At 42.2% G+C, this 135,832-nt stretch overlaps 1 protein-coding gene and 1 long non-coding RNA gene across 3 annotated transcripts; both read right to left on the reverse strand.

Annotated features, from left to right (window-relative positions):
• Positions 1-11,725: 11,725 nt before the first annotated feature.
• Positions 11,726-24,263, reverse strand: LOC144586783 (uncharacterized). Its single transcript, XR_013541810.1, has 2 exons — positions 19,193-24,263; positions 11,726-12,544 (listed from the first exon to the last, which is right to left on the reverse strand). It is a non-coding gene; the product is annotated as an uncharacterized LOC144586783 (long non-coding RNA).
• Positions 24,264-28,126: 3,863 nt separating this feature from the next.
• Positions 28,127-72,498, reverse strand: HRH2 (histamine receptor H2). 2 transcript variants are annotated; one of them, XM_072989972.2, is made up of 4 exons: positions 68,128-72,498; positions 45,167-47,014; positions 39,147-39,291; positions 28,127-29,734 (listed from the first exon to the last, which is right to left on the reverse strand). In XM_072989972.2, exons 2-3 carry the CDS (start codon positions 46,390-46,392, stop codon positions 39,273-39,275), a joined length of 1,245 nt encoding a protein of 414 aa, XP_072846073.2. In that variant the 5' UTR covers positions 46,393-47,014; positions 68,128-72,498; the 3' UTR covers positions 28,127-29,734; positions 39,147-39,272. The 2 variants fall into 2 exon arrangements, with proteins under 2 accessions (XP_072846073.2, XP_020646865.3); XM_020791206.3 differs by lacking the exon at positions 39,147-39,291.
• Between the last annotated feature and the right edge of the window lie 63,334 nt (positions 72,499-135,832).

Below are 135,832 nucleotides of genomic sequence, written 5' to 3' on the forward strand. Positions count from 1 at the left end.
CCTATAAATTAGTAAATTCTGACAATGTTCTGTGTAGTGTTGGCCGGCTATTTCCACGCACTGTTCTAAAGGTCTGGCCAAAAGTCCATCCAATAAACTAGTCACCTTGTCAAGCAGGGAGCAGGCAGAGGTGCAGTTGTCAATCAGAGCAGCCCACGGGGAATTCCAAAGAGATGAGGCAGGCAGAAACGTTGTTTGAGGCACTCACATAAACCAGTAGTCTGTATCACTCAAGCTATTGGATAAGAATTTGTAGCTCTCAGCAGGCCACTCCCAGGCCCCCAGCTGTTTCTGGTTAGTTACCTGGAGCCTGTCTGATCTTGATGTAGCTTCTTTGTATTAGCTGCAATGGGGGTGGCAGCACTACACAGTTCTTTAGACAATCACACATCAGCCAGGCTTTTCTGTGAGGATTGGCTTCTATCCTCCTCTCCTCAGCCTCTGAGTGTGCTGCCAATGAGGCTATCAAATTCCCTTTCTGCGTTGGCCTCCTCCTCTTCCGATAACAACTAGTAGCTCTGCTCAGCTCTTCCAGCGTTAAGGCTGTGACTTCCCTTTTTGAGTCAATCCATCAATTTTTCTGAGCATTACTGTCAGTCATGTAGATAGTTTAATGAACTTTATAACCTTTCCCCAGGAACTAGTCAGTAGAAGAACTATGGCAATGTCATGCTTAGAAATGTCCATGACTGAAACAGCTTCTACAACTTCACATGTCCTTCTAGCTGAAGTCACATTTTTGTTTCAGAGGTGGTATTCTGTCAGACCTATGTGAACAAGCAGTCATATCTGCCAACAAAGGTTTACTTCGTGATGGCCAATCAGAAAACAATTCAAGCCAATCTGCAAACTACAGGAGATATGTCAATCAGGTGTTTTTAGCACTTTAGAAGTTTCCTGTTCTTATGAAATACTCTTTTGGTCTTCCAGCAAGTAAGGGAATTGTGGCTGGCAATCTGGGGAATAAATTACTAGATTATGATTTGTGAAATTTGGTTTATAGTCTTTTTTGTGATCCTGTAATTCAGTTAGCCATTTATAATTAGATTTTGCCTACCAGTTGTCTATAGGTGGTATTGACAGGGTCTTTGGCTCCACTTCATCTTTAAACACCAGAGATGGAGAAAGAGGAGGGGAGGGAAGGAGGAGGAAAAGGAGAGCAGTAGACATGCATTTTGTGAATTTACATCTTGACCCTTTGTAAAGGTAATTGTGGACCTTCAGTGGTGCTGCAGCTCCAGATCCAGGTCCTCATTTTTCAGATTATGTGTGCTTCAAAGTTCTTATACGGAATAAGAGTTCCTTCTACTGCTCTCCACCATAACATTCTGATGTTTTCCGTTCTAAAGCTTGGAGGAAACTGCTTGCAATAACAAGAAACTGTTTCTGCAATAGCTCAGGCAAAATAGCTATGTCTAAATTGTAACATGACTGTAATACTGTATAACAAAGGATCACTTTCTTTTGTGCTCAGTTGAGCTTCTTGAAGCTCAACTGAAGTTGTTGGATAGGCTGCACTTTGAACTCCACTGGAAAATCAAGATCACTCTAAATATGACTCAATATACTTTTTATTGATGAAAACATTCAGATCTCCCAGAAAAACTGTTCATATGGCGTGAAGGAGCATTCAAGCTGTTGTCTAAGACTTGCTGCTAAGACTTAAAAGCTGGGCCAGATCTGATAGTTGCTAAACCTACACTCTTTTGCCTTTATGTAGATTTTCCAACTAGCTAGATTTCCACTGTGACCCTTTTCACTTCAGGGCAAGGATGCAGAGTCCAGGGTCCCCCAGCCACCCATTCCTGAGCTCCCGTAATTCTCCTTTCATTATACCTGCCCCTTCTGTGAAAACCAGAAGGGAATACAGTGGGGTCTTGACTTAAGAACGGCTTGAGTTAAGAACATTTTGACTTAAGAACCACTCTCATAGGAAAATATTGACTTGACTTACATACTTAGATTTGAGTTAAGAACTGAAAAAAAACCACGTGGGAGGCAGGGAAAGTGCAACATTTGAACTTTCAGTTAACTGTTGGCCAGTGGAAAGGGTGCCTGTCTGCTTCCTCACTCCTCCCAGCGTTTAGAGAGTGGATTGGGAGACAGTCTTTGGACTGCCTGGTCCTGTACTGCCTGGACTGTATTTTCCCTGCCTTCCCTGAACCTTTCTTGACCTAAGAAAAAAAAGAAACAAAATATCCCCCTCTAGTGGTCGAAGGCGGAATAGCAGCTTCCCATTAGTTTCTATGGACGGAAAAGAGCAGATACGGATCAAATGGTTTTCAATGCATTCCTATGGGAAATGCAGATTTGACCTGAGAACTTTTTGACTTGAGAACCGCCTTCCAATACGGATTAAGTTCTCAAGTCAAGACCCCAATGTAGAATGTCAGTTCCATTTTCTGCCCCCTAAAGCAGTCCTCTCCAATAAGCTGGATGCACTTCCTTCTTCTACGCCAGAATGGCATTCCTTGTGGTTTTTGGAGGTGCTGTTTTGAATGGGGCAGTCTGGTGGTGGATGGGAAGGGCTCAGGAGCTACACAGATGACCTTTTCTGGCTGCATGGGGCTCCATTTGTCATGCATAGTTACATATTAATTTACAGATCATTTCCAAAGAGAGATTTTCTGCAACAACTCAAACCTCTCTGTTTGAGAAGGAGAGTGAATTTCTGTAGGGTTTTCTCAGCTAGATATTTAACTCCCGCACTATATGCCCCAATTATGCTGCAATTTGGCTTACTGTGTACTTCTTTTGTCTTGAGATGATGATTTATAACTTCAACTGTGACTGATATGTATCTCATTAGTAAATAGGGACCTGGCCAGACAGGGAAGTTTGGAGCATTCTCCTTCATGCATAAAAGGTTCTCTTCAATGGGATCTATTTTATCTCTCAGTTGGCCAATCCTTCTGTTCAAACTGGAGATGTTTATTCTACTGTGAGAAGGGTCCGCACAGGTCTTTGGATGGCTGGTTTACTTGTGAGTAGGCTTACCTGGTTTACTTGTGAGAAAGATTTAGCTGGTTTACTCACATGTAAGGAAGCAGCAGCAACCGCAGTGGAGGACAGTGGTGGCATGAGATGAAAATGTTGGGGTGAAAGTTGGGAGACAGAAGAGAGGTAACCCCTCTTTCCCCTCCTTTCTTCTCTGCTGAGGCTCTGCTGGGACCGCACTGCCTTGTGGGGTCACAGCTCGTGGAGTCAACTACTGTAGTCCCCTTCCCCAACTTTCTTTTTTTTTTGGTTTGTTTTTGCTAAATAAAGTGTCATATCAAGTGCACCTACCTAGCATGGTGTTAGAATCACACTGTATCAGTTAGGGAATATATTTTTTAAAAAGATGAAAATAAAGGAGTGGTTTTTTTTCTACCCTCCCTTTTAATGTCACAACCCACCGAATATGTCACGGGGTTGTCACCTCAGATAACTCTGACCGCAGCTCCATTTGGGTACAAACTAGCCACCTGCACAGGCTACAAAGTGGGATAAACAGAAGTCCTCTGAAGCGTACCCCCCCCCCCCGCCCCCCCAAACAGAAGCACTACTGCTCTGCCAGAATAGAGCGGGACAGCTCTTAAAGGGGCAGCATGGGTTGATCTAAGTGGAAATGTGTGGACACTATAATTTCGTTTGGATCTCAGCATACTATATAGCGATCCAAATATTGATCTATTGTACCCATTCGGACAGGCCTTTAGTAAAATGCATTTTCGTGTGCATGCTTTACTTCTTTTTACCAGATGCTTTGTTGCTAGGCTCTTCTTCCAGCTCGGTGAGCTGCCTCCATGCAGAGATGCTGATAGTCTGTTTGGCCTGAAAGATATATTTGCTGAATTGTATTTCTAGGATATAATTAAAGTTGACAAATGAATTAGCAATTTCTCCCCTCCTGGGCTTTAACATGGCAGAGCTGAAGGCTTTACTAATGGGTCTGTTAACCTGTATAAAGGCTAGGGGCTGTAGCCATGGTTGATTGATTGGTGCTATTAGGCATCAGCCTTTGAAAGAAATGATACAGGGTGGGGGAGATATACTGTCTTAAAATGCTCTTCTCCCCCCTTATGTTCCTTTAGATGTTTTGGGTTGCAATTCCCACCATCCCTATTTGATCTTGATGGCAGGGACGGAGAGGTGATGTAATCAAACAATGAGAGAAATCAGGATGGGGGACAGGTGTCTTAAAGCTTCCATAGGCTTTTAGATATGACGGTGCATTGGTTCAATATGGATATGTCCCTTTCCTCAGAACTGCTAATACAGAAGAACCATATTGAAGAGTGATTTCACAGTGCCTTCATCCCTCATGGCCCAGCTATGTTGATTTGTCATCATTTTATCTGCTGCCCACCACCACCACCACCATCATTTTACTGCAGAGCTGGAAGGGACCTTACATATCATTGAATCCAGCCTCTGTCATGGAGGCACAGCAGGGAATCAAACTCCCAGTCTCTGGCTCAGCAGCCAAATACCTAAGCCACTGTGCTACTCAGCAATTCATTATGAGAGAGAAAGAAAAAAAAAGCAAGGCAAAATGTGGGTGGGCCCAAGAAATGTTCCAGTCAGTTGTTCAGGTATACAGGTAGATGGAAGTCCCTGGACATGGAAGCAACTTGCTCATTGTATCAGAAAGTTGTATCTGGAGGCTATCTTAGAGGGCACCTTTCTTCTTACGTTGTTGCTAGGATGTGAAAGGGCTCCAAAGGCCTAGGGTGAGAGTAATAATATAGTAGTACCTAACTTTATGACCACACTGTTCATGGGGTTATTGTCTGAAATGACAGAGTGATCATTCTTATTACAATGAAACCTGAAAGAGCTCCTTCAGGAGCTAGATCTGAGGGAGAACACTGTTTCCTTGTCTATAATCTATCCCTCTAATTCTTTCTTTCTTTTAATGGAAGGAGTTGCTTAACAGAAAGGAGGTTGAATGTATATACATCTGACTATGTTCAAAAATGTCTGAGTCGATACAGAATATGGGCAAGCAGATGTCTCTTGACATCAGTAAGTATGACAAATTTTATTTGGCATGAACTCTGATGGATTTAGACTGCTTATTCAAATGTATCTGAAAAAGTGGGCTCAGGCCCTCAAAAATTTCTACTAAATAAAACTTGTTAGTCTTAAAGGTATTCCCATGCTGTTTGTTGTTTTTGCTGCAACAAACCTCCATGAAGATTTCTGCAATGACATAAAGTGGAGTTTGTTAAGCCTCGTGGAGTAGTGGTTAAACCGCTGTACTGCAGCCAAAACTGTGCTCACGACCCGGGGTTCAATCCCAGGTACCGGCTCAAGGCTGACTCAGTCTTCTATCCTTCTGAGGTAGGTAAAATGAGTACCCAGCTTGCTGGGCAGGGGGGAAATGTGTAGCCTGCATAATTAACTTGTAAACCGCCCAGAGAGTGCTTGAAGCCCTATGGGGTGGTCTATAAGCAGCATGCTTTGCTTTGCTTTTTTGCTTTGCTTTATCTGGAAAAATGATAGTGGACAGGACTGCTCCTAGTCTGTAAAAACAACCAAATGGGCATTTGTAGTAGGAAGGTTTACAGAGCAGAGATTTTCCATGCTAGGATCAGAGGAATCATGAGTTTCAGAGAGGTTTCCAACCTGAATAAGTGCACCAAAAGACACAAAACCAAGCAAAGGGAATTCTGTTATATGGACTCCTGAGTTCTGTCAAGCATATAGGATCAAGGTATCATTCTGGCTTATCTCCCCAGTAAATCCCATTAGCAGACTGGGAAATGATCTTGAGATTAACACAGCCCAGAGGTGGCTTATGGCTGGGACAGGAGAGGCACTGTACGAAAAATTTTGTGATGAAGTGCTTTCCTTAATCCACAAGCTGCACAATACTACTTATCTAGGAAAATATACACAATGAATGGCATTCTATTTTAAAATTTGAATTTATAAAATTTAAATGTCATTTTTCACTGTAAAGGCATTCTCAAATAGACTCATAAAGAGAGAAAGAACAAATAAATCAATTATCAGTATAACAAACAAAAAAAACCAAAACCAAAACAAAACTTCAACATGTGTACTGTAGGTATCCTTCAGTCTCGAAAGACTATGGTAACATGCTCTGAATAGAGATCTTAGAACAGCATGTAGTTCTGTCTGATCTAGTCCATAGACAGACACCTTCTGTTGGTGTTCCAAAAGAGTGCTTCAGCATGACAGCAAAAAAGATACCAAACAGAGTTGGTGTGAGGACAAAGCACTGTTTCACTCTGCTTTGGATGTCAAAGGTATCTGACGTTGAGCCATCAAAAATTACAGTGCCCTTCATTTCCTCATGAAAGGAGCTGATGATGTTAAGGAGTCGAGGTGGACATAAATTTCTTGGGAAGGATTTAAAAAAGGCCATCCCTGCTAATCAAATCTAAGGCCCTTTGTAATATCTATGAAGGCCATATGTCATTGTTCCCTACATTTCTCCTGCAATTGTCTGAGGGAAAATACCATATCAATGGTGTATCTATTAGCTCGAAATCCACACTGTGATTCTGGATAGAGTCTGTCTGCAAGCACCTGGAGCCTCTTCGGGCAAGCAGCTTCCCTACAACACTGAGAAGAGAGATGCCATGGTAGTTATTGCAGTCGCCTTTGTTCTTGTACAATGTGACGATGTTTGCATCCTTCATGTCCTGTGGTACTCCACTTTCGTTCCAGCAAAGACAAAAGATTTCATACAGCTCAGTGGTGATTATCTCTGTACAGCACTTCAGCACTTCAACAGGGATGTTATCCTTCCCAGGTGCCTTGCCAGAGGTGAGGAAATCCAAAGCTGCTTTTATTTCTGCTAAAGTTGGTTCGCTTTCCAACTCTTCCAAAACAGGCAGACACTCAATGTTATTTAATGCCTCTTCGGTTACTACATTATCTCTAAAATATAGCTCAGAGTAATGCTGCCCCCAGTATTCCATCTGCTGTGCTTGGTTCTGGATGATCACACCTGTAGCAGACTTCAAGGGAGCAGATTTCTTCTGTATTGGACCTAAAGCCTGCTTGATACCATCATACATTCCCTTGATGTTACCTGTGTCCACTGCTATCTGTATCTTAGAGCAGAGCTGAAGCCAATCATCGTTAGAACATTTCCTGGCAGTCTGTCGGACTTTGCTACGAGCAGCTCGAAGAACCTGCAAGTTGTATTCACTAGGACAGGCTTTGGATGCTGCTAGAGTGCTCCTCTTTTCCTCGATGGCTGGCATCAACTCCTCCGAATGGGCTTCAAACCAATCCGCTGTCTTTTTGGTCTTCTTGCCAAATGTGGACAAGGCAGTGTTATAAACAGTGTTCTTGAAATGTTCCCATCGTTCAGGTGCATTTGCAACAGCTGGGCCTGGAAGAGTTTCCTCAAGCGCTTGGACAAATTCTGCCACTTTTCTCTGATCACAAATCTTTCTTGTGTCAATACGAGGTCTTCCTTCCTTTTTTGTGTGATACAATCTCTTTATTCGCAGTTTTATTCTCCTTACACGCCAGGGAGTGATCAGTATCACAATCAGCACCCTGGTAATTACGTGTGATCATAATATCAGGGAGGCTAGAGTGTCTAGTGAGGATCAAATTGAGCTGATGCCAATGCTTCTATCTTGGATGTCTCCAAGAGACTCTGTGTCGCAGGCTGGATTCCCTTAGCCTGTCTTTTGATGACTCACAAAGCAGGATGACTCGCCACCTGATTAAATGTAACCTCACAGTGGTCCTCCCCCCCCCCCGCAGGGAGCAGGGGCCTATTTTTATGGTCCGCCCTCGAAGGCTATTGGATCCAATTGGTTCCCAGGAGGCCATGAGAGGGATTATGGCTGACCTGGCTAGCACTCCTGTCGAGGTCCTGGTGGACAGCTGGTCCACCGCTGCCACCAGGGCAGTAGACACGATCGTGCCCAAGCACCCTCTCTGGCGCAGAACTCGTCCGGCGCCCTGGTTCAACCAGAAGCTCCGGGCGATGAAGCGTACAAGGAGAAGGCTAGAGCGTAGATGGAGGAAGAATCTGACGGATAACAACTGGGTAGCTGTCAAGGTGGCAACTAACCTTTACCTGAACAAGGTGAAGGTTGCATGTAGATCATACTTCGCTAACTGGATAAGCGAAGCGTCCAACCATCAGGCGGAGCTTTTCCGTATAGTCCGCGACCTATCCGGAGTTGGTCTGGGAGATGGGCCTCCCCCTAGTTTTTCACCGGACCAATTTGCAGCATTTTTAAAATCTAAAGTGGAGGCCATCTGCCGGGAGCTCTCCCCTTTTTTGAACACAGTGAATCGAGCTGAGACGTCCAGCGCTCCATCTTGCCCGGTTATTTTCAACTCCTTTCAGCCAGTAACGCCTGACTCTGTGGCCAGGGTGCTTGATCGCTGTCGGGCCACCACCTCCTCCTTGGACCCTTGCCCGGCCTGGCTAATCAAGGCAGCCAGGCCGAAAACAACTGAATGGGCCACAGCAATAATAAATGGGTCTTTCCTTGAGGGCAGGTTCCCCCTGCCCTCAAGGAGACACTCATTAGGCCCATACGAAAGAAATCTAGTTTGGCGGCGGATGAGATTGGCAATTACAGGCCCGTCACCAATATTTCTTTCATGAGCAAAGTGGTGGAGAGGGTGGTGGCAGACCAGCTTCAGGCACTCCTGGATGAAACAGATGCCCTGGATCCGTTCCAGTCGGGCTTCAGGCCGCGCCATGGTACAGAGACGGCAATGGTCGCCCTGTGTGATGACCTGCTGAGGGAGGCTGACAGGGGCAAAACGTCTCTGTTGGTCCTCCTCGATATTTCTGCGGCCTTTGATACCGTTGACCACGGTATCCTCCTGGGGAGGCTCTCCGAGCTGGGAATCGGTGGTTTGGCGTTAGCCTGGCTCCATTCCTTCTTGGAGGACCGCCCCCAGAGAGTTCAGCTTGGGGAGAGTGTCTTGGCCCCGTGGAGTCTCAATTGTGGGGTTCCACAGGGGTCGATTATCTCCCCAATGCTGTTTAACATCTATATGAGACCACTAGCGGGGGTCATCAGGGGATGTGGAGCATCGTGTCACCAGTATGCTGATGACACCCAGCTCTACATCTCCTTTTCTCCAACCGCAGGTGATGCCGTCCTGTCCCTCCAGCGCTGCCTGGGGACTGTACTGGAATGGATGCAGGAGAATGGCCTGAAGCTGAACCCGGATAAGACGGAACTCCTGAGGGTGGGGGCCCCCAGGGGTGGTGACTTGGTCACCTCTCTTTCGTCCGGTGGGGCGACCCTGGCACCGGCCAGTAGGGTCCGCAGTTTGGGCATACATCTGGGCCCGACTCTCACCATGGAAACCCAGGTGGCGTCAGTTGTCCGCTCCGCCTTCTTCCACCTTTGGCGGATTGCCTGGCTGCGGCCCTATCTTGATACGGGGGTGCTCACTACCTTAGTGCATGCGCTCGTAATCTCAAGATTAGATCACTGCAACGTGCTGTACGTGGGGCTGCCTTTGAGGCCGATACGGAAACTTCAGAAGGTGCAGAACGCAGCAGCCAGACTCCTTACTGGAGGGAGAAAACACCATCACATTTCTCCTATTCTGGCTAGACTGCATTGGCTGCCCATCCGTTTCCGTCTTGATGTCAAAGTTTTAATGCTCACTTATAAGGCCCTAAACGGTTTGGGACCTCGATACTTGGCGGAACGCCTTCTCCCACCAAGATCTACCTGCACCACCCGCGCGAGCCAGGAGGTGAGGCTGAGGAGCCTGACCCCGAGGGAGGCCCGAAGGGAAAAGACGCGAAATCGGGCCTTCTCGGCGGTGGCTCCCTGCCTTTGGAACAGTCTCCCTCCTGAGATTCGCGCGGCCCCTACGCTGGGTACATTTAAAATCCAACTAAAAACATGGCTTTATGTCCAGGCCTTCCCTCCTGCCAGCATTTAATCTAACTTAATTTAATTTTCCCTTCTTTATCTATCTTTCATTTACGATTTTTGGTATGTTTTGTTAGTAATCGATGTTTAGGTTTTACTCTATTATAATTGTATATTTTTTGTTGTTAGCCGCTCATAGTGGTATAAATATACCAGATGGGCGGGGTATAAATCAAATAAATAAATAAATAAATAAATAAATAAATAAATAAATAAATAAATAAATAAATAAATAAATAAAATGGTGATTCGTCCCCATCTCTATGCCAATAGAGCAAAGACTTATAACTGGTAACTGCTACTTCTCATGTTGTTTCAACGCTGTATGCGAAGATGGAATGTCCTTTCCAGAGCACTAGGCCTCCAAATAGTATGGAGGATAGACTGTTACCCAAGCAGAAAATCACCCCTCTCCATGTGACTCAAATAGTGGCTCCAGCGATGTTGCAGGAGTTTCCAGAACATTACAAACTGCCTCCAGGACTGTGTCTCCAGATTTTGCCTCAAGGTTTACTCCTGAGGCCTTTTCCATCACTGGATATAGCCACAAGGCAGTGGAGGTTTGAAATTGGAATTTTCCTCCTTCTAGATGGGATGCCTTCCAAGGCTAACAAGCCCCACCTACCTGGGTGCATAGATCATCATGCTGCAGTCTGGTGTGGGGCACCAGTGAGTGCCCAGGTCAGTCACCAATACGTGCCGCAGCAGGTACTCCTTGTACTTGTCGCAGAGGGCAGCCGCCACCTCAGGCAGCAACTGGGAGAGGTCGGCCAGATGGAGCAGGGCCGAGCAGTGTGGGCAAGCCACTGGCACACGGCTCTTGCTGATCACCAGCTGCAGGTACTGCTCCAGGCAGGCCTGGCAGGAGAGGTGGCTGCAGGGCAGGAGATTCAGGAAGGCCGAGGGGGGCTGGGCCAGCAGGCAGAGTGGGCACTCCAGCCAGCCCTCGCCTGCCACCGACTCAGCTGGATATGTGCCCACCACCCTGGCCCATGTCACTGGAGGGCTCCCTTCTGTCACTTCAACATAGACCATAAGGAATATAACACACTAAAAAGATGTAAATGCATAGAAGAAAAACATACTGTTCAAGTAATATGGTAATAACAGTATTTGTTCACAATAATTAGGAAAACCTTAAATACTCTTCTGGTGCATCAGCGTGTGCACACACACAACTACATTAAGAGTTAGGCAATAACTTATGTCTATATGCCTATGAAAAGAAGTATGTCTTGATTAAACATTGGAAGGCTGGCAGTGTGTCACTACCAGGTACCACTATCTTGGATAGGGTTTTCTACAGGATGGGGCTACCAAAGCACTCACTCAGGATGCGATTAGGTAGCTGCAAAGGCATAAGCCTGATTACACTGGAAAAGGGTCACTTTGCAGGGAGGGAGCTCCTTCAGAGCAATCCTTCTGTGTTTTGGGGAATTGCTTCAGTCCCCCCCCCCTCAAATAGTACCCTCACAGTTGGATTGAAAAGTTCTCGTTTGGGACCATATTGGGTCAGGCTGGAGCATGTTTCCCTGGTCATCTTATGAGATTGCATCAGACCACTTCACATGAAGCCTAAATTGTGATCAATTTCTCCATCTGATCACATCCTCAGTTGCTCCCCCCCCCCCCCCCCAATTCAGACCATGGGCCACTCCTCCTCCACACAAGGTATTCCGTATTTTATTTATAAGCACTGAAGTTTCAAAATGTAAATACTTCAGTACATGTTTTCCTGTTGGGAGACGGGCAGGGGACAGAACATAGAAGCTGAATTTGAAAGCATTCCCTCTGGCAGGTACTGACATCCATCTCCCTGACAAATAGCATTTGGTTTGGTTTTAGGGTTTTTAATCAAAGCAATGACTGCTGGAGAGACAAAGGAAGAAGAGGGAATTGATTGGAATACAAGACGGGCAGGAGAGAAAAGAAGAAGAAGACTCCCCTCTCCCCACCTTCTCTTGGCCTTCAGAAATGTACTAGATGGCTTCATGCCTGTGTTGACTGTTTGTGGCAGGTGCCCAAGGGAACCGGAAGTAGACAGCTTTGTTGTGAATTACAACAGTGCTGAATGCCTTGCAAATGTTGCCTTCCTTTGTATTATCAAGCAAACTGAATGCCAGTCCATGGAGGTGTTCTGCGTAGGATTGACTCACTCGGGAGGAAGTGCTATTTTGTGGTAAAAACAGTTGAAGGTCTGTTTGGCTTGGTGACAGCTTCAGCTGCTCAGTTAGGAAGTTGCCTTATACATATGTCATAGGCCCATCTAGTTCAGCTCAGTCCTGTCAACTCTGACTGGTAGCAGCTCGCCTTTCCTGCATTTCTGCTAGGATTCTGCCTAGCTCTGCCTGGAGATGGCGGAGATTGAACTTAGCGGCTTCCACGTGCAAAGCAGGTGCTCTGCTACTCAGTCATAGTGTCTTCCCAATACAGTGCCTGGTGTTCTCAAGTGGTCTCCCATCCAAGTATGGATCAAGGGTGGTTCTGTTTAGCTTCCAAAATCAGCTGAGATCAGTATGTTCAAGGTGGCATAACAGTTAAAATTATTATAATGGTTGTCACATGACTTCAGGGAACAGGCAGGTTTGAGAGGAAGGCAGAAGGGCAAAGTGATTTCCAGAAGACATGTGGGAGTCAGAGATGATTGGCTGTAAAGAGAACACACAAAGGTTAAAGAGCAAAAATGGGGCAGTTACGGATTAGGACTGCAAGTCTTAAACTCATCAGACCATACGAGCCCTGTAGTACAAGCCCCTCAAAACCAACCAAACAGCCAACACATTTCCATCCTCTGCTTTTGACCAGCTATTATACATATTGTATACGGTTTGTATGATATGCTTTTCACAGTTTGGACCCACATTACTTGTTGGAATGCCTCTGCCCGACCCACCATATCATCATAGTTGAGGAACCTCTGGGTGGCCACTCCGAGGGAGGCTCATAAGTTATCTACAAGAGGCAGGGACTCTTTTGTGGTGGCTCCAACCTTGTGGAACCAGCTCCAGGAGAAGCTTTGCCTGGCCTGCTCCCTGTTGATATTCCAAGAGGCAACTGAAGACATGGATTTCCAGGGAATACTCTGACCCTAGCTGAGCTGAGTTGATTGTACATCTCCGTCCGGCTATTCTTACTTTCATTTTCATTTTTTAATTTCCATCATTGCTCTGGTGCCTCCTGTCCCATTGCTTATGCGGTTAGATTGTTAGATTGTTCTTAGTACAGTATATCATTTTATTTCGAAGATGTGTGCCTTTATTGTAAACCACTCAGAGTAGTGCAGTAAACAAGTTAAATGAATGAATGAATGAATTTTTTTGCCACATCTGGAAAAAGGGATCTCAGGAAGCAGATAAAGTACTATGGCCCATCTTTTTTGTCTGCAACTATGTTGGTTAACATTTTTTTACTGACAGCACTAACAGGAGAACATTTGGCCTCCTAAGAGTTGCAGCTGGCTGCCCCCAGTCTACTGTAAGAAACAATCAATCATGTTATGAAGCTAAGGGATACATCATACTAAGGCAGCTTCTTCTTCGCTAGTGGTGACAGAAGGACAAGAGTTTTTCCTTCAGCTGCTTACAAATATCATTTGGACTCCTTTTATTTCTGTTGAAATCTTGCTCTGTCCAGGAAAAGATTGTGAAATCAATCTGCCAAATCAGCATTAATGAAGAGAGCTGGTTAAAAAAAGAAGAACCAAGGCACATCCAAGAATGTTATGTGCTGCTTCTGGCCTTTCACCATTCTCATCATCTGATCACATTGCTGTGTACACTATGGGTCATCAGAACTGTGAGCCAATGACACCTGGAGAGCCACCTGTTGTGAACCCCTGATCTATGGATCTCAGGTGCCTTCCAATGCAATCTGTTACTTCTTTAAATCACAAAGAAGGTCTATTGTGTCTAAGTGAGTTTACTCCTTAATATTAACAAGATTTAGGTTCTTTAGCAGCTTTAGTATATATGAGTTTCAGACCTTACCTTATCTGGAGCTCAGACTCTGGATAGAGCAGCCATTTCTTTGCTTCTGTTTGGCTGACCCTAGACCATTGCAACTTGACATAATTTTTATTTTGGGGGGGGGGGGGGAAGAACAGAGCATTACGTAATTCCAAAGAACCAAAGGTGACATTTGAAAAATGTGTGGTGGTAGAGAAATCTAGACAGAAATGCTGATCTATATACACTCCTCTTTTGTATTGTACAGGTTTCAGCTATACACAGGTTTTAGCTATACACAGGTTTTTACCTACCTACCTACCTACCTACCTACCTACCTACCTACCTACCTACCTACCTACCTACCTACCTACCTACCTACCTACCTACCTACCTACCTACCTACCTACCTACCTACCTACATACATACATACATACATACATACATACATACATACATACAGCATTGTTGTTCTTCTCCAGGAAGTTGATTGGGGAAGGTCACAGCAGTGTGCTGGTCTGTTGCTGGGGGGGGGGGCGGCGGAATAGTGTCTCCATTTTCATTGTGTGTGTGTTTGTGTGTTAATCAACTGTTTATACTTTCTAGTTAAGTTTTTTTTGGGGGGGGAGGCATCAGAGTTAAACACAGTTTTTGAACTACATGGGGTGGGGGGGCATGTGCCCCCAATCCCTGTATTGTTGAAGGGAGATGTGTAGTAAGTTCTGCTGTCAACATTTATAAAAAGTAGTAGTAAACTCATTCTCAATTGTTGAGACACCATAAATGATTTGAAATGGTCATGAAGAGACATAATTCAAAATACACTTAGTTCAAGATTCTGAAAAATCTAAATTCAGGCAGGCCTCTAACTTACAGTTACCTAGTTCAGTTGTTAGACGCCTGCCTGAATTTGGATTTCCCAGAAAGTAGAACCAAGTGTACTTAGACAATGTCTTTTCATGACCATTTCAAATCATTTATGGTGTCTCAATGAGAAAATATTTACTTGAGTATTCTCTTGTTTCATGACTTTTATTTAATTGCTTTTTATATTTTTAATTTTTTAAAATAAGTTTAATGTCATTTAATTGCATTTGTTTTTATTTGCTTTATTGTTAGCCATTTTTTGGGGGGGACAAATCTAGAATATAGATCTAATACATTAAACACATCAAATCTATACTTTAAAAACCTTAATCTTCAAATATTCAAGCTACTGACATTCTGGCATTAGGACTTCAAGTATTTGGTTTAGAAGCCATGCATCTTTGAGAAATGCACCAAAATACAAAGACTGGATTTACAAATAGAAAGAAATGTCATCCCAAAGCTAAAAACTAGAAGGTTTTCTAACTTGATCTTTGTTGTGAATTTCTGCTGCACCAACAGTGAGTGTTACAGTTTAGTAAGCTCTTTACTTGCTGATCTCTGGCACTGCTAGGCTGGACTGCATTGTCAAGGTTCCCTGTTACACAAGAACATCATGACGTTCTTGTCTGACATTACAGTGACCCTGGTAAATGTACCAGTTGTCACCTCATATTATTTTCCTGCTCACTGACAGGGTCTGGGAGAGTCAGAATGCTCAACAGACAGCCTGTGTGGGTTCTAGACACGACATGGTACTTAGGCAACACGTCCTGCAAGAAGCTGTTTGCATTTGTCTTGTCTTATTTTGCCAGCTGCTCACTTGGTTCGTACACGTTCTTCCCTCCAGGCGTCTCCAGCTCTTTTTGAATCAAGACATGAACTAAAGAGTCCATTGGAAGCCACTCGCTACCCAGTGTCAGACGGATACATTCCTGTTGTGAAGATGAAGCTTTACAGTCCAGGAACTGTCTTATTCTCTTGGGTGAAACCTTCCTGATGTCTGGTGATTTCTTTGGCTGTTGACACTTTCTTGAATGGATGACAGGCTAACAGAGGCCATTCTTCCTCTTTGTCCCTGCTCTGAGCAATAAAGACTGACAACAGACACAAGATGTACCTCAAGACAACAGAAAAGCATGAGATCTGTGCTGGTTCAGACCTATCCAGACTGGCACTCTGAGCATCCTTCCTCTCACATTCTCCAGCAAATATATATATATATATATTTCTGATTTATGGTGACACCCCCTAGTAGGGTTTTCAAGGTATGTGAGATGTTTCAAGATTGGTTTATCACTGCCACATTCCTCCAGAGCATTTCAATCGCTCAGCAGAGATTTGAACTCAGATTTCCAGAGTCCTATGCTAGCCTGCAACTTGAAGTAAAAGATATCCATGGTTAACTATGCATGGCTGGAAAGGCTGTTTTTTCAAGCTCTGCAATACACTTTCTAAGGTTCAGTGGCCAGAAGAGCAGAGGTAATACAGAGCCACCATGATTAGCAACCAGCCAGTGTACTCTTCTTCATCATGAACCTGTCTCTGGGCACGATCAGATGAGGCAAATGTTCCTTAGTTATATCCCTGTTAGATTGTTGTAGAAATTTCCTGTCACACGACACATGGCCATTATTGAATCATTTACCCAGTCAATGGTGTAACTATGGTTTATTTCACTCTTGGCAGGAAATAATAAATAGATCCCATTGTGGAGCTCTCAGGGAAATTTTGTTGACAATACCAATGGCAGCAGTTTAGTCTACAGGATAACCTCTTGTACTCACTACCATTCACAAGGTGACACCATGCGAAGGAAAATCCCAGAAGCTGGCTCCTTTTTTTCATCAATTAACCACTTCTTACCCAAACGCGAAGCAATTGTGGGGTTCTTTTTTAAAAAATATGAATGGTAGTAAAAATATTTCAAATATTTATTCCTTCTTCTCCCCATGCAGCAATAATTCTGGCACATGGAAAACAATAAGTGTTTGTGTGTGTGTGTGTGTGTGTGTGTGTGTGTGTGTGTGTGTGTGTGTGTGTGTGTGTGTGTGTGTGTGTGTGTGTGTGTGTGTGTGTGTAAGGGATGCCTGTGCTCCTTCTCCACAGCTGTGAATCAATGTCATTAGCAATCTTTCCACTTCATTATGCAAGGAATTATCACCCCGCTAGTGGAGAACCATTCCCTTTAATCCAGCCTCTGTTGACAACTGTGTTGCTGCTCACTTTGTATCTCCAGTGGCAATACTCAAGGAGCATGCAGGGAAGCTTGGGAGATGCAATTGCCCTCAGGCAAGCCAGCCAACCTCCCTCATCCAATTGATTTTCCACAGGCAGCGACATCCTAGATTAAAACCCCTCTCCCTCTTTTCCTTCTTCCTCCTGGCTGGGTTTGCAGTGTGCTTGCTGGCCCCTCAGGAGATATGGTGGCTGTGCTAATCTTCCATGCAATGAATCCACTTAGAGAGAGAGAGAGAAAAAAATACGACTTCCAGCAATGCAATTTTGCCTGCTGGTTAGAACAGGGCATAGTTGTTGGGTGCATATATTTTAAGCGTTTTGCTGAAAGATTCTCTTAAGCAGCTCAGTAGGCAGTTACAATGGCCAAAGGAGCCCAAGCCATAGTAAATTATCAACTGCAGTTCTCACTGGCACTGGAAATGGACTGACCTTCAGGGCAAAGAGGGCCAACCCATTTCCACCATTTATTGTGGAAAGCGTTAAGCAGCCAGGGAAGTGAGATGTGGTCTGTGGCACTGCACCCAACCATTCAATGATGACCTTCATTTCATAAGAAAAAGGATTCCAGGTTAGGCTGTGCAGCCAACATGTTTGCCATGTCAGCCCAATAAGGTACACACATGTACAGATTTACACAGACAGAAAGATAGACAACAAGCTCAGAAAAATCAGCTAGCATGATACTGATGACTTTATAGAACAATTAACAGTGGATTAGAAGCTGATGTGGCAACATGCCCTCTCTTATGAAAGACACCAAGGCCTGCCACAGAACAATTCTCTTCTTGAAGGCAATATATCAGAAGGGCTGTTTGGTCCAAGAGAGGTCTAATGATTAAAAAAAAAGGCAAGTGAGGCCTTGTTATTTATCAAAAATTAGCAGTTAGACTGGACAAGGCAACAGGTCACATTCTTCCTTGTTAATGTGTGAGATATTGGCCACTTTCTAATTGCCACTCTCAGCTAGAGGATAGATTTGTTGAATCAACTGCTGAACATCAACACAATTGTTAATCCCACTGAGTCATTGCTTCTTCTTTGGACCACTGGAAAGTCGCTGGCTACCCTATTAGAAGCTGCAAAATAACATAATCTAGGATTTCTGTTTGCTGAAACATTGGTGTTCCCGCATCACCTCCAGTCCACATATAGAAGGTTTTGTAATGAATCACCGTATTGTTATTTAAATATTTTTAAAGACCTTGGTTGGCTCACTTCTCACTGATAAGAGATATTTTTTTAAAAAAAGAACAAGGTGAATCAGCTCATTTTCATCTCTTGTTTAAATCAGGAGACTACTTAAAAATTTGCTCCTGAGGTAGAAGTAATTCTTTGCTGGAATCAGTGAATAAACTCAGGATTTTAGAATAACCGTGACTGAGAAGTGGATGTTGAAGACACTGATGTCAGTGGGAAGATGATCACACCTCCATGGGTCTGCACTTCCCTTGAGGGGGTGAAAGGTCTCAAAAAGAAAGGATTTAATTTTGGATCTCCCTCTCACTCTTCCTTCCACTTTCCTTCCAGATTTGATCTCTCTTCTTTTCTATCCCTCTCTGTTTGTTTGTTCATTTGTTGAAGCCTCTCTGCAGATATTAGGCCAGAGATCCCAATGTGGAGGAGCTGCAATTTCATGGACCCAGTCAGATGTTGACGCATAGGTTGGTTTCTAGCCCATCTGATTCTGGTGCCCTTGTTCTGCCATATCTGGTCAGCTCCTCCTTGAGAAGCCCAGGCTGTTGCTTCCTTTAGGAGAAAGGCTTCAGTGATCATAAAGATCGGAGAAATGATTTCTGTTGGGCTTTCCAGGGCAATATATAAGTAAAAAGTGGCAATTGTTCTCCAGTTGTCCTCTGCCTCTTCTTTTGCTTTCCTCAAACAAAGGGTGAACAAATCAAGCTACCTGGAGGCTCACTTCTGTATTTTACATTCACTCAAGGTGCTCTGTCAACCACAATAAAGAATCTGAAATTTTGTATATTACAATTTTCTAGTAACCCTTTCCACTTTAGGTCTTTTTTCTCCCTCTCCTCCCCACCATTGCTTTTCCTGAACACTTCTCTAACCTTCCCTGGTTCCTGTTCTCCACTCGTTAGCACTCTCTTCTCTCATTGTGCTCCATACATCCCACACGCTGGCTGTCTTCCTCGTTTCATGCTTCACATCCCACCCACTGATCTGCACCCCCAGTAACTCAGTTTTAACACCACACAGACCTTTCTGAAAACCCGTTTCTCACTTACCACTTCTCTTTATTTTGGTTCCCTTTATCATTCTGACATCTCTCTCTGCAGGAGCACACATTTCTTGTCTTGCCCATCATTGTTTCTATGATTTACAGGCCTCTCTGCATTTTTCTATGTTCCCTCCCCACGTAGGAGGCTCTCTCACCCCCTTACATTCAGTGTGTTTTATGATGGTTCTTCCTCACTCTGTTTACAGGAGTGCTCTCTTCCCGTTTTTTCTGCATCACCACAGGCTGATGGGCTGTTAGAACAGAGGCAAAACGCGCCCACCATGCTTCTGGATTAACCTTGGAAAGGCTGACAAAAGCAGGGCAGGGCTATAAGCACTAAATATTTGAATTTCCCCTGAGAAGGCAACTAGCCCCAAACTTTAACAGCCATGAGACAACAGAATTCATGAGAGGCTGAGTTTTCAAAGATGGATTTTCCTTTCGTATGCCTGACCCCTTGTGGCTCTATGCGCTCATTGCCGCCCATCAACATTTGCTTTGGCTTGATGCTTCTGTGTTTTTCTTTTTTATTTATAGCACTTTACTGCCCATATTTTATGAAGCCTAATAACAGCATTTGCAAGCGGGTTATTAAAATTACAGATGGAGCCATTTAACACTTTGCAAATTAATGCAGGACATATATGGTTTCTCTGGGATTAGAATCTCTCATTCTCTCTCTCTCTCTGACAGCAAATAATCTTGTAGAATCTTACAAATTTATTATGACATCAGCTTTCATGAGAGGTTCATCAGACCTGTGACATATGCATCAAGTACTGTGGTCATGGACTTCAAGGACTCATTTTAATTTTCTGACCCTTCCTCTTTATTTATTTATTTATTTTACCACTGGATACAGCAGAAAGGTTTAGGTCTCTGGCTGCAGAGCCAGAGGTTGGGAGTTTGATTTCTCACTGTCCCTCCTTGACAGGGGGCTGAATTCAGTGATCCATAGGGACTCTTCCAGCTCTGCAGTTTTAAGATTATTATAGGGACTCTACGTGGGGCTGCCTTTGAGGCTCATGTGGAAACTCCAGATGGTCCAGAATGCAGCAGCCAGGCTTATTAGTGGGGTGAGAAAATATCAGCACATCTCCCCCACTCTGGCTGTGCTGCAGTGGTTACCTATTCGTTTCCGCATTGACTTCAAAGTATTAATGATTACATATAAAGCCCTAAACGGTTTGGGACCTCAATATTTGGCAGATCGCCTGCTCCCGCCCAGATCTACCCGAATCACCCGACATAGCCAGCAGGGACGGCTGAGGGGACTGACGCCGAGGGAGGCCCGGAAGGAGAAAACAAGAAACCGGGCCTTCTCGGCGGTCGCCCCTCGGCTGTGGAACACACTCCCCACTGAAATTCGGCTGGCACCCTCGCTGGGTGTGTTCAAAAACCAACTAAAAACTTGGTTATTCAGACAGGCCTTCCCCCCAGTCACCTAAGTTCTTTTCCCCCCCTTTTTTCCGGTTCTTAATGTTGCCATCTTGGATAATATTAATTATAATAATTGCATTATGCAAGTTATTTTTCTATATTGTTTTAATGTGTTTTAATTTTTGTAAGCCACCCCGAGTAGACGTTGTCTAGAGGGGCGGGGTAAAAATTGAATAAATAAATAAATAAATAAATAAATAAATAAATAAATAAATAAATAAATAAATAAATAAATAAATAAATAAATAAATTATTATAAAAATATCTGGAAATATCAAACATGGTAAAAAAACAAACATCAGTAAAACATTGATTGGTATTACTGTATATAGCAGATACAAGTTTTAACCAAAATCCTAAGTATAGTTAAATATTGGTGTAATACTGCATGTATGCTATTCCTAATATTGCCAATTTTTTGCAGTTCTGATAGTGTAATTTACAGATTTGCAGCTAATTATAATATTTTATAAAATTCCATGCAGTTGTTCCCGATGCCCTGACAACTATCGGGAAAATTGAAATGTGTTTTACCCACAAGTGAGTTATTATTATTGCCATATTTCTGTGTTTTGTTCATTCTTCCCATTCTTATCTGGCACCCCCGGGAATTAGAATGTCAATGATCCAGACATTGCGTCGTTCTATTATTACCATGTCTGGTGTATTATGCCCAAGGTCTCCGCCTGTTTGAATCTGAAAGTCCTACAAGATCTTGACTTAATCATTTTTTGACACTTTCTCTACTCGATGTTCCCATGGATTCTTGGATGCTGGCAGATGATATTTTTTACATAAGGACCAATGTATTGATTGTGCTACTCTATTGTGCCTTGCTTTGTAACCTTACTTCGGGCATTCAGAGATGAGGCATGACACAGTTTCATTTTTTTCTCGGCAGAGTCAACATTTGCCATTCACACTAATTCCTTGAATTTTAGCTTTCATGACATTAACATGGAGTGCTTGTTCTTGTGCAGCAAAGATCAAACCTTTGATTTCTTTTTTGATGGTTCCAGTTTTAGCTATGCCCAAGTTGAGTTGTTACCACGTTTTCCATCAATACTTCTCAGATGTTGTCCTTGCAATTGTTTGTTATTCCAGCTGTTTAATTTATCTTCAAATTATCATTTCTTATGTCCATCCTTTGTTTCTGTTTTTTCAAGATGTTTTAATATTATTTTTATGATGGTGATGATTATAAAGCAGGACATTATTGAACAGCAACAAAAATTACTGAGTACTATGGGCAAGTGGTTGAAGGTGCAATCAGGTGGGGTAGCTGTAGGATTTGATAGAAACCCTGCTATGAGAAACATCCTGCAGATAAACAGTTCTCAAAGGGGCTGGATAATTTATTGTGACTGACACAATGCAGAATGATAATTTCTCCTTCAGGGCTTTCGTGCCCCTTCCCACAACCCTGCCCCAATCTGTTCTTACTCTCCTTCCTCTTATGATACAAGAATTCTGAAATTCCTTGTTCGGAGAAAAAGCCTCTATATTCATCCTTTCCCCTTGCATCGTTTCCCTTGCATGTGTATGTGTCAACCAAGAAGAGTTGTGGGAAAGGAGAAAGCTTAGGAGCAGAAGCCACAAGAAGATGTGGTAGCTGTAGTGAGATAGGCATGTCTTTCACTCAGGAGAGGGATTGGCCTCACTTTTGGGGACTACCACACCCATACTCCTGAAGTCAATGCAGTGGGAACAGCAACTTGTATCTGTTATCTTGTCCAGTGGAAGCACCAATAGCTCCTGTGCAGAGGTTGTGGCACTCCCATCATGCTGCCTCAAATTTGCAAGCTTGTTAGTATGGAAATTAGAAGCGAACATTTCAGAACTGGGAGTTCTCCAAGACCTTAATTAACAAATCTTTTCATCCCCCCGGGGCTATCATCTAATAATAATAATGTTTAAAACCCCCAAACCAAGACCTAGATCTGCGTTGATGAATTTGCAAAACTCGTGGAAGCATTGCAAGTGGTTCCTCTTTGCTTTTTATGGTAATCAGACACTTCAGTTGCAATTATTTTTGCAATTAGATTATCCTCTAATTGTTATCTTAGGTAGCAAGCTTTTCATTATCTTTCTTCTTTTTTGATAGGGTGAGGGTGGAGCAAGGATGATTTTCCTCAGGCAAGAATGATAAGAAACTTCACTGGAGTGTTTAGGTTCATCTGTACCTATTTGCTAAAGGGTTGATGGAATAATGCTATGATACAACTGATCCTTTGTACTACACTTTGAATTTTCTTACAGCATCAGGCATGATCCTCAGTGCATAGGGAAGCCAGCAGGTCTCTGACTTGGTGATGACCCAATAAAACTCTGCTGGTGATTTAATAGGTGAATTATGGTGTGTGGAAGCATGCACTGCATCATAATATTAGTCAAGTCAGATTTTGCAGCTCACATGGCACTGGAAATGTCATCCATATTGACTGCCAGGGTGGTTACTGAAATGAAAGAAGGATATGATCTATCTTTGCCTCATTTCCAATGTGTATGTCTTGACTGTCCAGTGTTCATATTTCAGTATGACAGCTGGTCTAGGTGATCATTAGGCATCACAGAAGTAGTGTGTGTTATCAAGGGGTGTGTAGATCATAAACCAAAGCTTCAGATGCTCAGCCTTCAGTGACATACTTCTAGCATCACCTGTATTCTAGCCTTTCAACCAGCTAAGCTTATTTGCCATAAAAGGGGAATGCCTTGTATGCTGCAGTGTTGGACTGAATTCTGTGTGCTGAAACCGTATCCTGAAAGTGGTCATGTAACCAGGCAGCCCAATGGGGAAACATCAGGCACTATAAAACTCTTCCTTCCTCTTTGCTCAGACTAGCAATCTGAGCAACTCAAATCATGGAGATTACAATGTAGTTTGTCTTGCCTTGTCAGGCACTTGTCTTCCCTTATTCCACATATCCAGCCCTGCATTTGACTTTCAGCTTCTCTTGGGCAGAGTTTTAAAAAGTTGGTTTTCCAATGAGTTGTTGTTCAAAAAGTAACTTCCTCCTACAGCTACTGAAATATGTAAAGGCAGGGTATCATAACACACAGCCAGGACCAATCATATAGATTGTTCCATCTTAGAATCTCTCTTTCATTCTGCCAAGGACTGGGGATAATGAACAGGTGGGAGGGGCCCACATGGATTGTCCAACCCAGTCTCATGAAAACACTGGGTAGTAGAAAACTATGGAAAAGAGCTCATACACTGCTTCAGTATAGTTCAGATGATACCTTTGATTAACAGGGCATACATACTGTATTTTTCGCACCATAAGACACACTTTCCCCCCACAAAACAGGGGGTGGAAAGTCTGTGCGTCTTATGGAGCAAAGAAAACAGATTATATTTTCCTGTTTTCTTCTTCTAAAAAATGGTGCGTCTTATGGAAAGGTGCGTCTTATGGAGCGAAAAATACAGTAAATGTCAACATCAGGCTTTTATATGATGAGGCCTGTTGAAAGTGTCCATTAATGCATGTCCATGCTATGCTAACCAGTGAGCTGTTTCCATGGGTGGAGCAGATGGCATGTTTTCTCCATCTAGATCAGAAGTGTAAAATTTAAGTTAAAAGGGAATTTTTTAAAAAGATAAGAAAATAAAAGAATGAGAAAGAAGACAAAATTGTCTGCTGTGTGTGTGTGTTTAGTCGTTTAGTCGTGTCCGACTCTTCGTGACCCCATGGACCAGAGCACGCCAGGCCCTCCTGTCTTCTACTGCCTCCCGGAGTTGTGTCAGGTTCATGTTGGTTGCTTCGCAGACACTGTCCAGCCATCTCATCCTCGGTCGTCCCCTTCTCCTCTTGCCATCACACCTTCCTAACATCAAGGTTTTTTCCAAGGACTCTTTTCTTCTCATGAGATGGCCAAAGTACTGGAGCCTCAGCTTCAGGATCTGTCCTTCCAGTGAGCATTCAGGGTTGATTTCCTTTAGAACTGATAGGTTTGTTCTCCTTGCAGTCCAGGGGATTCTCAAGAGCCTCCTCCAGCACCACCAGTCTGCTGTGTAGCTTTCCATATTTCCATCTTTAACCTCACATTTACCTGTCATAAGAGATCCTATAAGGAAATATTTCTCTTAGAGATTTTTTTTAAAAAGATGACATGCAAGATATGTACAGTGCAATCAATACAAGCAAGAGCTGATTGTAAGAATGCTTTAATTATTCAGAAGTCCCCTGATTTATGAATGTGGGATATTGTGTTTCTGCAGCCACGATCTTGGTGTAGCCACCAAGAAATGGTCCAATGTGTTGTATGATATTGTGCTCATGTTGCTTACATGAAAAAGGATGCCAACCTTTACCATAACAAAGGTCAGCCTGAATGTTGACACCACCAATGGCACAGTCAAGATGACCTACAGGATGCCTTCTCCTGCTCATACCCATTCACAAAAAGACACTATGCACGGGAAAAATTCCAGAATCTGCTGTTCCTTTTTTCATCAGTTGGCCAGTTCTCACCAAAACACAAAGCAATTGTCAGGGCTTTTCGACGTGCAAATATGTCAAAGTTACAATTTTTTGTTTGTGATGCCTCGTATTTTGGTTGCCTTATGGAATGTTGAATTGTGCTCTTACACAATATATATTGGTGCACTCTTGCAGAGCAGTAGCACACCATCGTAAAGATATTTTATTATAAAGCCATGGTTTGATGGTGAGATTTTCACTGGTGTTCAGCAGATATATGAAACAGCATCAATGCAAAATGTGATTTAAATCATTTTTTTAAAATGGCCTATTTCTTGTTGGTCTAAATTGTTATCTCAATTGTTTTAATTTAAAATCATTCCACATTCTGAAACAACTATGTACAAAAAGCATGGTATCTTTGATATTATTTGAATATGGATTTTGCTATATACACAGCAGGTGCTTGGTGGAAAGTGCTAATAAAAAGAGATTCTGATAGATTCAGAAAGCCCATAGGATCCTGATGGGCTAAGACATCAAAGTTACAATGGCTATATGAGAGACCTCTTTGGACCTCTCTCATAGAAAATTTCAGAAGATAAGTATTGGATAAACATTTACCTCAATTGTCCTACCCCTCAAATCCTTCTCACATCTATCTAAAGTCTGGAATAGCAACTCATTTTTAAAATTGGGTTTATTGGAACAACAGATGTACAACACATTTTCTAGAAAATGAAGGACCAGAATCCTCTCTTTCACTCTTCACCTCTTATGAGATTTTTTTTTTTTTGTCTCCTTGATTGTGGAGAGTTTGTATTTTGTAAGAAATAAGGCACAAGACCCCTATGGGCAACACAACTTTATTTTTAGAGAGTAAAAACCTCACATCTGGTAGGTAGGTGGCACTGCTATGCTTTTTATTGCAGTTCTTTGCTCCTAAATCCCAGATCTGAAAGCTGCCCATTCTTAATCCTTTGTCCTGGAGCAAGAAACACAACCCAGCTGTCCATGGAAAAGCCACTGAGGGAATTTCAAGCAGAAGAAGAGAAAAACATTCCTCGTCTTTCCGCTTCTTCTCTGATCCACATTTATTTCTCCCCATCAGCTAGCTTCCTGTTTTAATCCATATTTATGCTATGGCTTTGTTAGAAGTTCTTACCTATAATATGTAGCTAACCCTTTACTTTTCTATTTTAAAAGAATACATTTATCAGAGCTAGGTAACACTGGTTTTCTTTATGGCTGGTCACTGTTCTTCCTACAACCGTGAAATGTACTGAGTTTCTATTTAAATACACTTTACTCCTTTTATTCCCTAATTTGATCTATACACACAGTATCAACATTTGCAAATTGCATAAAAACATGTACCATCTCTTGTCCTGTCTTTTTGATGCCACAGCTCCTGAGGCTGCATGGTAATTTCGCCCAGTTTGTTTTCCAATGACAAGTTGAGATGGCAAATATTACATTTTTTAAATCTCAGTTCCCAGAATCATGTAATCATAGAATAATTGATTTGGAAGGGGCCCATAAGACCATTCAATCCAACCCCCTACTCAATGGAAGAATCCAAATCAATGCAGATCTGACAGATGGTTTTCCAATTTCCCCTTGCATGTTCACTGTTCAGACTAAGAAAGGTGTACAGTTTAAAAGCAACTTTTCCACTCGCTGTAAGAACTTACCAAATGTCTGTCTCTCTCTCTCTCTCTCTGTGTGTGTGTGTGTGTGTGTGTGTGTGTGAGAAGCAGATTTGTCAGAGTGCTTTAAATGAGTAAAACCTAAGTTTAAACCCCTAGATATTCAACAATGTTTGTCCTACCAAATGAAAGTTGCCAAAGTTGCCACCCTGTTTTTCTACTAGGTTCTTCATCTTTAAAAGCTGTTTTTACTACATTTAACCAGGGCAAATAAGTGAGAGTTTTATTCAGTACATTTTAACGAGAGCGTGTGAACAGCCACAGATTTCCGTATCAATGGGAGGGAAGGAGCTTGACATTTAAACATTTGAATGTTCTAGAAAATAAAACTGAAAAATTTGTTCACATCAGTATTTCCTCTCTTTCCCTTTTAGCAACACATAAATAGTTGTTCTAGTCATCCAAAGACAAGATAACATATTTTTGTGAGAGAGTATGTGAAAACTCCTTCTCTATACAGTGGTGCCTCGCTAGACAGCTACCCCGCATGACAGTTTTTTTGGCTAGACATTGGCTTTTTGCGATCGTTATAGCGATTCGCAAAACAGTGATTCCTATGGGGGAATTTCGCTGGACAATGTTTGGTCCCTGCTTCGCAAACCGATTTTTGCTAGATGACGATTTTGACAGCTCCCTCCGCGCTCGCAAACAGATGTTTTCAGGACCTAAGCTTCGCAAGACAGCGATTTAAACAGCTGATTGGTGGTTCGCAAAGCGGCTTTCCTATGGTCGATCTTCGCTAGACAACGACGATTCTTCCCCATTGGAACACATTAAACAGGTTTCAATGCATTACAATGGGGAAATGCTTTTCGCTAGACAATGATTTCGCTAAACAGCTATTTCAGTGGAACAAATTATCATCGTCTAGCGAGGCACCACTGTTATGGCATATCCTGTCACAATCATAATATCTAGCACCATTTCCTGTTTTCTGGTTCTTTGTTCTGTGGAATGTCTCCATATTAGTTTTAATGTAACTCCTACTTGAGTTCATTTGATCTTTTGTTCATTTGATCTTCTGTAGCAGTTCATTTGATCTTCTGTAGACAAGGGGTCTATTGCCTCCAAGGCTTCTTAGCATTCCAATATATATTAGGGAAAATACAGGGACATACTGGAAATGGATACCTAGTGGCAAACTCCTTCTAAGACAATAATTGAGCTTGTAGACTATAAAATGTACCTGCCCACCCCATCCAGGAACAGGGGCTCATATGGGCATGGTAAGGGCCCGTTTGATCTCTAATTCCTTTGAGACCTGCAGTGGAGCCATGTCCCCTGGACTGAAAATTTTGGAGTATATTTCCAAAAGCCTGAAGAATTACTGTGTCTATTTAGCAGGGAAAGAAAACTGCATTCTGCACATATTGAGAAGACTTTTATTAACAAATTATTTAATTTATAGCATGTAGAATCATTTTAGACTTGCAATTATTCGTACTCCTTCCAGACTTGTTCATCCCATCTGTGGTGCTCGTTTCACAATGAGCTCAAAATATCCATGGAAAAAGTTAGCCTTTGAAAATAGCATTTGTATTGATAGCACCCAAGTTTGCACTTTTTTTTTTACAAAAAAGCGTAGAGACCAAAAAAATACCCCAGTATTGCTCAAACTATTAGTAATTAAGGAGGAGCTCTCCTATAAATGAGCATAGATGGACAATGGCCAGAGTCTTATATCGTACAGCTAATTGACAAGGTGTCAGGGCACCACTGGATCACAGAATTAGACACATGTTAAGACATGTGACTTAGATATATCTCAGCACCTTGCCAACTAGCTGCAATTAGCAGAGGCAGGTTGTGTAAACATTACGTGAACACCAACAGGATTCTGGCCAATGCGATTTCAGATTTTTCAGCACTATCTTTCCTAGATGAATTCATGTTCTCTTGTTCAGTATTGCCTTTGAAGTGAAACACACTGAAAACCAATATTTTAGTCATTAGGAGCCAAACATTGTTTAATCATCAAAGCGAAATTGTATGAAATGTTCAAAGCTCGTTATCAGATGTTTTGGAAATCACAAACTATTCTGAAAATACAAGATGGCTCAATGCTGAATACTGTCAGTAAATGAAATATTTTCAGGGCATAGGCCTAGCCCTTTCCTCTAACAGTGCAATAATGCAGTATCCTCATCATGATGAGAGGAAGCAAAATTAAGTGTCCTTCTTTTTCCCCACTTCCTCCAAATTCCCTCCTCCCACTGAAATTTTTCTGTTCAAAATTCTTGTCATTGGTAGCTTGCCCTATGTGTGGCATGGTATTAACCAATACCACCTATGGGAACTGAACTAGAAGGGAGAAGAAAATGAATGTATATTAAAAATGAATCTTCAGGAACATTTTAGCATAAGCCTGGCAACAAAATGGAGCCCTAGATTGTCTCAGAGTTCTTATATGGGAGACATAGGATTCTACAGTCTCCGGTATGGGCAGTATTTCAGCCTTGGCTTTTCTTCTGATTTCTTCAATGAAACAAGTCCTGACCAATTGACAAGACATTGGATTGAAGATTTTGCTTTCTAAGTGCAGGTGCACAAACATCAAGGAACGTACAGCTATTTATCACCATACAGCTGTGCAGGTATGGGCACATGACACCTCAAAAATATTACAGTAATACCCTGGTCCTTGCATAGCAAGCTCTGTAAGCAAACCACCTTGAGGAGAGGAGATGGTGTGCCTTTCCGGAGAGTAGGAGTTCAGTGGTGTCCCTTTCAGATGCTCCACCTCTCGAGCCATCTTTGAGTCATTCCACTTCTCAGAAAGCAGGTCCTGGCTCAGAAGAAGGCACAATAAAAAGTTTTATGGGGTACAGAGAGCTGCCTTGTCTTCTGTGCATTTGGCAGGGGCTCCTCAAACACTGGGGTCCATGCTTCCCTCTTAGAAGGACCTTGGCCAACCAGACGCTCTGAAAGTAAGACATGATAGTGGGAGAGGAGGCATCATACGCTGCAGTCAGAATCCTAGTAGGAAAACACAAATAGAAGTTGTTCAGTTCTGCTATCAAAACATATTTTTAAATAATTTCCGCGTGTCCTCATGATTAGAATCTTTTTTTAACTTGAATGTAGACAAATCTGTCAGTTTTACATTTGATTCTTTTTTTTAAAGCAACAAAACAAAACTCAGTTTCTTTCCAGAAGCTTAATGCGGACAGTGAATAATTGAATCAATGGCCAAACTCTTATTACCTAGCTATGTACATAGTATAACTTTTCAAGGCAATTTGCCCCAAGTTAACAATCACTATAGACATCATCATCTGCATTCTAAGTTGTATGACTCTGTATGCAGTTGATAATTCTTACAGTTATTTTTAAATGTGGGGCAATTCACCTCTGAAAATTATGCCACTTGTGCTATGCTGGCATATGTAGGGAAGAAAATTCAGGCCAATGTCACCAGCTATGCTGGCAGGGCAATTCTGGGAGTTTTAGTTCAACAAACACCTTTACAAAGCTCTACATTTGCCCTGGGATGACAGAAGAGACAAAAGGACATTCTAGTTTCTACTAGAAGGGGAAAAGGAAGGGGACGATAGAGGATGAGATGATTGGACAGTGTCATCGAAGCCACCAAAATGAATTTGACCCAACTCTGGGAGGCTGTGGAAGACAGGAGGGCCTGGCGTGCTCTGCTCTGTGGGGTCACAAAGAGTCGGACATGACTAAATGACTAAACAACAACAAGTTTCTACTACTACATGTGTGTTCTGTGCTGTCAAGTCAGAACCAATTTATAGCAACCCTAGTAGAGTTTTCAAGGTAAGAGAGATATTTAAGGAATGGTTCCACTCCCCTAGTGAGTCTCCATGGCTGAGTGGGGATTCAAACTTTGTTCACCAGAGTTCTAGTCCATCTCTCTATCCACTACACCACAATGGAAATCAGACAGAGGAAAAAGATTTCTGGGTAATTAAAAAAAATCCTGTGTGGTGAGGCAACTTGAAGATCACTGATCAAAAGTAATGTGTATGTATATTTGCTTTCTATACATATTATGTATTTGTAGCTATAAGGATCTCTAAATAATACAGATTGTATTCTATAAATACTTATTTATATTTATTGATCTCTCTCTCTCTCTCCTTACCTACCTAGGGAAACAAAATTCAAGAACATTTCTGCAAGCTGTCCTGTCACAGAGAGGCTGCTGTTGAACAGATATCTTTATTTGTGAATTAGAAGTACATTTTTGCCCATGCTTTCATTATTTAAAATGATCAGATGAGTAGGCCTTAATTATGGCCCCCATCTAGACCGAGCAGTCACTATTCCAGGATCAAGAAAGCACCCTGCTGCCTTGATCTCATGTGAAGTCAACAGAGTCAAAAGTACAACAATCAAGGCAGAAGAGAAAGCAAACATAGTGACCCAATAACTACTCCAGCAGTATTCCTGGTGATCACCTACAAGATACCAATGCCCCACATTACCAGTTCAGGGAGCGCAGAGGTAAGCATAGTTTACTCCCCCCCCCCCATCTTTTCCTCACTGATGTGCTCCACAATCAAGCTGCTGGGGAAAATCCAACAGTAACTATGCCAGAAGCTACATCCAGACCATTGGCTAGGAGGCAACAAATGATGCCTGCTGCCACAACCTCGAGAGCAGCCATTTACAACCTATTTTTGGCCATGGCCATATAATATGAAAGAAATATAGGCCAAATCAGGATTGTGTAAGTTGCATAACAAACCTTATAAGGTGGTGTATGGAGAATTGTTTCTAGTCTGTGGCTCCCTTTAAATGTGTCAGGGCCCCCCAGGGGCCATATGGCTCCCATAGAAAATGGCTGCTCTAGAGGTTCCCTCAGAAAGGAATTGGCAATGTTCCCTTTGTCAGAGAAGGTGTTTCTCCAAACACAGGCTTGGAGGAAAAGAAGGCTGGCCATTCCAGTTATAGTTGCCAGTCCATTCCAAATTAGAGGGGTTGGGAGATGTGTGTGTAGAGATCTCTGTGGCTCAGGTGTCTGTGTATGGATGTGTAAGTATGTGAGTGTGTGCAAACCCAGAAGCTATCCTATGTTACCTAGAAAGTCTGAGCTGAGAATAGATAGCATCATGGCGCGCCCTTATCTTTTAAAATAATGCCCAAAGGGTTCTTTTGAAGAACAATCTGATAGTCAGACTAATCATGAAGAATATGGCTTTAAAAGGTCAAATCATGTCACTCTGCTTTATAGCTTGCCTCTCTCCAAGCCAGCCCGGTAAATGAACAGGGGTGATGGGAGGTCTAGAGAGTGCTTCAGGAAAGCTGATAGTGTTTAATTGTATGTTTTGGCTCTGTTACAGTTGAGCTGCTATTCTTTTTTTGGTGCCTTCAGTGCTTTTGAGAGAGGATTGTAAAGACTTCCTAAACTACAGAGTCTACACATGTTTCATTCTCATTACATGATACAAGCATTCTGAAACTGGTGTGCCTGCACTATTTACTTCACAAAAGGAATAAAATCACTTCTTTGTCCAGTCTCGAAATTCATGAAGAAGATCGCTTTAATTGTGGCTTAAAAATTACAAGACAGCTAATAAGGTGGAATCTAAAACTCACTGCCTATGAAAAGCAGAAACAATCAAGAGCCTTGTGGCATTCTGTTAAGGAATAACCAGTTTCATTTGCTGCAAATTTTCATTTTTGGGCTGCAGTTTACATCTTCAGAGACAGGTATAAGAGGACTAAACCAAGGGCGCAGTTTCTCTAGCAATACTAACTGGAGTTGAATTGGTTTTAAAGGTAAAGGTTCCCCTTGATATTTAGTCCAGTCGTGTCTGACTCTAGAGCGCGGAGTTCATCCCCATCTCCAAGCCGTAGAGCCAGCGTTTGTCCGTAGACAGTTTCTGTGGTCACGTGGCCAGCGCAACTAGACACGGAATGCCATTACCTTCCCACCAAGGTGTTACCTATTTATCTACTTGCATTTACATGCTTTCAAACTGCTAGGTTGGCAGGAGCTGGGACAAGTGATGGGAGCTCACTCTGTCGCATGGCTTCGATCTTACGACCACAAGTCTTCTGACCTTGCAGCACAGAGTCTTCTGTGGTTTAACCTGCAGCACCACCACATCCACTGAATTGGTTTTAGACTTTCTTCTTTTTTTGTTGAAGCTCTGCTGGTATTTGTGGATTTCAATGGCTTCCCTATGTAGTCTAACATAATGATTGTTGGTGTTGTCCAGTACTTCTTTGTTTTGAAATAGGATTTCATGTCCAGCTTGTTTCAGTGTATGTTCAGTTACTGCTGATTTTTCCAGTTGTTTTAGTCTGCAGTGTCTCTCATGTTCTTTGATTCTGGTGTGGATGCTTTGTTTTGTGGTCCCAATATATACCTGGCCACAACTGCAAGGTATCCGGTATACTCTTGCACTGGTGAGGGGATCCCCTTTCTCCTTTGCTGACCATAACATTCTGTTGTATTTTTGTGGTGGGCCTGAATACTGTTTGTAAGTTGCGTTTTTTTCAAAAGTTTCCCCATGAAGTCCGTGACCCCTTTGATATATGGCAGAAATAATTTATTTGTGGGTGGCTGTTTTTCTTGTTCAGTTTGCTGTTGTTTTCTTGGTTTGATGGCTCTTCTGATTTCATTCTTGGAATAGCTATTCGCCTGTAGGGCCCAATTCAGATGTTTGAGTTTGGTGCTGAGAAACTGAGCTTCACAGTTCTGATTCACATGGTCTACCAGTGCTTTGATTATGCCTCTTTGGCCCAATGTGGGTTGGAATTTTTGTGTAGGTACCAGTCTGTGTGGATGGGTTTTCTGTAGACCTTGTGTCCCAATAGGAGGTCAGATTTGTGTGTGACCATGACATCTAAGAAAGGGAGTTGGCCCTCTATTTCTTTTTCCACTGTGAATTGTATATTTGGGTGGATGGTTTAGAAATTCTTTTGTGAAATGTTCCATGAGGAGCCCCCTCAGCCCAGTTATAGCAAATGTCTACATGGAACATTCCGAAAAACAGTCCCTGGCTTCGGCACTCTTTGCGCCCACAGTCTGGTTCTGATACGTGGATGACACCTTTGCAATTTGGAGCCGCAGTGAAGAAAAACATCCAGAACATGGCCAAACAGCCCAAAAAAGCTACAACAACCATCGAATCCCAGCCATAAAAGCCTTCGAGAATACATTAAAATATAAAAGTTGGTTTTTAAGGTGCCACATGTTTTTGTCTTGCCTTGTTTTGTTTCTTTGGATTTTGCCTGATATGCCTGCACAGAGTAACATAGCCACCTCTTCTAAAACTACAAGGTCAGAAGTTTCATTGTCTCTTTGAAGGGAACAAGAGCCAAACAAGCTGATTTGTGGTGTGCTTGGCAGAATATTGTTGTCTCCCTTGTTCAGCTTAAAACACAGTGGATAATTGTCTCTCCAGAGTTTTTGGTCTGCAAGTCCCATCAGCATTAACCACCATAGCCAATGGATAGACAATTGGCGTTATAGTCCAACAATATCGGGCAGGCCATTGATTCCTAATCCCTGTTTTAAAAGAAGTGGGCATTGTTGTTCACATCTGATTGACACAAATGTAACGACGAATGTAAAATGTTTTATAGTGCTTAATTTCAGCCCAGGTCAGGTTTGATCAAAGCCTCAAGGCTGTGGATGGAAGCACTGGGGCAGCCACCTTATGACTCAGAGAGCACTGCTGAAAAAAAGAAGCTAACCAAGTTGGGAAAAGGCATGGCTGCATTAAGTCTGATCTACTTATACAAATGCCACCCTCCCTTTTAGCCAGTATCTTGAGCATCATTTCAAATTTTTTTAGTAGCCTCCTATGTTACCATCTTTATGAAGCAATGAACCTAATGGAGGAGCTCAGATTATTTTTTGATGTGTTTTCCTTTGCAAAGAATGACTATCAATTGAAAGACTTCTTTTTAATTCTTAAGTTAATCACTTTTCTATGATACATTACTTTTATTTCATGGTAAGCTACTTCGAAATGCCAGGCAGAAATGCATTTCCCTTCAAGATGCATCTCATAGCTGCAAGGCTTATGGGGCTTTTTTTGGTGTGTGGTGGGTAAGTACATGGTTTGGAGCCTTGCTACCTGACAGAGTGCCTCTCCCCGAGTGGCATTCTGTTCCACCCACACCTCTCAGTCTTTGATATTGTGGATGGCCACCCCAAGCGAGGCCTGGAAATCTACAACTAGGAACCAGGCCTTCTCAGTGGTGGCTGCCTCGCTGTGGAACTCTTTACCAGTGGAGGTGTGTTAAGCCCCCATCCTCCTCGGCTTTAGAAAGCAAATTAAAGCATGGCTTTTTACTTTGAAAACTTTATCCATGTTCAAGTTATTTAACTGCTTAGTTATTGGCGACCTTAGGTCTATTGTCTAATTAATATTGCTGTTGCCACCATCTTGTACATAAGTTGATGTTTTTTAGATATAGTAGGGTTTAGCGTGATTCCACCCCCCCCCCTTTTTTGCTATTTTTAATTTATGTTTACTCATGTTTATTTCTGTTATAAGTTTGCCACTAGATAGGCAGGGTGTAAATTTATTAAATAAATAAATAAAATAGTGAGCTATTTTATAACTCAAAGTGGCTAAAATGTATACAATTATGAAAATACACACAAACATACTTTAGACGTGTGGGAACATGTGGGTGTTGGTAGAATGCATAAATAAATGCATACATTATGAAAAATGTGTTAGAATTATGTACAAATTTCAATATGGGATGAGAAACTAAAGCAGTGGTTCTTAATGTGGGCGATAATGCCCCCCAGGGGGCGATTTCATTTTTCAGGGGGGCAGTAGAACGAAAAGGGGCGGTGTGGGGGCGCTGGAGCAGAAGGAGGGCAGTAGGGGGCGCTGGAGCAAGCTAAACCTGTGAAGATGGCTGCAGCCTTTTTACAGTGTACATGAATATATATTTTCCTCCAATTTTAATTTAGTTTCAGACTTTTTGTCTTGAAATTTTTAGTTCCTGCATTGCGGTTTGTTTTTATGCCCTTTTTATATTTCTTTTTGCATCTTAAAATTCGCTTACAACTAAATCATTAAATGTTACTTTTTGGGAGCATTTCATTTTCTTGGAATTAAATTTTGTTTTCAGTGGTCATTGGATTTAAGTGTCATAAATAAATAAATAAATAAATAAATAAATAAATAAATAAATAAATAAATAAATAAATAAGATATCATCGCCGTGGGGAGGGGGGCGATCATAACTTCTTCAATGGCTCAAGGGGGCGTTTCTTTCAAAAAGGTTAAGAACCACTGAACTAAAGCATTATAATTTGATGGAAAACAGGGATGAGAAGAAAATGCAGATAGATTTTGGGAAAACACAGTGCAATTGAGACAGATATTTTCAAATATCTCTCTCTAGGACAGTGAACTACCATTTTATATTCAGTCTTCCTCACCATTTGTTTTCTGTTCTATATTAGGCATGGGCTGCATGCTAACATGAACTAAGGTGCTAGGCAGACCTGGTTCTGTTAATGCTATTCCCCCTGCCTTTCTTGTCAAAGGGAATGGACAAAATGATGTGAAGCAGAGTGTGTCAGTGATCTTCATTCCAGGTCAAGTGACACAGAAAGCCCTCCAGCGGAGAGGGCAATCTGTTGCCAGACGTGACCTGAACTCCTGAGAAATTCTCACCCGGTTATTTCGGCAAAAGTTAATGGTCTGTCTGGATAAAAGATCTGAGCAGACCACAGGGATGAGGATGTCAGTGACATCCCCTCACCCTCTGTTACTTGCTCATCAAGCAGCTTTGTCATGAGGGGAAGGAGTGCTTCACCCTTCACTCTTTCTGCCCCTCATCTTTATTCAAAAGGCACCCGTGAGGCTGCTTTTAAGCCTCTGCAGTGATGAATGCCCTCAAGGGTCAGTGGCTGTCACATCAAAAGCCCCAGGGAGTGGGGCAAGTAACACTTCCGGGGGGGGGAGCACCCTCATTTCAAGCCTGAAGAGGTGGGTTGATCTTGCCTCCTCTGCCAGCTTGTTTCGAGCATGGCCAGGGTGTCAAGCCATCCACAGTGGCTGCTGACAAGCAATACAGAGAGCAGTCTCACGCCTCCATCCCCCACTGGGCAGAAACATTTGTTTGCATGTGAACTTGAGCAAGGTTATTATAGGTGCTGTGTACTGGAGCCAGCCCGACAATGATACTGGGCTTTTGGTTAGCCAGGGTGACCTCTGCCTTTCTTTTCCTTTTTAATCACCGTGACACTGTCCACAAAGTGGAGGCAGAACAGAAAGAGCAAGTTATCAAGAAGGAGGGGTTGTGGGATGGTATGCAAAGGTGATGCTGACCTTACTTTTCTAGGCCCTGCCCACATTATTCAAACCTACAGTAAACAATAATTTGATTAAAGTCTGAACTTCTGGCTTCCCATGTGATGACTCATCATTATTATGGATTTCAAAGAAGCCGCAGGACAGACAACAGTGGAATGCCTTCCACTACTCCAGTTCCTCCTTGTTTAAAATGGGAGCCATCAGTATTATTTTCAACTGTTGGAAGGGCTGAAAACCCTAGGAGTGTTGTGAGCTATGGATTATTTAGAAAAGGCAACTACTGAAATGCAGCCACCAGCGGGTGGGCTATTTAAAAACCAAACAGCACACTCACAAGGACTGGCAGCAGAACTCTCACAGCATTTTCTCAATACCTCAGGGCAGTAACATATCTTAACCTGTTTTTAGTTTATCAATATTCATAGAATCTAATAATTGAGTTGGAAGCTGCCCATAAGACCACAGAATCCAACCCTCTACTCAGTGTAGGAATCCAAATCAAAACAAATCTCACAGAACAAATCAGCCTATCATTGAAGCGCTCACCACTTCCTGAGGTAATTTGGTTCCATTGTCATACAGTTAAGAAGCTTTTCCTGATATTCAGGCTAAATCTGCCTTCCTGGATCTTGAGTCCATTATTACATATCCTCCAGTCTGGGATATTTGAGAAAAGATCCTGCCCCTCTCTGTATGACTACCTTTCAAGTATTCATTCAGATGGAAGGATTGGTATAGCAATTTGTTCTCTGTCATATAACAAGGAAATAGTCACCATGGGGGAACTGAACTTTTCTGGGGAAATATCTTGGTTCCTTCTGAAAGGAAGGAACTGTTTCTTCTGAAAAAGAAATTAATGGAACCCATTTGGGAAACAAGACATGTACTATGATGTGACTTTACAGCCTATTCCAGCATCTTACCAGGCAGAATATTCCTCAGAGATGAATTGTAATTTAGTTTTAGAACAACAGAGACTATTATTCATCAGTATGATGATGTAGAATACTGTCTATAACTCTTTTCACAGACTTTGTTCCAGACTAACTCCTCCTAAATGCTAGCTCCTAAGTTTCCCCAGAAATATCTTTGGCTTCATACCCATCCTAAAAATTCCCTCTTGAGAAGCAGAATTGCAACTATCTCTTACTCTGCTCTGATTTATGCAGGAAACAATAAATCATAATTATGAAACTCATTATGTTCCTGTTATGTCCAACATTCTTTAAAGGAACTGTTGGAAGAAAATGTGGAAAAAGCAGTGGAGAGAAAAGCAGGTTAAAAATTGAAGACTTTGAATGGACAATATCTCTTTCATTCTATGAATGAAAGAGATATTCCATGGCAAAAGTCTCCAGGCCTTTCTCAGGTACATGGCAGTCAGAAATCCTAGAGGTGATGTCTGCCTTGGATGGGAGATATCAGTTATAATAAAGGCATCTGAAGTTTCTCCATAAAGAAAAAGGACTCAACTCTAAGCTAGAGGAAGGTTGTAATGAGTTCTCACAAAAGCTTCTTATCCTTAGTGAAAAAAGGTCTTGACACACGGAACATGCTGTCAAAAACTTGTCAATAACTGGGACATCTTTTGCTTCTGTACAAGAGCAAGCCAACTCATGCTTTTTTGTTTCCCAGCAGCAGCATTATCAAATAAAAACAACAACCAAACAACCTCTACAAACTTAGATGTGCTTTTGTGTAAAACCCTTGTATTTTGCACAAACAACTCATGTTTTGTCCCACAGTTAAAGTTTTAAAGGCCAAATGTAGGTCGGGGGGGCAATCCAAAGGGTGTGTGTGTGTGTGTGTGTGTGTGTGTGTGTGTGTGTGTGTGTGCAATCAAGCGTGTGTGCAACTCCCTCTTTGGTGCGTTTCTCCCCTTTCTTTGGAAAAAACTAAGAATTGCAAAAAATTAATAATAAAATACAATAAAAATCCACCCAAACTCTCCTAAATTTACCCAAAGAGAGAAGCTGTTCAAAAAGTTTTGTTCTCACATGCAAGAACAAATGAGAGAAGAATTACGTTTCCTAATCCAGAGAGCTGTTGGTCATGGAAGGAAATTCTATTAAGCTACATAAAATATATAATTTTTTTCTAAATATGATGGCCCACGTACTCACCCAAGTGCCACCGTTTTTAATTTTTCCCCAGAAGAAAAATCTAATGGTGACCTCGGTGGATTTTGGAAGAGGATGGTCAGAGCTATATCACAGGGATTAGTGTTACTGACCTGGCCTGCTTTCAACTTAGGGAAAAGCAACAGGGCTGAAAAAAAAAGAAGCAAAAGGGCAGGGGGTAAAGAAAGAGAGAGAAGGAGAGAGAGAGAGAGAGAGAGAGAGAGAGAGATCTATCAGTGTTAACAAACAACAATATGCTTAGAATATACTGTATATATGCTTCAGACTAATTTTTCTCTTCTCATTGAGTACACAGTGACACATTCTATTCCATGAGCTCTGGTTTATGTTGCCTATTTCTGGCTTTAAGATGAACCAGTGAGGAAAACCAGAGATACAAATCAAAGCAGCCTCATTTGCAACCGGTAATGTAGTTACTTCTGCAGGGGAAAAAGGAGCATATTTCTTCTCATATCTGACAGGCCAAAGCAACAATCTGCAAATTGCCTCCAGGGTCAACTAAGACATGACAGCCACAAACCCTGTGTAAGCTGTGCTGTCTTATATAAATCATCTGTCAGGAGGACAGCTAGCCCAATACATTTTGGTGCTTTAGATGGAACACCACCCACACCCAAATTAGGGGCAGAGTACCGAATGCCAGATAGGTTTTGCATGAAGTTGAAAATCCCACAAGAACTTTCTCTATTTCTGGCCTGTTAGGCATCCTTCAATCTCAACAGACTATGGTAACATGCTCTGTATGGAGGACGTGGAACAGCATCTCCCAATCAATCAATCAATCAATCAATCAATCAATCAATCAATCAATCAATCAATCAATCAATCAATCAATCAATCAATCAATCAATCAATCAATCAATCAAGTGTGGCTGAGAAGGCCAATTCGAGAGTGGTAATCCCTTTCCGTGTTGTTTCGATGCTGTATGTGAAGCTAGAGTGTCCTCTCCAGAGCACGAAGCCTGGGTAAAATAATATGGAGGATAGGCTGTTACCCAAGCAGCAAATCCCCCCTCTCCACATCGCTGAAATAGTCCAATGGAAAGGCAAGAGCCAATACAACTGGTTCCAGCAACGTTGCAGGAGTTGGCATAAGAACACGAACTGCCTCCGGTACTCCGGCTCTGGATTTTGCCTCAAGGTTGACTCCTGAAGCCTTTTCCATCAGTGGATATAGCCACAAGGCAGTGGAGGTTTGAAATCAGACTTTTCCTTCTCCTAGATGGGCTGCCTTCCAAGACTGATGAGCCCCTCCTACCCCTGGCAGCAAAAGAATAAAAGAAGTAACAGAGTGCTGTCCTCTGAAGATGCCGGCCACAGAGACTGGCGAAACGTCAGGAAGAACAACCTTCATAACACTGCCAAGAAGCCCGAAAAACCCACAACAAACATTAGATCCCAGCCGTGAAAGCCTTCACAAATACAAAACGAAGTAACTGATGAATTGCTGCTTTTCCACAACACTACAGTTCTTTTGAATGGCATGAAACCTGCCTTGCTTTCCATAATGATAGGAATAATCTTGGATGAAAGTAATTGAGAAAATATGGGTAAGAATGAGAGATATGAGAACTCTGAAACTAAAACGGCTATATCCCAAACACTTCTTGCAGAATAGTCAACGGTTACTCGGATTAGGGCCATTAAAAAATTAATAAATAGATTATCAAGGAAAATAGGACTACAAGGAAAATGTAGCAGGACTACAAGGAAAATAGCTTTCTTGGTTATAACCCCCTTATTATGGAAGGTTCTCCCAACACTGCTGTTGCTCTGGTACCAACTCAAAACCTTTATGCTTGCTAAGGCATTTCAGCTAATAGATTTAGTCAGTTCTGTTGTGGAGTTGTTGGGTGGGCTTTTTAAAAGTTGTTTTTATGGTGTATTTACAATTTTTAAACTCATTTTAATTATATTTTATTGTTTTAGGTGTTTTTATTGTATACCATTGGAGTATCTGTAAGGATAAAAGGAGCTATTAAAATGTTTTTAAAAATAACACTAGAATATAACACCCTGGGAAGCAGAGCCCGGCCAAGAGAGGTGCCAGTTTACACAAACAGCACTTAAATGTGATGATAGCCTATCTGAGGCTGTCCTCTGAGTATTAAACACAAGGTGACTCCGCTGTAACGAAAAAAAGGACACACGGCGGTAAGCGATAAAGGACTCTGAAGTTCATTGTCTGAATCTTACCTACAAAACCTTTGTTTGGATAAGACAGCTTCCCAGAGATCTAATTCATGATTGAGTCAGTATCCAACTTTTGCCAAATTTCTTCCAAATTCTTATGTGGTATAGAAATATTATAAATGGATCCGGGGCTGTAGGCTTTAAAGTCTCCATTCAGGCAATTTGAAAAGGTGTTGGAGACACACTGTGTGTTTTGTGCTGGTTTCCTGTTTTTATAGGAATAGTGCTGAACATTCCCCAATAGTGATAAGCTAGCAGAAGTTTGGGAGGACCCCAGACAAATCTACATACAACCAGTTGCTGTAGTATGAGCCTTAAAAAGGGAGTATGTTATCTCTTTTTGTCATTCATAAGCACAAGCAGATCATTCTCTATATTCAGAATTCTGACACTAAAGGACTTCAGTTCTTTTTCCCTGTTGTGCCTTCCTTCCTTAGGCTATTATTGTGAGGATGAAAATACAAGAAACTGTAAACTATGCAAATATTATTTTTTGGCCTTTGGGAGCTGAGGACAAGGGAGTCCCTTACCAGTGCACAAGATATACACCCCTCTCCTATCTAGTAGTGAGATGATGAAATGTATTTTGAAGCTATTAAGATACAAGTATCTATAAACTGAGTCCCTTAGAGGAGCAAGAAACAGCAAACACAGCGCAAGTCCAGGAAGCAGCTGACAGTGAACTGAGCCCTCCTCCATAGATGTTTCAGACACAGAGACATAAACATGATTCTAGACTTGCACAAGTGCAGTCTAGCCAAAGGTATCAAGGTAAACCCATGTGAAGGAGGCAACATACCCAGCTGTCTAAACTGTTTTACTAAAAAAGGTGTCAGACCTTCGTGTCATCCTCTCACTGAACAGAAAAGACATGAATTTGACTCTAGAGCTGAACACACAATAGTGAGTTGCTGAATTATTGTGGGAAATCACAGTTCAGTAGTAACTTGAGCAAAATATCTGGAAAAATTCTAAACATCTTGGAAACAGTCCCTTTCAAGCTTTCGTTTACCACAATTTGTTTTAAGACATGAAACAATTAAAAGAGAATGTTGCCTCACATCAGCGTCTGTGCCAGTATAGATACTGTATATGTTTTTAAGACTTCCCATTCTGTAATATGCAGACAAGGCAGTGTCAGTCCTAGCTGTTGGCATCCAAGCAACACTATGCTATTGAAGAAGTTGAGAAATCCTTTCGCTTTGAAACCTACAACAAGCGTCAGTGATGATAAAACAGAAGAACCAAGCCTTTGTTGGCACTTCCTGGTAGCAAAAGCAGGTGGAAAAAATCAGCTAGGTGGAAACTTTCTGCATTACTGATCAAGTTGCAGTGCCAGGTCTAGATAAAAGCTTTGGAAACATTTGGAATCTGTGCGGGAGAAGCAATATTACTACATACTACATTACCACTCTTTCTCTTGGCCTCCTAAGAATGTAACCATAACAACCACATTTCTCAGTTGCGCCTAATTTCTTCTTGGATCATTATTGATTTCATTTCATTTCTATGCTGCCTTTCTCCTCATAGGGGACTCGAGGCAGCACACAATAATTAAAATCATATAATATTAACAGTTTAAAATGCCATAAAACTAAATATTAAAAAGAAATTAAACATTAGTCAGGATTAAAAAAAACATTTTGAAGACATTTTCAAAAACATTTTAAAAATGTCTGCATTTCAAAAATCGAGCTTTCCCTAGACACTTAAAAAGCCTGGCTGAAAAGGAAGATTTTTGCCTGTTGATGGAAGAACAAGAGGGAGGGGGCCAACCTGCCTTCTTGGGGTGGCACATTCAAAAGCCTGGGAGCAACCACTAAGAAAGCCCTCTTGTGTGTTCTCACAAAACAAGTTTGGGAAGGCAGTGGAACTAAGAGAAGGGCCTCTCCAGAAGAAGTAGGCTCATTTGGGGTAATGCGATCCTTCAAATATCCTGGAGCCAAGCCATATAAAGCTGTCATTATAGGGAATAACCATCACTTTGAATTGAGTCCAGAAACAGACCGGTAGTCACTGAAGCTGTTGTAACAAGGGAGTTACATGCTCCCTGTAACCTGTGCCAGCCAGCAGTCTGTCTGCAGCATTATGAACCAGATGAAATTTCCGAACATTCCTCAAAGGCAGTCCCGTGTGGAGCGCACTGCAGTAATCGAGACAAGATATAACAAAGACATGTATGTGCCACTGTGGCCAGATCAGACATTATCTACTGAGGGGGCTCTGCACTCAAAAGTTTAATCCTTCACTGGCTCTTTCTGCTGCAGATTGTCCTGACTCTTTCAGTTCCTCACGTCTTGCGCATTTTCCAGTTTGTTTCTGCCTGTTTCGGGCATCTGCTCAGCTTCAGTATCTATTAGAGGTTATGATTTCTTCAGAACTACAGTTTTCCCAGGAACTTGTGGTCATAATTCTTACTCATTCCATAGCAGAAGCAGATCACTCTGAGACATAATTGATAGCCAAGGCACTGGGTTGTTCCAAATTAATTTCCTCATACAGTTTGTTTTTCCTAAAAATCGAGGCAGATAATTTGTTGCACTACTTCTGAAATGATGAAAAGAAATCACTGGCTGAACATGGATTTTAATTTTTGAAAGGTAGTTATGTAAAACTTGTGTGTAACTCTGGAGAACAAGATAATGCTAACTTTGTGTTGAGTGCTCACTGGTCATGAGGTGGAATACAAAATGTGTACACTTTAACAGCCATTTCTGTGTTCCTTCAGCAGCATGAAAACTCCTATAGTCTTGACTCCCTTTGATTATATTCCAGATGAGACAGTGAAGAAGGATCATCAGTGTTGTTTCTGCTCGCAGCACTATCCTTCCCGGAAGCAGTGTGGACACTGACACAAACCAGAGGGCTTTGGAAAATTACCCCATGTCATAATGTACAACTGGCTGCTCCCATGCTGCTGAAATAATCTAGGAATGGGCTACTGGACATACAGGACTCAAGCTTTAATAAGCAATGGTCATATCTTTGCACGGAACTATAGTCAATCCCTTTCCCCACTGTCTGCTAACATGCCTTTCCCTGATACTGAGAAGCAACTTGTAGCAACTTTCCTTTTCAAAAAAAAAAAAAAAAAAAAAGTCCAGATTAAACGGGGGAGTCTAGATCAGTTTTTAATCAATGGATTTGGTAGTATTTTATACTGATTCATCACTTTTCCTGATGCACAAGACATAGGATACATAACATGAGTTAATAAGAAATGAAATGGCTGCCAAAAGTTACACGATTCAAAGCCAGAGGTCCACAGACAAGTGTACAGTCATGTGATGGTCTTTTTCCTCCATGTCAATCACTTTCAGATTCAGGGGACTCGTGTTTCATTCTGTATGAAATCATTGTGTCAGATCTCTGGAGATTTATCATTCACACCTAAGAGGATTTGTGCAGAAGGAGATCATTTATGGTCATCTGTAAGAGTTTCTGAGTCTGCCTTTGAGAAATGTCTCTATTGGGCAGAATGTTTTGGAAGTCAAAAGGATCAAGTTATTTTCCTGTGCTTTCTGAGAGACTCAGCTTGAAAGTGGTCCAGGGTAAACCCTGGCTGGATTGATCCAAATTGTAGTTAGGCAATCCCTAACTACAATCCGTAACTACAATCCCTAACTACAATCCCTAACAACACCACTGTTCTCCACAAGTCAGTGCTTGGCCCTTAAACTTAGTTGTGAGTGCCAGTATAACATTTCACATGATTCAAGAATTTCAACAGTGGCTGCCCAGTTTCTGTCCCCTTTCTACTATCAGAACAATCTCAACAACTGATTCATCAACAGAAAGAGAAATCTTACCTTTCTTTGCCATCCTGGATAAGAGAGTTCCTCTTACCATTCATTGTATGCAGCTCTAGAGCTTTATCTTCCAGCATGTTCATTGCCTGATCACAGTTTCTGTGTCTCATTTCATGGGTCGGGGGAGTCTCTCGGATGTCAGGCCCTACCCTCCGACACCTGAGCAACCGCTGGTAAGCTGTCCGGAAGTCCCTGTTTAGTGCAGCATATAAGATAGGGTTCAAGGCTGAATTGGCATACCCAAGCCACATGACAATGGTCAGCAGTGTTTCAGACACTGTACCCCTCAGGCCTTGGTACATGAAGACTGTAAAATAAGGAAACCAGCAGATAATGAAGGCTCCCATTACAGCTGCAAGAGTCACTGTAGCTTTGTGTTCCTTCACAGTGGGCAACACACTTCTGACTGCCCTGAAGCTGGTAGTGTTGTTGATTCTCTTAGCTTGCTCCCTGGCTATTTTGAATATACGGAAATAGGTGATGCACATGATAACCAAAGGGAGGTAGAAAGTAAGCAGCCCATCCACCAGAACATACAGCTTATTGACCCCCAGCTTGCATTCTTGCTTCCCATTGGTCAAGAGCGTGTTCTGTATAGTTCCATTGGTGTTCAAAGCCAAATGAATGGGTAGGAATGAAACCATGAGCGACACCACCCAGATAAGGACCATAGCCACAGCCACCCGCAGAGGAGTGACTACGGTAGGGTAGCGAAGAGGTGCTGTTATGGCATAATAGCGGTCCAGGCTAATCATGAAGAGATTGAGGATGGAAGCTGTGCACAGCATGACATCCAAGCTAATGTAAATGTTGCACAAAGTAATGCTCCAGGACCATATATGGGAGGAGATTTCATAGGTGGCTGAAAATGGTACCACCAGCAGGCCTAGTAGCAGGTCTGTGAAAGCCAGGGAGACAATGAAGCAGTTAGTTAGACTACGGAGCCGGCGGTTGAAGCATACAGCCAGGCACACCATCACATTTCCACAGACAGTCACCACGATGAGGACTGTGAGAACTAACCCAATCAGAGCTTTTTGCCAACGGGAAAGAGTGCCATCTGTCACATTTGTGGAATTCATGCTGCTGTGGCTGCCAGGTATCACTTTTCCTCTGTGCAGAGTCACATAGCAGCTGCCCCACCAACACTTAAAAAGATTCCAATTCTCTGAAGGACTTGCCCAGCCACCTTCTTTCAGCAGTCCTAGGATGGGCGGCTGTATCATGGCAACCAGGAGACTGTCCCCCAAACATCTTAGCTCTGAAAATAAGCTAGGAATCAGATGCTGTTCTGGATTATGTATCTATATAAAGATTGGGCACGTCTGAACAAATCTGGTCTTATTCATTCTTTCCTGGAAGCATCCTCAGACAACTTGCCTGATGGCGAAAAATCAGATGTCTCGCTTAACAACGCTGTTCTCATAAGTGTTTGAGAAATTCCTGGAACGTCCATGGAACCTGCATGCTAAACATCAGTGATAAATCTGAAGATCACGAGGAACAGAGATTGCCTCCATGTCCTGTTTTGTAGACTCCTTGTAGATAATCTGATTTGTTGCAAAGTAGTTGGCTAGCTTGCTGTTTAGTCTGATCTGGCAAGGTTCTTCCTGTGTTCTACCAGCTCCTTTTGACTTGGCTTCAGCCTCTTTACTTTCTTCACTCTTCTCTTTTTTCTTTCGGAAACATAATTAGGACATATTAATAGCCATGTGTTGATTTCAAAGGTCAGGCCCAGCAAGAGTCAAACGAGTCTTAGGTGTCGCATCGATCTCAGAGAATGGCTTCACTTCCACCTCCTGAAGTCAGAATAGTTCGATCAGCAACAGGCTGGATGAAAACTTAATCCTGGTAAGAATATGAAAAGAAGAATTAGAGTTAGAAGGTGTATATAGATAGGTTCCATATACCTGAGCAGACACAGACAATGTGTTCCTTAAGACAAGTAGCAGGAGGGCTGAAAAAGCTGAGACCCGGATCCTTATCATCACTGGCTTCCTGACCCATTTAACTCAAAATATTGGGGACTCAACACAGAGCAATGCAAATGCTCTTTTACTCACTTGTGGCTGCTTCCCCTATATTCTCAGTGCAGACTTTTCCTTTGTGGACATGCAGGTAACCCTTTCACACCAAAGACTTCTCATTCAGTTATTAACACAGGCAGTTTCTAGCTTCAGGGACTGTCGTATAACTCTAGGCACCGATAGCAACTGTATACATAACTATGCCCTGCTTGTCCTGTGTTAATGGATATGTTTCAGTTTTTGCAGCCTGAGGATGTGGACAATACCCTACGAGAGGTGAAGGCTACCATATGTCTGCTGTACCCTTGCCCTTCCTGGTTTATAAAATCTGCCAGAGGGGGACTGGATGACTGGGTAGGAGGAGTGGTGATGCTTAAAAGAGGCACCATTGCTGAAAAAGACCTCCTGGACTCCCATGGCATTAGATAATTATCAGCCAATCTGTAATGCTCCATTCCTGGGCAAGACATTGGAGCATGTGGTGGCTTCACAGCTTCAGGGGGATCCTGGATGAAAGGATCCATTTCAATCTGGCTTCAGGCCTGGTAATGGGACAGAGATTGCTTTGGTCACCTTGGTGGATTATCTACATTAGGAACTGGATGAGGGAGCCTGTCCTTATCGGTTGTGCTAGAGCTCTCAAGGGCTTTTGTTACCATTGATCATGGTATCCTTCTAGGCTGTATCTCTGGGATGGGACTTGGAGACCTTACCTACCTTTACAAGCCTGCCCAGGTTTTAAGATAATCAGAGGAGGCCTTTCATTCGGTCCCATCACCTTCACAGGTGCATTTGATTGGTGCACAGGAGAACACCTTTTCTGGTGCTGCTCTGAGACTCTGGAACTCCTATAGGAAGTCAGGATGGCCCCATCTTTGCTGTCCTTCTACAAGCCTTTCTCTTCTGGCAAGCTTTACCTGAGTGACTGGCTTTCCAGGAGGGGTTTCTAAATGAGGCTGCTGCCTTTTTAAAAATTGTTGTTATTATTAATATGTTTCATTCCTGTTGATATCTAACAGTTTTATTTTAATTTTAAAAATATTGTAATAATTTATTGTTATAGCTTTTAATATTGTCTCTTCTATTACTGTAAGCTACTGTGGATCCTTTTTAGGAGAAAGACAGCATATAAAAAACTTAAAATAAATTAATAAAAAGCAGGAGTTTGGGGCTTGATAAATCTAAAGCTGAGATCAAATAAATGATGGTCTTCATGGCTGCCCAATATCCTTTCCTTAAGATAAGGATAAAAAGGGAGAATAACAATAGTCAGTCTAAGAAATGGTGCTTCTACGTGCAGCAAAGATAGTATAAAGCATAGTGTTCACTCAGATGACCCTGTCACAAAGATATAATCTTAGAACTGCAGGTCTGGAAGGGATCTTATGGATCATCAAGTCCAGCCCCTCGTCAAGGAGGCATAGAGGGGAATCAAACTCCCAACCTCTGGCTCTGTAGCCAGATGCCAAAGTATCCAGTAGCTATATGACAATTATATGAGAATTACTTTTAATAGCATTGTTTTTTTAATGCTCTCCATTAGTATATATTAAAACAGAACCTGCAAATTGCATTTCTGGGTAACCTCCAGCATTTCCATTGCTTGCTGGTAGATTTGTGGGGTTATGGCTCAAAAAGTAACCTTTCTAAGCCCCGCACACGCAGCACACATACAGCTCAAGATATAATTTAGGAAACAAAGAGAAAAGAAATGCTAGTGGTTCAGATTGCTTTTGTGAAAACCAGCCAGAATATCAGTTCAGAGGAGATCTATCTATAAGCGGTGCAAATTGACAGTGCAGGCATGATTGTGTGAAAAGTGGAGCGATTAAAAACAGAGCCTGTGTCATCTAGAAGAAAACAGGCAGAAGATAAAATCACATTACATTATCACCACCATAGCTATAAACCATCAGTTGGGACAATGAGAAAATTTGCATACTATTCAGCTGTTTTTTCTCTCATTTTTTTCTATGTGCATGTACGTGTAGAGAAGCAGTAAAAATTACACCTAAATAGAATTTCATTCCTCATGAGAAGAACAGTGGATGTATAGGTCATCAAACTAAAAACTGACACGTACCCCAGGTTTTGTTTTGAGCAAACCCTGCTCTTAGTCTTACCTCCTGAATTTTGACAAGGCTCTGAAACCTGAATGCTTCTTTTGGAACACGTGATATCATTCCTTGATATATTCATCTCCTTGACCTTGACTACAAGGCTGAGTTTTTTAAAAAAAAAAAACCCTTGGATTGTTGGTGCCTTTGACAGCACGTTTTGGGTCACCTGCCATTTTTGTGTGTGCAAGTGCTCATTTTGTACACCTGACTTCTCCCTACTTCCTCAATCTGTAGGAATTTGCTTTAGAGCCCTGTTCATGCACCCTTCTCCTGGGAGGAGGCACATATTTTCATATCCCAAAGAAGATACACCCCTCTCCCAAGGCACCTCCTCTTTAGGTAGGTAAAAATTGATCACAGTGAGTATATTGTGATACACTTATTCCTGTTTTAATTACAAGTTCACATACAGTGGGTTTGTCTATGCAGGCTCATGTGGGGTGAATTAGTGTGGGTTAAATAAGGTTGCTTAATAACAACCACCACCACCACCACCACCACCTTTGGACTGCAGAGCTGGAAGGGATTCTGTCGGTCATTGAGACCAGCTCCTTCTCAAGGAGGTACAGTGGGGAATTGAACTTCCAACCTCTGGCTCCATAGAGACCTAAGCCACTGAGCTATTAAGATTGGGTAGAAGTCTGGTATGCTACTGACTGTGATCCTTACATCAAAATGGCATATGCATCTCAAGAGATCGTATTTGATCTAACTCCTTCTGCTGTCAGTTTCCCATATTGTGAAATGGCTTACGAAGACAGAGACCTTTGGGTAGTGTGGGTGGCATTGTTGTTGTTTAGTCGTTTAGCCGTGTCCCCATGGACCAGAGCATGCCAGGCATATAAGTTAAATAAATAAATAAATTTCACAATATTGGCAAATTAAATACGTCTTCTTCCTATTTCTCTGCCTAGTATGACTGGCAGGAGATTCAGCTTTGACCTGACCCTTTAGAAAAGTCACAAAGAAAAGAATTACCCCTCTCATTGCCCCCTCCTGTCTTCTTCCACTTCTGTGAGGTAAAGGTAAAGGTTCCCCTTGACAATTTTTGTCCAGTCATGTTCGTGCTCATCCCCGTTTCCAAGCCACAGAGCCAGCGTTTTGTCCGAAGACAATCTTCCGTGGTCACATGGCCAGTGCGACTTAGACACAGAACGCTGTTACCTTCCCACCAAAGTGGTCCCTATTTATCTACTTGCATTTGCATGCTTTCGAACCGCTAGGTTGTCTGGAGCTGGGACAAGCGATGGGCGCTCACTCCATCATGTGGATTCGATCTAATGACTGCTGGTCTTCTGACCCTGCAGCACAGGCTTCTGTGGTTTAGCCCACAGCGCCACCACGTAGATGTCTTCAAATTTATGTTTTTTAAAAATAAGCAATGCAGCCCATCAGCTCTGTCCTAATACAGTGTAAAATTTTATTTACATAGTTTCTCTGCTGCACTATGGAGCAGAGGAAATGTTTAACTTGCCAATATCATGAGTGGCTGTCTTCTTAAGTTATTTAATGATATGGGAAATTGACAGTGGAAAGCAATTAGATAGCAATAAGCTTGCTTTGGTTTGTTTCCAATGATTGCATGATTGCATGTTCTGGAATAGAACCAAAATGGAATGATCATACCTGCACCAAAAATTAGCAGCTCTTGACATGCACCCAGAAAGGTGTGAGCAGGAACACTCTGGGGATGAGCTGGTTTGCTGCAGCAAATATATGTGATTGGTGGGAAAAGGAGTAAGCCAGCCCATTGCTACAGCATATCAAACAACAGGTCAAATGTCCATCTGATCACAGTTAAGCAAAATAGTATGCCTACCTGCCTGTTATTTATTTATTTATTTATTTATTTATTTATTTATTTATTTATTTATTTATTTATTTATTTATTTATTTAATTTAATTTAATTTAATTTAATTTACTTACTTACTTACTTATACTTACTTACTTACTTACTTACTTACTTACTTACTTACTTACTTACTTACTTACTTACTTACTTGCTTGCTATGTACAGCCAAGTCATAATCCATATATAAAATGGAAAACTCCAAATAATCAATTACAATTAACAGTGATACAGATAGAAGAGAAGAAGCACTCCAAAATACTGATAATCTTACACTGCATTAACAAAACAATTGGCTGGCTAGACAGAATCCAGGGAGAGAGAAGACAAAAACTCAGGTGACTGGGAATCGTGTAGCTCTGTGAAACTAGAGGGATATAGAAAGGGTTGTGAGATAGCAATGATGTACAAAGGGTCTGGGGAGAAAGACGAGGGGGAGAGTTATTGCTATTGGTGACTGCCAGAAAATAAAGAGGAGAATAAGATGGGAGAAGGTGGCATTGGACTGAGTCATGCTGTATTGGGTAGAGTTGTTTGTGTGTGCCTGTGCACACATTTAATAATTTATAGGCAGAAGGCCTGAAGCAAGAGGGAGATAAATAGGAATATAGGGCATTAGCTAGGGAGAGACTTTGATATTAAAAACAATACAAATTGCAAAAACATGTAGAATTTGGGCAGAGAATACAAACTGTTGCAAGCTTTAGAATATTGCTCAGGACTGAGGTAAAAAAAATGCTTAGCAATCATGCTTAGCATGAATCCGTATAGTTTAGATGTGGGATGGAACCATGTTGATATACATAGGGACTGAGGACAACAAGAAGAACTGAAGTGTTCTAATTTCAGAATTCTCAGACAGATTTCAGGATGAGAAATAGTAGCAGTCACCTTGAATTGTGCCAGAAGGAGTGTGGAAGATAAGAAGGGAGGATGGTGGTCATTTCCTTATATAAGAACATGAGGCATGAAGGCAAGGAGGCATGTCTGCAAAACATGGCGGCAAATAGCAGAGAGACCTTCCAGGTAATGGCATTCCTGAAAAGGAACTTTCAAAAGGTGTCCAAAGAGAATGAAAAAAGTAGACTGGGTCATATACCTGCTGAGAGACTGTAAGAAAAGGAACATGGGGGGGGGGGGAGGGACATGTTTGAAGCCTCCATGTTTTCAAGAGAACAAGAAGTCTGGCAGCTAAAAGACCCAGAATTCTAAAGCTTAGCTGAGAAGGTGGCACAAAAATATTAATCAAGATGAAGCATCCACCCTAAAGTTCATGGTGTTCCTAATCTTCCATCTGAGGTGTTTCATAATCATTCATTACACTGAACAAGTTATAGTAACAAGCCTCTGGTGTACCCTCTACACTGAAACCCAGCATTCATTCATTCATTCATTCATTCATTCATTCATTCATTCATTCATTTATTTATTTATTTATTTATTTATTTATTTATTTATTTATTTATTTATTTATTTATTTATTTATTTATCCCTGCTTTTCTCCTTTAAAAAGTTCCCAAGGTGCCTTACATCATCAAAATACATCATTTAAAGCTAAAAAACAGTAAATATACAAATACTAAGAAGAATCAAACAACTGTCACACTAAAAGACAGTAAACAAAGCAACACCCAAAACATATTCAAAGCAAGATGTCCTTTGCAAAACAGTTGGTTACGTATAATTTGGAGTTATTTGTACACTTGGGTCTAGATTTCTGAAGGCGGAATAAAATTTCACAATTGTAAAGAGCACCGCCCTGCCATTTACCTGACAGAAGCAAGGCCCACATTCTTAAATTCGGCCCAAAAGACACTCCTGAAGGATTCAGATTAGAGAATGCTTCTGAATTCCCTTCTCCACATCACAGTTAAGATAATTTCTCCTCATCACATTTAAGGTACCCTGTAATTCACTGTTGCTTAATTTGAACAAAATGTCAGGAGAGCTATTCGTCTAAGAAGAATTTTACTGACATGTTATCATTATCATTGCCAAAAAATGCTCCTTTGCATTCTACATAGTATAAAAAGGACAATCTCTATGGAAATGGATCAATGGCCACAAATCTGACATCAGAAACCACAATAGACAGAAACCTGGCTCCAACCATTTTAATCTACCAGGTCACTCTGTGGAAGATCTAAAAGTCACTATTTTAGAACAGAATAATTACAAATCAAGAATATAGAGGTAAATAGCTGAAATAAAATGTACAGTATACGCATGATGGACACCCATAGAAATGGATTGAATATAAGTCTAGGCTTCTTAAGCCATTATCAGATGTAATATTTCTACTGTTATCCATAACCATTGTTACTACTACCAAGTCCATCTCCCATCACAAGGTTCTAAGGTGAAAACTGTCTATATCCCTTACATGAACATACATGATTCCTCTGCTAATTTCTTTCATTCCCCTCTTGAGATTAACTGCATCTTCAACCCCCACCCCTTTCTCTCTCTTCTCTTTCCCCACAGCTCCGCTCAGACCTGGTGTCTGTTTTCTGTCTTCCTGAAGTATTTTTTACAACAGGACTATAAAACAAATATAGGCCTGATTACTGCATATAACCAATGAATATTTAGAATGTGAAACTTATTTAATCTATCTTGCATTCCATTTCATTCTGTCTCTTAATGTCTGATGAAGTGGATGTGTCCATAAAAGCTTGCATTAAAATATATTGGTTAGTTTTTAAGATGCCACATGTTTTTGTCTTTTTGTTTTGTTTTGTTTCTTTGGATTTTGCCGGATATGCTTGCATTCCTCTATCACTATATGGTCTCAGAAATAAAGCCATGGCCTTCAACACATACTGCCATACCTCACACCTCCTCCAAGGAAGAGAGAAAAAGGAAAAGGAAAAGAAACAAAAGTTTTTTAAAAGTTATTTTTTTAAAAAAAAAATAGTATTATAATATATATAAACCATATATATATATATATATAGTTTACATGACAATTTTCTCACAAAATCCACATGCTTTGATATAAACTTTGTGTGGCATTTGAAGATGAAATTGTAATGTATCAGCATCCTCGTTTATGTGTCATTGTTTAATATAGCTTTTGTTCTATTAATGTAGTTTCTGAGCAGTGCCAAGAAGTCATCAAGAAGTACTCTCTCTCTTTGCCTCAATCTCTCTCTCTCTTTCTCACACACACATACACAGGGTATTTATTCAACTTGTTTCTTGAAGAAGAGAAGGCTCAAACATCACTTCTGAAGAACCTGGGTGTGCGATGGAAGCATTTGCATGCATATTGTTGTCATCACATTTGAAAGAGGCCAGTGTTACATACAGCACTGATGTTACCTGTCTGTCATGGGTTTGGAGGGAAAGTTCCAACCTATGGGGAGTGGAAGGCGGGACATCAGGAGGAGGGGCTGTACTGTATATATATGGGGATCCTGTGTGGAGAAGTTTAGAGAGCTGAAGGAGAGCTGAGAGAAGAAGCTGGAGTGGGAGTCTGTGTGTCAGACAGGGTACTACTGTGTGTCAGTCAGTACCAACCTGATAGGTTCAGGTGTCTGTATGGTTAGCCAGAACTGATAGGTTCAGGGTCTGTGCTTTATTTAAAGGTGTTCTGTGTGAACCAAACTGGTGTATGTATGATTGAGACTAAGCCACGTTACTGTATCTTATTCACTTGATCCTTTTATTTTCCCTGTGTGTTATTTAAATAAACCTTATTCCTTTGTTTGTTAAAAATCCATCCCTGGTCTGTGTGACTTCTTATAGGGAATGGTTGGTGGCAGCTTAGTGAAACTGTGGCATATCCCAGTAGGTCTGGAGTTGTCACATTGATTGGTGTCCAGCGTGTGGGATACGACTGGTCCAGTTGTCCAGTGGTCCAGCAAAGCCTTGGCAAGTGTGCCCAGAGCAAGGGGGGTCTAGTCAGGGACAATCTGAGAGCGCGTAGGTAATCTTCTAGGCTTACCTCACGGGGAGGTAGGCTAGTGGAAGAACGTGTAACCTCAGATTGGTGGGACTAGATTAGGGAGCTCTGAGGCAACCTGTTTTGGCGGGAAAAAGGCTGAGGCAAAGCTGAGGGAAGTAGCAGTGATCTAGCTTGTCTGCTGAGAGGCCTAGCAGAGGGGGGTAGACTCTGGCTGGCAACAGTTGCAAGTTAGTGCTGAAGAACAGCAGCAATCTATAGAAGGCTGTTTCTGAGGCAAAAGAGAAAAAAAAAGTGGTCGCTTTATTTTGAGGCTTGACTTTTGAAAGCAGCCTGTTCTGGGGGGGGGGGATTATGCCCTTGACTCGAAGCCAAATGGCAGAAATGGGTGAAGCGAGGGAACCCCAGGTAGACCAAGGTTCTGAGGAGGAATTTGGCTCAGTGCAGGAGGACAGCACGGGAGAACAGAACCCAGAACTCAGGAAAATGCTCATAGCCCAACAGCATGAACTGAGGATGAGGCAATTGGAAAGAGAAGAAAGATTAGAGAGAGAGAGAATGGAAATGGCATTGGAGAGAGAGAAAATGGCGTTTGAGTTAAGAAAATTGGAATTGATGAATCAGAATAATAATAACAATAGAGATTCTGAGGGGGGCCAATTGTCTAAGACTGACCTGAAGAAATTCCCTGTATACCACAAGGGAGATTGCCCTGAGGTGTTCTTTTCCCTCGTGGAAAGAGCGTTTGTGGACTTCTCAGTAAGGGAAACTGAGAAGATGACTATTATGCGATCTTTAATCAGTGGCAGCCTGGCAGAAGTCTATGCAGAGATGCCAGAGGAACTGTTAAAAGATTTCGCAGAGTTTAAAAAACTGGTGTTTGCCAGACATGGGATAAATGCGGAACAGCTGAGGCAAAGATTCAGGTCACTCACCAAGAAACCAGAGCAGACTTTTACCCAAGTGGGGGCCCAACTGGTGAGGCTGCTAGAGAAATGGCTATCTCAGGAGGGAACAGAGACCTTCCAGCAGCTCAAAGACCTGATAGCGCTGGAACAGTTTTATTCAGTCCTGCATGGGGAACTGAAGTTCCAGGTGAGGGAAAGGAAACCGAAATCTGTGGCAGAGGCGGCCGAGATCGCAGATTTTATTTCCCAAATAAGAAAGCCCTTAGGTGAGGGGAAATCGATAGGTAAACCTAAAGAAACCTACAGCAAGTACTCTCAGGGACCAGGGAAAAACCAGCAAGGGGGAGGGGCCCATGGTGAAGGGAAGCCCTCAGACATGAAACAAAGACCTCAGATTTTGGAGGGAAAACCAAAACCAGATGAGAAAGACTCAAAATACAGCAGAAAATGTTATTTCTGTCAAGGAAAGGGCCATCTAATCTCAGAGTGTGAGAAATTAAAGCAGCTAAAAGGAAATGTGCCTCATGACTTGAGTGGAACCAAGCCAAAAGCTGTGTTCTGTGTCCAGAAAGAGCAAAGCTCCTTGTCACTGAGGGAGCCTGTTGCCATGGCTACTCAATCTGGAACAGATACATCTGCTGATCAGGCTGGGGAAAATGGTCCTCTTGTGGAGGTCAAGCGCTGCTTGCTAGTGAGAACAGATTCGCAGTTGTTTGAAACCGCAGGGGTGGAAGTAGGAATACTTGACCATCAGTATAGGGGGTTAAGGGATACTTGTTCCCAGGTGACCCTGTGCCATCCAGATATCATTCCTAGGGAGTATGTAATCCCAAATGAGAGCATAAAGGTGGCAGGGATTGAGGGACAGGTGATCTCGCTGCCAGTAGCTGAGGTACCTGTGAACTTTCAAGGCTGGAGGGGAGTTTGGCGGCTAGCGATTTCATCGACTCTGCCAGCAGCCGTGCTCGTGGGAAATGACCTGGCTGAACATGTGAAACGGGTGCTAGTGATTACACGCTCACAAGCCACCACGGGGACAGTTCAGGGGGGTACTGATGAGCCCGAGACGGAAGCAGAGGGGAGTTCCGAAGCTGTGGTGGAAACCTTAACCACAGACAGCCGATTTGGCCAAGAGCAAAAGGCAGACGCCACTCTCCAAAAGTGTTTTGAACAGGTGACAGACGCCCAGGTAACACCTGAAACTCCAGTGAGATTTCGAGAGGAAAAGGGAATTTTATATAGAGAGACCCTGAGGAATATCTCAAAAGGGGGAGATGGGATCAGAAGTCAGCTGGTGGTACCTGAAAAGTATCGCCCCATGATCTTAAAAAGGGGGCACTCTGACATGTTTGCTGCGCACTTAGGGGTGAACAAAACACAGCAGAGAATCACACAGAATTTTTACTGGCCTGAAATAGGGAAGCAGATCAAGGAGTTCTGTAAACAATGTAATGTGTGTCAGAGGCAGGGGAATAACCGTGACAGGACCAAAGCAAAGTTGTGCCCGTTGCCTGTGATTGACACCCCGTTCAAGTGTATAGAAGTGGATATTGTGGGACCTTTGCCCAAGGCCACAAAGAGGGGGAACCGGTTCATTCTCACCATTGTGGACCATGCCACGAGGTACCCTGAAGCCATTCCCTTGACTAACATTGAAACTAACACAGTGGCAGATGCCTTGGTGGGGTATATGTCCAGGATGGGATTTGCCTCAGAAATAATCACAGATTTGGGCGCATCGTTTACATCGAAGCTCATGAAACGGTTATGGCAAATCTGTGGAATTAAACACAAGGAAACCACTGCCTATCACCCTGAAAGTAATGGGTTAACGGAGAAGTTCAATGGGACTCTGATGCGCATGATTAGGGCTTACTTGGCGGAGAATCCAAACAATTGGGACCAGAAGCTGCAATCCCTTTTGTTTGCTTATCGATCAGTGCCACAAGCCAGTACCGGGTTCAGTCCGTTTGAACTTTTGTTTGGGAGAAGGGTGAAAGGGCCCCCTGATTTAATCAAACAAAATTGGGAGCAGATCACCCAGGATGACCCACAAGACGTTGTGACATATATAGACTCTTTAAGGAATGACCTAAAGAGAAACCTAGAGCTAGCAGCAGAAAACCTGCAAGCTCAAAAGGTCAGAAAGAAAGCTTGGGATGACCAGGAAGGCAGGGAGAGGCACTTTAACCCAGGGGAGGAAGTGCTGTGGCCTAGGCCCTGCAAAGAGAGCAAGTGTCAGCTGGGTAGCCCAGAAATAAAATACTTGGGTCACATAGTAGGGGGAGGAGTGATAAAACCCCTAGAGGCCAAAATAGAAGCAGTTCGTGATTGGCCCAGACCCAACACCAAGAAAAAAGTCAAATCATTTCTTGGATTGGTGGGCTACTACAGAAAGTTCATCCCGAGGTTTAGCGAGATTGCGGCTCCGCTGACCGATTTGACGAGGAAGAAGACTGATGACCGCATCCCGTGGACCAGTGACTGTGAGGAGGCGTTCCAGAGGTTGAAGGAGGCCCTCATCAACTATCCAGTGCTGCGTGATCCAGACTTCGACCGGGAGTTCATCATCTACACCGATGCGTCTAACAGCGGGGTAGGAGCAGTTCTTTGCCAGGAGGATGAAAATGGTGACCAGCATCCGGTGTCCTACCTGAGTAGGAAACTCCAGAAAGGTGAGAGACATTTGGCAACCGTGGAAAAGGAGTGCCTGGCCATAGTCTACGCGATCCAGAAGGCCAAGCCTTACATCTGGGGAAGACATTTTATTCTGTGCACTGACCATTCACCACTGCAATGGTTAAAGACAATGAAGACCCACAATAGTAAACTTATGAGGTGGGCTTTAAACCTGCAAGACTATGACTTTGAAGTGAAGGTGGTCAGAGGGTCAGTGAACTGTGTTGCTGACGCCTTGTCAAGAAGACCTGAAGAATGAAGACGGCGAAAGAAACATGGACTATGTATATATTTTGGTGACCAAAGGTTAAATGTACTTGTTTATTAAACATGTTGGCTTGTATGAATAAAGGTAACTTGAGGTATTGTAAATGGTAAATGTTTAAATGTCTAATTGATATGGTTATCCTAGTGTAAGTATAAGTAAGTATGGTATTGTATGTTATTGTATAACTGTTTTTGTATGTTTTGGATCCAGGTTGTTTTTTGGAGAAAAGCACTTTAGCTTTCCCCCTACAAAACAACTTATAAAGAGGGGAGGTGTTACATACAGCACTGATGTTACCTGTCTGTCATGGGTTTGGAGGGAAAGTTCCAACCTATGGGGAGTGGAAGGCGGGACATCAGGAGGAGGGGCTGTACTGTATATATATGGGGATCCTGTGTGGAGAAGTTTAGAGAGCTGAAGGAGAGCTGAGAGAAGAAGCTTGAGTGGGAGTCTGTGTGTCAGACAGGGTACTACTGTGTGTCAGTCAGTACCAACCTGATAGGTTCAGGTGTCTGTATGGTTAGCCAGAACTGATAGGTTCAGGGTCTGTGCTTTATTTAAAGGTGTTCTGTGTGAACCAAACTGGTGTATGTATGATTGAGACTAAGCCACGTTACTGTATCTTATTCACTTGATCCTTTTATTTTCCCTGTGTGTTATTTAAATAAACCTTATTCCTTTGTTTGTTAAAAATCCATCCCTGGTCTGTGTGACTTCTTATAGGGAATGGTTGGTGGCAGCTTAGTGAAACTGTGGCATATCCCAGTAGGTCTGGGGTTGTCACAGCCAGATTCATCCTTCATATGTTCCATAGCTGTCCTGTAAATCTCTAAAAGTGCCTAAGAGTAGACTGCCAACCTGCCATGGAGCCTCTTCATCAATGTCAAACTACAGACCTTTGACAATGAGCTGACAGAAGGTCTTGGCCAATTATCTGTTTGTTTGTTGCATGCTTTAATTTTTGTAACCCTAAAAAATACTTTAATAAAAAATGTACAGAAAGAAACTGTCTGTTGTTGAGGTTCTTCCCAAAATACCACACAGGGAAGCATTGATCTGGGAAAGAGATTCCAGGATATTTAAAGGGGTCAGTTCTTCTCAAAAATGTCCCCACTCCAGACAACTTTGTGTAAACTGATTTCAAAAACTATTCTTAAAAGTTAGGGATGGAGGGCAATGACATTGAATATTATGTCCCAACTGCCTATGTCACCACAACACTACCTACAGGCACCTTCATGTGTTTACAAAAATGTATCACAACTAACCACATGGGGAAAAGCTCATTTGAATCATTACAGCTTGAAAAAAGTCAAAACCCCCAGCAGCAAAGGGGGAGAAAAAGAGCAAAAAAAGAGGTCTAAACCAATTAGAAATTGCCTCTGTGTCATGCAGTCAGTGAAAAATACTTTCAATTCACCCAGTTGGTAAGCAGAACAAACCTGTGGTATTTGACCATGTAGTTGCACTCTTAGAGAAGAAAGTCCGGGAAGCTAAAGCCCCATGTGGAGAGCTTCCACAAAGAAGTTATAAAAGAACTTAGGCCAGTAGTGCCAGTAAAAGAAGAGGGAACTATCCAAAATAATGTTTGCACTTTTACAGGATTGCCAGGCCTAGAGACAACAATGGGTCTTTTGATTTGAGAGAGAAACTTATTTCCTCAAATTGCTGAGTGCTTAAAAATGTGTTGGGATTCCGTGCTGAAGACTAGCTTAGATGACACTAGATTTTTTTCCTTTTCTGAACCTCTATATTGGTGAGCTGCTCCCCACACCCCTCACCCCAACGTATCACTCAAGAAACAGACTAAATATACAAAGAACATCTGAAGCATCTGTTGATGGCATAGAGCTGAGATAGGTGAAATAAACAGAGAAGTCCAGATATACATATTGGAGTGTTCATGATTGCACTGTCCTGTGATACTCTTTGGAACACATAGGCAGCCAAATTACAGGCAATTAACCTTTTCATATTAACAACCTTTTTTGGGTGTGTGTATGTGTGTTCACTTTTCTTCTCCTTTTGGAATTTTGCCTGGCTCAGATAAGGAAGTGATCAAGAATGGTTAAATAGGCCCTGTAAAATAAGGTGGTGACTTGAATGTTCTGAGTACTCTTGACAGAATGCCTGTCTTTTGAATCTGGGGATTTTAGGATGTTACTTTAATCTCAAGGAGTAGGTCTGGAATAGTTTTCTCTAAAAGAAGACATGATCAAAGTTGTAGGATAATAAATTGTACTAGAAAGAGAAATGGGACTTGCGATTTTCTCTTCCATCACATATATGGATGTCTTATTTCAAAAGGTTATACTCTGTTTTTTTTTTTCAGAATGGTAGAAAATGAGCCTTTAAGAAAAGGATAATACAAAGGAATATTTTTACCACTACACAGACAGACAGACGTATTTGGGCTGGAGCAAAGTCTCAATGGCAAAAACCCCAAATTGTGTGAATAGGATTCTGTATATAAGATCTTTCTTGAAAATAAGGTGGGAAACCTGTACCCCTTCAGATTCATGGTCATGGTCACTGGCTAGCCTGGATGGACCTCAGTTAATTCTTAGATGGGAGCTGAGGTCTGTGAGTGCCTTGAATTCCCTTATGGGGAGAAAAGTGGTTTATAAGTAAGGCAAGTGAGTAATAAGTAAATAAGCTCAGCAAAATTGGAGGGCCACAGGTCCTCCAGGATCTTTCTCCAAAAGTTTGGGAAATATTCACCAGAGATGTTAGACTACTGCTATAATTTAAGGCTACAGAACAGATTCACATTGCAAAGTTATTTGGATGAAGAGAACTACCACTAAAAAATGCCTTACTCATTGAGTTTTTGAATGGCTATTTAGAATGATCTATTGAATAATCACCGTCTGAAATAATTCAGGTATAATTAGCAGTATTTCTTACCTGCTGTGCTCTTACCTTCTGAATTATTGTTGCCAGAATTCTCTGGCTAGAATGGAGTTAAGGGGAAAGTTGGGTGACAGCAAAGGGGAAAGCAAAGTGGCATTGTTACAACTGTCGTATACTATTCTGCATACACACTTGTGACATTTTACAGACTAGTTGATGGTCCAAGAAGATGGAAGACACATACCATTTTGGATGACAGTATACATGTGCAGACATGTGTATTTCGCCTGCTGTGTCCACACAGGAGTTACTAAGGAGGTGGCACACACAGTGATCACCTTTCTGCTGTAGTGAACATTTCAGTGAGTGAAGGTAGGCAAGATTTCAGGTTTTATGGAGATTTTCAGCAAGGTTAAAGGTAAAGGTTCCCCTTGACATTTAGTCTAGTTGTGTCTGACTCTAGGGGGTGGTGCTCATCCTGTTTTTCAAGCCATAGAGCCAGTGTTTGTCCGAAGACAGTTTCCGTGGTCACATGGCCAGCGCGACTAGACACGGAATGCCGTTACCTTTGCACCGAGGTGGTCCCTATTTATCTACTTGCATTTACATGCTTTTGAACTGCTAGGCTGGCAGGAGCTGGGGTAGGTGACGGGAGCTCACTCTGTTGCATGGATTCGATCTTATGACTGTTGGTCTTCTGACCTTGCAGCACAGAGGCTTCTGCAGTTTAAACCACAGCGCCACCATGTCCCCATGAGGTTGGCAGCAAGGTTGGCAGGTTCTAATAAGATGTGATTCAAATACTGGAAGGATTTGGAGTCTGAGTAAATGGTAATAGTCAGGGCTTGGTTACACAGAGAGGGACACCCAGTTTGCTTCAAAGTTTTTTCAGGTCCCTACTGTTTTCCACTGCTGGGATCACTGTTGTCATCTACATAAGTAGGACCAACCATTCTGTCCACACTGCACTTCCTAATCAGTTCTATTTCCATTGGGAAAATAGCCGCACCCTATTAATACTGCGCTCTTCCCCATCCTGCTGGAACACTATGCCTCACTAAAGACATCACCAGCGATATCACTGTCAGACACACCTGCAACTGCCCCTTTCTCACACTTGAGAAAATAGAAAAAGCAGAATCAATGGAAAATAAACTACTTCCTGCCAATTAAACAAAAAGGAACAAATGTCCATTGGAAAACTTTACCAACCCACTGCCAATTCAGCAAAGGAAGCTTTGGTATAGAAATATGGCTTCTTATACAGTACATCACTCTGCTTCTCCAAAATCCCAAGTTAGCTTCAATGTACGTAGACTTCTGAATGGCTATAACGGTTATACGGGATCACACTAATTATGTCTGTAACATGGGTTTCAAACATATTCTTGTCATATCCAGCCCATACCAATCTAACATTCAATTGCTATTGTGTTGCAAGGCAACCAAATATAACTGAATCTACATTTATTTGTATAAATGATTTCTGAGACTGTATAACAGAAGATTTTGGACCATCTCACCATAGAGTCATGAGTAGGTCCTAAAGCAAATCAAGCCTGAACTATCTCAGTTGGCAAAACTGGAGTTATACTTTGGGCACATTAGGCAAGGCTCTCTGGAAAAGACAATAATGCTGGGAAAAATTGTGGGCAGCAGGGAAAGAGGAAGACCCAATTCGAAATGGTTTGACTCCCCAAAGAAAGGCACAGTCTTGGGTTTGCAGGAGCTGAGCAGGGCTATTGAGGACAGGACATTTTGGAGACTGCTTAGTCATAGGCCTGCCATAAGTTGGAGGTGGCTTGATTGCCCACAACAATATAACAGAAGATGCAGTTTATTTAACTTACAACGTAGGTACAGGTAGCATGGAATTAACCCCACATTGCCCAGGTTTTGAGTGCCAGTGTGGTGGAATGTAAAGTGTGTTTCAGTAATATCCAGGAAACCTGGGTTCAAATGCCTACTCGGCTATAGAATTCTTTGAACATCTCATATACTTTGAATACCTTACTAGGGTTGCCATATCTTGGGAGGGGCTTGACAGCACATAACACAAAACAGATCATGTTGGCATGGTTACATTTGAAACTGTTTGAAGGCATTCTCAAGAAATGTGTGTGTGTGTGTGTGTGTGTGTGTGTGTGTGTGTGTGTGTGTGTGTAAGAGAGAGAGAGAGAGAGGTGGAATACATTTTCCATCCAATCTTAATGATTTCCTGCTGCCAAATATCAAAAGAAGCTGTGCTAACACTTTGACAAAGAGCATGTATCCTGTGCCCAGATCCTGTCACTAGGGAATAGCAAAGCTGTTCCTTTCTCCAAGTGGCTGAGGTGTATATTAGGTGCTAGCTATCTTCTATTCACATTCAGGAAGAGTTGTTAACATCCTAGGGGTGACAGTGGAACAACAATTTATGAACTGAGTGCCAGGCAGGAAGCTGTGCACAAAGGTTAAATCACATGTCCTCATTTCTCATCTCATTTCCCCTTCTGAATAGTTAATGTGCAGCATCCTTTTTCTTTAAGCACTCCTTTGCTGCAACAGTGTGTTCACGCCTACTGCTGGCATGGTCAATCCATGCTTCTTTTATGGCATTTCTAAAAATAGAATCAAAGTCTCCAGCAGATCTCCATTCTCTAGCTTTGTACATGACATCTTGGGCCCAAATTAGGAGCACAGCACATTTTGTGCATAATGTGAGAGGAATATTTTCAGGGCTGATTACAGCAAAACCTCAGACAATGTCTTCCTATGTGGAAAAAAAGATGGTGGTGAAGGATAACCTTACACCCCTCTTACTAACACTTTGGCACATCAGGGGCCAAGATTAGATGTGTGGGTGAACCACTCTTTTTTCACAAGTGCAGACGCAACAGTCCTCTCCATACCATTTTCCCATTTCTGCATTTGTTTCAAATGGGATGATGAAAAAAATCACACGTACTTGTTGCAAATCTGATGGAAAAAATTACATTTAGAGAGCGAGTGTGATGCAGTGCTTAGAATACTAATTCACACTAAGCCATTAACTCTTGGGTCAAACACTCTTTCTTTCTCAGCATGATGTACCTGAGAGGGTTGTTTGGAAGACAAATGGGGCTGAGATAGGGTGGGACAGCCAAGTAGGCACCTTGAAATTATTGGAGGAAAGGTCAATCCATGCTTCTTTCCTTTTCTTTTATCAATTGTTTCTTTTTTTTTTTACCAATGAACTAATGAATGAGTTAATGCATGAATAAAGTCCATGTGCTTAAACATGTATTTTAAACTGCGTTTTAGCTTGTGTACAGAAATTGCTTTTATGCCAGAATGCAATATTTTTAAACATGCAGTTTTAAATGAATTTTTATTAGTTTAAACTGCCAAAAAACTGTGTCACAGCATCTAGAAAAATGGGAAATGTGGTAGATAATTGCCTGCCCAATCTGGAATAACAAGACAGACACAGGTATATGGGATAACTAGGGCCACAACTTTATTAACTTATTTATAACCCAAACTTTCCCTTTTTACAAGGGGGCCTACCATAGTGCCCGAGGCTGGTCTGTAACCAGAGTCAACCTAGGCCTTCCAGCCCAGAGCGCCAATCAAGTTCCTATAATGAAAGTGCGCTGTCTTACCTCACAGAGCACTTCAGTGTGTCCCATAGCTGTAGTACCCCACGTTTGCCCCATCTGGGTCTCCAGACAGCGATGGATATTTTTTTAAAAAAGTCTGTAACTGTGGGTTTAATAAATTCAAGGATGTTTATTTTTAAAAAATGTCTGTACTTTCTTTCCATTCAAAAATTTCCAGGGTGGCTTGTAATAACAGATAAAAGGCAATGTTTTCGTGCCAGGAACAGTGTGCATGACAGCAATGGGTATTAGATCATCTCTCTGTTGTACACAATCTTCTTCCTTTCTCCACTCTCTCTTTCTCTTCTATGCCATCTTCCCCTTACAACTCTTCCCTTCAGCTTCCAAGCAGAATTGCTTATATCCTCTGCACTCATTCAGTACAAGACCTTTGTAAAATCTATGTGATTTCACACAGGGACACCCCTGAAGCCAACATCATTTGGCAGCTTTGCTTGCTCGGCAGACTCAGCTACAATGTATTTTCCTCTGTGGTCTGGACAACCTGACTTCTTATCATACCTCATCCACATCCAGCTCATAATCTCTCTGGTAGTAGATTTCTCTTTTCTTCTCTAACACCACTCATTATCCTGCATTATCTGCTGAAATAGCTTCTACCTCTGAATCTTTAGGCTGTGGATGGGATTAAAGCACAAAGCATTAGAGCCAGAAGGCAAGGAGGAGGAGGAGGAGGAGGAGGAGGAAAAGGAGTCACATGACACAGATGAGCTTTCAAAAGAGGCCTTTGGTAGCATCTCCCCTCTTTAATATTTTTGCAGACCCATGTGGTTTTAAGTGACTTTTATCTGCTGTTGCCTCTGGAGGGGTTTTTTTGGGTCAGTTTTTTAATTGGGTGCAGGTGTTGCTGGTTTTTTTAAAAAAATTATTTCCCTTTATTGCTGTTAGCCACCCAGAGTAGTGTTCTGTCACTAGATGGGATGGTTAGAAATGCAATCAATCGATCGATCGATCGATCGATCGATCAATCAATCAATCAATCAATCAATCAATCAAATTTTGATAATGTGTAAGGGTGGAAATTGCTTCGTTTTTTAGAAATGCAACCAAGTGCTTGGCAACTTTGAAAAGTCCAAGGGCAGGACATGCCCACTTGTGGGCCTTGGAGGGTGGCATCTGCCCCCAATCCTCAAACAGCCTCAAATTTAAAAATTATCTCAGGACTTCAGAGCTGGAAGAGACCCTGTGGATCATCGAGTCCAGGCCCTGTCAAGGAGGTGCAGTCGGAAATCAAACTCCCAGCCTCTGATTCTGCAGCCACGGAACTATCCAGCAGTTCAATTTCTTCAAACTACCTCCCCCCCCATGTCCTCTACTAGCTCCCTATTTTCTATGTACCAAATAACCGAGGGGATGTGGAGGACTCAGTGATATTGGAGGACCACATTAGACTCCCGGGAACCATATGCAACTCACTGGTTACATTTTGGATGCTTCTGTTGTAACAAGAGTAGTAGAGGCTTAATTTTTTTTTAAATCACAGAACAGCAGAGAATCCCAACATGAGCAGCAGATGGGGAATAAATTCTAAGGAATGTGCTTAAGCAGTTGCTCAAGGCAATTGATGTGGGGGGTCTAATTTTCATATTAGCCATATACCTATAGCCATACACTTAGGGAGCCCCCAAATTTAACAGAATGCCCTTCACAGAGTTTTCTCCACATTGAATAACAAAACCTACTCTGATCACCCTCATTCCAGCCATATAATTTTGAGCACAGAAGTATCAGTTTTTTTCTTGTTGCTATTGTTAAATATTTGGGAGTCAGAAATCCTTTTTTGATCTACTGCAAGTCAACCAGAGATCTATTGGTACGTAGTTGCAGGTGTTCTCTTCTGCCTACAGAGACTTGGAATCAATTAGTAAACATTATTAACAATAAATTTTTTTTGTCTTCATAGCTGTAGAGGAAGGCTTACAGATATTTCTTACATGCAGTCTATTGTATCTGTTCCAAAGTGTTTTACTGAGCGGGTTAGATTTGGCATAAACGAGAGAAGCCTTTTTATACGGTCGCTTGCACTTTCTGCCAGTTCAGAAAAGTAGAAATGGAACTAACAGATGCAGCCAGATTGGTAATTCCTTGCTGCACTCTGTCAGGATTAGTACTGTTTTCCAGTTGAAAGAAATAATGCTAACCCATTGTCTTATTCTGCACAATCCCACAGCCTCACACTATAAAACATGCCATAAAGACAGTGCTTACGAAGTAGGAGGAAGGACCTCACTCTCAAAGTTCCCAAAGGTGTACATTCCCTGCCTTGGTGACAAGCTGCCTATGCCATGTGTGAGCAAGTGTGCAAGAGACAGAGTGAGTGAGTCAATGAGACAGAGGCTTCCAAAGCAATACACTGCTAATAGCAGAATAAAAACAGAAGAGCCAGCCGGAGATTTCTTTTTCATATTTAAGCTGCTGGTTGATGAAGGCATGCCTGTGTGCATCTGCAGGGACACACACACACAAACTTTTCAGCTCAAACTAATTTGCTCTGCCAATTGTATACTAACAAGACTACATGGTGAGATAAAGACTCATACAACATTGATTGCTGTTGATCTATTGTTATGCATGAGTGTACGTCCAGTGCCCCCAAACAAGGATAATAGGCCACGGAAAAGACTATCTGTATATATAATATATCGTCTAGTTTCCCATTCAAATAAAAAGGCATTAAGTCAATTGCAAAGAAAAGAAAGACGCATTACCTGGGCAGAGAGGATTGTGCAGGAGAGTCAAGCAGTGGTGGTAAAGGGCAGCACTGTGTATAAACCCCTATAGTCCCTTCCCTCCAAGTTTTGTCTCATTTCAGCACGGCAGCATGGAGTTTCTAAAGAACAGAGAAGGAAATACTCAGGATTGTTTCAATGCATGGTGGCTCCCTCCCCTTCTCTTTTCTCTCTTCCCTCCCACTTCCTCACACATATCAATCCAGCCAGTGAGTTGACTGGTTGCAATATGAATGAGGGAAGCAGTGGGCAGGGTTAGAATTCTTTCTTTCTTTCTTTCTTTCTTTCTTTCTTTCTTTCTTTCTTTCTTTCTTTCTTTCTTTCTTTCTTTCTTTCTTTCTTTCTTTCTTTCTTTCTTTCTTTCTTTCTTTCTTTCTTTCTTACACATACACTTCAGAACATTCCTAAAATATTAACACAGTGACAACATTGCAACCCCAGCTTTCTGCAGAGTCTTGGTGTGATAGAAACAGCTGGAAAAGAGCTAAAGGCCATCCAGTTTGTCCTACAACCAAAGACAGCATCACCTACTGACAGGTCCAGCACAATGTATCACAAGTAAACAAAGAGCAGGAATATAACATGCAATATAATCTCTATTGTTTTTATGCATCCTTTCTTTATACATCAGCTTCCACCCTCTAGGTAGTTTGACTTTAATTGACTTTACCTAGTGAGCAGACCCAATTTATTCCCAATTCTCTGAATGGGATTCTTCCCAATGCACATATATGCATTACCTTTCCCCTTGTCTGAATGGAAACTTTCAGTTTCCAGAAAAGGCACTGGTAGTGGTGGAGGACGTAAATGTGAATTATTTGGTGGTCCTTTGTTTAAGAAGTTGGGAGGTGAAATCCAAGCAATAGCGAAGATCCACAATGGATGATTCCTGAAAAGTAGCTGTCAAAGAAAAACAGCTTTGCCTGCTTTCATAAATTCCAGTTAATGCACTATCACATTATCAAAATGTCAGTTTTTTGCGTATACAGTTCTGCATGAAATGACTAACTGTGATTTTGGCAGTGCAGCTTTGGGTGAAAAGCAAACTGCAGGTAAGGTGAGGTGAGGTGAAAGGGAACTGACAAACAGGGGAGAAAAATATCAAGAGCATAAGCATGAGGAAAATTAATGAGGAGGGAATCTTTATTTGTTTGTTTATTTATTTATTACATTTATACCCTGTCCATCTAGGTCGAAGTCTACTCTGGGCGGCTAACAATAAAAAATAAAAAAAAATAGAAACTTAACTTGTGGTAAGCCAACTTCCTCTTGGTTATCTCCAAATCAATAGAAAAATCACTCACAAACAGGAAAAGCTACAATGAATCATTTGTGCCAAATGCCTGGCACTGGTATATAACAACTCAGAGAGTGCACATAGTTCTTCAGAAGCACCATCATAGCAAAAGAAGATCCGAGGGCCAGCCCACCACATTTTGTTGTCTGAGGCAGAGGACAAGGTGATGCCCCCTTTTAATCTCATGTACAGAAGGTGGAGGGAGTGGCAAAGGGATCACATTCTTCATTGTATCTGAGGTAGTAGGCAGAGCAGCTTGTGTGGCACACCCAGGTGTATCCTCCAGCCCAGAGAAGCTGAAAGTTCGGAAAGCGGCTCCTCCACTCAAAATCCACCATCAGAGACAATGCCTCCCTTTCAGTTTATCCTGCTCTTATACACTCTTGATCCATACTTCCTTGCTGATGGCTTAAACAGGATTCCCAGTTTGCCCTTCAGTAGGCTGAGGGCAGTGCCAAAAGAACTGGGAGTGGAATTGGGCAAGAAAAGCTTGCTCCTCAGGAATTGTAAGAGTTTAAGTCGTATTACACTACCCAGGCATAATAACTGGATACTCTTTTAACTGTTAGGGCTCACCAAGTTCCATCTCCAGACAGCACTGTGTTCATCTGCAGCTTTCAAAACTGCTTCTCCTCAAAATCCTACCTGAGGTTGGACTGATGTCATAGCTATCTTGACTTTGGATGAGGCAGCTCTAAGCAATGATGTTGTGATGCGTCAAAACTACTTTCCAACAATAAAACCTTCCTGGATGTCTTCTTCTTGCACTTCTTCTTCTATTTCCTTTTACCTTGAATGATCAGCTCTAACAATCTGTGTTTTTCATTTCTCATTACATAACTAAAGTGCCCTTCTGGTCTGCTTTTTCTATATTTTATGATTTCTTGATCTTCATTCATTCTCTCCAGTCACTCTTTCAAGCCAAGACATCAGAATCATAGAATAATGAAGTTGGAAAGGGCCTATAAAGCTATCTAGTCCACCCCACCTGCTCAGTCCAGGAATACAAATCAAACCAGGTGGTTGTCTAAATTTATCTTGAATGTCTTCAGTGTTGGAGTGCTCACCACTTCTTGAGGTAATTGGCTCCATTGTTGTACTGCTCTAATAGGAAGTTTTTCCTGAAATTCAATTGAAATCTGGCTTCTTGTAACTTGAGCCCATTGTCGAATGTCCTGCACTCTGGGATGATCAGGAAGAGATCCTGCTTCTCCCCTGTATGACAACCTTTCAAGTAATTGAAGAGTGTTCTCTTATCAGCCTTCAGTCTTCTTTTCTCAAGGCTAAATATACCCAATTCTTTCAGTCTTTCCTCATAGGGTTTGGTTTCCTGTCCCCGGCCATCCCTGTTGCTTTCCTCTGAACTTATTCCAATTTGTTAGCATCCGTCCTGAAGTGTGGTGTCCAGAATTGGACACAGTACTCAAGAAGAGGCCTCGTCGTCATTTAGTCGTTAAGTCATGTCCGACTCTTTGTGACCCCATGGACCAGAGCACGCCAGGCCCTCCTGTCTTCCACTGCCTCCCGAAGTTTGGTCAAATTCATATTGGTTGCTTTGATGACACTCTCCAACCATCTCATCCTCTGTCGTCCCCTTCTCCTCTTGCCTTCACACTTTCCCAAAGTATTGGAGCCTCATTTTCAGGATCTGTCCTTCCAGTGAGCACACAGATTTGATTTCCTTTAGAATTTATAGGTTTGGTCTCCTTGCAGTCCAGGGGACTCTTAAGAGCCTCCTCCAGCACCACAATTCAAAGGCATCAATTCTTCGATGGTCAGCTTTCTTTATGGTCCAGCTCTCACTTCAGGAAAAACTATACCTTTGACTATTTGGCCTTTTGTTGGCAAGGTGATGTCTCTGCTTTTTAAGATGCTGTCAAGGTTTGTCATCGCTTTCCTCCCAAGAAGCAGGCGTCTTTTAATTTCGGGGCTGCTGTCTCCATCTGCAGTGATCATGGAGCCCAAGAAAGTAAAATCTGTCACTGCCTCCATATCTTCCCCTTCAATTTCCCAGGAGGTGATGGGACCAGTGGCCATGATCTTAGTTTTTTTGATGTTGAGTTTCAGACCATTTTTTGCACTCTCCTCTTTCACCCTCATTATGAGGTTCTTTAATTCTTCCTCACTTTCTGCCATCAGATTGGTATCATCTGCATATCGGAGGTTGTTGATATTTTTTCCAGCAGTCTTAATTCCGTCTTGGGATTCCTCCAATCTGGCCTAAGCAGTGCCAAATAGAGGGGAACTAATACCTTGTGGGATATGGAGACTATACTTCTGTTAATGCAGCCGAAAATAGCACTTGCCTTTTTTGTAGTATACATTTGCATTCTTGGTATCCAGTGAGAAATTCATTCTGTAAATGCTTTTATCTTTTTAATACAGTTGCCCGTGTTAAAATCCATAGTTCCTTGCCATACACGAGAACCAAGAATACATAAACTGCCACTGTGCCGTGGTAATTACCCTGCATACTACAAATCAGTTTGACAGGGGTATGTTTTCCTTTTTCTGGTTACATACACCTTGGAATAGATCCTGAATGTATCTCATTTGCTCATCCTTAAGCTCTTCCAAGCATTTGAAAAGTGCTCTCATATGTACTCTCACTCTTCTTCTCTCAAGGCGAAACATGCCCAGTTCTTTCATTGTTGCAACAGGGGGAAAAATACCTACCAAATTCAGGTGCCAGTTGAGGTCTAGGCAATTCAGAATTTTCAAGAAAGACAGAGCACATGTGTAGCTCCGTATAATCAATTATATGGGACATTTGTGGCAACAGGCTGAAAGTGCAATTTAGCAATGAGCAATATAATTTCTGTTAAATCACCCCATTACTCTCATAATGATTAAGAGATAAATACCACGTGGTGAAAAGTTTTCTTGCTAATGCAGTCATTAATGCAGTTTCTCCATTCATAATAATTCTGACCGTTTGCCTAAACAACTTAGCTTGAAGGTCAGTGCGGATTTTTTGACTCTAATTTACTTGCTAAATTTATACCGCCACTCATCAGCTAATATCCTCTGAGCAGCTTACAGAAGAAAAATAAACAAAATGCAATATGAAAAAATAATTGTGAAAATGTTCTTTTAATGAAGCCAGAATAAAATAAATAGAAGTTCAGTTTAAAGACCATACCTGAACAGTGAGAGTCCTAATTTAAAACATTTTGTTTTCCTCCTTGGAGCAACAATATTGCTTTGTTTTTCTTTCTCATGTAGCTTATCTGATATTATGTAATGACAGACTATTATTAATTGTGGCTTGAATTGCCTTTTGAAAGACTGGCAGGATAGAAACCTTGTAAACTCATCCATTAATTCACTAAGACTTGTTTGTTTATTAAATTTGCTTCTCCTCCTGCAAGGAAATTCTGTCTTAACCACATCCTAATAAAATATTTGGCATGAAGGGAAATGTATTCTAGAAACACTGCAGTTTGCATTGCCCTTTTGATCAGATTTGTCCAAATTGTCTAAGTATAACAAGGGTAAAAGCAGGAGGAAATCTCCCTCTCCCTCTCTTTCCGAACTATGATTTTTCTTCCACACTGTAATACAGAAGTACAACAAAGGCTCCAGGCCCACACGTGAAAAATATTACATCTGATGTATGAGGCAGAGATCTACAAGCAATTTTGGCAAGGATATTTGTTGCTTTGAAAAGAAATGCTGTGTTCTAGGTATCAGTCCCATACCAGCAACAAATAAAAGTGCTGATATAAATTAACTACCATTCACAAAATGATGCCAAGCAAGGGAAAATCCCGGAAGCTGACTCCTTTTGTCATCAGTTAACCACTTCTCATCCAAATGCAAAGCAATTGTCAGGCTTGTGGTTGTTGTTGTTTTAAATGTGAATGTTAGTGAGCACAAGAGGATATCTTGTAGACCAGTGGTCCCCAACCTTGGGCCTCCAGATGTTCTTGGACTACAACTCCCAGAAGCCTTCACCATCACCTCTGCTGCCCAAGATTTCTGGGAGTTGAAGTCCAAGAACGTCTGGAGAGCCAAGGTTGGGGACAACCACTGTAGAACATCTTGACTGCTGCCATATAAAGCTTGGCCTCCTTTTTCCCGTTTGACAATGTGCAGCAATATCTTATTTTATTTTTATTTATTTATTTGATTTATATCCCACCCATCTGGTCTGGTCAACCACTCTGGGCAGCTTCCAATAAGGTGTATACGATAAAACATAAGAATTTTACAAACAGTCCATAACACATACAATAATAAAACAAATAATAAATGAAAGAAAAAATAAAGAAAGAATTAAATATTGACAGGAGGGAAGGCCTGAACATACAACCATGTTTTTAGTTGACTCTTAAAAGTGCCCAGCGTAGGGGCCGCACAAATAACCAGAGGAAGGTTATTCCAGAGACGAGGAGCCACCGCCGAGAAAGCCCGGTTTCTAGTTCTTTCTTTCCGGGCCTCCCTCAGCGTCAGGCTCCTCAGCCTCACCTCCTGGCTCGTGCAGGTGATCCGAGTAAATCTAGGTGGGAGCAGGCGTTCCGCCAAGTATCAGGGGTCCTAAACCGTTTAGGGCCTTATATGTAAGTATTAACACTTTGAAGTCAATGCGGAAACGGATGGGCAGCCAGTGCAGCATGGCCAGAGTAGGAGAGATATTTTGGTATTTTCTCACTCCAATAAGGAGTCTGGCAGCTGCATTCTGTACCACCTGAAGTTTCCGCATCAGCTTCAAAGGTAGTCTGATGTAGAGTGCATTACAGTAGTGTAATCTAGAGTTTACGAGCGCATGTACTAAGGTAGTGAGCACCCCCATGTCTAGGTAAGGTCGCAGCCGAACAATCTGCGAAAGGTGGAAAAAGGCGGTGCGGACTACCGATGCCACCTGCGTTTTCATGGTGAGCGTTGGGTCCAGGTGTACCCCTAGGCTGCGCACCCCACTCTTCGTGGCCAGGGCCACCCCCCCAAACATGAGGGAGTTTCCCAAGCCACCATCCACAGGGCCACCCACCCTCAGAACTTCCGTCTTGTCCAGGTTCAGCCTCAGCCCGTTCTCCAGCATACATTGCAGTATGGCCCCCAGGCAGCACTGGAGGGACAGGACGACATCACCTGCAGTTGGTGAAAAGGAGATGTAGAGCTGGGTGTCATCAGTATATTGCTCCACACCCCCTGATGACCCCACCCAGCGGCCTCATATAGATGTTAAACAGCATTGGGGAAATAGTCGACCCCTGTGGAACCCCACATTTGAGACTCCACAGGGCCGAAACACTCTCCCCAAGCTGCACTCTCTGGGGGCGGTCCTCCAAGAAGGAACGGAACCAGGCCAGAGCCAAGCCACCGATACCCAACTCAGAGAGCCTCCCCAGGAGGATACCGTGGTCAACAGTATAGAAGGCCGTCGAGATGTCGAGGAGGGCCGACAAAGATATTTTACCCCTGTCGGCCTCCCTCAACAAGTCATCGTACAGGGCGACCAATGCCGTTTCTGTACCGTGGCACGGCCTGAAGCCCGACTGAAATGGATCCGGGGCATCTGTTTCATCCAGATGTGCCTGAAGCTGGTCAGCCACCACCCTCTCAACCACTTTGCTCATGAAAGAAACATTGGCGATGGGCCTATAATTGCCAATTTCATCCACCACCAAATTAGATTTCTTTCTTATGGGCCTAATGAGTGTCTCGTTGAGGGCAGAGGGAAACCTGCCCTCAAGGAAAGACCCATTTATTATTGCAGTTGCCCATTCAGTTGTTATCGGCCTGGCTGCTTTGATTAGCCAGGCCGGGCAAGGGTCCCAGGAGGAGGTGGTGGCTCAACAGTGGTCAAGCACTCTGGCCACAGAATCAGGTGTGACAGACTGAAAGGAGTCAAGGGTTACCGGGCAAGACGGAGCGCTGGACATCTCTGCTCGACTCACTGTGTTCAAAAAAGGAGAGAGGTCTCATCAGATGGCCTCCGCTTTAGATTTTAAAAAGGCTGCAAACTGGTCAGGTGAAAAACTAGGGGGAGGCCTATCATCCAGACCAGTTCCAGATAGGTCGTGCACTATACGGAATAACTCTGCCTGCTGGTTGGATGCTTCGCTTATTCAGTTAGCGAAGTAAGTTCGACAAGCAGCCTTTACCTTAGACAGGTAAAGGTTAGTTGCGACCCTGACAGCTATCCTATTATAATCCGTTGTGTTCTTCCTCCACCTATGCTCTAGCCTTCTCCTATGTTCCTTCAGCGCTCGAAGCTCCTGGTTAAACCAGGGCGCTGGTCGAGCTCTACGATGGAGAGGGCGTTTAGGCGCAATCGTGTCTATAGCCCTGGTTGCGAAGGTGGACCAGCTATCAACCAGAGCATTGACAGGAGCGCTAGCCAGGTCCGCTGTGACCCCTCTCATGATGTCCTGGAATCCAACCGGATCCAGTAGTCTTTGAGGGCTGACCATAGAAATAGGTCCCTGCTCCCTGCGAGGGGGGAGAGCCACTGTGAGGTTACATTTTATTAGGTGGTGATCTGACCATGACAAGGGGACTGACATGAGGTCCATCATCACCAGATCACTCTCTCTCCAACTGGAGGAAAAGACCAGGTCCAGTGTGGGGCCATTGACATGTTGGGACATGTTCAAGGAAGCCATGGTTTCCAAGAACTCAAGAGCTGACCCAGATGCCTCTGCCTACGTGTGCACGTTGAAATCATCCAAGACCAAAAGCCTCGGGGATCCCAATAGTGCTGTGGAGACAAAGTCAGTCAACTCCAGAAGGGAAGTGGCTGGATCGCGGAGAGCGCAGTAACCCAGCAAAATCCCAATACCATCCCTGGCCCCAATCGACACGTGGAGTGCCTCTAGACCCGGCTTTACCACCGAGGAGTGCCTAGTAACCTCCAAGCTGGATTTATAAACAATGGCTACCCCTCCCTCCTGCCCCTCCAGTCTACCCTGGTGCTGGACAGCATAACTGGATGGACAGACAAGAGCCAGGGGAGGACCCCCCTCCCCGCTGATCCACGTCTCGGTTATGCATGCCAGGTCTGCATTCTCCTCCAGGATAAGATCGTGAATCACCTGGGGCTTGTTGGCTATAGACCTGGCATTCAACAGTACCAGAGTTAGAGTGGAGGGCATCTCCTGGCATTTTGAATCACAGATACAGGAAGCACAATATACCATATTTGTAAACTGGAGGGGATTTTTTTTGGGGGGGGGAAGGAGAATTTAATTCCCTAGCTTTTTAAAATGTTAAGTTTACATGTACATACACTACACACAAACTTCCCTCAGGTGGATTTAGCCAGTCCTAGAGGATTCTGGAAGATGAGCATATGATCTGTGCTATGGTTGCTGGGAGACAACAGAACCAAGAACAGCTGGGATGTGATTGTAGTCCCTCTATGCCAAAATACTTTGAACTCAATGAAATGGTGAAGCAAAAATGTGAGTTAGTGCAACACATACAGTGGCGAAGCATACACACTCTTTAAACCCTCAGGTAAACTACTGTTGCCATGCCCACTCTGTAGAATGCAGACTAGAAAGCTGTGTTCCTATTTCCAAACGGTTTCTTTGGGGTAGGCAACCTGAGGAAGAAAATCTATGTTAGATCAAAAGCTCTACGGACATGTCTGCATCTTTTCCAATAGATGTCTCCTCTCTTTTTGAAATTTTTAAAAATTGGAGAATCGAATGTTTTATTAGTGGTTTTCATTAACTAATGATGTTTGGTTGTATGGACCCATTTGTTTTTAGATACCATTTTAAAAAGATGCAAACACTTTCAGAAACTGTTATCGTATTGTTCCCTGCTTTTAAATGTATCCCATGATCAACTCTCTGTTGTTTTTGAATCTTACTCCTGCTAAATAAAAGGAGGCTCTCTTTCCTTGTTGTTCCTCTGAGTGGTAAAGAATCTTCTTTCACAATGTCCACACAGAATCCAGTTGAACACAGGGAGAATCCACAGATTGTGGGGCAGCCCCACTTTTCCTCCATCACTGAGCATCTTCTGGGGATATCAAGCAAGGGGTCTCTCCCTATTCTGGCTGCTGGTTTTGTTTCAATCCCATGATTGTCATCCTTTCCCATGTCTTCACACACTGCCTGTTATATCCAACTATAACCTGGTGCTTGTCGCATGCAGTGGAATAAGTTCTCTGATGAAAGAACAGAGTGTACCATTTTGAACCCCTGAGTTGGTGGGGGGAGGGTTTCACATTTTTAAGGCACCCTCAATTTAATTTGCAAGCACAGAATCAGAGCAGCAGGCAGAAGACTGGGGTAGAATCTATTGCATAAAAGGACTGGGGTTTTATTTATAATACAGGAAATAAAGATTGTATCCCCCACTTTCAGATTGCGGTAGTAGCATCTACTGTAGTAGATGTCTCAGGAGTGTCCCACTTTTTTTCTGATGGAACTGTAGGGGCTACTTGGTGCCATCTTATAAAGTCTCCCACTGCTTCTGCTTCTCTTCCCCTGTAGACCCTTCAGGTGTGTTTCATAGGGAGAGAAGAGATCCTGTTGCTCATATACCTACCAATGAACAAGAAAGGCAGAATGTTCTAAATGAAACTGAGAACTCAATTCCTTCTCACAGATACAATCAGTTCTATATTATGTTAAGGTTATGGTGCAGTCAGATGGGGAGATAGCGCATATTTTGGACATTTGTGGCATAGCCTGCTGGGAGCTCTTTCCCAGCAATCACATGATGCACAGGAGACTGGGAACTAGCCAGACCCATTTTCATCCAACAACAGGGCTACTCTTTTTTTGGAGCTGGGCTGAAGTGATTTCTGCACAGATGGAATAGCCACTTTGAGAGCGATTGCTCTCTTTCCGGAGTGATCAAATTGAATCCTTTATAGTTGTTTGATCACACACCTTCAGTGTGCTATTTTAATTGCCATTGTCTATCCAGCACAATATTTGTGCTTATGTGTGTTTGGTTTTGGTGTTGCAATTAGTCAGATCTTCATTAATTAGTGGTAAACTGCCAGCTGTACCATGTATGAAAGAATGACAATTGTTTCTCTTTCAGCTTCTGTTGAAAATGCTATTTGCACTCTCTCTCTCTCCTTTTCTAACAGCAGGGCTAGTGGTTGCAGTGCTTTGGCCAAAATATTAAAGACTCAACCAAGAGGCGAGCAAGAACTGAATTTAAAAAGGCATTCCAATCTGTATGAGAAAGGTGGGACAAGAAGCCAGATTGTTCTGCAAGATGTAATCATGAAACAAGTAGGTTTGTGTATTTTAACAACTGCCTTTGCTACATAAACAAACTCCTTGATGGCGGCAGAGCACAATTTCTGCTGAGCTAATGGCTGCTATTGTCGTCCAACTCCAGAAACGTGGCACAATAACATTTGACAGAGGTGGGAGATGGAGTGAAGGGTACTTTCTCAAGGGTTTACTAAGGAACAATGAATGAATAGCCATGAAAGTACAATGGCATTGTAGTTTACGCACTGTGCTCTGTTTTTATTACATAAGGAGTGTCGAAACTCACACCTGTTGTAGTCATGTGTTGTTAAGTCACTTTGAATTTACAGCAATCCTAAGAATTAATAATTTCCATAAGGTGCTCTAATTAGGAGCCGTGCTCTGAATTTTGCAAGCTGGGGCTGCATTCATTTTAAAAGGGGGAGGCAGAGGAAATTTTGGGCTCCTCTTCCCATGATTAGACGGAGATAACTGCCTTTTAAAAAATCTCAACATGTCCTTAAACTACTTACACTAGCCTAGCCTTCTTCATCTTATTCTCATGGGAATTTTCCAATTTTAAAACCAAGTGATCTATTATACACAAGCAGCCAAATAAGCCAGAGTCTGGTATGAAAAAAACAAACAAACCACAAAGAGGCCAACAAGTTTAAAAGAATGTCATACAGAAGAGAACAAGATTTAACCCTCTTATTTTTTTTAAGAACATCAGCAGATCAAAAGGTATTAAAAATCTGTTCAAACAGTAGTGTCATTAGTGGGAAGAGAATTCTACAAATAAAGTGATGTGACCTGGAAGGAGGTTCTTCTCCTGTTGGACCTCTTAATAGTGATGTCTTGGGACCTCTCAGGAGTGTGATGCAGCAGATGGTGTTCATTGGTCGATCCAGCTTGAACAAGTCAGCTCTGGCACCTAGTGTAGGGTTCTGCACTGGATAAGTGGAAATGGATAAGTGGCACCAAAAGCGAGTTACACCAAATTTGTATATTAATTGCATAGGCTCATTGTATAGGTTCAGGTGAAAATTTAGAATTAACTAGCATAGTTTTAAAAGATGCACATAACATCTCAGCATCGAGGGGAAAGTTGCAAGCAGGTGACCTGTACATCTGCTCAGTCCACTGTCCAGGTAATAAGTGGAAATACACAAAGGTCTTGGGGCTGGAATATCTAAACCAGGAGTATCCAAGCTCTCACCTTCCCTGGGCCACATTAGAAGATGAACATTTGGTTTGGGGCGCACATAAATTTGATTTGGGCCGCATGAGGGGGCAGCCCTAGCTGTTCTGCGCAGCCCCGCTCCAAGCGCTCTTACCGGCAGCTGTGATCTCAGACAGCAGAGGCTGCCAGCTTTGACTCCGGTGGTTTTGTGGGGCCGGGAGGGGTCCGTCTTTTGACGGGGATGGCGCAATGCAGTCACGCAGCCCCCTGTCCCCTCCCCTTCCACTCCTTCCTTCCTTCCCTCTCCCCCCTACCATTGTGACGTGCCCTGGCCGCATTCCAGCAGCAAGCGCCGGCAGTGTAACTTGACACTTTGGAATTTCTTTTAAAATAAAAAATTGCACTGGGCCTCATTATGAGCCGACCTGGGCCGCATGCGGCCCTCGGGCCGCAGGTTGGACAAGCCTGATCTAAACCAATGTCTCCCTTCCTTTAGGAGTCCATCCAGCATTAGATTCCTTCAATGGAGGCCCTGTTGCATCCTCCATCATCCCAGGAGGTTAGGCTAGTGAGCACATGGAAGCGGGACATTTATTATTTTATTTGGTAGCCGCATTGTGACTGGTTCCAGAAGTTTCAAGGGATGTTGGGCTGATCCATTCTTTACTGTTCCCAGTGTATTATTTTGCCACACCTTTGGTTGTTAACAGTATTTTTAAAGAATATGGGTTTTTAAAAAAATATGTTGATTCTGTGCTATTTTTATATTGTCTGATTTTTATTGTGCATCACTTTGGCATAAACAGAAAAGCAATTTTTATACGGCATATTTTTAAAATAAAACAAATAGATCTTAATGGAGAACTTCAAATTCCCAGCACTCTTTTTATGTTTTATAAATTTTCAAACCATATTTGGTCTGGATAGCCTTTGAATAAACGATGTCTGTAAATGCAGGACTGCAGGCTGGCAGCCCTTCAGACAGAGGACTGTCTTCTGTAAAGCAGGACACACAGTCGCCATATATTTTTGAGTGATTCCATTCCTTTTTATCAGAACATATTTCATGTGCCATTACCAGGGACTCTCGACATGTGATGTTGTGCAGATTTGTCTTTGAATCATCAGTTCTGTTTGTAATTGACAGTGGAGGAAGAGATTCACCAGAACTCAGCAGGTGTATGATCCCAGCTCTGTATCAAATATGCAACATACAAGCACACATCCCCAAACCATGTAATCACAACTAAACTGGAAGTACGAGCCTTCGTTCTGAGACTTACTTCCAAATCAAATCAATTCATTGCTTTAGTGCACTGGTAATGGCAAATTACATAATAAAACAACATAACATGATATAATGCAGTGTAATAAAATCTAAACTGCATTTATGGTCATTTTTTTAAAAAAGTAGGATTTAAAATGCATCATACATATCTAAGGATCAACATTAATATAGTCAGTACACTTAACTATGATACTCAGTGTGGTGTCGTAGATAGAATAATGGATTAGGACTCAGGACACCTGAGTTCTAATCCCTGCTTGGCCATAGAAACTCACTAGGGATGTGGAACTGATAAAGCCACTCCTTAAAAGCCCAGTTACTTCAAAAGCCCTGTTAGGGCCGCTATAAACTAATTCTGAATTGATGGCACATACAGTGACAGTTGTTGTTATGTGCCGTCAAGTTGCCTCCAACTTATGGCAACCCCAAAAGTTCCTGTCTTTAACTGCCCTGCTCAGCTCTTGTAAGCTCAATTCCTTGGCTTCCTTTATTTGGTCTTCTTTTTTTCCTGCTACCTTCAGCATTTCCCAGCATTATTATCTTTTCCAAAGAATCCTGCCCTCTCATGATGTGTCCAAAGTAGGACAGCCTCAATTTCAGCATTTTTCCCTCCAGAGATAGTTCAGGCTTGATCTGATCTAGGGTCCACTTGTTCATCTTTCTGGAATTCCAGGGTATCTGCAAAGCTCTTCTACAGCAGCATATTTCAAATAAATCTTATTTTTTTCCTGTCAGCTTTCTTAACTGTCCATCTTCCATTTCCCTACATTGTAATTGGAAATACCAGAGTGAGGATGGTCTTGACCATGGATTCCAGTGGCACATCCTTGTCACTTGGTTGTTTTGATGATCTTTTCTAATTCCTTTATTGCTAACTTTTTCTGATCTCAGTCTTCTGATTTTTTTTGGCTGCAATCTCTATTTGGACTCCTGATTGAAAAAAGGTAGACAAAATCTCTAATTGTTTTAATTTCTTCACTGTCAACATAACAGACTTAACTATAATATAGTAACAAATGACTCTGAGTAACAATAACTGAATTGTCAGCTTGGTTAGTGGCAGAGGATGCAGACTTTTCCCCTTTGTTTCCATATTGGCCACATAGTCTGTAGACAAGAGCAAATACGTAGTTACATGTCTGCTTTCATTGGAGGTCAGGAAGAAAGGGAGGTAAATAAACAGCTGGAAGGGCGAACAAGCAGGAAGAGGGGAGAGGCAAGCCTGAAGTCTAAGGGTGAAAAAGATCTTAGCTAATTGGCTAGTGGGAAAAAGAGAGTCATGTTAGCTTATTTTATTAGAAGTTAGAATACAACAAGTAATGAGATCCCATTGTCTGGAGAACCCAATCTTCAAAATTCAAGACGTGCCTTGTTGCCTCTTCAGCTTTGAAGATTGGGCTCTATGGACAATGGGATCTCATTATTTGTTGTATTTTGACTTCTAATAAAAAGAATGAATGTTAGTTTGTGAAAGTCCTCTTCTACTACAAATCCAGTGTTAGGTTGCAAGCAACATTGTTAAATGATCCCAACACTCCTCCAGTTCTGCAGAATCTGAGTATGCCAAACTCTGAACCGGTTTTTGATTGAACTGTCTGAAACTGACTCTAGTAAGATGAGGAAGATGTTAATTAAGTAAACACAGAATCCTGATGTTCTGGCAATAGTGGTCCGTATGATAGACAAGGTGGTTGTTTGATCAGCTTGACTCTGCTTTATTCCTGGAGAGAAATAAGTAATGGAACTGAGGAGGAGAACTTTCTATCAGTCTTACATGCTAACCTCAATTTTAGCATTTCCTGGAAAGTCGAGTTAGGGTGCTTCCTTCTATGTACCAGTGCTTCCAAAATACAATAAATTGTTCCCAATCTTGGGAATCCTTTTCTTCTTAATTATCTCCAAGTTGCCAGTGTTACAATAAAGGCAATGATGCCAGGAAATAGTGAGTGTTTCTTAAGTACTGTGTTTGTTCATCTGGGAAATTCTGTCATTCTCCCCGTTTTCCTCGCAATCTTGCTCTCACTCCACATCAACTTTTGTTGAAGTTCATTGATGCCAGTTATTGCCTTTATTAATTCTGCCAAATTACAGAGGGACCTGTAAGCTTTGGGATGGACTGTTGGGACACACTTTTTATGAGGTTGCCTTGATGATATCTTGGACACTTCAGCCAAGGGACAGTGCTGCTGCACATCTCTTGGTAGAAGGACCTATTCCAAGGCCACTGTATTGGTTGCCACTTAGCATCTGGCCCCATCTATCATGCTAGCTTGTCTCCTTGAAACCTTTCTTGGCCTGGGATCCACAAACAGCTGGAAGGGCAAACAAAAGACAGAGATGGCCTGTTCCCAGAAGACCCTAACCATTGTCCATGATGTGCAAGGTAGTCTCTTTTCTATATCCTCAAATTCTATGAGTGCTGTAATAAAGACTCAGGGGAGGTCTCTGTCATCCTCAAGAGAAGAACTGATTCAACCATTTAGGAAGTAACGTGGGGTGTTAGTTTCCCAATTAGAAGATGATAAACATTTTTCCATCACAGAATTATTTCTCCAAAGCAATTACATCTGTGAAATCAACTTGCTCATGAAGGTTGTGATTGCTTACGGATAACCAATCAACAAGCAACAGCAATGCAATCTGCAGCTTGTAGAGCTGTAGAAACCTCATGATCAAATACTGTAAACAAATATATTTCACCTCTTTCAGAAAACTATGCTTCCAGTTTGGGATATATGTAGGGGACATGGAGTATGGCTTCATCTCTCTTCTGAGGCATGTTGGGGACATAGTTGACACTGCCTGCTTTTCCAGGCACTTGGGAGAGAACAGGTGCCACCAGAGCCAGATCTCTCTTTAGCTTGGTAACTGGCTAGTGCCATGACAGGTGAGAGACACTTTGCTCCTGCCTGAAGTGGCAGGAAAGTTTGAGCTGGTCTTATGACCCATATAGTTTGAAGCTCTTTTTCTTCTTCTTGTGAAACACAACTGAGGTCAAGGCCATCCAACTACAGAGACCCCGCTTAACATTTGCAATTAACAGTGTCAATCTGCCCCAATTACTATTATGAAAGAGATGATCCCTGCTATAAATCTTACCTCTTCGTTCACCACAATTTCCAACTGAGCTGCCTGTGCACTCTGGGCAGAAGTAGTATCCTGGTAAATGTGGAAGTGGAAGTGCTCATGTGACAGTTCCTATAGTAGCTGTAAAAGTAAAAAATGGAGGCTGTGGACAGGTCCAACGAAAAGCATTGGTTCTCAATTCTCTGTTCAATTCCAAACCACCTTCCAATATCACTCACTTTATACTGTTCCTGGAAGCATCCATTTATCTCCCAGCTACAGTCAAGGCTCCAGTTTAGTACACAGTGAATTCTCAAAGGGGTGGTAAATAATGTAATTGTCCCTGCTACAGTGGGGTCTTGACTTGCGAATGGCTTGACTTGCGAACTTTTTGAGTTGCGTACCTCTCCGTCCACAAAAATCCATTTTGACTTGCGGACAGAGACTTGAGGTATGTACCAAAAAGTTTAGAAAAAAACCCGGGAAATTCGCAAGTCAAGACCCCACTGGTTGGCGGGCAGCCCGGACGCTCCTCGGCAGCCCCAGCCGGGGCTCCCGCCTCCTTGATCCCGCGCCGGAACAGAGCTGAGAATGCAAAGGCTAAAAACAGAACCCGGGTGACTCATTGGTTGCGAATTCTGATCACTGGAGGCCACATGCACCACATGAATTTCTGACTGACATCTGGGTAGGAAGGGGGTGGGGTGAAGCTTCTGTGCATGCCCCTGTCCCCACCGCTCTTTTCACTCTTTCCCTGTTTCCAGGCATAATGCCAGAATAGGGCTGTACTTTCCTCTGTCTCTCTTTGCTTTGTTAAGAAGGTTTCTTTTCCACCTTGCCTGGCATTCAGGGAGAGCAATCACTGTGGGAAACTTCTGCCTAAAGGTTGTAGCTGCATCCTGTTCCAGTGACGTACATACACTCCTCCCAGGAAGCAGCAGCTGCCAGCAGGCAGGGTAACCCTTTCTTCTGCCCTTTCGCTTAGAGGTAGAGCATAAGATCAAGGGTTATTTTAGCCAATTCTAGTTATGATTAGGTAATTAGTATCCTATCAGTTTCTCTCATAACATACTATGTAATCATGCTAAGTCAATAAAAAGAGCTCTCAGGGTGTTGCCAGTAGGCTCCGCTGGCTCGGACATCTGCTGTCGACTCCTTCGTTCTCTCTGTCCAAGGCAATTAGCCTTTCCTTTGTTCTGTGATCACCACAAATCACCAAGCCTCCCTGGCTTTAAAGGAAACAAGGTCTCCTGGATGATTGTTTGGCAAGCATCATCACCACCATCTTCTTAATAATAACAGTAATCTTAGGACTGCAGAGCTGGAAAAGGACCCTATGGCTCATCAAGTCCAACCACTGTCAAGGAGGCACCATGGGGAATTGAACTCCTAATATCTGGCTCTGCAGCCAGATACCTAAAGCACAAGCTCAAGGTATATCTTTATGGAGGAACTGTATTTACTCAAAAAGGGAGGAAGATCAAACTCCTCAAATGAAATGGTGAGGAAAATGCATGAAAGTGAGATGAATTTGAAGTGTACATCATTGAGGTGTACATCATTTGAAGTGTACATCATTTGAAGTGTACATCATTGAGGTGGAAAATATCCTCTCTCCCTCTTACCTATCCTGAAAAATAGGAGCTATGTTGGATGCACCATGAAGAATGCAGCTAGGAGGAAGTTGGTTGTGTAGAGAGTGTAGACGCACCCTCATGAGTAATACGGGACGCACTTCAGCCTTCATTATTTTTCTATTTAATAATGGTTGTCTTTGATTAAAAAGACATCTGACGAATAACAGAAGAGTGTTTAGGCTATCATCAAATATTATGTATTTCTTGTCATCAAGCATCTGGAATCTGTTTGAAAAGTCAGCATGAACCACTTCATTTCCCTGAGTAATTCATTATATAAGACAGAATTTATTAATTCTAAGGAAGCATCTTTTGGTCTGGAGAAACTATTAATCTGTTCACAGTACAGCCATTCATCTAAGAAATGAGTTAGTGAATGGAAACGACTACAACTTCCCGAATCCTTCAAAATGGATGATTGATACTGAAATTAAAAAAGACTTTTATCAAATAATACACAAATGGCTTTTTGAAGGTTTAGTATCTACTTCTGAGCACCTTCCAGAGTGCCACCGCCACCACCACCACCACTTCTTCTTCTTCTTCTTCTTCTTCTTCTTCTTCTTCTTCTTCTTCTTCTTCTTCTTCTTCTTCTTCTTCTTCTTCTTCTTCTTCTGCTTCTTCTTCTTCTTCTTCTTCTTCTTCTTCTTCTTCTTCTTCTTCTTCTTAAGTTTTTGAGCAGTCATTCTCAACCTTTGGTTTTCCAAAAAAAAGATTTAGAACTTCAGCATCCCGAATCCCTGACCATTGGCCACACTGGTTGGGGCTTCTGGGACCTGAAGTTCAACACATCTGGAAGATCAAAGGTTGAGGGCCATTGCTTCAAATGGGTTGCGACCTAAGTACTTCAGGAGCCTTTCCTCCTATGCCAGGCTGTGTTGCTCATTAAGTTCATCAGGTGTTCCTCTGCTCCCAAGTACGACCTTCATCAGAGAGCCTTCCTTCATTAATGCCTCAGCTGTGACAGGCTGTGACAGGATGTCTTGTGGTTCCACTGTTTCTGTTTGTTTGCTTGTTTTATAGCAAAGGATAGGCAACCTGTGGAGATCCAGGTGTTGCACACACCAGTTGCAAAGACTGGGATGTTGCGTCCACTCCCAAGACCCCTATTTTTGTCTTATTCAAAAGCCTCCTGATGCCCTCTAGTAAACAAGATTTATTTCAAAAATATCAACGCAAAATCCAGCTATGTGGGAGGGAGATATGTGGAGGGGACAGGGGTATTTAGGCCACCTCCAAAACAGCTAAATTGCTCCCTCAACCCATAGAAGGCGGTGAGGTTTGAGTCAAATGTTGTTTTTCAAAGGTTGTGATTTTCAAAACACTAAAATAGAGATGGGGAGGAGGGATTTGGGGGACATTTGGATGCCTGGTAGCTACATGTGGCCCTTGTAATCTTGCTCATTATGGTCTTGCCGGCACCAGGTAAAACCCTTTTTGTTTCCAGACAGGTATTTAAAGCATCCCAGTCATTCGAACATTAAATGTCATCTTGACTTTTATCCTCAGAATTTTATTTATATTAATTTTATTTTTTCCCCTCATGTTCAACTTTTTAATTCATGTAGAAGTCCTTGGATATATGATGATACGGGTATTTTGTAAATACATATCATTATTTGGATAAATGTGGCATGCTTTAAACAAGATATAATGCATAATAAATATTGTGTTTTAAATAAACATTCTAAGTGTGGTCCATTCCAGCAAATCAGACTGGCTTTATATGTAAGAAACAGAATTCTGAGCACATGAATTACTAGTTCACTTAATGGCGCTGTGGGCTAAACCGCAGAAGCCTGTGCTGCAGGGTCAGAAGACCAAGCAGTCGTAAGATCGAATCCACGTGATGGAGTGAGCGCCTGTCGCTTGTCCCAGCTCCCGCCAACCTAGCGGTTCGAAAGCATGCAAATGCAAGTAGATCAATAGGGACCACCTCGGTGGGAAGGTAAACAGCGTTCCGTGTCTAAATCACACTGGCCATGTGACCACGGAAAGATTGTCTTCGGACAAACGCTGGCTCTATGGCTTGAAGAGCGGGATGAGTGCCGCCCCCTAGAGTCAGACACGACTGGACAAAAATTGTCAAGGGGAACCTGAACCTTTACCTTTAATGGCAAAAGGGCAGATAAAAAATAATAAGTTTGGGTAGATACAGAAAATGCATCTGATAAAGCCTTCTGGTACACTGCAGCCATTTCAATGGTCTAATATACTGACTGTGTTAAAATGATGCACCCTAGGACAAGACTAATGAAAATAAATTGGTACTTATATTTGAGCATACAGGAGTAATACTGAGATACCCATTTTATTTCTTCAATTATGCATTAGACCCAAATGGTCAGACCATTGTCCACTAGCAGTTAAATCCAGGAAGTACCTCAATTAAAACAGGGACGTGGTGGCGCTGTGGGCTAAACCGCAGAAGCCTGTGCTGCAGGGTCAGAAGACCAAGCAGTTGTAAGATCGAATCCATGCGATGGAGTGAGCGCCTGTCGCTTGTCCCAGCTCCCGCCAACCTAGCGGTTCGAAAGCATGCAAATGCGAGTAGATAAATAGGTACCACCTTGGTGGGAAGGTAAACAGCGTTCCGTGTCTAAATCACACTGGCCATGTGACCACGGAAAGATTGTCTTCGGACAAAATGGTGGCTCTATGGCTTGAAGAGCGGGATGAGCCCTAGGGTCAGACACGACTGGACAAAAATTGTCAAGGGAACCTTACCCAATTAAGACAGGTAGGGAAGCACACTCCATTCCTGCCAGTACTGAAATAATGAGTCTCATTTGTCCAAAGTACCAGTGGATCTGGAGGCCAACCTCAAAGACAGAAGGAAATGCAGCAGGTTCTAATACAAGGTTGCTGAGACAGCAGTAGATATGTCTGACTAGGGTTCTACTCAGTGGTGGGATTCAAATAAATTAACAACAGGTTCTATGCCCGAATGGCAAATAATAAATAAATAAATAAATAAATAAATAAATAAATAAATAAATAAATAAATAAATAAATAAATAAATAAATAAATGTCCAGGACAGTGGGATCCGATGAGAGTTTCTTCTACAGTGGTCTCCCTACTGCCTGTCATCACAACTACTTCTCACATGATTAAGATATCTGGATAAGTGTATCTGTTTGGGCATGCTGCTGCTGTTAACCTCACCATGGGCATGTGCCAAACACACACACACAAACACACACCTCACAGTGGGTGCTTATGACCAGGTTTGACAGAGAACTGACACATCTCTCCTTCCCTTTACCTCCTATTTCACCCTATAGCTCACCAGTAAAAATTGCTTCCATCCCCTTTCCTGCTCCTGAAATGACTGATAGCCCTGCTTGTTGTTACCTGGAGGCTGCCTTTGCCCACCTGTTGAGGAGTTCTTCTCTCCCCCCCCCCGCTTCCTTCTGGCTTGGAAGGTATGGTCTCTTTTCAATCTGTTGCCACTCCACCTCAACCCCACCACCTCAATCGGTCCAGAACACTGCCAAAGAGCCCGAAAAACCCACAACAGCCAATATCAACAAATGCTTGATTAGTATGCTCTCATGTATGTCTTTTCTGGAGAATGCTGCCTTCTCATGGTGGTCCCTCCCCCTCGGAGTCCCTCCGGCCCCCACCCACCCCCATGTTGACCTGTGGTCAAGATGCGTCTGAATGTCTGGACAGAAGAGTTTCAATTCCCCTTATCTATTGATATGTTTATGTGTTTTCCTTTCTTGGCCCTGGATATATGGCCTTCAAGAATAGTAAGTCTTACTAGTGTCAAAATACTGATAGCTGTCTTCCTCCTTCTAACAGAGTGGGCCATCTCTGTGTGCCATTTGTCTCCCGAAATTGTCAGTTTTGGGGCAGGAGGAAGAGTTCTTTGTTACTCTAAATGAGGCTTGGAGGTTTCATCTCTTTGTGGTGTGAGTGACTTTTCTATTGCATACCTTGCTTGCGTGGATCAGTGAGACTGTCACTGGTTCATGCATTGGATATTCTCTGGGATTTTAAAAAAACTGTTTCTAGGCAGAGCAACAGTCTTATGTGGTACCTTTAACTTGAAAAAAATCATAGTAAAACGAGGACGGTTGTTTGTTTGATTGAAGCGCTCTCACCCCAAAACTTTTTCCCTCTGTGTCCTGCCCTCATGCCTTGTCCATCACACACCCCCTCTGCCTCGAGGCCATGGGCTTTCCTCCAGTGACATCAAGGACTCATCCTCCCCCCTTTTCCCCCAGTGACACCTCTGCTCTTTCCAGGGCTTTATCTCTCTCACCCATATCCCACCTCAGACGGCTCAGTGTGGAGTGGGAAGGGAGGCAGTTAATTGTGCTCCTCCCCCTCGCTCGTCGCTGGTCACCTGGCCCCTCCTCCTTCATTCATCTCAGGCCAACAAACGGTTCTAAGAACCAATAGTACATTTAGGAAGCGGTTCTATAGAATAGGTGAGAACCTGCTGAATCCCACCTCTGGTTCTACTGCACATCTGGAGGTGAGTAACAAAGAGCTAGTCGGAAGAAATTGCACTCAGCAAAATCTTTCTTACTACGTGCTGTCAAGTTGGCTCTGAATTGTGGCAACCCTATGAATTCTCCTGCTCAACTATTGTAAACTCAGGCTTGTGTCTTTAGGGAGCCAAACCATCTCATATTTGTTCTTCTTTTCCTGCTGCCTTCTACCTTTCCCAGCATCGGCCGTGGAACACTCTCCCTACTGAAATTCGGCTGGCACCTTTGCTGATGTTTTCAAAAAACAGTTGAAAACTTGGTTATTTAAACAGGCCTTCCCTTTTCTTTTTTCTTCCTTTTTTTGAGTCTTGCCATCTTGGAAATGTATTGTTTAAAAATTTAAAATTAATTGTAATAATAGTATTTTATATGTTATCTTGTGTTTTAACCTATGTAAGCCGCCCCGAGTAGATGTTGTCTAGAGGGGCGGGGTAAAAAATTGAATAAAGAAATAAATAAATCATTGTATTTTCCAGTAAGTCCTGCCTTTACATGATATGACAAAAGCAGGACAGCCTCAGTTTCAACATTTTTGTTTCCAGAGATAGTCCAGGCTTGATTTGATCTGGGACACACTTGTTTGTCTTTCTGGCATTCTAAGATATTTTCAAAGCTCTCCTAGAGCACCATATTTCAAACAAATCATTTTTTTTCCTGTCAGCTTTCTTAATTGTCCTGCTTTCACACCCATACATGGTGACTGTGCCAGTCCCCCGCTATTCAGCACTGATTAGGCTTCAATTTGAGTATTATGTCCCATTCGGGACACCACACTTCAAAAAGGATGCTAACAAATTGGAACAAGTTCAGAGGAGGGTGACAAGGATGATCAGGGGTCTTGAAACCAAGCCTTATGAGGAAAGGCTGAAAGAACTGGGTATGTTTAGCCTTGAAAAAATAAGGCTGAGGGGTGATATGATAGTAGTTTCCAAATATTTGAAAGGCTGTCATGTAGAGGAGGGGCAAGATCTGTTCTCGATCATCCCAGAGTGCAGGTCACACAACAATGGGCTGAAACTAAAGGAAGCCAGATTTCAGGTGAATATCAGGAAAAACATCCCAACTGTTAGAGCAGTACGACAGTGGAACCAGTTACCTCGGGAGTTGATGAGTGCTCCAACACTGGAGGTATTCAAGAAAAACGTGGGTAATCACCTGGCAGATACGCTTTGATTGTAGTCCTGCATTGATCAGGGGGTTGAATTTGATGGCCTTGTAGGGCCCTTCCAACTTCACTTTTCTATGATCTGGAGGGCTTAATTTTGCTCATCTCTGCTCAGAAATAAGGCTGATAATGGTTTCTCATACAGAGCATTGATATCACCCTACTTTCTGCTGCTTGATGCCAAATGAGTGCTCCACTCTAGTTACACCTCTGACATCTCATCCACAAAATGAGAGTTTATGTACTTGTACTCTTTTCAGGGACCTAGCCATGTTATTTTTTCCCAAGGGTCTTGGGGAAAAAACCTATTACCAAGTTATTGAGAATAACTTGGTAAGAAAAGTTTCTGCAATCCTTTTCTTCTACAAGAAATTTTCTTGGCTTGAGTACACACAGAATAGAACAGAGCTGGAAATTATTTTTATCCCATGTGCTGGTTTTACTTTTCCTGTAGGCTAATATGATATAGATTATAGCTGATGTCACTCAGTACAGCCTTTTTAAAATAAGTCACACAATAGTAGTATTTCCTTCCTTGTACTTAAAATAATTTAATGAGACCGACATACCAGTCATTTACTTTTCTATGCTTCTTTCTTCCTTGGAAGTTCTCTGGAAAGTTCGCAAGAGAAAAAGTGGAGAACTGGGTGACTTCATTGTTCTATTGCAACGATTAAAGGAAGTTTTGCAACCTATTTTACTGGTCTTCCCTGAGTGGAGTGTCCTCCAGATGTGGCCACGCAGGCTGGGGAAAGGAGGGAGAGGTTTCCCAACACATCTGAAGAACACCAAGTTGGGATAAACTCAGTTATACTGTGAGATGAACAAAAGGAAGATGGTACCTGTTCAGAACAGTTTATGTTCAGTAGGACAGGAATCTACTTTCCACTCTGTTAAAACTGTCATGTGTGGCTCATCTGGCAGTGGTGGCTAGAATTTCCTGCCACCTGACACGTAAAGAAAATAATCAGTGGTGCTGCTGCCCCCACCCCATCAACAGCATGTGCGCTCATCCCCACCATGGCTAGTGCTGCCACTTACTCTCTGTCTGGAAGGTACTGGCATGAATGTCTGGCATTGACAGCTTCCTGCTTAGAGTAAAGCATTCACACCCTGGCTGTTTTGTTTTGTTTTTTTGTTTTTGGAGCAGCAGCAGCAAGAAGGGGAAGGGCTCTGTTGCCTTGGTCTGCCAAATGGTCCTGTGAGCTGGTGAACAAGTTAGGGTGGAATATTTACCTGAATAATATTCTTTATGCAGGACTTCTCTACAACCCAAAACATTACAAGTACACCTTTGTGAAGAGGTACTAAGCTTTCTTACTCCCACAAAGTCCATTAGCAGAATATTTACTGTAACAGCCTGGGTGTTTTCAGTCTTTTGATATCAACAGGATTCCTCCCCCTGCTCCCCTGGAGTTGAATAGCACTTATTCACATTTATTGTGGTTGTTTGGTGATAGCTAATCCACTGTATTTGGCAGAGTAATGCTGACTAATTTCCTTCTCTGCTTTCTCTTTGGGAGGTCTGCTCCCCCTACATGGCATTTATTAAAGGTGGAGTGATTGTAAAGTGGCATTTTCTGAGTGCAAGTCTACCACTTTCTTGGTCCCTCGGGGATATCTTTTTAAATGAGTATTTCAGACACAATGGACTTTGCAGAAATTTGAACTTCTAAGTCAGTTAACAAAACTTTGTTGTTATTTCATGCTGTCAAGCTGGAACCGACTTATAGAGACCCTAACAGGGCTTCCAAGGTAAGTGAGATATTTGAGGTATGGTTTTACCTGTTCCACTGCCCCAGTCAGTTTCCATGGCTAAATGGGAATTCGAACCCCGTACTCCAGAATCTGAGTCCATCACTCTATCCATTACACCACATAATTCAACAACAACAACAACAACAACAACATCAACAACACACACACACACACACACACACACACACACACACACACACACACACACACACACACACTTGAAAATAGGAGCAAATGGCCTGACATTTCATTGCAACGACATGCCCACTAAGATGGGAGGCAAAAGGATTCCAGGCTCTACATAGCAAGGGCCAGCCTGAACGCTATGACATTAGTGTCAACAACCAAGATGATCTATAGGGTCCCTTTTGGGCTCACTACCATTCACAAAGAGACACCAAAGGAAAGCAAAATCCCAGAATCTGACTAATTTTTGTATCAGTCAATAGCTTCTCAAACAGAGAGCAATTATCACAGCAATGTTTCAATGGGTTCACCTAGGTACTTACTGCTTTTGGCACAAAACAATATGAGTGCAAGTGCCTGCCTTTTGAGTTGGAAGGTATTGGACTGTTATTCTCTAAAAGTTTAATGAGAATGCATAGGTGGGTGCTGCCAGTATGCAACCAGTACAGAACATTACAAGACATATCAGAAGGAAATCTTAGGCAGGTTCCTTTCATGTTGTGTTTGGGTCAAATCCGTTTGTTCTGTTATACAAAACACATCTAGACAAGAGCTAAAGGAAAGATGTGGATCCCTGATGCAAGACTTTCTGGTTTAAAATTACTCTTAGGTATGTGCCGTGGAGGATACTTACTTGGACCTTTGGAAGAAGGAGAGTGGCAGAAGTAGGCAATGTTAACTATTCTTTCTCTGTTCTTGGCCACCTGCATCACCCTGTGCTTAGAACATTGACGACACTTCAGATTCCAAACTCAGAGCAGTAGCAACAGCGAAAGTAATAATTAAATGTTTTATTATGGTCGCTGACCAGCAAAAGTAAGGAGCAAAAGTAACATTCAAGCTGGTCGGCTGAGAAAAGGAGTCTTCATGGAAAGGGCAGATGGGATCAGAGGTTTGAGAGTCTGATGTAGGTCCACAGACTGCCATCTTGCACAGAAATGTGAGGATCATGTTTGAAATTTATTTGAATTCATGGCAGCTCCAAATGTTTATAATCTGGGGTTTTATTGTAAAACAAATTGTTCCCTCACTCACTGGGTGCCCCTGCCCCATCTCTTACAGGCTCCTTTCTCTCTGGCTCACCATACCTCTCTCTGGCTTCTCTCCTTCTTCTCCCTCTCTCCTGTTTGTTCTCTCTCCTCTCTCCTTCCTCCTTTTTACTCTGTGTTTGTCTAGTACTGGTAAGAAGTTTGGGCACTTGCTAGAAACTGGCCAAAATCATCTTGTTTAGTTATGGTGGTATAGAACAAATGGTGTAACTTTTGGAGGCAAAGTGACCCAAGTTAAGACACCAACATCTCCTGTTACATACTGAGTTGCATACTAGTCATGTCTAAGTTGGTTTCTTGGGTCAATTTCTTATGCCATTTGCATAGCTAAATGAGAGAATTTGGGCTAATCTTGTGTAGCAGTGTAAGAAATCTCTCCATAAATTTCTCATCTCCCCCAGCTCCTGTATTTCTTTGGCTCTTTTCCTTCCCTCTGGTTTCTCTAGAATTACTACAGAACATACTTTATTATGTGCAGCTAGCGTTCATAAAAGCTTCCCATATAAAACTGTTATTTTTAAGGTCATGTTGTACTCAGAATACCCTGGGAAGTGTTGCAATAATTTAGAATCAACTTGACAGCACACAATTAGAGACGGACATGAATTGAACCACAAACCAGAAATAAAAATGATGAATTGGGTTGGTTCATAGTTCGGTTCGTGACCCAGCCCAGAGATCCTATTTTGGTGAAGCAAAATGAATTGCCGAACTTTTTTTTCCTCTTGGCACTTGGTTTTCCTTTGGCAAAATGAATGCCTGCCCACTCCCTTCTCACTGTCCCCGGCGCCTCCCTGCCTGGTCCTGTCACTGCCACCATCATCAGAGACAGCGAGCCGGCTTCCACACTGCCTCTGCACATGTGCCCGGCTATCAGCTGAAGCCAGCAGGTTATATCATAACCACTTACAGGTAGCGCTCGGAAAGAATCCTGACACAAACTTTGCAGAACTTCTGCCAGTCAGTGTTAGCAGTACTGGGCTAGATGTAGGCAATGTTTCACTGAATCTATTTCAACTGTCTGTCTCTCTGATAACTATGGAAAAAAGTGTACCTCCCCAGTTCTATTTCACAATGTTAAAGAATGAGTTTTCAACCAAAAAAATCTAGACTATCATTCATATTTGGGGCTGTAAAAACCATTTGTTCACTCTGTGCCTACATACTGTGAGTGTGCAGTTTTTTTAAAAAAACTATTTTACTATCAGGAATGACAATTATTGTATATTCTTTCAATATCTGTATTTTTATATTTCAGTCCCTTTGAATCAAATATTGGCTGTAGACCTATTGCTTATCATAGTAGGTTGCAATTAGAGTAGGTCTGTTTAACTCTATGGAACCTATGACTTAGCAACTCCCCTACTCTAGGTGTAGCTAAGCAACACAATTCCAGCCATGCTGTATTTATAAATACAGGTTCAAATATTGTGAGGGTTCAAAATTACAAATATATATAATTACAAATATTCAAATATTTATAATTTGTAATATATTTGTAATTTGTAATATATTTGTAATATTTGAATATTTGTAATATTTGAACCCTCACAATATTTGATATTTAAATACAGCATGGTTGGAATTGTGTTGCTTAGCTACAACTAGACATTTTATGGCCATATATTTGTGATATTTGAACCTTCATGGTTCCAAGTTCTCACCAAAATCTTTAGCTCTTTCTCATCACATCATCTCTTACACCTCCTCATTTATACTTCACAATAATAAAATGCTACTATAGGCTCACCATACCTGAAAAGGCTATCTGGAGCAAAATGTACATGTGCAGGCCAATATTTATGCAGGTGCATGGCCGTAAAATGTCCCAACAGGTTCCCATGAGAAATAGCAGTCGTGGCACAAAAATAGACCACTGGCCCATCCCCTGTGCATAATAAAACTTAGCTAATTTTATACCTCTTATTTGAGATGGAGGCAAATGAATGTTTTGTGAAATGGCAGGCCCTTTTCTTAAAAGTAAGAGCGAGAGAGAGAGAGAGAGAGAGAGAGACGTACATGCCTTCCCCTCCTTTCCCCTTGTGTCTGTTCTAGTTATTGAAAGTTGAAAGCTTTTCTTTATGTGATATTGTTTTTATCTACATTGTGGTATTTTTTTGGTTGTAAGCCGCCTAGAGTGGTCCTAACCAACTAGATAGGCGGGATATAAATCAAACAAACAAACAAACAAACAAACAAACAAACAAACAAACAAATAAATTAAAATTTCTTAGCTCTTTTTACCTATTCTGTAAATAGGCAATCCTAATCACTAGCTCATTTGCAACCAGACAGGTAGTCTCTGCTGAGTATCACACACTAGGCAGCTGCTACTGCTTTCTGTTTATTCCAGCAGTGCCAGGAGTCTGGCACACCATCTTGCCAAAGGGACAAAAGCTTGACGGAGGAGCTGGCTCTGATCCTGGCATCTTGGGCTGGGTCCAAATTGCTCCTGTTGAGCCTGTTCTTTATAACCTTTGGAAGCTGGCAGGGCGAAAGCCATGCTGTCCAATGTTATTTGGGAGGCTAAGCAGAATAGCATTTGCAGAGATGGCAAGGAGCCCACAGTCACACGTAGCAGTGGGGAGTTCACTGTCTTGCAGCGATAATCCTGTCACTGACCCTGATCCGCTTAGCTATCCTGAGAGAGATCGAGGGGATTCCCATATATTATAACTGAGGCAAGTTCAATAGGTTTCACCTGAATAAATCCTCCAAATACAAACACATGTAAAACATGGAAAGCAATAAAAATAATGCCAAATATGCAAATTAATTTTATTTAACATTTAAAAAAGTCTACCATAACATTCAGGCTTAGGATATATAGCAGCAAACATGTTGAAAAACGAGTGTAGGTTTCTATTAATGAGAAGACTGCGATTGCTGAAAGAGATCTGCATCTATCTTTAGCTCTTAAATGCTTTCTCATATTGAGTTGTTGTGAGTGCTTTTTATTAGACATGATAGGCAACTGTTAAATGCAAAAGCTGGAAAATGCCACTTCAGAACTCAGCTTAGTCACATATGTAGGATGGGGTTACTATCTCATGCCTTCTAGATGTTTCAGATTGCAGATCACAGAATATCTTACCACTGCCTGTGCTGATGGGATTTGTAGTCTCAAACATTTACAGAGCACCAGGTTGCCTATTCCTGACTTTGGGTGTCAGAATATGCAAATAATAATGTATCCTAAGAAGGGATGTGGTGGTGCTGCAGGTTAAACTGCAAAGCCTCTGTACTGCAAAGTCAAAAGAACAGCAGATCGAATCCACGTGACGGAGTGAGCTCCCGTTGCTTGTCCCAGCTCCTGCCAACCTAGCGGTTGAAAGCATGTAAACGTGAGTAGATAAATAGATATCACCCAGTGGGAAGGTAATGGCGTTCCGTGTCTAGTCACGCTGGCCACGTGACCATGGAAACTGTCTATGGACAAACGTGGGCTCTAGGGCTTGGAAACAGGGATGAGCACCCCCCCCCCCAGAGTCAGATACGATTGGACAATTGTCAAGGGGAACCTTTACCTTTACCTAAGTCATAGGGTTGTTGTTAGTACTAATGCTATGACCGATATTAAATGCTCTGAATGTTTATCAAAATGAATGAAATTGACACACAGATTGGTTTGTGACTTCTATTGAATATTTATTTATTGGAACTTGCCTTGGAATAATTGCTAAACGTTGGTATATAAACATGTGAATAAGTTACAAACTAGTGGCTAATGCTGTCTCTATCAGGCTCAGGAGATTCAGTCTTCTTCAGATGATTGTGGGCTGATCAACCAGCCATCCCCCTTCCCCATCCCAAATTCAGACTAACATCCTTCAGAGAGCAGTTGAGAGTAGAAAATGGCTGGGTGGAGAGGTGGAATCTGCGCATGCCCTCCTAATCAGAAACAGAAACAGAAACAAAAACAACAACAACGACCACAACAACAACAACAACAAAGATGATGATGATGATGATGATGACCTCATGTTGTGATGAACTCTCTTGTTCATAGTTACCTTGCCCCAATCTTCACATCCCTGAAGTGAGTCCTGAATAAGTATGTATACTGAATTTTGTCTCAGAGTGATCATCCAGAGATTATTTTTTCAAAATAAAACTACATCTAGCTGAAGCCAGCTAATTCCCTTGATATATAAATTCAGAATCACAAGGGATGTAGCTCTATTGTCTGAATATTTTTTTGCTTCTCACTCTGAGTCTTCTTGCAAACATTTAACCAGGAGTCTCTCTGCCCATACTCAGATACCTACAATTTGGCCTTATAAATTTGTGACATCCAAATTATCCTGTCATCAACAGCTCTGCTCAGCTCGCTCTTGCAAACTCAAGCTATAGATTCCTTTATGGAATCAACCGATTTCATATTTGGTCTTCCTCTTTTCCTAGCAATATTGCCTTTTCCCATTAATTTTTTTTTATGTGGCCAGGTAACAGAGTCTCAATGTCATCGTTTTTGCTAAAACAGAAAGTTTGGGCTTGATTACATCTGCTTCCAGATGTGGTATCAGGGTCTTGTTTAGTGTGGCCCTGACACCGTAAACATCACAGAAAAAATGAAATCTTTGTTAGCAATGACTTAACTGTGGGGTTTGTGAGCTATAAGAGACTGTGGAGGGATGAATTTGTCTGTTTTGCTTTCTATACTGTTTACACTTTATCAAGCACTAGTTCATTCTTTCCCATTTCCTTCTGAATTTGGGAAGACCTTTTCCCTCAAGACTATGTAAAAATGTATAGCCTTTTATGCACATGTTATGCATTTTTGTGTGCAGTTTTCCTTGACCTAAATATTTATACAAACACTCTCCCTTAATAGGTACATTGCTGTATGTTTGGGTGCTGTTTTCCGTAATGTGCACATTTTTTCAGTTCAAGAACTTCTCTTGCAAAATTCTAAACAGTCCAAAAATGAATGGAGAAGTGCAGTTGCAGTTCATGTATTAGCTAGAAAGTGCAAATTAGGTCTATTCATAATGTGAAACTAGCAGATGTGAGCAAATCATTTTGAACTAAGGGAAGGGTTGGTTTGGAAAAGTAGCATGGCTGTTTGATCTTATTAATGATGCACTTCTGACACAGTTTGCAACAGACAGAGCAACCCCACAGCATTCAAACAGGAACAATTCACTTTCCAGATCTTTTTTCTGTTCCTCATGTTCATGCACGTTGATGTCTCATGTTCATGGGCTTACCTGAGCGTATGCACGCAAAGCTATTGTCCTTTTTCTTTCTTTCACTGCACAGTCCTTCTATGACTGGCCCACCTGAGAAGATGATCTTCCTTCTGGTCCTGCTTAATGATGAGATTATGTGAAGCTGACAATGGACAGAACCTCATTAGAGACATGGTATGTTGAAATCATGCCGCGACTTCTACCCACCCACCAGCACTGCCACCATTCTCCTGGAGCAAATGATATCTTATGCTGTGTAGTTTTGACACAAAAGTCCTTGAACATATTAGGAATACAAAAACGGTCTCACTGGAGAAAGAAAACGAGGCTGAGAACTGAATGATGTGTATACTCCCTGTGCAAATAGCCACCACATTTCTGTCGTAGAGGGTGCTGAGCGTGACCAAGGACATCCTTGTGACTGAAACTGCTGGACTTTGTTCAAGATTCCTTCAGATGATTCTATGACAGTTAAGCAACCCACAAAATGTCTGACTCCGTTAACTCCCCAGGCCAACCAATATGTGACTAAACGCAAGCTGATCTCAGACTCTGGAATTCATTTCCACAGGAGGTTAGACTGGCTTGTTTTTGTCCTTCTGAAAGCAGGTGAAGACCTTTCCCTTCAGGCAAGCTTTCTCTGAGTGAATGGATGCCAAATGGGTTTTTTTTTTAAATGGATGATTGTACCAATGTGTTTGGTTTTCCTTGACTGAATATATTTTTGTCTTCCTTATTTTTTTTGATAGCATTCATTGATGCTTTTAGTATTGTATACTCATTGTTACTAGATTAAATACTGTATTTTAATTGTTACAAGCCAGCTTTGGTCCTTTTAAAGCAGAAAGGCCGATTAAAAATAGTTTAAACATACAAATAAATGGCCGCCCTATCCAGTGGAACTCTCTGACTGCGTGCCCATTGTGACAATCACCTTCCAAAGAGTGGTTTAATTCCACTCAGCTCTTAGTGCCCACCTCTGTCTGCTCATTGTATATTACAATAGAACCCAATTGTTACAACAAAGCCCATAAATTTAGTTAATCCTGGTACCTCAGGCTGGCATGTTGTACTTGAAATACACTGTGCTCTGTGCTAGGTTAAGTTCCAGATTTTGCCTGTGAGGCAAGCATTACAGAAAATATTGGGACTTTGCCCTCAAGGGTCTTGAATCCTGGCAGTGCCAAGGTGATATATATTCCTGACTCCTTTTAATCCTTGCCAGCTTCACTCCTAGCCTGAGGTAGAGATAAACATTCATTGTGTAACTCTTAAGTTCCCTCCCACCTTGCGGGACAAAGGCATGGCATATAGCGCATTGCTAAGCTACAAGAGACCAAATGCAAAAAAAGTACAAGGAAGCAGAGGTAAACCTCCTGTCTGACAGAAAGCTGACTCTTTAGGTCTAGATGGAGAAAGTTGTTCAACCAAGGCTGCCCAGTCCGAGTAATATTTCCATTAGCTAAATATCACTAAATGCTCAGTGACAGGCAAGAGGAAAGAGATGATTTAATCCCAGCTGCAATGGGACATTTGTTTCCTCTGTGGTACTTACAATTTCTGTGGCTTTGACTGAAAGCTGTTTGGCATCAGAGGGATGAGGGATTTTGCTATTGCCTTTTTCACTGCTGAGAAAAAGCATAGAAAAATTTGGCCAGTCTCACTCTCTTTCTTGGAAAACGGGGGGGGGGGGACACACTTCATGTTTAAACGTTAAACATCCTTCCTTACAGCACATACTTTTGTTCTTTTTGATATATATTGTGCAGAGCTATGTATCCACACATCTGTCTTTTGAGAGGAGGAAATGGAGAGCAAGAAAAGGAAGTGAACGAAGGAAAAACAGGAAGGAACAGGCACTCTCAAGTATTCTGGGCTTGAGAGAAAACTCTGCAAGTTGGTAGCAGGTGGAGAGCAGAACACCCACAAGTACCATGTATTAAAGAAGCACTGTGCAGGTTTATAATTTTCTAGTTTTTGGAACAATTTGAATGTGGATTGTTGTTCATTTTGTGAATGTTTTGGAATATTTCTTATCTAATAACATCATCTTGATATACTTTGTTGTTGCACCCATGAAGCAATACAGCCAAATATTAAATTTTGTTGGGCGAACTGAACTTTGTAAATAGCCAAGCCAATGTTTTAGAAAGGCGATAGGAATTAAGTCCTTCTCAGAGTTTGAGAACGAGTGGGCAACTTGTGGTCATCCAGAAATGGCTGGACGTCCAACTTTCATTATCCTCCAGTACTGGTTATACTAATTTGGGCAGTTGGGATTTGCTACATGAGAACATCCGGAGAGCTTCAAGTTGCCCATCCCTGTTGTATAAGATCGCAATACTGGATCAGAACCAAAGAAGGAACTTCAGGGATTGTTCATTAGAATGTTTCCCTACTGTTCCTCTTGGCTTGCTCAGTATTCACTTGAAACCAATGCCTGCATTTACAATGCTCCTTTGCAGCCTTCAGGATTCAGCCAATATGATTCTGAGCAATTGTGAGGCTTTCTGCCTTTGGGTTTTGCTGGAGACCTTCCTGGGGGCACATGGCAGACGGCTGTGGGAAAAACAGGTTGTGAACTCAATGGACCACAGAACTTAATTTAACTTTTTCTCTTCTAGGTTATGTAGGTAGATCTCTACTCCATAGACTGGAGAATCCTCAAGCTGCAACTTCCAGAGAATGGTGATTCCTCACAATTTGGGGGCCTGTACACTTCAAGAAATATGAGAAAATGCGGAAGACCGTCCTTTAAGCTCACCTAAGACATTGGGAAACAGTTTGGGAATTGGGGCTTCATCGAAGCAAAGTCTGAAATTCTGTTGCTTAGCAAAGTAAGTTGCACTGGAGTAGGCCCACAGAATCAGTAAGTATTTAGTGAGTCAATTCCTCCATAAGTCCCATTGATTCAAATGGGTTGCTGTAGTTGTGGCTTAACTACTCAAAGCAACAAGACTGCAGCCAATGTCTCATTTTCTTTATTTAGTTTAGATTTTGCATGCTGCTTTTTTCCTGCCATAGGGGACCCAAGCTGTCTCACAAATAGTTATACATCAGGATTCCAAAACTGATGATAAAAAAATCAATTCTAAAACACTTAAACATGGACTGGGGAAAAAAAACCACAATGCAGAGCAGCCTGCAGTAAAACTCATTTGTGTTGTTCATTAAAGCTTGCCTAAAAAGGAAGAGGGTGTCTTTGCCTGACATTGGAAGGATAATGGGGGTGGGTGGGACCTGGCTTTCCTGAGGAGTGCATTCCTCAACTTGGGGGCAGCCTCTGAAAACGTCCGCTATCATTGTTCTTACCAGACATGCCTGTGAAGACAGCAGGACCAAGAGAAGATCCTCCTCTGAAGAACTTTAAAGCCAGATAGGCTCATCAATGGAAAGACTCTTTTGTCTTGCTCCTGTAAGATAATACACAAACAGAATGGAAATGAAGATAGTCAGGAAAGCATTCCTTTTCTCCACTCGCTCTGTAATCCAGCCCTCATTTCTTCTGAGCAGCTATCATTGCAATAGGCATGTCAAGAATAGCAGGTAAGACCTTTCCTACTTGCTGGACTACAGATCCTCCTTCTCAACCACAACAGAAAAGTTGTTCACAGGCAGAAAGATCTGGGGAGTATTGAGAGTATGCAGATTGCAAAAAAGAGGCCCAAACTACATCTAACCTTATGAGCCTGCCTCTTCTACTGTTACTTGTGGTGACTTTGCTCATATGGATGTTGAGACTATGGGTATCTATGGAAGCTTCCCATAAGTGTTGGAAGAGTAGAAATTCAAGGTCCCAAACTAAGGAGTCAATGTGATAAGTCTCTACAGAAGGTGGTAGCTTTCTACTTCAGTCTGGTGTCCTCTATGAGTAGGCAGGTGAGAGGAGCAGGAAGGAGGGCCTAGCATACTTGATTTTCAACACATTGGCCAAAAATCCTATTAATTATGCCCACTAGTGTAACACAGTCATCGTAAATCTCACTGGTGAATTGCTACAATTTGAGCAGCGCAGGTGTTTACTGTTGTAGGCCAGGACTGGAACTCTAACATTGATATAATGCTTGTATATTGCTAACATATATGGGTGTAATTGTGTTATTGTTATCACTGAATAAAGATATGGAACCGTGCATAAGGTCATACCTTAGGTCAAAACAGAATCAGGTATGTCAGGGGTTCCCAATCTTGGACTAAAACTCCCAGAAACTTTCACCACTAGCAGTGCTGGCGAGGATTTTTGGAGGTTGTAGTCCATGAACATCTGGGGACCCAAGGATGGGAACTCTGGACATATGCAAGTGACTCTGACTTATACAAACTGTCCTAATTAGCATACTTTGTTCTGTTCCTTGGCTATACACTTTCTCAGTTCATTTTTTTTGGTCATACTTGGCTTTGGCACAACATGGCTTGAGTTGCTGCCTGGAAAGGGCAAGTGACAGCCTGAAGAGTTGGTCCAAGAAATCAGCTACAGTTTTATATGGAAAGGCTCCAGGAGATGGCTGTTGGAAAATGCCAGGTTTATTTTGTACATCGCTTTGTGGTGACTTAAGAAAAAGGTTGTTATTTCCTTGCCAACCGTTTCACAGAGGGGAACGGTAGCTGAACAGCTCACCACTGTAACCATAAACACTGCCTTTGGAAGCCCGAGACATCATTAGTCACAATGTTTTTATGTTTTTGCTGTGGAAAGGCAAACTGTGGGGTGAAAGAATTTATGGGCTACATAATTGGGTCCAATTAAGCCTCTGTAACTTGGGCAGGGGGCAGAAGTGAAGTGCTGCTATAGACATTTTAGTGGGAATAATGAAAAGGGAATACATGTAGTCTTCACGGTAGGTGTGCAGCCCTGTGGTATTTCAGAAGCAACCAGAGTAGGCTGTTGTGTAAATTATTCATTTAATCCCTAAGAAGGCATGGAGCAAACTTAACACCTACCTGAGCATGGGAGTCTTGTAATGTAGCCTGACTGTTCAATACAGCACATGGATCCTAGGGATCAACCCTGAAGGTCAAAAAGTGACTGCATCCTATAAAATGCATGACACCTATTGAATTATTTTTTTCCAAGAGAAAGCATGTATTTACATTTGAGTGTCACAAAAGCAGAGGTGACTGTTGACTCAGATATTCTAGGAGTTCTTGTCCAGAAAGATCATTTCTTCCATGTCTGCGCAAAATGCAATAAATATATTTCCTTAGCCATCTTTAAAGATCATGCGCCCTTTCACAAGGTGGCTTAGAGCATTTATTTATTTTATTTATTTATCTGATTTTTACCCTGCCCCTCTAGACCATGTCTACTCGGGGCAGCTTACAAAATAAAACAAAACAGTATAAAAATATATAAAATCATAAAATTACAATTTTCAATTTAAATGAAAATGGTATTTGATAGCTACATGATAGGAACTTGATTCTGACTTAACAGCAACCATTTCAGGGCTTCCTGGGTATACTCAGAAGTGGTTTAACATTTGCTTTTTCTGGAGATATTTTGCAACTGAACAGCTTGCCTTAAGCTACATAGGCTGGCTTTGCTCCCGTGAGCCCCAGTGGAAAATCAAACTCCCAGTCTCTGTCTTCATAGCTTGATATTCAACTCATTGAGTTATTCAGCCAGCATGAAAGCTACAGACTGTATGGCAAAACTGGAAAGAACTGTAGCCAAAAGATGGCAAGGTTAGAGTCCTAATTAGCTGGTATGGTTTTATTTTAAATTTTTAAGCTGTATAGTTTTCATTCTGCAAAACTGTGATAAAACCATACTAACAAACGTTTAATTGGGTTTGCACATATTTTCCCAATGCGTGCAGCTCAAATGTGAGGCCTTTTCAGGATTTCAGAAAATCAAACACCCAGCAGGAAAAAAGAATTAAAATATCAAATTGCTTTTGACGATTGTTTTCTAGTTGCCTAGTTAGGCCTCCTGAGTGGGTGAGCTTAAGCATTCGGAACTAATGCCAATTCCCCTATAGATGATGTGGTGAAGAGTGCTGACTGGTGGAGAGATGATGTAAACAGTTTGTAATAATTGTTTGTTAGTTGGTTAACTACTGACCACAAAGCTTCTTTGACATGGTGAATGACACTGGAGCCTTGTTTGCAGTGTCATCCCTCCAGAGGAGGTATACCCCTTCACGAGCCTTTATATAACAGCATCTACAAAGTTTTCCCTCGATTGTCTAATATGAAGGAAATTCAGAAGGCTAGAAGTAGGGATCTTTCCTCAAGAAGGAGGTAGTAAACACATCCCAAAGTATTTTGTCAGTATCCTGTTGGCCATTTCTATGTGGGCAACTTATGTGTGCAAGTGGTTTTTGCTGTTTGATAAAGTACACAACATGCAATGTGGATTTGTTATCAGTTGCACAACCAGCTAGGCAGCAGATACCTCAACCAATAGCATAACTATCTCTGCAATTTCAGAATCTTCCATTAGCAATTGGTGCTTTCTGTTATGCTTATCAACATTTCAACCAAAAAAAAAAAAAAAATGCCCAAACAAGATTTCTTTAAGAAATTTCAAGGCCTGGAAGAAAATGTTTGAAAAATCAAGGGTATTTCATAAGCAAGATGCTACATTTAAGGTCCACTTTTCAGTAATATCAATGTGGCGCAAAAAAGGAAGATGATATTCAGGTGCAACCTCTGTGTTAAATTTGGTGAACACTACAGTTCTTGAAAACAATAGTTAGATATTATTTCAAATTCATTGTTGGCTGTTAGTCACATTATTGTCACCAATAAGCTAGTTAGCTATATAGTGAACATATTGCACTGATGTAAAAAGAAGAGCCCAGCCAAGACATCAGGCAAGGGTTATATTTCAAAGTGCTTTTCCTCTATGTCTAAACCCGTTTTGTCTGTTTGTGCCATCATGATGCAAGACATCCTTAAAAAAAGAAAAAGAAAACATGCTCCATGCCAATTTTTAATTTCTTAACTATTAAATAAACTTCCTTAGTTATCACATAATCTTACTTTCCTTGTTTTACATGTTTTTAGTACTCCCTTGTTTGGTGTATGTTCTACATTTTTTCCTACTAAAAACAAACAGCCAATAATCCTATTCCTTGTGGGTTCCTTGTTGTAGTACCATTATGTAAGATGTTGGGGAGGTGTGAAAGAGAAGGACACTGTTTTCCATTCCTCTGTCTGTATAACATGTAGTCAGTGGAAAATAATACAATAATACATCCTAATTTCGGAGCATTTCCCCCACCATTGGTCAACCTGCTTGCCCCTTGAGGTAACTTCATGTGGATTATGTCACCTCAGAGATAATTCTCTGCCCAGACAGAGTCACTTGGAGCTATCTCTGTGTCTATCAGGCAGCTACCACAGATGGTTGTTTCCTCATGTTTCTAATCTGTACTTGTTTTTGGCTTCAGATTTAATTTCTCATTAGATAACATTCAAGGTAGTACTTTTTTGGAGGTGAATGGCAGCAAATTTTGGACTTCTGAAACAAAGCGATTTCTTCAGTTTTTTCGGGGGTGAAATGTTTGCCAGCTGTTTGGGGAACAATCCACTGTTAATTGCACCAATGCTCCATCCCTCTCTATGCAGAAGCAAAAAAAGAAAGCAACACAAAGATGAAGGTGCTACCAGCAGCCTATACACAATCATGGCAACAGTTTTCTCTGCCTTTCTCTATATAGAAAGAGGTCAGATATATACTCCTCCCCAATTTGCCACCTAAATTGGGTGGCAAATTGGGGAATGCATTTTGCATCAGCTCTAAATTTTAGTTGCTAAGCAACCCTAGGTTACCCTGATGAAGTAGAATCATGATAAGTGGAGGGAAATTGGGGTTAAGCCCTTCACCCAGAATTACGTTGTCTAAATATGAGGAATAGAGAGGCAATTCCAACGCTGTGGGTGACTGAAATCTCTTCTTCAGAGCCTGGAACGGGATGTCTTTTCCATATATAATGAATCTACAATGACAGCTTGAGGTCAGGCTGAACTCTGATAAATGCACACATAGCTGCTCATGTCTTCAGTGCTCATTCATTGAGGACTTCCTATGTATTTATGATGGAAACTTATAGAACGAATTTTGGGTAGAATTATGCAGTAAAGATGAGATCCAGCTGTAGCCCTGTTGAACTCGATGTGAATTAACAGGTGTAGCATTGCTCTACGAATTGTTTTCAAAAATACACTGAACTCTTTGTTACATACAGCACTGATGTTACCTGTCTGTCATGGGTTGGAGGGAAAGTTCCATCCTATGGGGAGTGGAAGGCGGGACATCAGGAGGAGGGGCTGTACTGTATATATATGTGGAGTTTGTGTGGAGAAGTTAGGAGAGCTGAAGGAGAAGCTGAGAGAAGAAGCTGGTGTGGGAGTCTGTGTGTCAGACAGGGTACTACTGTGTGTCAGTCAGTACCAACCTGATAGGTTCAGGTGTCTGTATGGTTAGCCAGAACTGATAGGTTCAGGGTCTGTGCTTTAGTTAAATGCGTTCTGTGTGAACCAAACTAGTGTATGTATGATTGAGACTAAGCCACGTTACTGTATCTTATTCATTTGATCATTTTATTTTCCCTGTGTGTTATTTAAATAAACCTTATTCCTTTGTTTGTTAAAAATCCATTCCTGGTCTGTGTGACTCCTTACAGGGAATGGTTGGTGGCAGCTTAGTGAAACTGTGGCATATCCCAGTAGGTCTGGGTTTGTCACATTGTTTGGTGTCCAGCGTGTGGGATACGACTGGTCCAGTTGTCCAGTGGTCCAGCAAAGCCTTGGCAAGTGTGCCCAGAGCAAGGGGGGTCTAGTCAGGGACAATCTGAGGGCGCGTAGGTAATCTTCTAGGCTTACCTCACGGGGAGGTACGCTAGTGGAAGAACGTGCCAACTGGGGAGACTAGATTAGGGAGCTCGGAGGCAACCTGTTTTGGCGGGAAAAAAGCTGAGGCAAAACTGTGTGAAGTAGAAGTGATCTAGCCTGTCTGCTGAGAGGCCTAGCAGAGGGGGGTAGACTCCGGCTGGCAACAGTTGCAAGTTAGTGCTGAAGAACAGCAGCAATCTATAGAAGGCTGGTTCTGAGGCAAAAGAAAGAAAAAAAAAGTGGTCGCTTTATTTTGAGGCTTGACTTTTGAAAGCAGCCTGTTCTGGGGGGGGGGATTATGCCCTTGACTCGAAGCCAAATGGCAGAAATGGGTGAAGTGAGGGAACCCCAGGTGGACCAAGGTTCTGAGGAGGAATTTGGCTCAGTGCAGGATGAGAGCACGGGAGAACAGAACCCAGAACTCAGGAAAATGCTCATAGCCCAACAGCATGAACTGAGGATGAGGCAATTGGAAAGAGAAGAAAGATTAGAGAGAGAAAGAAGGGAGGAAAGGGAAAGGCAATTTGAAATGGAGCAAAGGGAAAGGGAGAAACAGAGACAATTTGAATTGGAATTGCAGAGAGAGAAAATGGCGTTTGAGTTAAGAAAATTGGAACTGATGAATCAGAACAATAATCACAATAGGGATTCTTAGGGGGGCCAATTGTCTAAAACTGACCTGAAGAAATTCCCTGTATACCACAAGGGAGATTGCCCTGAGGTGTTCTTTTCCCTAGTGGAAAGTGTGTTTGTGGACTTCTCAGTAAGGGAAACTGAGAAGATGACCATCATGCGATCTTTAATCAGTGGCAGCCTGGCAGAAGTCTATGCAGAGATGCCAGAGGAACTGATGAAAGATTTTGCAGAGTTTAAAAAACTGGTGTTTGCCAGACATGGAATAAATGCGGAACAGCTGAGGCAGAGATTCAGGTCCCTCACAAAGAAACCAGAGCAGACTTTTACCCAAGTGGGGGCCCAATTGGTGAGGCTGCTAGAGAAATGGCTATCTCAGGAGGGAACAGAGACCTACCAGCAGCTCAAAGACCTGATAGCGCTGGAACAGTTCTATTCAGTCCTGCATGGGGAACTGAAGTTCCAGGTGAGGGAAAGGAAACCGAAATCTGTGGCAGAAGCAGCCGAGATCGCAGATTTTATTTCCCAAATAAGAAAGCCCTTGGGTGAGGGGAAATCGATGGGTAAACCTAAAGAGACCTACAGCAAGTACTCTCAGGGACCAGGAAGAAACCAGCAAGGGGGAGGGGCCCATGGTGAAGGGAAGCCCTCAGACATGAAACCAAGACCTCAGATTTTGGAGGGAAAACCAAAACAAGATGAGAAAGACTCAAAATACACCAGAAAATGTTATTTCTGTCAAGGAAAGGGCCATCTAATCTCAGAGTGTGAGAAATTAAAGCAGCTAAAAGGAAATGTGCCTCATGATTCGAGTGGAACCAAGCCAAAAGCTGTGTTCTGTGTCCAGAAAGAGCAAAGCTCCTTGTCACTGAGGGAGCCTGTTGCCATGGCTACTCAATCTGGAACAGTGACATCTGCTGATCAGGCTGAGGAAAATGGTCCTCTTGTGGAGGTCAAGCGCTGCTTGCTAGTGAGAACAGATTCACAGTTGTTTGAAACAGCAGGGGTGGACGTAGGAATACTTGACCATCAGTATCGGGGGTTAAGGGATACTTGTTCCCAGGTGACCCTGTGCCATCCAGATATTATTCCTAGGGAGTATATAATCCCGACTGAGAGCATAAAGGTGGCAGGGATTGAGGGACAGGTGATCTCGCTGCCAGTAGCGGAGGTACCTGTGAACTTTCAAGGCTGGAGGGGAGTTTGGCGGCTAGCGATTTCATCGACTCTGCCAGCAGCCGTGCTCGTGGGAAATGACCTGGCTGAACATGTGAAACGGGTGCTAGTGATTACACGCTCACAAGCCACCACGGGGACAGTTCAGGGGGGTACTGATGAGCCCGAGACGGAAGCAGAGGGGAGTTCAGAAGCTGTGGGGGAACCACAGACAGCCAATTTGGCCAAGAGCAAAAGGCAGACGCCACTCTCCAAAAGTGTTTTGAACAGGTGACAGACGCCCAGCTAACACCTGAAACCCCAGTGAGATTTCTAGAGAAAAAGGGAATTTTATATAGAGAGACCCTGAGGAATATCTCAAAAGGGGGAGATGGGATCAGAAGTCAGCTAGTGGTACCTGAAAAGTATCGCCCCATGATCTTACAAAGGGGGCACTCTGACATGTTTGCTGCGCACTTAGGGGTGAACAAAACACAGCAGAGAATCACACAGAATTTTTACTGGCCTGAAATAGGGAAGCAGATCAAGGAGTTCTGTAAACAATGTGATGTGTGTCAGAGGCAGGGGAATAACCGTGACAGGACCAAAGCAAAGTTGTGCCCTTTGCCTGTGATTGACACTCCGTTCAAATGCATAGGGGTGGATATTGTGGGACCTTTGCCCAAGGCCACAAAGAGGGGGAACAGGTTCATTCTCACCATTGTGGACCATGCCACAAGGTACCCTGAAGCCATACCCTTGACTAACATTGAAACTAACACAGTGGCAGATGCCTTGGTGGGGTATATGTCCAGGATGGGATTCGCCTCAGAAATAATCACAGATTTGGGCGCATCGTTTACATCGAAGCTCATGAAACGGTTATGGCAAATCTGTGGAAGTAAACATAAGGAAACCACTGCCTATCACCCCGAAAGTAATGGGTTAACGGAGAAGTTCAATGGGACTCTGATGCGCATGATTAGGGCTTACTTGGCGGAGAATCCAAACAATTGGGACCAGAAGCTGCAATCCCTTTTGTTTGCTTATCGATCAGTGCCACAAGCCAGTACCGGGTTCAGTCCGTTTGAACTCTTGTTTGGGAGAAGGGTGAAAGGGCCCCTTGATTTAATCAAACAAAATAGGGAGCAGATCACCCAGGATGACCCACCAGACGTTGTGACATATATAGACTCTTTAAGGAATGACCTAAAGAGAAACCTAAAGCTAGCAGCAGAGACCCTGCAAGCTCAAAAGGTCAGAAAGAAAGCTTGGGATGACCAGGAAGGCAGGGAGAAGCACTTTAACCCAGGGGAGGAAGTGCTTTGGCCTAGGCTCTGCAAAGAGAGCAAACTGCAGCTGGGTAGCCCAGAAATAAAATACTTGGGTCAAATAGTAGGGGGAGGAGTGATCAAACCCCTAGAGGCCAAGATAGAAGCAGTTCGTGATTGGCTCAGACCCAATACCAAGAAAAAAGTCAAATCATTTCTTGGGTTGGTGGGCTACTACAGAAAGTTCATCCCGAGGTTTAGCGAGATGGCGACACCGCTGACCGATCTGACGCGGAAGAAGACTGATGACCGCATCCCGTGGACCAGTGACTGTGAGGAGGCGTTCCAGAGGTTGAAGGAGGCCCTCATCAACTATCCAGTGCTGCGTGCTCCAGACTTCGACCGGGAGTTCATCATCTACACCGATGCGTCTAACAGCGGGGTAGGAGCAGTTCTTTGCCAGGAGGATGAAAATGGTGACCAGCATCCAGTGTCCTACCTGAGTAGGAAACTCCAGAAAGGTGAGAGACATTTGGCAACCGTGGAGAAGGAGTGCCTGGCCATAGTCTACGCGATCCAGAAGGCCAAGCCTTACATCTGGGGAAGACATTTTATTCTGTGCACTGACCATTCACCACTGCAATGGTTAAAGACAATGAAAACCCACAATAGTAAACTTATGAGGTGGGCTTTAAACCTGCAAGACTATGACTTTGAAGTGAAGGTGGTCAGAGGGTCAGTGAACTGTGTTGCTGACGCCTTGTCAAGAAGACCCGAAGAATGAAGACGGCGAAAGAAACATGGACTATGTATATATTTTGGTGACCAAAGGTTAAATGTATTTGTTTATTAAACATGCGTGGTTTGTATGAATAAAGGTAACTTGATGTATTTTAAATGGTAAATGTTTAAATGCTTAATTGATATGTTTATCCTAGAGTAAGTATGGTATTGTATGTTAATATGTATAACTGTTTTTGTATGTTTTGGGATCCAGGTTGTTTTTTTTGGAGAAAAGCACCTTAGCTTTCCCCCTACAAAACAACTTATAAAGAGGGGAGGTGTTACATACAGCACTGATGTTACCTGTCTGTCATGGGTTGGAGGGAAAGTTCCATCCTATGGGGAGTGGAAGGCGGGACATCAGGAGGAGGGGCTGTACTGTATATATATGTGGAGTTTGTGTGGAGAAGTTAGGAGAGCTGAAGGAGAAGCTGAGAGAAGAAGCTGGTGTGGGAGTCTGTGTGTCAGACAGGGTACTACTGTGTGTCAGTCAGTACCAACCTGATAGGTTTAGGTGTCTGTAGGGTTAGCCAGAACTGATAGGTTCAGGGTCTGTGCTTTAGTTATAATAATAATAATAATAAACCTTTATTGGCATACAGCAGGAGGAGCCGCAAAATAAATACAGTAAAATACGCATACAGGGTTCGTTGCATGCGAGTGGGGTGCAGAAAAAAACAGCGTTAAGCCCCTCATTTTAGAGAGGGCATGTTGCGACGTCTCTGAATAATGGCGTGAACATATCGAGCAGTTGATACAGTAACTTCCTTGTTAGTACCATTTAAAAGGTATTGGGTTTTCTTTAGGTCATCCCATCGCGTGTAGGAGGGGGGAAAGACCGACTGGTGGAGCAGGCGGATATCCATGTACAAAATGCAATGAAATAGCATATGATGCAGAGATTCAGTTTTTCCCTGGCCACATGGACAGGTTCTCAGGTCTGTAGGTAGGCCCAAGTATCTGCCCTGCACTAGATTTGATGGAACTATGTTGCATCTGGCGAGAGTAAATGCCCAGCGCTCTAGTGGCTGTTCAAGGAAATATAGGTAGCTTGGGCTGCGTCCGAGAGTGAGTGAGAGGTGAAGACGAAGTGGAGAGCAGACTTTTTGTGCCGCACTAAACAAAGTTTGCCCTTCAATGTCCAGGACCCTGTTTTTGATGGTTGGAAACACCTTGGAGGGGGGTATAAGGCCCAGAAGGTCGGGAGATAGCCCTAGAGTCTTAACTTTCTTTGTGAATAGGGCCAAGCCATTGGGAAGCAGGCTATCGGCTAGCAACGCTTGCAATAGGGTGTCCTTGGGAGAGAAAAAACAAATTTTGACCCAGTATTTGAGAAATCTGAGCCAGGCCCTAGTCTCAATTCTGTGTTGGCCACCTTCAAGACACAGAGCTGCGTATGGAACACAGTGAGGGAGGCCAAAGATTTTGTATAAAAATACAGATTGTACTCTCTCCACAGAGCTGTGTAGTGAGGACAACCAAATAGGGACGCCGTATAGTAGCTGAGCAACTGATTTCGCGTTAAAGATCTGTAAAGCAGCGGGAATAAAGCCATGGCCCCAGGTGTGGTGAAATCGTAGGATGGCTTGGGCTGAGAGTTTGGCTGTCTTGATTGCTGCCCGTTGGTGAGTTAACCAGGAGTGTCGGTGATGGAAAGTAATGCCCAGGTACTTAAACTCTCTGACCTGCTGAATGGAATTCCCATGGAATGACCATACGAAGGGTTTCCACGCTTTGCCAAAGACCACAATTTTGGTTTTCTCGAAGTTGAGTTGAAGGTTATTGTGTGACAGGTATTCAAGGCAGCAAGTAATTAGTCTCTTTAAGCCCACTCTTGAGCATGAGAGGAGAACCATGTCGTCCGCGTACAAAAGGATTGGTATCGAGAGGTGGCCAATTTTGGGGCTGTGACCGTTGACAGTGCGTAAGAGAGGGGCGAGATCGTTGATAAACAGGTTGAACAGGGTTGGAGCCAGGACGCAGCCTTGCTTCACTCCTCTATTGGCAGGAGTGCTTTAGTTAAATGCGTTCTGTGTGAACCAAACTAGTGTATGTATGATTGAGACTAAGCCACGTTACTGTATCTTATTCATTTGATCATTTTATTTTCCCTGTGTGTTATTTAAATAAACCTTATTCCTTTGTTTGTTAAAAATCCATTCCTGGTCTGTGTGACTCCTTACAGGGAATGGTTGGTGGCAGCTTAGTGAAACTGTGGCATATCCCAGTAGGTCTGGGTTTGTCACACTCTTCCCATTGAATAATACATGTTTTGCATTATTACTTTGAATTTCAACTAGACTGAAATGCATGCTCTTGGACAATAAAAACAATAACATTTGAAACAACACTCCTGAAGGGAAAAACTTTTAAAGTTGAAGCATCCAATGAAAGGTATTTAAATTTTATTTTCAGTAGTAGTAGTAGTAGTAGTCATCCTTCAGTCTCGAGAGAGTATGGTAACGTGCTCTGAATAGAGGTCTTGGAACAGCGTTTAGTGTGGCTGAGAAGGTCAATTTGAGAGTGAAGAGGACAAATACAATGTTCCCTGTCCAGCTCTCTGATTTTTCTGGTTTCAGGACTGCCTCTTTACCTCGGCCTGCTGGACAAGTGTCTCTTCAAATTGGGAGAGGCCATAATGCACCACCTGCCCCTAGGCTGAATGCTCAGATGTCAAGGTTTCCCATCTGTTGAGGTCCATTCCTAAGGCCTTCAGATCCCGCTTGCAGATATCCCTGTATTGCAGCTGTGGTTTCCCTCTGGGGTGCTTTCCCTGTACTAATTCTCCATACAGGAGATCTTTTGGAATCCGATGTCAAAGGGATCTGATGTTGACTTCCTGTCACTTGCCAATGCTGCCTCTAAAGAACAGTGGTGCCTCGCTAGACGATGATAATCCATTCCACTGAAATAGCTGTTTAGCGAAATCATTGTCTAGTGAAAAGCATTTCCCCACTGGAATGCATTGAAACCTGTTTAATGTGTTCCAATGGGGAAGAATCGTCATTGTCTAGCGAAGATCGGCCATAGGAAAGCCACTTTACGAACTGCCGATCAGCTGTTTAATTAGCTGTCTTGCGAAGCTTAGATCCCCAAAACGCCCATTTTGCGAGTGCGGAGGGAGCTGTCAAAATTGTTGTCTAGCGAAAATTGGTTTGCGAAGCAGGGACCAAACATTGTCCAGCGAAATTCCCACATAGGAATCACTGTTTTGTGAATCGCTATAGCAATCGCAAAAACCCAATGTCTAGTGAAAAAACTGTCATGCGGGGTAACTGTCTAGCAAGGTGCCACTGTAATGTAGGTGACAGGAAGCAAGGCAGTACATAGAAGCCCCCCAGCAAGACCTACCCACTATTGATACTAGATATGAATCTAAAACGAAAGCGGTGTGTATGGAGGTTTTCTCTTCAGCCCATTCTTTCCCCTCAGCAAATGTATGGCCTTCCTCACTTACTCAGTAGGAAAGCTGCCACCTTCTTCTCTTCCCTCTTCCTGTACACCAATGGCAGACTTGTTGTGGGAATACATTCACATTACTATAATTTTGAGGTCTATAATTTTAAAAAAGAAGCCCAAGGTTTGTAGGCTGGTCTCCCAGGGAAGTCATGAAAAACAAAAACAGACACAGGGAAAGCTGGATCTTTATTTAAGAAAGACTTGAGGTTTATTACATATTAAAGGAACAATGGACTATAACACATTTTAAAAAGATTATGTAAAAGTAGAATCACATCATAGGACTTTCCCCCAAGGCACAAGTTATTTATTTAAAAATGCAAATAACAAGTGACCAACATTGCAATGAAATAAACATACATCCTTTGTACATCTAACTAGACAATTACTAGTTTGTTCACGTCTCTAAGGCATCTTTATTCCTTGCCAACCATAATATGAAAACCCAAACCTGTTTCTCTCAGTGTTTCTCCCATTTCATTGCCAACCAAAAAGAGGAAGGAGCTTTCCTGGGTTCCCTATTTCTGATTGAAGCAATTGTGCAACACCTATGATTCATTACCACCAGCGGTCACAGTTGTCACTCCTGATCAGTGGTGGGATTCAAATAAATTAACAACAGGTTCTATGTCCTAATGATAAATAAATAAATAAATAAATAAATAAATAAATAAATAAATAAATAAATAAATAAATAAATAAATGTATGTATGTATGTATGTATGTGTGTGTGTGTGTGTGTGTGTGTGTGTGTGTGTGTGTGTGTGTGTGTGTGTGTGTGTATGTATGTATGTATGTATGTATGTATGTATGTATGTATGTATGTATGTCCAGGACATTTTTTAAAAAAGGTACCACATAAGCAACAGTCTTTTATGGTACCTTTAACTTGAAAAAAAATCATAGTAAAATGAGGACGGTTGGGTGTTTGACTGAAGCGGTCTCACCCCAAAACTTTTTCCCTCTGTGTCCTGCCCTCATGCCTTGTCAATCACCCCCCTCCCTGCCTCGAGGCCATGAGCTCTCCTCCAGTGACGTCAAGGACTCATCCTCCCCCATCCTTTCCCCCATTGACGCCTCTGCTCTTTCCAGGGCTTTATCTCTCTCACCCACACCCCACCTCAGACGGCTCAGTGTGGCGCAGGAAGGGAGGCAGCTAATTGCACCCCCCTCCCCCCCGCTCATCGCTGGTCACCTGGCCCCTCCTCCTTCATTCATCTCAGGCTAGCAAACGGTTCTAAGAACCAATAGTACATTTAGGAATCGGTTCTATAGAATAGGTGCGAACCTGCTGAATCCCACCTCTGCTCCTGATGGTTACCCTTTCCTGGCATGTTGCAGGCCTGATACATGCACGGTACTTTAATTTCTGTTGCCACACAATGTCATGGATGAATCTGTTGCAATGGCATGCCCAGCAAATCCTAAATGAGATGAGCACAGCCCCTGAGGCTGGGTGCACAGTGGCTCATTCCTTGGAAAAGAGAATTAAGCCCTGTATGTGTTAAAAACATTCAACTGTAGATTACATGAAGACTATACATTAGACACAAAACCTATCGATGAAAGGTGTTCCTGGATGCTCATTGGGATCAATGAAATGTGTATAGGTGTACACAAGATCCTTAATAACATCAAGGAGTTAACTTGGATTAGCTTGGCTGCTCCTCACTTCTCTTCTGTCATTTTCTCTCAAATGTGTAGACTCTCAGCACATACCAAGACCCTAATCCTTAACAGTGGGGGAGTCTAACCAGCTGGGTTGGTATCTTAAGCTTACTGGTCTTGGGGGGAGGGATTGCTTAATGCTGAAGTACTTTTCTCCAGGTTGTTCTCACTCCTCAGGCCTGAAGTCATTGGGGAAGCCCACCCCAACACTGTAGTTACTGTAAATTGCACAAGTCCAATCTTGTCCATCCTTTGTTCTTGATGCCACCTTATTTGTGGCTAATCTCATGCATAGTGACAGAAACAGCTCAGTTCAGACCCTTGGTTGATGAGTCTTGGGTCTACAAGGGACTGCTGAATAGCTCTCAACTCTGATCTGCAGTCTTCTAAGGGTGTGGCTTCCTTCCAGCCCTGTACAACAGTCTTTTTCCATCTGCTGGCATGAGGGCTTGAAGACTTCTGAGAAGAAGACTGCCAGATGATTTGAACTCTCCTCAGGTTCTGAGGATGTCTGACTTGATTCTGGCCTTGCTCCTCACACATGAAATATCTCATAGTGGCCTTATCAGTGGTAACTAGCTGGGGATTGAAGCAGTGAGTCGCAGGAGTGTCTGTTGTTGGCCTGGGAGCATAAAGAATTTCCCCCATGAGTTGGGGGTCTATAGTAGTATGTTCTGGAAGGTTGATTTGGGGCATGTGGTAGGCCTCTATCAGCTTCTGCCTACCCAGCTCCAGTGTCTATTGCCTCCTTCAAGTTCTGGGGCATTTTTAAAAATAATACCACAGTAGTACAATACATGTACAATTAGAGTAGCAGTAGGGAGCGAGCTAGTGTGGGGGCTGCTTTAGAATGATTTAATCAAGCCTGATTGTTCACACGGAAATGGCTCCTACCAATATTGTGAAGTGGCTGAATAAGCGAGGCAGTTCAGGACATTAACAAATTAATCACTTCCCTTTCAGAGGGTGGGGGAAGTTTAAAAAAAGTTTTTTGATGAATGCTATATTGTTACGCTAACCTTCACTTTTCTGAGAAGGGACCCATTCTTTATAGGAAAAGATTACCAGGAAGCTGTGGTGTTTCTGCCACATTTGTGCTTAAAATATATGAGATGAATGCAGGTGAAGGTTCAGCCTGAACAGTCAGAAAGGCTAGTGCCCCATATAATATCCCCAGACAGATACCCAGAAACAATCCCCATCACCCTTGTGAGTCTTCTCATATGGCTGTTTTGAGGATTTCTATACAACTCATCCAGGGCCTTCTAGGTGAGGGTGGATTTTTCTTAACTTCTGCTGCCATTGCTTGGGGTTTTTCTCCCTAACTAAGCTTCCTGTTGCTTCCCTTCATGAGTTCTCTCATAGGATAGGGGATGCGGGGTTGCAGGGAGCAGCAATGCTCCCTTCTAAGGCCCACCCTTGCACAAGGTTTCCAAGCAGCAGTGGAGGAAGCAGGGCTTCTGCTGGACTACACTGCCTAATAGCAGGATCAACCCTGTGAAGGACGTGACTTCTCTGTCTGTTCCAAAGGCCAGAAGAGCAATGGTTGCACTGAAAAAGCAGATGAGGGAGGGGATTAATTGGTAAAATAATGTGGGTTTTTATCATTCTCATGACCCGAGGCCACCACTTGAAAAATATACAAAGATCCTAAACAGGGATGATGTGCCTATTGCTTTTTTTTGGTCCAATGTCCTGTGCTGGACTATATCATGTGGTTGGTGCTGGGCTGGGAGTTGCTCCATCCCCTCTCTCACACTTACACTCTCCCTCGTTCATTCATTTAGCCTCACTCTTGCTCTTTCACTGATGCTTTTATTCATTCCTTTAAGCAATCTCCTCTTCAGTTGCTCCTTGATCATTTAGTCTTACTCCCCTTCATTTTGTCAGTCTCTCTTTTACATCTTCACTCAGTTTCTGACACACTTACTTGCTTTCTCTATTTCACTCATTTACATTGTTTCTTATTCACTGTTGTTGTTATGTTGCATCTGACTTACTCTTTTAAAAAATGTGCTGATTAGTCTGTTTGGACTTATGTCGACCCTTTCTAGGGTTTTACAGAGAGAGAATACTCACAAGTGGTTGACCCTTCCCTTGCTCTGTGGGTGCCCTGGGGAACTTGCCCAAGGCCACACAGGTTGGCTTTACTCATAGGAGACACAGTGGGGAATTGAACACTCAACCTCTGGCTCTGTAGCCAGATACCTAAAGCACTGCACTACTTATACTGACCCTAAAACATTTAAGGTTTTATTTGAGATGTTTGGAAAGGACGTGGTGGCGCTGTGGGCTAAACCGCAGAAGCCTTCGTGTGCTGCAGGGTCAGAAGACCAGCAGTCATAAGATTGAATCCATGTGATGGAGTGAGCTCCCATCGCTTGTACCAGCTCCCGCCAACCTAGCGGTTCGAAAGCATGTAAATGCGAATAGATAAATAGGTACCATCTTGGTGGGAAGATAAACAGCATTCTGTGTATAGCCTCACTGGCCATGTGACAACAGAAACTGTTGGACAAGTGCTGGCTCTATGGCTTGGAAATGGGGATGAGCACCACCCATTTTTTTTTATTTTTTTTTTTGGCTGAGCAGTTAAATCAATTTTTCAGCCGTTTTGAGGTGGAAACAGGAACAACCATTATTCCAGCACCTACTGTCCATAATACATCACTAGAATCTACCATCGACAGACAACCACTAGTACTGCAGATTTCAGATGTGAGACGCGCTTTCCAGAATATTAATATTCGAAAGGCAGCTGGACCAGATGGAATCATGGGACGAGTTGTTAGGGGCTGTGCTGCAGAATTAGCTGGAGTTTTTACGGATATTTTCAATCTATCCTTGTTGCAGTGTTCTGTCCCCACTTGCCTGAAGACATCTATTATAGTGCCAGTCCCGAAGCAGTCAGCTGTGGTATCTCCCAATGATTATAGACCAGTAGCTTTAACATCTGTTATTATGAAATGTTTTGAGAGATTGGTGCTGGATTACATTAAGGCTAGTCTTCCACCTTCTTTGGATCCATGGCAATTTGCATACAGGAGAAATAGATCTACTGATGATGCTGTGTCCATCGTACTCCATACTGTATTGAGCCACTTAGAACAACAGGGAACTTATGCGAGGCTGTTGTTTGTGGATTATAGCTCTGCTTTTAACACCATTCTACCAAATAGGTTGTTTTTAAAAATGATCAACCTGGGATTACCTCAGGAGATCTGCATGTGGATAAAGGATTTTCTGACAGATAGGCCACAGTCAGTAAGGATGGGATCCCACCATTCTTCTACCCTGGTACTAAGTACAGGAGCTCCCCAGGGCTGCGTGCTAAGTCCTTTCCTCTATTCCCTGTACACACATGATTGCACCCCACTATATAACACCAATGCAATTATTAAATTTGCGGATGATACAACAGTGGTGGGACTCATAAATAAGAACAATGAGTCTGCTTATAGAAAGGAAGTACAAAGATTGATACTATGGTGTAAAGAAAATCATCTCACACTTAACATCAAAAAAACTAAAGAACTCATAATTGATTTTAGGAGGAAGAGAAATGTACATTTACCACTGTACATAAACGGTGAGGAAGTGGAGAGAGTTGGTAGTTTTAAATTTCTGGGCACTTACATCTCAGAGGACCTCTCATGGACTATAAATGCCAACATGCTAATAAAGAAGGCACAGAAGAGGCTGTATTTCCTGAGAATGCTCGGGAAGTTAAATTTATCACAGCATTTGCTTCTGTCCTACTACCGTAGCACCATTGAGAGTGTCCTAACTTATGGCATTCTGGCATGGTTTGGGAGTAGCTCTGTAGCGGACAAAAAAGCTCTACAGAGAACCATTAAAATTGCCCAGAATATCATCGGGCTCCAGCTACCAACCCTGGATGACATCTTCACATCCCGCTGTCTGAGGAAGTCACACAGCATCCTGAGAGACTCTTCCCATCCTGCTTATAACTTTTTTGAACTGTTACCGTCTGGCAGAAGATATAGAACAATTAAGACTCGGACCACACGTTTTCTAAATAGTTTTTATCCTAGAGCTATAATTGCAATTAATAATGAGCTTAAAGACCACCAGTAGTGAATAATTAGTTGGACTGTGTTACTTGGCCTGAGGTGTAGATGTTTGTATTTTTAGTGGGGGATTTCTAGTGGGTGGGGAGTGTTTGGGGAATGTTATGTGTGTGCATGTGTCTGGTCTCTGGGTGTCTGTGAATTTCGTTGTATGATATACTGTGTATATACTTACAATGACAATAAATTATATTATTATTATTATTATTATTATTATTATTAGAGTCGAACACGACTGGACTAAAATGTTAAGGGGAACCTTTACCTTTGAGATGTTTAAGGAGTGTTTTTAGCAGTGTTTCCTCCCCAAGTGAATTTCCATGGCCAAGCAAGGATTCAAACCTGGGTCACCTGAGTCTAAACTTTCACTCTCTAACAACTACATCACACTGACTCTCATTCCCTTTTCATTCATTCCTTATTCTGAATTTTCCACTCTATCATTCTCTGTCTAGCATAAGCAGGCAGGATTTGATCCATTACAGTGGTGTGTGTGTGTGTGAGAGAGAGAAACAGAAAATAAAGGTATACTGAATGGCATATTGAACAAAACAGTATGCCATTCAGTAATTACTAGACCTGCAGTGTTAGGCAAGGAGATCCTGGTGCCACCTCACCTTCGCCCTCTATGCCCTTCTCCATTTAGATTTCACTCTGGATGCCACTGGAATTCACAGAGGTGGGGGAGAGACCTTAAGTCAGAAACGGTGCTTCGTCTGATCTTATTGGTGGCACCTCTGCACAGTAGTACTATGTTAACACATATTCAAGCTGAGCAGAGCATCTGTGTCAAGCCATCATTGTTTACAGGACATAGTGTGGATGGATCCAGGCAAGTGTACTTTATATCTGGTTTTAATCTAGAATTCTTGTCCATTTCTTTAAAATTTCAATGAAGCATTTCCCTTGAGGCATAAATAATAATGATCTTACTCACATTTCCAGCAATATGTGAAACATTTATCCTTGTTTTCATATGTGAGGCATTGGTAACTCTACATACATTTTGCTTGCCCCCATCTTATGGGTCGGATGGGGGTGGGGATAAGGGTGAGTAATCTCTTTTTTTCTAGGCAATTTACTCGTATTTTCATAGACGAATAGATATGCCTGGCAAGGTGGTCATACGCACACAAAATATGGAATTTTTCAAAGCTTGTCACAAATCAGGATGGCACAAGGGGACCTTTTGGCCCTACAAATATTTTTACTAACTGACCTCTCCCTAAAGAGTGTGCGGATTTCTACAAAACTGTTCACTAGGCTAGAGCTGACAGATATGAGCTCTTCAGATCTTGGGCTCTGCTTCCTACATTCCCTAGCCATAGGACAAGGTGAGTGGAGTTTGTACAAGCCAGTTTTCTCTGCTTAAAGCAAATGTCAAAGTGGGGGATGTGCCAGAAGTCAGAAGTGTAGGTTTCAGATTGCATCTCTGAGGATGTGTAGCCTGGATTCTTTGGTCTGAGAAGCTTGCAGGGCACTCCAGTTCATATCATCAAAGGTGAAATTGAAAGCTACACCTGCTGTCAGATGCTACAGCCTCCAAGAGAAGCCTGATCTGCACCTGTGGCCAAGATTTTGGGAGCTTTTCTGTTTTATTCTGGCTTTCAGCTCTGTGGTACCCAGCTCTGTATTGGTTGAAAGCTAGCTTCTGCCATTGTGTTTAGTGGCCCAATAAAGGTATCACCGCCCTTGACTTTGAACTGTATAGAAGGACCACATGGATTTTTTCCATTTTCCTTTTTTTGTTGAACTGAGAACTTCGAAAGGTTGTCTTTTTGGATTACAGTACAGTATACATTTCAGAATCCTGCAGCCAACATGACCAGTGGCTGTGCCTACCAGACGCTACAGGGAGATGTGATCTGAAAAGGAAGGTTTTTAAGTTTTGATTGTTTGTAACTTCTGTTTTACCTTGTGAAACCCTGTTGAGTCCATAAAAAGGGATATGTTTCTGCACTCTGTTTTCAATGTTAGCAGAAACTGGAAGGAAGGAAGGAAGGAAGGAAGGAAGGAAGGAAGGAAGGAAGGAAGGAAGGAAGGAAGGAAGGAAGGAAGGAAGGAAGGAAGGAAGGAAGGAAGGAAGGAAGGAAGGAGAAAATGTCATGTTTTGATTTCTGCTGATGGATTTATACATGGGAGCTGATGTCCTAATGTCCTGGGTCAGAAAACAACTACAACATATACAAAAGTGATATTCTCATTTTACGTTTGGCGATTGATTACTGTTTGAAGATTCTGCCTTGTCTTGGTTTTACTGATTGCGTCCTGCCTTGGGATTCATTGACATGGGTGGATTAGATAAATAAATACATCCAGCCGGCATCTTGTCATTTCTTATGACTTTACATGTTCAAACTTCACTTGTCCCATGAACCTACAGCACAGCATAGTGTTAAATGCTCATCCTTTTCAGGCTGCGGGCCAATATTTTTGCAAATGGTGCCTGGCCAGGTCAGCTTTCTTTCTGAGTTCCCACAGTCCAAGATTTCTTTCTTCTGAGTTCCCACGGTCCCACATTCTTAAATGGGTGCATTTGTACCCATATAGCTCCACTATGGCTCAAAGTGAAGAATGTTTATTGTAATTCCCACTTCAACTTCAAAACTACTAACAGAAAATGACACAATGGGAACTGTTGTGGAGGAAAGCAAGAGAAACTGAAAGAACCCACCTCACCCCCCTAGCCAAAGAAAATAAATAATAAATAAATAAAAAATAGAAGTAATGACCTGCTGCTTGTGATTTTCCATACATGTGAATTTTCATTGCTGAACCAAACAACAAAATACATATCAGCTAATTCTGAGATAGCTTTGTGGACTCCATTCTGCAAAGCATGCCTTGCGGTTGTTATTGCTGTTACAATTATGTATATCCCACCTTTTTTCAACAAGCTCCAGGCTCTCCATTTTATCTTCATAGTGACACTGTGACGTTAGAGTGACATTACATTACTGACATACTTGGACTATGTGGTGGTGTTATTGAAATTGATTTAAAGCCGCATGGCGATCATGTGGTTCTTGAATTACAGTGTGTGTTCCCTTGAGACGACTCTTAATCTGATGTTTTTAAGTGCTATATCGATATCGAGGACTACACTAGTTTACATAACAATCTTCTAGTTCTGTTGTTGTTTTTGTTCGTTTACTGTTTCTAAGTGGCATAGAATTATGGGAATCAGAAACATGGGAGGCAATTTAGCTGATGGTGGAACAGGCTTAGGGGAAAGTGGAGGTTAGAAGCATGGTACACAGTTACAATGCTTCTCAACTGTGGCATCTTCATCTGCTGGAGCCCGGACCAAGGAGGGACAGTTGCAGATGGAAAGAGATTGGTGTTGCTTTGCCATGCGCTCAGTTAAGCTTTGTTTTAATGGGGCTGTGCGACTCTTCGCAGAGACTGAGAACCATGAATGGAGGAGGAAGGAGAGGAAAGGGCATGCAGGAGAAAAGCCTACTGACTTCAATAGCCACCTCCTCACTCACTCGTCTTCATGCTGTTAAGTTGCCCCTCACCTCCCCAACTGAGGCCTTTTATTGCAACAGGATGCAATGCCAGGCATGAGGTGGATATATGTTTATTGTGGTCCCTAACATTTCCTGTCACTCTCTTTCTCTCACCACTCCACTCCCTCCTTTTTTTTGCACCTTCTCCTGACTCTTCCCAATATGGGGTTTCAGTTTGGAAATCAGCTTGACTTTTCCTCAAATTATTGAGACTTCCACCTCCTCCAAGTGTGAGGAGGACTTGACTTACCTGGCTGGGTTCACGAAAGCAGCAGGAAATAAGCACATGGACTCCAAGGATGCTGAAGTTTAGGAATCACATCCCACAAGCATTTTAATAAAAAAAGTAAACTCTCATTTATTTCCTCAGTGCAATGCTTTAATCTACCTGTGAATCAGTGACTAAGTGATACAGCAGTAGAGTATACAGTACAGTATGGTACAGTACAATTGTAACTGGCATTCAAAAAGGCAGATAAAACCAGCTGAGGAAAACTTCATGCCAAGACTGGCGTTCACATATGGCAAATCGCTAGAAGTTAAGTCATTTAAAAAAAACTGATAGAACTACTCTTTAAGTCTGGAAAATAAGCTACGGTTGTTGTGATTCCCAGTTGGCCAGGTGTACTATCCAGTGCTCAGCTGGTACAGATTCTAGTTTGTCATTTAAAAGTCTCCAAGCTTTATATAAGGCAAAATATAAAGTTGTGGTTTGGACTGATCATTTTACTATAAACACGCCTTTCAGTCTGATGACTGAGTGAAGCCATCAGCAATTTGACAAGGTCAGATGTCTGAATTAACAGGCTCTAGCTCTTCCAGTTCATGGGTAAAATTGAAACTGTGAGAAAGCTTGGCTTTAGCTGGTTTTCAGAAAGTTGAAATCTGCTTGTTTTTTTTTTAAGATGCTACATCCAGTACAGTTAAAAACTAAAACATTTCTGTTAAAAATAATATTTGGAATTAATTGTAGAAAAATGCAGCATATTTTTAAAAGTTCCTATCCCTATGCCATGGAAATCTCTTTCTGAGCCCCTGCAAAATGTGACATCCCTTCAGGGATTCAGGAGGGAATATAAGGAAGAATTGGGTGGGTGGACTTTTGGAATGGTAGGAACCTGCTGTTCCACTCTTACGCTGAAAACATTCATTATAGTGTAGTGTAGATAAGATTACATTATCTGGTAGGATTCAGGCTGTCAAATTGTATTTGAATTTTTATCATTTATGTGAAATATTTTATTATTTGATTCTTGTCTTTCCTGTATATGCAACAGCATTGTGGTGTGTATTGTTCTAGGTGTCTTCAGACAGAAAAAAATGGCATATAAATGAAATAAATGAGTGAATAAGTCAGTCAGTCTGTCAGCCAGTCAGTTGATGAAATGCCTGCCAAAATAGAAAAGCTTCTCTGTGTTGGCTGAAATATAGCAAGGAAGGGGCCTACCTGGCCTCCTTTGGTGGGTGCTCCATACCCTCACAATGACCACTGAAAGGCTGCCTCCTCTGTGCTCATCCAATATTTATCTGAAGGTAGTGTAAATGAGGAAAGGATCCCTCCTGAAGATCTCAAAGTCTGGGGAGGCTTGTATGGAAGAGTCCAAATCTCCAGATAACCAGTGAAGCTGTTGTAACAAGAGAGCAATATATGCCCTGTGACTGATTCTAGTCAGCCATCTGGCTGCAGCATTTTGGACCAGCTGAAGGTTCCAAACAGTCCTGAAGGGCAGCTTCACATAGAATGTATCACAGTAATTCCAGCAAGATGCAACTAAGGCATATGTCACCATGGCCAGATCAAACAACTCTAGAAATAGGCACAACTAGTACACTGATTCCTGGGAATCCAGGAAAACTCTGACATTGCAAACCAGTATCTTCAGGGGGAGTGTGAAACCATACAGCACAAGTTCTACCACTGTCTTATCTGGATTACATGTCAACCTGTTTGCCCTCATCCAGGCCACTGCGGACACCAGGCACTGGCTCTGAACCAAAGCATCTAATTCAGATTTAGATGGAAAGGAAAATTAGAGTTGGATGTCATCCACAAACCTCCAAACAACCCATGGCAATGGTTTCATATAAATGTGGAATAGCATGAGGGATCAGAGGCAGTGACATGATACAGCCCAAAAGGAGCACATAGAACAGATTCTCTTCCATGTTTTGGGTCTTTTGTTTAGACATCAATGTTCCATCCCTACTAGGGGTCCACACAAGCAGATCCTGTTCGCACAGGAACAAACTGGAATAAAGTAGAACAAAAATATAGCACTGCCTGCCAGGTCTTTGGTCCTGCTTTGACTCTGTTGAAACTAGTTTCAGCTCTGAATTGTGTAGACACTGGGATACCCTATCGGTATCATTGTGCGCAAGGACAACAGAATGCTAAGTAGGGACAAGTTCTCATTTGCAACAGCTACCTATGCTAAATTCTTCAGTGGTGGAAGATTTCTGTATGTTTTTCTGCAGAAACTGGGGGCATGGAAACTTCATTCATGGATTTCTCAGTGTCTGGAGTTGGGCACTTAGCGGACTTCCTTTGCTTAAACAGTTACAACCAACCTGCACTCAAGCTCTTTTGAACATTTGGCAAGTTATTTTTCAGATTGCTTTGCAGGGAAAGATGTCTTTTTTTCTGCCACATATCTGTCAAACCTGTTTCTTTGTGATTGTTGTCCACCTTCTGAGGTTAGGCAATGAGCCATTCCTGTAACTGAATGACTGAGGTCCCTTGCCAACAAATTATAAAATGCTAGACATTTACAAGAACGTGCCAACTCCAGATGTCAGCATTGTGCAATTAGCCTTAATGCTTGGTACAAGTTAGTGGAAGTATATTTAGTCTTCTGCCAGATGCTCCTCTTGTCTCTGTAGATTTCTCTTGGCTGATGTAAAACCATTTATTGTCTGTGTGCAGTATCTTATTATTGTTTCCCTACAAGAAGGATGATCTGGAACTCAGCACACATTGCTGTCTTTTAATGAACATCCAGGATGCTGCTTCTGAAGCAGCTGAATAATTTGACAAACAGCCTTGTGATGCTGAACTTTTTGTGACAGTGCAGTCTCATGTACTCAGAATTAAATCTCACCATGTTCCATGCTGCTTAGTCCTAGGAAATTCTCAGTAGAATTGTAGCATCAGTGACAATACATGGCATGAGATTTTCATAACTACCACTTTCTTCTTCCTGCTGATCTATCTGCGTATTCATAGCAGAACCTTGGAAAATTACTTTTTTGGACCACAACTCTTGGTGGGGATTCTGGAACATGTACCCTCCAAAATTAACATTCCTTAGCTTTTTGGATCTTGGATGACCAAGAGGTGGGGCTTCACAGAGAAAGGGGTAAGGCTATGTAGCTATGGATAGACTTTGTTTCTTAATAGCTTCCGTTAATTTTTCTCTGAGACGCACCCCTTTTAAGCCTTAACCCCAGTCATATTCTTCCTGCAGGTGCCTATTCTGTCCCTTCCCTGTTTTCCTTCCAGTAACAGTTGCCTCGATTTCAGAAGAATTTTGGAATGCCTGCTTTAAAGAACATGCTTTTAACAGACTTGCTAAAAAAAGGAATATATTTTAAGTTATTTTAAATCAGGAGCTTATGAAGAGGGAAAGTAAACAAAGCATTTTGTATAGGGTTTGTAGACAAAACAAGAGAGGGCAAGTCTGTGTCTGTTGGCCCAAGGTCATTTGTTTCTCTGAGTTGTTTGGAGGTTCGTTTGTGTGAGTTTTTTTGGTGCTTTGTGCTCTGGTCGAAGTACACAGTGTGAGTGGGAGAGGCTGCAGTGGAGAGGAGATGGATCTTCCACTTGGCTGGGAGAGGAGCTACAACAAGTACATGATGTGAGGTTAAGGGGCTACAGCTACATAAGCTAGTATGAGCCGCTTGGGAAAGATTGGGCTTTGTTAGGATAATCTAATAAATAATACTCTAATAATCTAATAAAGCCTGTCCTTTCACAGTGAAATGGCTCCTGCCAATATTGTGAAGTGGCTTAATAAATGAACTACTTCAGGATATTGGCAAATTAATCATCACTCTTGCTCTACAGAGGGCAGGGGAAGTGATTTTTTTTACTATATCTAGACTATTGCTGATGTGCTGCATCAGTTATAACATTTTAAAAAAATACAACAGCTTGAGTACCAGGTCTCTTTATCTCTTCATAGAAAATGAAGCGTTTCTGGACAGAGCTCAACAGGTTCTTCTGGAAGAACAAAAGAGAGGAAATGCCTGTCAGCTGGAAGAAGAGTACCTAGTGCAAAAGGCAAGTTCAGGGAGAAACAGCAGGATCGTGAGGAAGCAAGTTGTGTCTTTGGAGCTACAGAATCCATATCAGGCCCTCCATGAGGATTCTGATTCTGAGTTATTGGAGCAAAGCCATGGGCCCCACGACTTCCACATAGATAATGACAGCAGTTCCAGGACATCGCATGCAGACAGCGAGTGCGATCAGACAGGCATTTAGCCTGCTGTTTGGCATGCTGTGGAAATGAGTTGGTTTGCTGTTTTTTCCAATGGCCACATGATGTAATTGCTGGAGCGAATCAAATTGTCTCCAGAGCATTCCTATGTGCACCTGTTGAATCCACATTTTGGTGTTGGTAGGATTGTGCTGTTTTTGTTGTTGTGCTTCTCAACACTGGAAGTGAGCCAATAGTGAGCCTTTTAGCAGTCAAGGCTCCTTCTACTGGGAATTTCCAATATCATGAGGTGGTTTGATAAGAGAACCATGCATAGGCATCCTTCAGTCTCGAGAGACTATGGTAACATGCTCTGAATCGAGGAGTGTCCTCTCCAGAGCATTAAGCCCGGGTAAGGTAATATGGAGGATAGGCTGTTACCCAAGCAGCAGATCCCCCCTCTCCACATTGCTGAAATGGTCCAATGGAAAGGCAAGAGCCAATACAACTGGTTCCAGCAATGTCGCAGGAGTTGGCAGAACGACACATGCAGCCTTCGGGACTCCAGCTCCGGATTTTGCCTCGAGGTTAACTCCTGAAGCCTTTTCCATGAGTGGATATAGCCACAAGGCAGTGGAGGTTTGAAATCAGAGTTTTCCTTCTCCTAGATGGGCTGCCTTCCATGGCTGATGAGCCCCACCTACCCGGCCTGCTCTTTAATAGTGCAAAAGTATGATCTGATCCTTAAAACTTTCCTGACTCCCCAGCTTATACAAATCTAATTGGCTTTCCTATTTACCATATTAAGGCCAGATACGGTCCTGGGACATGCTCTTTTAAAGCAGGAAGTCCCACCCCTAGGCCCCACCCCCAGGCCATGTGGTCAGGAGACAAAAAGAAAGCCCAGGAAAAAAAACTTAGCAAGGCATGCCTTGCTGATAAGAGAACCACTTCAGGATTATTCAGGCAAATTTCAGCAGTGGGGAGGGCAAAGGAACTTTTTTTAAAAAGTAATCTGTTAAGGCATCAAAAATGCATCACTTCCATAAAAAAACCCTTTTCCCTTTTCTTGAAAGGCCAGTAAAACACTGCCTGGTGGAGAATCTGAGTAACTGAACAGTAGCCACATGGTCAAAGCACAGTGCACATTAGTATACAGCCCCTCTGTGCTAATTATTCTTTCTCTCTGTCTTTCGATCATGAATTTATCAATCTATTATATGTTTGCTTGTTTTGTATCCGCAATTCTTCTGAATAATGAGATTGCAACTTGTACAAAACATGATCAAAAAATCAGAGTTTAAAACATAATGAGTTAGAAATATGCATACTGTATTCTCAAATTAAATCATTAATACAGCTTAAAGCATTAAAACAGCTTCTAAATATATCACTGGGGGTGGGTGGGAAATGTAGCACTGCTCATTAAAAAGCCTTTTTTTCTCAGGAGTTGCCAAAAACCTAGAAGTCAGTTGTCAAAAGCCTACTGGAAGGTCTTTGTTGGCTGGTAGAAGAAAACACACAGATAAAGAGCCTAGATGCTTTTGCAATGGATAATACCCAGTTTCCCAAAAAGAAAATAAAACCTAACCTGAAAATAAGTCCTAGGTTTTTCAGGATGCTCGTAATATAAGCCCCACCCCCCAAAATAAGCCCACGTTATATTCATAATTGTCACACATGTTGGTCAAAGCTGGTATGTCATGCCAATGAATTCTGGCAATTCTTCAGTTTGCTGTTGCTTCACCTTTGGTGAGACACAAAGCGCCACCACTACCCTGTGTCATCTTCTGGCCCTGCAGTGCTCAGAGAGGGCAGAAGGGGGCAGAGGGGAGGAGGATGATGAGGATGTGTGTTTTTTGCCCCCATAATCTTTCACTGAAGATGAGTTGTTATGTCCAGAGCTAACCCGTGAGAGATGAGGAGGAGAAAGCCAAGAGTAAGCCATCTCTGCTTACCTCCTTCTCCTCTCCTTCTCCTCTCCTCCAATACATTTGGGACCAGGAGACACTCTGCTGAAGGATGTAGGCAGCAGCGGCAAGGAAGAGATCACCGCTGGCTGGCTTAGGTGGTGGTAGCTCCACTGTTTCCCAGTGACCACCTCAGTTTGACTGAAGTACTGCGTGTTAGGACCTAGACATCTCTCCTTCTATTCCAGGGCTGGTCCAGCCAAGAAAGCAATGAATTTCTTATTTGACTTTGTAAACAATTGTTCTGAAAGGCAAAACATTGAAAAGTGCAACTTTGTCTATCCATTTACCTTGAGAAACATGAACAAAACATTGGGGCCGCTTGACTTAGTCAATATGAAGCTCAGTACATTGGGGGCAACCAGCTGTGCACTCATGTCCACTACCTTCATGACACCAAAAAAGCCACTCCAAAAGAACTGTGTCTGAAACCATCCATCCTAAAGAGACATAGATTCATGTCTGAAATACATGCTTGTGGACACAATAGCTATAGCTTTATGCAGCCAGAATCGAGGTCAGTCAGCTGGGAAATGTGCAAAGGGCCTCATGCCAGATGCATTATGCATTGACCTTACTGTGGATGTCATAGTTTCTACATACTCCATCCTTGGAAACGAACCCAACTACCCTTAATAGCATTGGACATTGGCCACAACCCAGAATCAAAACACTTAGAAGAAGAGACAGGTAGAGTTGGACTCTTGGGACTCTTAAAAACAAACTAAAGTCAAGAGTCTAGCTGAAGTAGAGTACTTATACATTACAAAAAACCCATGTCATTCTTCCACATATTTATCCAATGCCCTTTTAAATGTGAGAACACAAGAAGAGCCAGATAGTAAAAACAGAAATGTCCTTCCATTCTGAACCAGAATTCTTTTTCTCTTGTAACAAAATGTGGAACATACTCTGATGCTAAAGCCTCAAAGCCATTAGGTTGGTCTGATTAATAGAGCAGCCACGATTTTGTTTATATGTATGAGAGTTTTGTTTATCTTTCTTAAGTGCCTCTTATAAACGTGGACACTCCAACATTTTTGCTCCATTTTGCAGCTTTGAGATGCATTAGTTTTACTGAGCAAAGGACTTCCAGCTGTGCTTTGAGGAAGTTACTTGGCAGATGCAAAAGACTTCCATTCAGTTGAATTGTTGTATGTACAATGTGTTAAAATAATTCAAAGGATCCCTGAAAATAAAGGTACGTACTTTTAAAGTTGAGGCTTGAACAATAGTTTGCTATAGTCATCGCAAAACACTTAACCAGCTCTCCAGCCAAACAAGTTTACAGAGTCATAGAATAGTGAAGTTGGAAAGGGGCTATAAGGCTCTCAAGTCCAACCCCTGCTTGATGAAGGAATACAAATCAAAGGTAGCAGATGGTTGTCTTGAAAGCCTCCAGTGTTGGAGCTCTCACCACCTCTTGAGGTAATTGGTTCCACTGTCTTAGTGTTCTAACAGTTAGGAAGTTTTTCCTGGTATTCGATTGAAATCTGGCTTCCTGTAACATGAGCCCATTATTGTGCGTCCTGCATTCAGAGATGATTACCCAATCAAAAATGAGATCAGAATAGTCTGACACTATTCGTTTTTGACAAATTGACCATCACTTTGTTCTTCATGGTTGCTCTACCATCACAATCTTGACAGGTGAACATGATTATGCTGCAATGTGTAAACCTCAAAGTGTTGTTTGGAGTTCCAATAGCTACAATATCCTGGTGTTCCAAGACCTTAGTGTTACAATGTCTTAGTGCTACAATATTCTGGTGCCACAGTATCCTGGTGCAACAGGCCTTTAGTTCTCTAAGCTCTGAAAAAAACTTTAATTAAAGCAATGTTATCATCATAGTAGCAGCTCCCCTGGTTTTAAGTTACAAACCCTTGGAGTTACAGTAAATGCAACAACAACAGACTTTCCTATTGAATTTTTTTTTCTCTTGGATCTGGAAAAGAGATTGTATATAGATTGAGAGGAAGTGTAAACATCTGAAAAATTATAAATATAGGGAGATAAGACACATACAAATTCAACTCAAAATAGCAATGCAACTTTATGCTATGCCATACATACTAGATATCAGCGACAACAATGTAGCAGTGCAGCAGCAGGCTTCACTTCCAAAACCCAGCAAAAATGATCAACATGCATTTTCCTCTATAGATCCAAACTGGTTTGACTGGGTAAGTATTGGAAATAATTTTCATGTACCATATTTTTCAGTGTATGAAACAACACTTTTTACTTAAATAATTAGAAAAAATATTGAGAGTCATTTTATACATGGAAGGCAGCCACTTTCCCTGCCTTTTGTGAAGCCACAGGGTAAAGCAGCAGTGAAAGGGCAGCAGGCTCTCACCACTTTGATCCTAAAGCAGCCATGAAAGGGCTTCAGGATCAAAGGGGTGCAAGCGTGCAAATGTTCAAATTTTCTAATTTGGGGGTTACAAAGAGGGGGGTCATCTTATACATTGGGTCATCCTATAAACAGAAAAATACGGTATGTGTATTTCATGTCATGTGTGTAAATATATGTTAAAAGGTTAAGTAATATATTTTGTTTTAACAGGTTTTTAAATTAGCTGCCTTGGGTCCATTTTAATGGAGAAAGCTGGGGTAAAATATTTTAAATAAATAAATACAGTAAGTTTAACAACTTTTATATTTTACCCTATATTCAGACGAATTTTGTTATGATTGTCAATGATTGTCCAGTTTCATTCTAGAATGAACCCTTAATGGGGATAAATGTCAGTTGTGACTAACACTGGTGTCTGATGTTTCCCTAGAGATCTGAAAAGTTCTACAGAACTCTTCGGGAATCTTCAGGCATCCAGATCTCTGACCTGACTTGAGACTGAGGACATCATATCTTGGCATGGCTAAAATCCCATTGGCCATGTTTGTTTTCAACATTGAGCTTTCGACTAAAATCAATATCTTCTGTGCTAATTTACTGTGCTCATGGAAAGGTCACCTTTCTGATGACTGAAAATTTTAAAAGAAGATAAAAGAGAGAAGAAAATAAAATAAAAGGATCCCCTCCACAGCAGCATTCTGAGGACAGCTTGAATTAAAGAAAATGCATACCCTTTTCTAGTTTTTGTAAATCAGTAGCACAGCAAGCAAGAGAATGCCCTTATCCAGTTAGTCTTTATTCCATCAATCTCATGGCTGCTGAAAATTTACAAAGCAGTAAGGAGGCATCTTGGTTTCAGGACACCATGTTGAGTTTTACAAGTGCTGGCAAACATGTAAATTCTTGTTGTGTCTTGCATGCTCACTGACTCTGACATAGAAGCCATGGGCAAAAAAAGAAATAGATATAGTCTTGGCAGAGATCCCTTCTAGCTGTCTTTTGTACCTGCAGGGAAGGTCAGTTATACTCTTTGTCTTTCTGCTTCTCTCCTACTGGAGACTGGACATCTTCGTGGCTGGACTGACCTCTCATGTGGCAGTTCTCAGCAATAATGTTGTGCTGCATTCAAATGCCAAAGTTCTTCAGACAAAAAGTTGTTCTTCCTGTCCTTCTTTTCTCATTTATTTTACCTTGAAGGATCAGTTTTAACAATCTATCCTTTTCATGTCTCATTACATGTTCAAAGTATGCTAGTTTGTCTGCATTTTATGTGTTTTTGGGATTTCTTGATCTTTGTTCCTCTGTGAATTAGAGTCATGAACCTGAGGAAAGTGTATGTGAAGTTGTTAGAGAGGACTGCAAACTGTAGGCAGATGGTGCTTAAGTAATAAGAAAGATATAAGTTGTGTAAAGAAAAGGATTAACTTGGAGACACAGTGTGACAGCTTGTTATACCCCTGAGCTACCCATATTATTGTTGTTCTTTTAATCCTCAGCCTATCTTTTGTTATAAAATGAGAACATATTTTGTTTTAGATGCCATACATCTCTTTATTTTTCCAGTAGCAGTTACCAAGTGACCAACTCCCCTGCTGCCTCCTTGGCCAAAATTCAGTTAAAAGGCAAGCATGAAGAAAAGTTCCGTTTTTGAAAGGCTTCTGGTTTGGAACTGATGCAGTTAAAAGCACAGTGAAAAGTCTGAGGTAAATCCTTGCACAGTATGAAATGAAAGATATGAAATGAAAATTAGTGGCAGGGCAAATCCATGGACAGGAGGTTTGTGTACTACATAAATGTAGCTAGCTACCCAGTGGAGGGTGACTTGGGGAGTGTCACACCTAGTGTAAAGTGCCTGGTATTTTGTCACACAAATAATCCTTAAGTCAACTGCAAGCTGTTCCTGCTTCCTGCTATGAGTGGCTTCCCTTCATCCCATGAGCCTGTCTTTTGAATGGGAGATGGCCAAAACTGGAATGAATTCATTCCTCTGGGCTCAGCCAACAGGTCTGTGTAGTAACCCAATTATTGATA

Source organism: Pogona vitticeps, chromosome 2 (genome assembly GCF_051106095.1).
Source record: "Pogona vitticeps strain Pit_001003342236 chromosome 2, PviZW2.1, whole genome shotgun sequence".
Taxonomy (NCBI): domain Eukaryota; kingdom Metazoa; phylum Chordata; class Lepidosauria; order Squamata; family Agamidae; genus Pogona; species Pogona vitticeps.

Excerpts from the sequence above, each read along its gene's own strand:
- HRH2 (XM_020791206.3), bottom strand. The coding sequence starts at position 46,392 with ATGATACAGCCGCCCATCCTAGGACTGCTGAAAGAAGGTGGCTGGGCA. Across the intron at positions 29,735-45,166 it reads ATCCAGGATGGCAAAGAAAG|GATTCTGACTGCAGCGTATG; the intron begins GTAAGATTTCTC and ends TTTTCCTACTAG.